General features: G+C 43.4%; 1 protein-coding gene across 1 annotated transcript; it reads left to right on the forward strand.

Annotated features, from left to right (window-relative positions):
* Positions 1-19,966: 19,966 nt before the first annotated feature.
* LOC147734885 (alpha-N-acetylgalactosamine-specific lectin-like) lies at positions 19,967-91,549 on the forward strand. The gene is made up of 7 exons (XM_086953664.1): positions 19,967-20,046; positions 29,980-30,024; positions 47,397-47,554; positions 58,923-59,063; positions 73,624-73,738; positions 81,784-81,859; positions 91,305-91,549. Exons 2-7 carry the CDS (start codon positions 29,985-29,987, stop codon positions 91,330-91,332), a joined length of 558 nt encoding a protein of 185 aa, XP_086809790.1. The 5' UTR covers positions 19,967-20,046; positions 29,980-29,984; the 3' UTR covers positions 91,333-91,549.
* The last annotated feature ends 52,630 nt before the right edge of the window (positions 91,550-144,179 follow it).

Below are 144,179 nucleotides of genomic sequence, written 5' to 3' on the forward strand. Positions count from 1 at the left end.
TATAATTACTTACAATTAAATTACTTCCCAAGCTATTCCCCTATAAATACACAACCCACTACAGAAAATAATGTGATAAAAGTAACATATTTATCAAATAATCAATTACAATAAATTACAAATTATATTTTAAATAATTACCAATTAATGATTAATTAACAATTCATTCTAAATAAATAACAATAAATAAAATAACATATTTAATAATTATAATTAAATTACTTCCCACCCTATTCCCCTATAAACCCACAAACCGCTACAGAAAATAAATTACTAAAATTAACATATTTTTCAATTAATCAATTAAAATGAATTACCAATTATATTTTAATGAATTACCAATTAATAATTAATTAACAATTAATTCGAAATAAATACCAATAAATAAAATAACATATTTAATTAATTATAATTAAATTGATTCCCACCCTATTCCCCTATAAACCCACAACCCGCTACAGAAAATAAATTACTAAAATGTACATATTTATCAATGAATCATTTAAAGTTATTTACCAATAAATAATTAATTAACAATGAATTCTAAATAAATAACAATAAATAAAAAAACATATTTAATTAATTATAATTAAATTACTTCCCACCCTATTCCCCTATAAACCCAGAACCCGCTACAGAATTATATTACACAAAAATTCAAAATTAATATTAACTTACCTTAAATTCGATATTTTTGTTGTCTATATTATGTCTAGTCGATATTATGTCCATTCTATATTTTTGATTCGATATTATGTCCATTCTATTCGATATTAAAATTTTCTAGTCGATATTTTGGTAGTCTATATTATGTCTAGTCGATATTATACTAATAATCAAAAAAGGAGGGAGGAGGAATAACTGACCATTCAATTCCCCTTGGTTAATCACTCGTAATCAATGGTGGAATGGACACTTGTAACCGTGTAACCTAGGTTACTTAAAAATCCTCATAAACGCGGTGATGGGATTGGTTAGAGCGGTGGATCTTTTTCTCTGCTATCCACTCGCGTTATGGTTCTCCGCTATCCACTCGCTAATATGTCCATTCTATATTTTTTACTCGATATTATATCTAGTCGATAATAAAAACTCAATATTTTGACTCTATACCGCCGGACTATGCATTTGCCACTCCTGCAAGATGCTCGTTAAGAGGAATCAATGTCACCAGTGTAACATTTTAACGAGCTTCATGAGGAGGAGCTCGCACACATCACTGTTGTCATTTGACCTTCAGAATGAGGTACTCTCACCATTGTTTATTGTTTTAGCACTGCAACTGTTCCTCGTCCATGCACTTCATGAGCCAAGAGCAATGTGCATGCATTGCCTGCATTTCTTCATGATCATACGTATAGTGTGTGTAGTGTGTGAACCTGAGGTCATTGCAATCTCCTTGGATTATGACTAAAAGAGTAACTCATGATTCAGCAAGAATCATGCACAAGATAAAGACAGTGTAGTAAAGAAGAATAGTTTCAAGTAACTATTTTTCTTTTTCTTTCAAAGCTGCATTATTTTTCCAATTTGACATATTCAATGTCGTTCTTGGCCTGTTTCATCAACAAAACATATCTCTCTAAATAGATATCATGATATAATATGCTTTTATATTAAAAATAATGTATGCTCTCTTTAACATAAAGTAAGGTTTTAAATATTTCTTCCTAAAAGCTTGAAATATGAAGGTTTGTGAAAAACTATTCACTCGAAGATCACTGCATTATTTCTTGCTATTTTATGTTATCATTTCTCTTATGAAGCTTTCCAAATATTCAAACAAGTGTATTTGTGTAACACTTTGTATTTATTTTGAATTCTTTCAAATTGTTCAAGGAATAGAATGTTATATATTTTTTTCTGAGGGCATGGATTGTTCTTCAAAATCAAACCTAATCCTTAGGCATATATATATTTATGTATATATATATATTCACTGAAAAAACCATAGGTTATAGACCATATATAGTTAGGAATTTGCATTTACAAAACCTTGAAAATTTACTGAAAAAACCATAGGTTAGAGACCATATATAGATAGCTGAACATTTTATTGATATAAAACCAATGAAATTCCCTATATAGTTAGTTGCACTAACTAAATATTTCGCGCATCCGCAATCAAATGCTGATGATGTCACATATTACATCATTCATGACATGGTCAGTGACGTCACTGATGACATCACTGATGACATCTCAAATGACATCACTGATGACATCTCATTTAACATCAATGATCACACCACTGATGATATACTTCATGTGATAATACAATGCACCTCCTTACACTCTAATATAACCTCTGTTACACCTAGTGTAAAATACAGAGTATCATTTTTGAAACCATTGACACACGAATAACATTTACTACATACGCACTCACTGATTCCTACGTGTACCCACACATTCACTCATTCACCCATACAATAACTTGTACATACAGTCACTCATCATTACAACACTATCATATGCACTCATACACCTATGCAGACACTCACACACTGCCACTCATCCATGGAGTTACTCACACAACTAGTCAGTCATGCAAAGAATCAATCACACTTTGATTTCTTCATCTATACAGTTAAACACAGAACACCTTACATTTTCACACTTATACTAACACATACTTACTCACTGATACAATCAAATCCTTCATCCGTACTCTTATACATCCACTCATTCTTCAATATGTAAAACCTATTTAAAATTTTAAAAAACACACAGTCACTGGATGATGTCATCAGTGATGTCATTTGAGATGTCATCAGTTATGTCATCAGTGATGTCACTGACCATGTCATGAATGATGTAATATGTGACATCATCAGCATTGGATTGCGGATGCGCTAAATATATAGTTAGTGCAACTAACTATATAGGGAATTTCATTGGTTTTATATCAATAAAATGTGCAGCTAACTATATATGGTCTCTAACCTATGGTTTTTTAAGTGAATTTTCAAGGTTTTGTAAATGCAAATTCCTAACTATATATGGTCTATAACCTATGGTTTTTTCAGTGAATTTCATTGGTTTTTTAAAAGCTAATATCTATAGCTGTAACCATTACATGTGTATGGCTTCTTATATAGTGCACTTATCTCCACTAGAGGTCTCAAGGCGCTTGCTTTGGGAACCCGTCCTGGTTTTTCCCTGTGAGATAGCCGCTACTGGGCACCCCCAAGGTGAAAGCCAGGCATCCCGCTGCGGGGGCGTAGTGGAGATTGAGCAACCTATCGCCCAGAGTTGCAGAGTGTGAACCCCTGATTTGATTAGGCACCGAAGCGAGAATTATCGAGTCCTTGGACATTTAAGCTCAAGACCCTGCCGCGTCGGGAATTGAACCTGGATCCCGGGTCGAGTCGGTATCACCGAGGCAGCGCCGCAGGGCAATGATTATGGCTCAGCAGCAGCCCTAATATCGAAGACAACCAGGACCTTCACCTAGCGCACCGGGCCTCGCCACTCCTAGCCGGACTCAGCTGCCCAGTGAGGATCATGATTTTTCAGTAAGTGCCTGGGAGAGCAGGAAATCTATTAACTGTAATTATAAATTGCATCTTAAAACACTTCTTCGTGTGCGTTCACAGTTGTAGTGCTTTCTGATGTTTATTTCCTCCCTCGGTAGGGTGACCAACCGTTCGTAATTTTCACGGACAGTCCGTAAATTAGCCCTAAAGTCTGTTGTCCGTGATAGAAGTATTACCGGACGCCATTTGTCCGTAGTTGTAGCCTCTCCCTCAAAGGCCAAACTTCATTAACACAACTCTGATTCCCCAGCTGACGGGAAGGAGTCTCCTGTGCTGCGTTCTGGAGCGAGGGGCAGACGGCTAAAAAGAAAGGCGCCTTCTAGCCAGAGTGACTGCTTCCCCAAAGAAATGCAAATGTGCGCAATTAGCAAATGTTAAGGCTGCTCTGGAACCGGTATTGTTTTAAACTGATGTCAAGTCACTTCACAGTTCCTGATGACAGGCTGTGGGTAAGCCCATAACTTTAAGATGGCTTTGAATTTCAGTGAGCCCTGTATTCACATTGGTGCAATATTCACAGTTAAAACAGATTTTACCCAAATCCGCGCTGCTTGTCTTCTACCAGTCCTCAGAAGTGTCAGCACATTCACTCTCCAATAGGCAATGAGAGGGTGTTTTGAAAAGTTGTGCACTGAAAGGTTCTCTACATTTTGTTTGAAATGCCCAGTGACACATAAAAACGGAAGCACATTCTTTACAGTGCTTTCAGGGAACTGCTAGCACTAAAAAATACACATCACTTTTCCGTACTACACCAAACAGGATTATGTTATGTTATGTTATGTTATTTTATTTTGTATAGCGCACAGATGCCACAGCCAAGAGATTAAATTCTGTGGAGCTCTGATTACACACTTATACAATTGTAGTGAATGCATTAACCAATATAGGTTTCATGACATACAATATAACATTTTCTATTGATTAGTTTAACATTTATTTCTTTAAAATATGTGCATTATGTTATGTCTAGTTACCCGATGGTGAGAGTTTAACAAAATAGTCAGCAGTGGCCAGCATATGTAAACGCTGTAGGGCGGGGCAGGGCAGGGTGGCAGCGGGGAAATATAATGTGCCACCTCAATGTAGCATACCTATCGCAATCACATAAAGACCATAGTGAATATGTAGTGATGCACTCTGTTTTCTGTTCCTTGACATTTTCTTGGAGATTAAGGTAAAATAGTCCCTCGATGAGCTGCCACAGAAAGTGAGTGAGTGATTGTAATTTTATAAAGTGCCGTATAAACCAAAATCTGTTTGAGGGTTGCATCTTTTCTTTGGCTCAACTTTGCATAGAACTTTGCAAAGTTTGCAAAAAAACTTTCCAGCTTTGCATGTTCCTTCTTTGACTGCTTTCCATCAGGAAAAAACATCAATGAATCTGTCTAAAGTCTGGAGAACTCCGAACAACTGAACAGGTTGTAAACTCTGAGCTTTTAGAGTTAGTAAGAAATATCCTGGGAAGTTAAAGCCTTATTTACCAAAAGCGGTGTTTGAGCCTGCGAATTTGCAGGTGCAGTTGAGATGCCCAACCCTAATAGTTACTGACAATGCCCTGCCAGGAAACGTAAAGGAAAATTCCTCTCTTTAGGTTAAGAAGTAGGTAGGCCTGCTTGACTGGTTTTAGTTTTTACCGAAACCTGTGTTGAACAAGTGACAGATATGTTTGATACGTGAGCATTTAGACTGTGCATGGTCAATTATGGATTGTGTGAATTCATACTGTAAATGAGCAAGCACTCCAATGATGGTGAAGTATTGGAAATTCTGAAAGAAATCTGCAAGCAAGCTTTAATTCGACTGGTATCTCTAATAACAGTAGCGAATTATGCTACTATTCAAAATATGGTGAAGCTGCTAATATGTATCACATTTATAAAATGATTTGTTGCGAAAAAGGTTCAGTCATTACTTAACTTCCGGCACAAGTGGAGGTGTGCTCACTGTCGTGAGTGGGTCCTGTAATCTGTAGCTTTTTGCTTAGAATTATTTATGTCTCTGACCGGTCTACCATCTGCCTTAAGAGAGGCCAATTTTACGTGCAAACTACTTTCCAGTTTCCTGTGCACTCATTCTTGCAGGACTCTGCCTCAGACCACCCATCCTTTCATAGACCCCTTTGTGTGCTGAAATGTCTCCTTCACTGAACAGACCAACACATTGTCTGGCTCAGCCACGGTCATTCAAGGCTTTCCGATGCCCCAATGTGTCCTTCAATCTTCTCTTTCCCAACTCAGACCTCTCTGTGCCTGTCTCTAACTATGGTCTTATGACACTCAGAGACCATAATGTCAGTAAATTCTTAGACTACTTATCCGAGAGAAGTCATGGTAGTGTGCTGTTGACAGTCATTATGAGAGTTTATATCTAGAATTGCGAGGTGTGATATGGTAGCATTATCTTTTCAGGCATGGGGAGTATAATTGTACATGTGAATTACACTGAAATTATACAAATGTCACACCTAGCCATCGGAAACCTTGGCAGCTATGAGCTTATCGGAGCCCTCCCCAGCCTGCGTTACTCACCGGCTGCTCTGCGGGCGGGCTCCTAGCTTCCCTGGGCGGCGGCTGGACTGCGGCAGGGGCGGGCACCGACAATGTGCCCCGCGCCCCCTCCGCCACTGCTCCAGTCTCCCTCTTGGTCTCCGGGGCTCCCTCGGCACAGGGGAGCCCCGCACCTGTCCGTCCCGCCTCCTCTTCATCCTGGTGCCGGCGGCTTCCTTCTCTCCTCGGGGCTCCCTCAGCACACGGGAGCCCCAGCCGCAGACGACGCTTCTGTTCCAGGTGGCAGGGCTCCCTCCCATCACGGGAGCCCTGCAGAGTCAGCCGCCATCTTCCTTCTTCCCCCTCGCGGCGGGGGCGGGCATTTCCGGCCGGCCGCGCTGGGATTGGCCGGCCGGCCCCAGCACTTCCCGGTCGCCGCGGGCAGCGCGGCGGCCCGATTTCAGGCAGGCAGGCGGGCACAGTGCGCGCACGGGTGCGCGCCGATAGATATATAATTGAATTTGAATGCAAATTTCACAGCAAATACTGCACGGATTTACACCAATTAAAGAAAAGCGTAATCTGCGACCGGTCTCTTCAACTTTGCCAAATTTCAAATAATTCCGTTCAGCCGTTCGGGCTGTAGCCGTGTCTAAAGGTCCGATGGAAATTTACATGGGGATAACACGTTTTGGGACCCCCCTTTTATCTCAGCCCCCACTTGACGAACCCCCCTCAACCTTTCAGGGAAGGAGCGGAGCGTAACGGGCCATCTTCTTTGAGAAATTCACGTAGATTTATTAACTGGCGCCAAAGTTATTCCCAATAGAATGTTGGTGATTTCCTATGGAAACTAGGTCCTAACTATATATACCTACTGGCTACCGCCAGGTTTTAATTAATATATATATATATATATATATATATATATATATATATATATATATATATATATATATATATATATATATATATATATATACTACTATTATAAAGAGAGAACACAAACCTTTGAGCCAGGTAAACTCAGGAACCACAGCGCTAATCCATGCACTCGATACATCGTAGAAATTGTCAGGGTGTGCAGATGGACATAGGCTATAAAAAATTTCAAATAAACGTACATTTAAAAATATAAGTTTTAAAAAAAAGTAGTGCCCTGAAAGTAGCGCAGGCCGCGATGCTGCGCTGGCCGGGACGCTGCGCTGGCCGCGACGTAGCGCTGGCCGCGACGTGCGTGATGACGAGGAGGAGCGGCAGACATGGAGCGGCGGTGAAGTGAAGAGTGCGGGGAAAAGCGGCGGCTCAGGTGCGTCATGACGAGGAGGAGTGGCAGACATGGAGCGGCGGTGAAGTGAGGAGTGCGGGGAGAAGCGGCGGCTCAGGTGCGTCATGACAAGGAGGAGCATTCGGATATGGAGCGGCGGTGAAGTGAGGAGCGCGGGGAGGAGCGGCGGCTCAGGTAAGGTAAAGGCACACATTGGAGTCGGGCGGGAGGGGGTCGGGCGGGAGTGGGAGCGCACACAGGGACGGGCGGGAGCCCTTACTGCACGCAAGCCTCAAATGCTGCCCCCAACGACGGCTAAGGTAAGATAAAGGCACACATTGGAGTCAGGGCGGGAGGGGGTTGGGGTAGGAGCGGGTGCGCACAGAAGGACGGCCGGGAGCCCTTATTACACGCAAGCCTCAAATGCTGCCCCCAGGCTCCTTCTGCCCTGGGCAACGCTGGGGCGGGCTGCTAGTATATATATATATATGTACAAGTAGTCAGATGCAAAAGTACAATTCAGAGATGATGTAAAGATCATAAGGCAAGACTCCACTCCGAGCAGGCTGAGACTCCATTTTCATCTTTTCTACTTAGTGATCAGCGTGTTTACCTTTGACGTAAATGCTGCCTGTCCACATATTTCCATGAACATTGTAAGGTGTTAAGTGACATTGATAAGATACCTAAAATAAAAGTTAATACAAAAGCAGTCTTGGACAAACGTCTTATTATCTGTGCTTCAGGTTCAGCCAACAGAAATAACAGTGATAACATAAACAATGTAGTCTGAATTGACGTGTATTTGCCACATTTGATTTTACAAATGCGTGTAGGACTAGTATAATCATGCACAAAGATCATTTCAATATTTCTCAAGAATTTCCCATATCAGATGTAGTGAAGGGTGAAGTAGTGTGGCTCACTGGTTAGAGGCGGCAGACCCGAGAGCAGAGGACGGCCTGGGACCAGGGTTCGATTCCCGGCGCGGCAGGTTTCTGGACCAGGGTCAGCAGACTCGATAATTCTCTCGCCTCGGTGCCCACTCTGATCAGCGATCACACTCGGCAACTCTGGGCATTAGCTTGCCTCATCTTCACTAACGGCCCCACCAGACCGCCGGGGATGCCTGGTCTCACCCTGGAGATACCCATTAAGGGACCATCTCTCAGGGAAGCCAGGAAGGGTTTCGCAGCGGTCGAAGCGCCTTGGGACCCTACGGGTAAGTAGTGCGCTATATAAATGCCTATACATTTACATCAGATAAGGTCAGTGATCAACGGTTTAAAAGGCTCATCGATTGATCACTGAGATAGAGGTCCTTCACCCCAGATTATTGCACAGAATACTGCCAGAAGAGCCTGACAAAGACTGACAGACTGCTGTACTGTTGCAGCATCCCGTCTTAAGCAGAGAGCTGAAACCAAGTCAAGTCCGGTAAGAGATGAGCTAAACACTCACTCATGGCTACTTATAATTATAGCTGCTTGCTGTACACAGGCATGCAGTGCACTGAATCCCCCTACGAGACTCTAGATGCAAGTTAAACTGCTGCATGCTCTCCCAGTATAGCCTATACAAGTAGGTTTAGGGTGTTATGTTGCCTGATGATATTTCACTATGGTAGAACTGTTCATCCTATTTTCACTTTCACCAGCATGCATTAGTGCTATTTTTATAATTTTCTGTGGGAATATTGTACATGTGCAAAACAACAGGATGAGGGTGTGGAAATAAAACCTTTTTTTAGTGTAAAGCATCTTGAAGTGCGTGTGTGAGATATTGCAAAACACAAAATTGAGTTTGAAATACCCCTGCATCCATAAAACCTTGGTAAGGGACTGATAGTAACCCAGAAAGCATGGGCATGACCTCAACTATGTACTGAGTTAGTTTATGTGGGACTGCATTTACCTATTTTTTTTTGCTTTCAAGTGCTGATGGACTGAACTAAGTTCAGGCATCTGTGGGTGTCAATCAATCAATCAATCAGAGCACTTGTAGAGCGCGCTACTTACCCGTGAGGGTTTCAAGGCGCTGAGGGGAGAGGGTGCTGCTACTGCTCGAAGAGCCAGGTCTTGAGGAGTCTGCTGAAGGCGAGTAGGTCTTGGGTCTGCCGTATGTGGGTAGGGAGGGTGTTCCAGGTCTTGGTGGCGAGGAAGGAGAAGGATCTGCCGCCGGAGGTCGTTTGTTGGATGCGGGGGACAGCGGCAAGGGCGAGGCTGGCGGAGTGGAGCTGGCGCGTGGGGGTGTAGAAGCAGAGTCTGCTGTTAAGGCAGGCTGGTCCGGTGTTGTGGAGTACTTTGTGTGCGTGGGTGAGGAGCCTGAAGGTGATCCTCTTGTCGACGGGGAACCAGTGTAGGTCTCTCAGGTGGGGGGTGATGTGGCTGCGGCGGGGGGCGTTGACGATCAGTCGGGCGGAGGCGTTTTGGATGCGTTGTAGTGGTTGTAGGTGTTTGACTGGGATTCCTGCGTAGTCCAGTCTGCTGCTGACGAGGGCCTGTGTCACTGTTCTTCTTGTTTCGGTCGGGATCCACTTGTAGATCCTGCGGAGCATGCGGAGAGTGTTTTAGCAGGAGGAGGAGACGGCGCTGACCTGCTTGGCCATGGAGAGGGAGGAGTCAAGGATGAATCCTAGGTTGCGTGCATGGTCGGTGGGTGTTGGTGCTGTTCCCAGTGTGGTCGGCCACCAGGAGTCGTCCCAATTAATAAGCTTACACAGGTCGCTCTGCTATACCTTACTGTTTCAAAGTCAAACCTGGGCACCCCCATTTTTTGCTGACTGGTACTGGTGGAAACTGACTCTGATTGTCCCTGGGCTCTGCCTGAGCAGGGCCAGGGCTATGCTGAAAAGACACCTAGAATACAGTGACCTCCCCTATATGGCCCTAGTACATAATAGGGAAGGGGACCAAAATTACCTTTAAGTCCCTAGTAAAAAATAGGGCCTGGCAGTTTAGAAGCCAGCATGTCGTGAGCAAGCCTCAGCTAGGCCTACTAGTGCAAGGGGTTCGCCCTTCTCTGCACGGAGTCCTCAGACCATAGGAAGAAGTTGGCAATGAAACTGGAAAATACAAAAGCAAAGTTTATTAAACCTTTAAAGGTGGTACTACAGTCCACACAACACTCTTCAGTATTGTATAGAGCAGCACAGCGAACTAAAGCACATGGCCCCTTTTATACACAATGAGGGGGCTCAAAAGAAGACGGTACAGAATACAAGAGCAGTTTTATGACCATACAAGGACATTTTGGAAAGCACCATCGATAAGTGGGCGGAGTTAACAGTCTTCAGAAACTAGTAAACACATTCCTATCTGGAACTAATTAGTAACAGCCGCAGACCCTACTGGGCATGTCAGGGCATGCTGGAAGTGGGGGATGCTAAATATAGCCTGCTGCCGGGCAGACTTCAGGCGCAGTTAACAAGGAGGTAGGACAAAGCACATGATGAGCATATGGCGATGTATGGCATACAAAATGGCCACTACGACTACAAAATGGAGTCGGTTCATTTGCTACGATAATGGTCAAATACAGCATGTCTTCTGCTAATGCTTAACTCAATCGCCGTTGATTTACAACAAGCAGCCCTTTCTGCACTTGCATGAGTGCACTGCTGAGGGCAGAGGTCAGTTTAAAAGCAGTCCAGTTTTGCTGGACTGCTTTTAAAATACAAATTGTGCCAAACTCTACTTTGATGTTTGGGACAGCTAAGAATTAATACACTACAATGTTTTGGCATCTTAGTTACCCCCAGCATCTGCCCTAGGTGTCCCAGTGGTGGAGTGGTCCGGTATGTATAGGGAGGACCCTTAGAAAACATGTTTTATATACCTTTGTTTAGTGAAATTGCACCTTTCACTCCCTACATTGTAGTAAAGTGCTTCCCAAAATCGAATTTTGTCCTTGGAGCACTGTGGAGTGAGGATCTTCAATATTTTTGCACATTCAGAACCTCTTAGGTCTCCCCTAGGTGTTCCGTGGTGAAGGGTCCTGTAGATACAGGCAGGGTCCTTATAAAATATGTTTTATAAGCCCTGGTGTTGGAGTAATTGCCCAGTTCATTTACCCCATTGCAGAACCCCAGCCACTAAGTTTAACTTGGCAATAAGTTATTAACTAATAATACCCGACAGGAGAATCACTAAAATATAATTAAAGGAACTACTAGAATCGTATTGATGAATCCAACAACATGCTATCAGCCTTCCAGGACTCTGTCCTGATTGGCCAGAGTTAAGTGGGATTAGCCTGGCTGCTTTGAAGAGGTGATAAGTAGCCCCTGGGGTTAAGGAACCATTCTAGGAGGAGAGAGTTCTACTACAGAGAATTGCCAGAGCCAGGGGAGGTGTTGTAAACAATAATCTTCAACAGAAGGAGAAGAGAGGCAGGTGAAATCAATTTAATTTACACCCCTACTCTTTGAACCCAGCCATAAGGCAGGTTAAGGAAGGAATGTGCTGATGTCAGGGGAAGGGAGGATATGGAGATTAGTCATCCTGGAGGTTGGTTTAGTTAGCTCTTAGCTCTCTGCTGGGACTTCAGTCAGATAGAATTTTGGAGAAATAGTGCTTTCTGGGAGACCATTGTGCCACACTTTGGAGGTAATGATCATTGTCTGAGGTGTCATCCTGCACCTCATTGGACAGGACCGCCCTCCTGTTTTACTCCAGAGAACACTGAATACGTATCTGAGAGCAGCAGTGGCTCTCAGATCTGCTGCTTGAATTGCACCACCCTGGTCCTGCACTCTGACTGTGCCTGCTGTACAATCTGGAACAACATCCCTATGGATCACACCTGCTTCAAAAGGACTAAAGAGTGGACTTCTTGCAAGCTACAGGTTAACAGAGCTCACCTGGACCATCATCACCAAGAATCCCCAGCCTGGAGTACATCCAGTGGATTTGTAAGGGTTTTGTCCAAGCGTTGTGGGAATTGAAGTCCCAAACTTTCAAGAACCATCTTGGAGCTTCCAGACTCTTGGAGTAAGTTTTGGACACTTTGGGACCCTCAAAGGAGCTTCAGGAAAAAGTTCCAGACGTTTGAAGAGCTTTGAAAAAAACTCCATAAGTGGACCAACAAAACCTGGCCAGCTAATCGAGTGACCCTCAGAGTCCCACTGAAAAGCTCCGGAGGTCCCACTTTCAGAGTTTGACCAGGAGGTGGTGGAAACCCAAGCCGGCAAACGCTCACTGAATCCGGCCTGGCAAAAAGCATCAGAGGACCCCAGGAGGAAAAGCTTGTTGCTAAGTCTGAATGTAGAAAAGACGACTAGGAACAATGGTGAGAGTCAAACTGCCAACCTTCTAGAGAAAATCCGGCCAAAATCTCTGGTTTGTCTCACTGGAAAGCTCCGGAAGTCTGCCTTCCATGCTAGGTCTTTAAAAATTAATATCTACAGTTCCCTAAATTAGATTTTTTTAGGTTTGGTGTCATGTTAAAGATATAAATATTTCCTATTTCTATAAATTGGTGCTGAATTTTTATTGCTTTGTGTCTTATTTACTGAATTGGCATTTTAAAATCCTTTCCATACATGTCTCTGAAGTTAAGTCTGCCTGCTCGCAGCCAAGCTACCAAGGGTTGAGCATGGGAATAACTTTCTGAGACCTATCTGAGCCCTAGACTCGGGGTTCAGCTGCCTTATTGTCAGTGGCAGATGCATATTTGCCACTACTAAGAACTCACTTTCCAACATTTACAGTTCTCTACTTTGCAACTACCCGATTATTACATAGGTCAGATCAGAAAATTAGATACTGGTTACAAAAAGTCTGGTTGACGTTTATGACCACATTTTGTGAGCAGTATCTTAATGCAGTTGACCTCATGTAATTTAAATCATCTCCTTTAAACTAGGTTAACATGCAACATTATCACGAAGAGTGAAGTAGGCTTTGGAGGTGCATTTTCCATCACAAGCTGACTATCCAGAAAGCTGGTCTTAAGGAACCAAATGAAGTAATGCTCTTGATGCAGACAGGTCATTCTTACTACTTTCAGAACAGGGGACAAGCCTGTCAGTGAGAGTCGTGTCTCAACCATTGTTAATTACTTGCAATTGGTGTTTAGCTCATTCACAGGGCTTTCTGCCTCAGCTGTACAGAACTGAGGTCCCACGCTATAACCAACCCAAATTTTCTGGGCAGCACAATAACACTTTCATTCAGATTACATAAGGAAATGCAGTCTTGCTATGCTACTTGGCTGCCTCATTTTGTGACAAACATCATGCCCTGTGGTCCAATGGAGGTATCTGCATTTGTCCTGCCTGAAAGAACTGTTGTCATGTTAGTGCTGGATCTCTACTCTACTGTAAAATGCTGTAAACAGTGAAAACTAATTACATTTGTAATCTTACTTATGGAAGTCTTGATGCTTATGTGTCAAAATGTATGAGTGTTTTCCTAAAGTTCTGATTACAATCAGCTCCACCTTCCAGAATGGAACTCTATGCATACAGAGGAAGACGTACCAGACACAACCAAATACCAGAGAGCAAGGGGAATGGGATTGAGAGATAGAAAGAGAGTGGCATACAGAATGCTCTGGTCTTCTGTAGGACCACTCTATCAGGTGTTACATTTCTGGGTACACCATGGTTATGAAATGAGGCTCTCTGGTAGCTATAAGCTGTAACCACAGCAGAGGGAACATTACCATGGGGTGGAGGTGAAACTGTGAATGAACTATACAGCAAGCGGAATACTAATGCAATACTGATAGTTGCCTGGCAGCTTCCTTAAGCTTACAGGTTGTGTAAATAGTTCCTCTGCCTGTCATGAGTTGGACGTCCCACTGGCCTTATACACACAGCAACCCAGCCACCAAAAGTCAGTTCACCCAAGTCTTAAAGGAACTCCTCAAAGGTCTTCTTGTAGCAGTCTTCAATTTGTTGATCCCTTTTCCTGACGATAGGCTAGGCATGGAGCATGAGTTTAGTGGAATCTGCAATCCATGTTGTGAATCTAGTCTTTAACAAATTATGGGATTTCAGGTAGTAATAGATGCATAGAAGAAAGCATTATTCTCTGCAACTAACAATGTTTTGCTGGGTGATGCAATTATTTTTTTCCTTGTAGTGTTAGAGTTGGATGGGCTCTTAATTCAAACAAAATGGCTACAATGTGATGGAGTCTTGTGTTTTACTAAATATGATGAAGTTGAGTTGTGTAAGCAATAGTGAGGTAAGTTTATCAAGTGTGCAAATGGGCATTTATCTGCAATTGATGATGAAACTGTGCTCTGACCCGATGAAGACAGGGGGCTCTTTGAGGGATATTGAATCCTCACCCTATAAATTGTCCCCTTAAGGAGAGAATGTTGACTTCTCACAAACTGGAACTATGGCCCTCTTTATAAATGGCCTGATAAATTCCGATATTACATTAAATTCTATAACTGTACATAATAGACTCATGAATTGTGAGGTATGTATTGCACCCAATAAATACTGAATATGAAAAAACACATTCCAAGATACATTTTGGAAGTTCACACTTGCCAACTTTTATTGGGGTGTTAAATGCCGGACAATTCAGATTTGTGTATGGTAAGCTGTGCAATAGGCATATTGTGCCCCATTTCAAGGACAGCCCTCGGAATAAGGAATAACTATCACACGCAATAAATTATGTGTTTCACAGTGTTGGTCTTTATTGTGTGCCAGAATTATAGCACATAAAACCGGTCTATTCGTAATGAGGACCAAAGACTACCAGAAGGCATGCTAAGCAATGCTGTTCAATTGCCTTTTCCCAGCAGGAACATGTTGGGAAGTAAAAAATGTGGGCAACTACAGGCTCTTTGATAAATTCCATCATGCATGAAAGGCACAGGTTAGAGACTATGAGTTAGCTGTAGAGGTATATGTTCACGTGTATGGACTGATGGTTTCTCATGAAGGTCAGACAAGAAAACTACATTTTAATGCTGTGACAGGGACGCATAAAGCAGCCATAAAACCTGTTCACTCAAAATCTTCAATTTCATCAATGGGGCCTTGATGAGGATGTGGGTACTGTTGGTCTATTGAAGTGGTGGAAATCATGGTTCACAGGTGATAGGGTCCAAAAGCTGAGTTGAGCGTGCGTTTAAGGACTGCATAGTGTCCTTGTTCCGCTTGACTTTAGAGGGAGCCTGCAGTGGTGAAATGGCTATTTCTGTCCTGAGGTACCAAGGTAGAAAAAAAGAAGTACCGTTTTTAAAGTCAGATTGGCTTTGGGGCGTGCTAGGAAATATTCTGGGAAATTCTTTTGGATTTTCATGAACATGATTTGTAACTGTTTAGGTTCAAGGGCCTTAGATACTTGTCTAAAGCAGGTATCAGGCTTGTTTTGCAACAAAGTAAAAAGTAGATGTTTATCTCTTCAGTGATACTCATTTTACCAAATTTATAAAAAAAATAAAATTGTAGTAACTTGTTGCGATTCAAACTCATGACCTTTAATAACGCACTGAGGTAGATCTTTGGTGAAGTGCTAAATTCTTCAAAAAAAATTTCTTGGACCCCCAACATGTTCAATGCTTATCTGTGATGTTTAGTACTGTGGGTCAGTAGTCTAGAAACGTGTTCTTTCCATTCAATCCTTTTCATTACTCTGTTAGCTGGTCACACAGCTCTAGTAGATTCCAGTGTAGTTCATGTTGCATCCTTGTGACACAAGACTGAAATGCTGAGCGTCAGAGTGATGGATGGGCACATGTTTGCAAGAGGTGTTGTGGGAGGATTAGGGGAATAAGAGAGATGGTGGTCCCCAAAATGGTGGTTAGTGTCAGTGCTAAACCTCTTGGCCACTGTATGAAGGCAGTGGTCTCAGATTTAGCTGTACACCTATTAATACTATGATCTGTATACTGTGATCCTTATCCAAATATATACATATTGTGGATCATAGGGTAATGAGTTGCAAGGGTAATGAGTTGCAAGGGTAATGAGTTGCAACCATGAACTTTGGTAGCCATTGTTTTGTCTTCTGTTTCAATCTTCTGTTTTGTCCTCCTACGTCTCCACCCACTCTGAATCCCCATCAAGCCATATGAGTCAGTTTGACAAATCATCTGACACTGATGGTGAATGTAATACCAGCAAAGCTAACCTGGAGATATCAAGTGAGCCTGAATTTTGAAATGAGAGGCCTGCCTACACCGCTTCCAGCCTCACACTATAGTACCTCTTCCTCAAACCCTCATCATCACGTCTCCTCCCCAAATTCTTTCCTACTCACACAAGATAACGCTATTTTTCCCACCACCACTCCTCTGCAAGGGCTGTCTCTTCAACTAGTCACCCCTAAACCTGCCTTCCACAGTGCCATCCCTCCCCCATTGAGGATATTATGGCGGACTCAACCAGGATTCCATTCCTCCTTCAATGCTTTCGCTCACACCTTAGAGGAGTCTATCGTGCCTTCCAACACCCCTCTCCATGAGGGGTCCCATCTGCCATCTAAGCCCAGATTGACCAGAGACAGTGATAGCCTGCCCTATATGAGGATAAGTTGGCTGACCTCAAGCAGAATCTTCAAACTATTAAGGATAGACTGCAGACCCTCATACATTTCTCTTTGAAGATGAAAACATTTTGGAAACCATATCCTACCCTTGAGACTAATCAACCCAGACCTCCAGTAACGGATTAACACTGCAGGGGTTGAATTTCCTCCTCCAATAACCCTTTCAGCCTAGGTTGGAACCACCACTCCAGACCCCATAAGCCTACTCACCATTTGTCTGATGAGGACATTTTCTCTCTACTTTTATCTTACAACAGCTCTTCCAATGTCTCCTCACACTCTCCATTCAACATCCAAACTATATCATCCGACCCGTTTAGAAAGCCAAGTTTTAATTGGAGATCTATGAACAAGAATAACATACTACTGGTCGCTACCTTTCACCTAAGAGTGTTAGCAACTAACTCTCACATCAAATCTATGTTGCACAATTGCAGGTCAGCAGTAAAGCATGCAGCGGATATTTCTGACCTCATCCTCACACAAGAATTTGATCTCTTCATCCTAACTGAAACCTGGCCTAATGACACCAACTCTCCAATTCTGGACATCTTAGTCCCTCCTGAATAGGACATTTTCAGACTCGATAGACCTGTTAAAGTTGGGGTGGGCATGGCATTGCTTGCATCTATCGATCCATCTTCACTTTGAGACTGGTTCAAAGTCTTATTATTTCCTCCACTGAACACCTAGACATTGAAATCGGATGCAATGGCAAAATAATCTGTTTGCTCCACATAATTTATCATCCACTAGGTGACAATTTGCTCTTCATCGAGCAAATCATGGAGACAATTGCCTCATACTTTGATGAACACCCCAACCATAATTTCATTGGGGACTTTAACCTACATTGCAACGACACAAATGATCCCTTATTTTGCTCCTTCAAAGCTTTCCTTTCTGACCTCAACTTCACCCAGGCTTGCAAAGGACCCACTGTTAGAATAGAAATGTTCACGTTTGCACATTCCCTATGTAATTTAGCATTTGCTGCACCATTTTCTTGGCGCCATTTTAAGCTGCTTGAAACTGATCTTGTTTAAATTCCAAGAAATGCTCTCCTTAGAGTTTTGTTTTCTTCATTTCTGTTGTGTTTTTTGTAATGAATACATTGGGGCATATGTAGGTGATTCATATTTTGCGATTCTCAAATAGCGATTTTTAAAGAATCGCTATTTGAGAATTGCAAAATGGAATGTAGGTAAAAATTTGCCGGTTTTTTTTCGAATTTAAAAAATTCCTTAATTTCGATTAGCAAATTGTGAATCGCAATTAAGGAATGAGTGTCCCATTCATTCCTATGGGCCAAGAGGCCCATAGGAATGAATGGGGATGCATTCTCAAATTAAGATTTTCTATGAGAAAATCGCAATTTGAGAATCGCAATTCCAAGGGTGCCAGGGTGTCCAAAGGACACCTGTTGCACCCCTGGAATGTGCCTGTAAGTACATGTGGTGCACAGACATGCCCTAAGGGCATGTCTGTGCGCCACATGGCACTTTGAACTTGGAGTAGGTCATATTTTGCGATTCCTTAAGACATATTCGCAATGTCAAAGGCACTCCTACGTAGCATTTAAGGAATCGCGAAATTGCGATTCCTTCAATGCTTGAGCAAAATAAGGAATCACAATTTTTGCGATTCCTTATTTTGATATGTGGCACCTACAGTCCAATCGCTAGTTATCTCACGTTTGGAATATGGAATGGTGACCATGGCTGGGTTACCTAAAGCTAGTTTGGCACCTCTAAGAGCCACCCTGAACTTTGTGGCCAGACTCATCACTGGTTCCAGGAAACATGACCATATGACACCTGACCTAATTCAACTAAACTGATTATCTATCAAAGCAAGGATCAGTTTCAAGATGGCTTGCTTGATGCACAAAACTATTCACTACAATACCCCTGTCTACCAATCGGACCCTAAAAGCTATAACTCCCTACTGCTTAAACCCCAAAATGCAAAATGAAAAGATCCTGCAATCGTACATTCTCTGGTTTTGTTACATGAATTTGGATGCTCTTCCTCCAGAGATCAGATCTAACCCCTCTGCCTCCTCATTCAAGAAACAAGTCAAAGGGTTACTCATGAATGACCATCTACAGCAATAGCCTGAAGCCAGCTTCACTAACTTTTATTTCCTGTTGACATTTTGTTATGCCTCTGCAAATAAGTTTTCATTTTTGTGTCTCCATGTGCCCTTTAGAATTGCTGCTCTCCTGGTTCTTTACGTGTCCCACAAGATGGGTTGTTACCTTTGTAGGTTGTTGCTTGTTTTTGTTTTTTAAGTTCCCTGGTGTTGTACTCATGTTTTTTACATCCCCTCGTTTCCTTTCCTTCGTACAGCGCTCTGATACCCATACGAGCCATGTTCGAGCTTTATAAAACTTTTCATATAAAATAAATACATCGTTTTTTATCCACTTTAGGAAAACCAGGCCCTGAGGTTAAACACAGCTGGGAGCTTTCTTCGCATTAGCCGCAGCAGGCCAAGTGTTTGGTTTGACATAAGGAAATGAAAGGAGTTTAGCTGAAGCAGGTGCCAGGGCTTGGGCCAGAGTGTGACCTTTTTAAACAGTGGGTAGTGGCACAGGATACCAGTAGTCAAATGCAGGAAATTTCACTTCTAAAAGAAATGACTTTTAATGATGGTTGTCTATAAAAACCTTACTCTGTCTTAGAGTAGCTCTAATATCCATTCTCACACGCCCAAGCCAATGCTTCTTTTTGTACATACGTCAATGCCTACATAACAGTTTTATCGTGAGATGCATCAAGGAAATATCAATTTGGGAAAATCTTAATAGAAAATTGTCTTCAACATGGAGAAAGCTTACAGTCTTCAGAAGAGGGAGTAAGGACGAGAAGGGGAATTATTACGGTCACAATTTACGTTCTTAAGAATGGAAGGCATTTTATAATCCAGGAAGTGCAAAACAACAGTCACTTAAACCTCCATCCGCAGTTTATAAGCTCTGGAATCCGCCTTACCTCACCTGACTGCATTTCTGCGACACACCTGTCACTGTTTATTCAAAATGAACAGCGAATGCATTTATGTTCTGGTTAAGGAGCAGGGGGGTGGGCAATTCATGAAGGAGGAAGTCATTCTAGGTAGTGCCCAGGACTGCAAATATAAGAGGGCATGCAGTGAGAGCTGCAGATCACACGAGCTCTGAGACCAAGGGTTGTTGAGCCTAGCACCGTACAAGCAACTCTGTGAGGTAAGCCTGTCGTCTTTGTGGGAGTGGGGGCATCAGGCTGTGTGTCTGCATGTATGACTTGTAAACAGACTCAGCGCTAACAACCATTTCACAAAACCCATTCTTTTTCTACTCAGAGTGCCACAAAACTGCTTGTTGTGTCTTGTCGAGGTGCATTTTGGGATGTGTTTTTGCCCAGGCCTTCCTCTCTGCTTCAGTAAGGAGGCTCCATCATTGAAAAGAACGGGACGTTGAAATTGTCATGTATCTACGCAAACCTTAGCAAATGCTCACCAGTGTTTCAGGAATGGCCTCCTTTGTAAGACAAAAACGACTGTCATGTTTGATTGCAAAAAGGATTATTTGGAAATAAATAGATGTGAACTGAAGGGACGAGGAGAGATGGAAGAGGAGAGATGAGTGAGGGCTCAGGGCTGAGGGACGAGGCGTGAGAAATGAGGAGTGAGGGATGAAGAATGAGGAGGGATGAGCGAGGGCTCAGTGCTGAGGGATGAGGCGTGAGAAATGAGGAGTGAGGGATGAAGAATGAGGAGGGATGAGCGAGGGCTCAGTGCTGAGGGATGAGGCGTGAGAAATGAGGAGTGAGGGATGAAGAATGAGGAGTGATGAGCGAGGGCTCAGGGCTGAGGGATGAGGCATAAGGACTTAGCACTGATGGATAAGGATTGATGAGCGAGGGCTCAGGGCTGAGGGATGAGGCGTCAGGACTTAGCACTGATGGATAAGGATTGATGAGTGAGGCCTCAGGGCTGGGGAATGTGGCACGAGGAATGATGCTTAAGTAGTGAGGGATGAGAAATGATGGATGAGCGGTTCGGAATGGGGGGTGATGAGTGACAGCTGAGAAATGAGGGATAAGGAATGAGGGCGGAGGAAAGAGGAGTGACTGATGATAATGTTGATGATTTAAAATGGGTGTTTGTCAGACTCTACGACAGCGCATTGTACACCACTCTCTTCAAGCTCATCACCATTGAATCAACTCAGGATTGGTTTAGGAAGCCACATTAACATAGATGCCGGCCCTGAATAGCTGTAATAATGGAAAACCACTCTGTTGCAAATGCAACGAAGAACCTGCCCGCTGTAACGTGAGTCCTGTGAGGGACAGCTGCAGCGCGTGGACCACCTTCACCAGCTTCTGGTTTGATGGTGGGTTACAAACCAATGAATAGCACTTCCTCTGAATCCCAGGAGATCTTTCAGGGTGAAGATGTTCAGTTGACGGTATCAAAAGCCGCTGAGGGGTTAAGCACAGTAAGAAGACACGAGTTACCATCATCCATTATTCGAAGGACAACATCAGGTATTTGGAGAATGGGTAGGGATACCACCAAATTAGAAAGATAAAGGTTTTAAAGTTCAAATATACCGTCCTGTAAATTGTACACTTCTCACAGTCATACATTTGTATTTCTTTTCCAAGGTAGTAGATTAGAATTTAGAATGATTTCCAGAAGTGCTCATGGAAATCAGCAACACTCATAGCTTTATAGAAGTATTCTTGAATCCCTCTTTGAATTCTAAAAGGTCATAATGTGCTCGAACACAAGCTCAAGCCCAGAGGAGTCCATTTCAGATTGTTGTCAAAGAACAAGCAGAGATTTGATTCCTACCCTGAAGCCCTGTTTCTAGATGTGAGCCCTCCTTCCACTCAGAGCATCAATCATATGGTGCTACCGTGATGCCTATGCACACAAGAACAGAAATACCAGAACTATACACGACTGTGAAAGATTTCTGTGCTTGTGTGCATAGGCATCACGGTAGTAGTTGTTTCGTATGTTAGCTCTTGTTAGCATACTGTTGAGCGGTTAGGGGGTCTTCCCCGCTCGCCTGTTGCACCTTAAATTACCAAGTTCACCCGATTACTACAGCGTCCACCCTTGGTAGAGCGCCCTTTAAATATCTGAGACACTAAAAACCCTTTCCTTTGCAGTCATCAATCATATGGTGTGTCAGATGCATATCTTAGCGTGTACATACACTGTAATGCCCTCAGTCTTCGGGGACCAGTTTTCAAGCTCCTAACATTAAAATCCCTTCTTACCCACCATCTCCATGGGTCCAACCAGCTCAGCCCTAACCAACACCCAGGGCCGGAGTCATTATTGGTTAGTACAATGCAGCACGGTAACCAACGTTGGTGCTATGGGTGGTGCAAGAGGGCGGAGCAGCGCAGAGCCATATTTATTAAGAACATGACCTACTGCTATTATATCCTGTGGTGGCGACTATAAAGGTGGCCTTGTGCCACGCACGCCCTTTCAATCATGGTGCAGAGGTGTATATCTGCTCCTCCAGCATAGGATCTGTAGAGGCAGCTTACACTTCCAGTACAACATACTATGCAGAGACAAATTCTGAAACATTCCACACATTTTATGTGTGCTGTGCAGTGCAACACAACTACAACGTGTGGAATATTTCACAAAATGACAACATTTCTCCTGGTTGACTCCTGCTTGAAGAAGGCGTTAGTTTATGGCACGAACACCTGGTCTGCCTAACTTTGCAGATCAAGGTAAAAAGGTACAGGGACTTGTCATAACCATCCAAGTACTGCCCAAAAAATCCATTAGGCTGAAAAGAGGTGCAAAGTGCTGTTTGGGCTGAGAAAAGGGACCTTTCAATTGCAAAATACCTTTTGCACTGGAAAGTAAATGCCCTTCCATGCCTTTCCTTTGCTTTTTGTCCAGTGCCTAATTTGTAAATGACATGTGCCGGTGCCCAAAGCTGAGCTCAGAAGACCGCAGCTGATGTAACTAGATGTCGGCACGAGATCCAAGCTGTGTAGCCTTTAATTCACCTCCGCCCTCTTTAATCCAGTACCGGACACTCCCTGCCAGTTTATCCCACTCTTGCAATTACCTGCTTTCTCCATTTGTGATGCTTTGTCCGTCTTTCTCTACCTCCTCCTTTCTGCTATGTGTGTTTTCCTTCTTGCTATCAGTAAAAATCTGATTCAGTGAAATAAGTGCTCATCCCCAAACATAAATGCACTTGGCACCGGCCGTGTGCCACCAGCTCAAATTAAGCACTCTTTGTGTCACTTTGCAAGACTTTGCACTTGAGTTCTAGGGTTTTAAACTCCCTTCTGAAGCATTCTCCTAGTAGCCTAGATCCAGAATTAATGATCCTCATGCTTCTTGGACATCACTTGGGAAACATGTAAAGTCCAATAGCAGGCAACGCAAGCTCTGGCAGCCCAGCTCACGCCAAAGTCTATGTGATCCATTTAGCTAATGTATGTGCTTTCTAACATCATCTAAAACCAGCCAGAAGAGTTTTAGGAAGGGCCCAGGGTACCAGCCTTTCAGGGGGTCCCCTGATAGAGCCAGCTCTGTTCAGCAGAGAGTCTTGCCCTGGTGACCTTGAATAATTCTTAAACAGATTGTTTCAAATAATGTTTCCCTTTCATTTATCTTTAATGTGTGTGATGTGTGAGTCTATTACAGGCATTTTCCAGAGAAAGTTGTGTTTATGTTTCATATAGGGATGCTTCTGGATAGCCTTATTGGTTATGCAGTCGTGGTGGGTGGATTAGCAGCCTTTTGAAGGGCTGTCTAGGTTGTATATGTACACAGAATGTAAATGCTTCAAGGACCCCTATAAGAAGATGTAACATTGGCATTTGTCACTCACTGTAATTCTAAAATCAGGAATAATACCTAGTACTTGGAAGGGTGCGATAATTAGGCCGATCCATAAAAAAGGGGACGTTAATGCACCAAAGAACTATAGATTAATTAATCTACTCGATATTGGAGAGAAAATTTTTGCTAAGATAATATTGGGTAGAATAAAGATTTGGGCAGAAGAGAGAGCAATTATCCCAGTGGAACAAGGTGGGTTTAAAGAAGGCCACTCTACAATAGATCACTGCTTCGCCCTATGGGCCCTGGCCCGGAAATCGATAGAACAAAATGGGAAGTTACATTGTTGTTTTGTCGATTTTAGGGCAGCGTTCGACTCTGTGGATCGAAATAAACTTTGGGAAGATATGTCAAAGTATGGATTACCGGTTGGCTTGTTGATGATCTTAAAAGAGCTTCACAGTGGAAACTGGGCCCAGGTAATTAGAGATACGCAGGGGGCACTAACTCACAAGATACTAGTAGGGAACGGACTTAGACAGGGGTGCGTCTTGGCACCCCTGTTATTTTCAATCTTTTTGGCAGATCTCCCCGCTGCCCTTGAAGTAGAAAGAAGTGCAAGCCCAAAAATAAATGGCCATAAAGTCCCTTGCCTTCTTTATGCTGATGACTTAGTGATCATGGATCAAACTGAAATAGGACTTCAAAGGAAATTAACCGCTTTTAAACACTATTGTGATAGGAAAATACTGACTGTAAATAGGGAGAAAACTAAGGTTTTATGTTTTGGGAAGAGTAAGAAGAATTTCAATTGGTTTTTGGGTGATGACAAACTAGAGACAGTTAATGAATATAGATATTTAGGCCTCTGGTTTGACAGTGCACTAAAATGGCGCACCCATTTGGAGGCTCAAAAGGCAAAAGCATTCTCATCCACCTGTGGGCTAAAAAAGTTTAATAAAGAATATGGAGACATGACACACAAACCAATGATAAAGGCATTTGAAGCAATGATCCCCCCCCAAGTATTGTATGGGGCAGAAGTGTTATACTTGAGCGGTAAACATACGTGGGAACAGGAAGAGGGAAACATTTTAAAAATGTTATTGTCTTTACCAAATTGTACAATGGTTCAAGCAATCAGAATGGAACTAGGGTTGATTTCCTGGAGTGTACAATCTCAAATGGCCCTAGCAAGATTCTGGAAGCGCCAAGACCCAGGAGTGACACCTAAGGTCTCACAATGGTGTGGAGAGGAAATCCTGACAAGCAATCTTGGCTGGGCAAAGGAGGTGAGAAAGACTCTCCAGAAAGTATCAGGGCGTCTTAAATTGAGTCCTGCCCATAACACCCTGATAGGCCACTTTACAAAGAAAACACTTAGGGAACAAGGCCAGTCGCTCTCAAGGTCACAGGACCTAAATTACATGCAGGAGAAAAAGTCAGTACAGTGGTTAAAGATCTCATGGGTAAATGAAGGCTGGTTCCCTTATCTGGAAATATTGCCTAACCAAGGGTTACGACATGAAATATTAAGGACCCGGGTTGGGATCAACCCCTGGAAGATAGACGGGAAATTAAAATCTGTACTGATTGCTCCAGAAGGTAATTGTAAGTGTGGGCGTGGTATAAGAAACGATATGTTGCACATTTTGCTTGATTGCACATTTGTACAGGATTTAAGGAAATTGTTTTTACGTCCTATATTCCTATCACATAAGACATTTACACGTGCCCATGCGATAGGCTTACTAACAGAGATGCATTCGCTAGAAATTGCAATCGCATTGGGCAAATTCCTGAAGGCCGTAAAAGATTTTGGTAGGGAGATATCGAAGGATGGGCACTGATTTTAAGTTCCTTTAAGCCTTTTATAAAGTTTAAATCTGTCTTTTTATTCTTCCAGATATGTGAAAACTTCGGTAAAATTTGGGTTTAATGAATTGTGCATCAGGAGGTGTTACCCTCTTTTAACCTTCTCTTTTTTTCTTTTTAACAAATATGAATTTTAACTATTTATGACGTAGGAATATTTTGTCTGCTCGTACTTTGTCCGATTCTGTTTGCATTTTGTTTGTATTGTTTAAAAGACTATGGTCTAAATAAACAAGTTTCTCTCTCTCTCTCTCACTCACCGAGTGCCCCATCATGCATAGATTCTGTTAGACCTGACCCCCTTAGGGTGGTCTCCCCCCACCCAACATTTTCCCTGCCTCCCTCCATTTTTCTGATCTTGTTTTTGCTGGTATAAGGACACTTACCATTTTGCTACAGCTAACCAATATTAAAGGGCTTGTGCTCGCTCCACTAAAAGTAGTAATATTGGTTCATCCCCAATTGGCATTTTAAATTTACCTATAAGGCTCTAGTAATTTGGTACCTATTGTACCCAGGGCCAGTAAATTGAATGCTATTATTGGGCCTACAAGTAAGTATCCCTTTAACCACACCTCAGGCCTGCCTTAGCAGAGCCTGTGTATGCAGTTTACACTGCCATGTCGACCTGGCAAAATAACCCTTTTGCCAGATCCAAGCCATCCCTTTTTATACATATAAGTCACCTCGGTGGTAGACCCTGGATACCACAAATGGTAGGATGCAATGTATTTAAAGGCAGGACATGTACTTTTAAGTTGTACATGTCTTGGTAGTGAAAACCCTGCAAAGTCGTTTTTCACCAAGTATGATTTCCAATTGGGAAGAGAAACGACCCCCAAGTCTGGTGTCTCTGGATTCACAAAGCTACCTTGTGAGAATTTGGCCTGGTATATGCTGTCCACTAAACAAAGTGGGCACCTTGCACCAGTCCAAACAACTCTTCTTGATGAATAGGTCAAAGACAACCTTTAAAGAAAGCTATCCTAGTGGTAGCTGTGGAGAGAAGCCTTCAGGCTAAGCCTCGAAGGAATGTAAAGCAGCTTGTTTTACCAGATTAGAACCGCCTGAATAACAAAATGAAATGAGAACCACACAAGAGATATATAAAATATATGTATTTACTACTAAACACTCTCTACGAACCTCCTTATGAGATTAGAGCACAAATCACACAATATTAAATCACTAAAACAACAGCACAATAAACAGTGGGCTCCAGGGGGAGACCAAACCATATACTAAGAAAGTGGTATAACAACCACGACTTAACTAGACAGAGTGCCTAAGCACATAGAATCTCTGGGACCCCAAGTAACCACCCAAGCTAGTGACATAGGGGACAAACGGAGGACGGGTGCAGTGTGAGAACAAAGGAGCGAGCTCTGTAAAACTCTATGGGAAAGTAGCGGTTGGAAAATTAAGGATTAAGGACACTTGGGAGAGGACTTCAAGGAAAACCTTTGGAACATAGAAGGTTCTAAGGCCAGCACCCTTGTGAGTACCAGAGTACCCGTGTTACCTATCCCAGGGGAGCTGGGTGCATAGGTGTCAATCGATGTCGGAAACCTTTGTCGTTTTTAAATGGCTTGACTCAAAGAAGTGCTGCTGCCGGGAAAATGAAAAAATGTCTGGTGGAATCCAAGCCTGGATCTGAGGTGAGAAGAACCTGAAAGCAGACGGGACAGAGTCTGGGTCACTTCAGGGGGACTATGGGCTCAGTAGACAAATGCCCACCGCTGTCGGGTGCTTCAGGTGAGATGACGGGGAGCTTGACTCTGCAGCCACGGGGACCAAGAGAAGTTGACGACAACCAAAGTCTGGAGGTGAGCTGTCCCATGAAGGATGTCGAGTGCTGAGGGGTTAGTGTCCAGATTTAATATCAACAAGCAATGCCAAATGCAACCCATGCAGGCAGAGGAAAGCAGGGCCTGTGTGGACCAGCAAGGTCCAGGGGACTCTCCAAGCTACGGGGAGTCAGGGCTCATCTGGAGCAACCAGAAAAGCCCAAGAGAAGTCAAAGTTACCTTCACAGAGACGCACAGGCCAACGAACCAGGGATCGCACAGGTACCTCAAACTGAATTACAAAATACCAGCCCACGGAACACTTGTGGAGTGTAGGCCGAAAATCCTCAGTGCAATTACTGCTCTGGGTCAGGACTACACATAGCCAAAAGCACAGCTGCAGGGACTGCCAAAAAGCATATGATGTTGCAAAAGTACACTGTGCACAGGGGTTAAGGTTGCACGGTCCCCATGAGGGATACTGGTCTCAGAATTGCTGAGAGGGCAGATCAACCTCAGAGGGAACCTACATCTTGTGTTGCAGAAATCTTTGGAGTCCTCAGGAGCTTGGGAGATGGAAACTGGCCAGATGCATTAAAGGTGCCTGCAGCGCAGGGCAGTAACTCGTTCACTCCAAGGGAGATTCATCAGTCATCCAGCGTAGTGTAGATCGTCGAAGTACTTGGTTTCTGCTTGAAGAGTTTAGTCCAGGTAACATCTAAAGTCCTGTAATCAGGGTTCCTTCTTTATACCCAAGGAAGGGGTGGGACAAACTCTGGGGACCCACCTATGGGAGGTCAGGACAGAGGGATGGTTACACCCAAGTCCTTTGTTCAGTTTCGCACCAGAGCAGGAGCAATTGGCTCCTGCAACAGGTTTGAACTGGGCTATGCACAGGGACACCAAATGTGCCCCCAGGGCAGACTACAAACAGTCTCAGAGTGCACCCACCCAGCCCCAATACACAAAATCCTGTCTGGGAGGTGGTCATACCTCCCTGTGACAGGAAACCCATTGTCAAGCCTTCCCCTGCTCGAGCTTGGCTCAGCAGCAGGAGGGCAGACTCGCTTGTGTGACTGGCAGCATACATTTTGTGATGCCGAGGTCGAGAAAGCTAGCACCAGATGTACCAGTATGTCGCATATGTCCCTTTAGGAGGGTGGAATCATACATCCCTCGCCAGTTACTGGTGGGAAGGGATGATTCCAAGGTGTTTGACACCAAACACAACATTTTTGCAAGCAACCGTTTTAATGTTAGCATTTACCGCAAGGTTATATTGCACTTAAATATATATGGTTGGCTGCATCACAAACAACCACAGAAAATAGATCCCGAAGGCTGCAGAGTAGCTCTGCTTATGCAGGAGCACCCTCGCACATAAAACCCAGCACCCTGCCTTCAGGATTGATAAGGTCTGCCTTAGGGCAGTGATATCGGACATATATAGTGAACCTATATCTAAGTAAGGGGAACATGCACCACCTTACACAGGCTGCAGTAGCAAACCTGTGGTGTGAGTTTGAATGGTCTCTCAGGGGTGGCACAATACATGCTGCAGCCCAAGGGCGGCATCTGGGGTACCTATGTCCTAGGTACATAGAGTGCCATATACTAGGGACTGATAAGGGTACCTCAGTATCCAATCTGGAGTGTATCTAAAGTACATGCAATCAATTTAGAGGAGAAAGCAGCTTGACTTGGGTCCTGGAAACTAGGATCCCAGTCAGTCTAAGTGGAAAACAGTAAAACATCAGCAAAAAGTGGGGGTAACTATAAGAAGAAGATCCTACTCTCCTACATACCTTACCTCCTCTTCTATCACCACTTCAAGTTACCACACCTATTCTACTACCATTCAAGCTACCATATCTCCTCTTCCACAACCTCTGACAATTGTTCTTTCGATCCATATTTTCGTTCAGCGCTTAGACTGCAGTCTCTTTCCACACCTCTCATGTCTTGATTTCTTTGTCTGCCATCTTTCCTATAGTTTTCTTCAGACTGATCCCAGCCTTAAAGGTGCTGTTTCTTTTATGAACCATTTGCTGGAAGCTGGCTAAAATGAGCTTTACCCACAGAATTGTCTTCAGCCCAAAAAAGGCCAACTGAACCTTTCCTGCTCCAAATATCACAGCTCACACGTATAGGCCTTTTCTTCCCTATAGGCTGATTCTGCTGATCAGGTAAACAATGACCATGCACAGACGTATGCTGAGGCAGTGCAGACATTTAAAAGATATTTTTTGCCCATGGTTGTCATTTAGAGCCCAGGGTAGCACATACTACACCTGCCTTGCCCTTAGCTATCCATGACACTGTATCAGCTACCCCTGTTCTCACAGTCATTAAAAATCAGAGGCACAAAAAGACAGTGAACAGGGCTCTAAAAGGCCTAAAAGGCCTCACTCTAGTTTCCTGTCCTTGTCCTTCCCAAAACTACCCAATAATGCAAAACAATTTTGAACTGGGCGCCTTTCTGAATAGCTCAGAACATGACATTGACTTTTAAGTGCTAGGGGTCATTTACAAGCCCCTTGCACCACCATTAGGTCACTTTTCCCATGTTAAAAAAAGATGCAAGAGGCTTGTAAATAATCCCATAGGTTTTTATTGTGCTGCACAGCAAAACCTTAACAAATAACTCATTTCTTTCCTATATTTTTCCTTTTCAGAAACCATGATGACATTTATCCTGCTACTTTTGTTGGCAGTGGGAGGTTTGTTACAATTTTTAAAATGTAGCTTATTTTCTATCACATGATTTGTTAAATGAACTATTTGCATCATTCAGGTACAGCAATATTTAAGCAGTTAATATCTGTTAGACTGTGGGGCGCTGATGAAAGGGAAGGTGTCTCATTTCTCCACCCTTGGGTTGAGTGTCTCTTCTAGTGATCTATGAGGTCTGATGATGCTAGTGCCCCGCAAGGAGTGTTTCTATGGTGTCATTGGGAGTGTGGGGGAGAGGGGGGGAGGGTGTCAATGATGGAGTATATCTGCCTTCATAAGGGCCCCATTCAGTCTAAAACCTATGGATGTCTGTGAGGTATGAAAACCTGCGGGCCACACATCATGTTCTGAAGGGGGCCCTATCATTTCGCATTATGCAACTGACCAGTCTTATGTGTAGCAGGAGTATACTGCACTTTGAGCTTAGGTTTAGGTATTAAGGACTAGTTCTGCATCTGCCAAACCAGTGATTCCAAGTTCTGGCTCACCACAGAAAAGAACTCCAGAGTGGGGTTGTTAGTGGTCAAACATATTCGTCTTACATCAAAGGTTCTGGAAAGTCATCTATGCGTGACATCTTTAATCTCTTTTTACAGGCCCTAGGATTTATCTGCCCATTCTTGTTAACTCACCTCTTCATCCCTTATAATTTTTAATTGGTGGAGCTACATGCAGACGCTGTATTTCTATTCAAGGAGAAGACGGTTGGCCACGCAAATGTTTACTCATGCAGTCAGGCCGGAAATGAGGCTCTCACCTTGGCCAATCAAAGACATGCACATGTCATGTTGTTAGAGGGAGGCTGGGCAATCACTGTACTTCCGCATGCAGTGTGAATGTAAAAGAGAAAGATGGCGGCATCACCTTTGAAAAGTGCGGAGTTCTGCTATTATGCTTGCACAGTCAAGTACTCGCTCAACTGCTTAATGCCTGAGACCAGTGCTTAATTAGTAAAAGATTGAGTGCCGGGGTCACAAGCTCTGCCCAGAAGCCCACAGCCAGTGCAATTAAGCGTTGGTGCACTGAATATCAAGGCTACATGGTCTTCAATCCACCTCATCCCTTTTTAATGCACTACCAGACACTCCCTGCCCCTTTATTCCACCATTGCAGGTTCCTTATTTCTCCCTTAATAACTTTTTTGTCTTGCTCTTCCTTCTGTATTTCCCTCAGGCAATTATGTGATGTGGGAAAAATAAGTGCCACTACCCAAAAATGAATGCCTGTTCCTCACACCGGCAACCACTGGCTCAAATTAAGCACTGCCTGAATCGACCTACCAGCCTCAGACACGACCGGAGGAGGCAGACACCAAGGCCAGATAATCATATTTTGTCAATCATGTCAGATTTTGATAGTCCCTTCTGTTGCCTTGTTCCCTTCCAGGCTCTCAGCTGGAGGTGAAGAGACCTGGGAGCCCCTCTTAAGCACTGGGAACTGTTTCCTGTTGAAGCAGACTGGGTTTGACGCTGGCCCTCACATTTTAAAACTACCGGATCGTTCCTACCCTCAAAATCTCTAATAGTTCAAAAAAAGGGAAAACATTTCACAACTTCGCCCACCCCTAAACCAAACCTGTCCTGAGACCTACCAATCATGATCCTGTCCTGAACACCTGCCCCCCTCCCCCCTGTCCCCTCTTGTGCTCCTGAAGCCTCGGGTGCTCTTAGAAGTGTTTTATCCATTTTACAAATAAGCTGTTCCATGAGAATCATTCTGAAAGAATGAAAAACCCTTGGCTCCACTTTGTTTCAAATCTCCCATGAGCTTATGTGAGTGAAGCTCAACACACCCTAGAAGAGTTCATTTCACCCTTCTGCGCCCGTCCGCGGCCGATCGTGGCCCGGGGCCATTCATAATGCCCATTTTATCACCTACTCCTCCTCTGATCTCTTACTGCTTCGCTGTGCACTTTCCTTACCGGCCCACGCTAAACAGGCTGCACTGGATTGTGGTATTTTTGTCCCTCCAAGCACCTTCAGCCCTGTGACTTTGATTCCTTGTCCTGTGCCGATATCCTCTCACCTCCACCCGCCACCGCTGGAGGTTACACCACTGTTATATCTTAACACGCGGTCATTGGTGAAACACCAGCTGGAAATTTTCCAACTATTGGACGATAGATCTGTAGATATCCTTCTCCTGTCAGAGACTTGGCTGACTGAGGACTCTGTCCCTGATATTCTTGCTGCCATCCCTGCCGGCTATTATATCCTGCAAGCTAATCGACCAGCAGGGCAAGTCGGTGGGGGGGTGGCTGCTATTATTCGCTCCCAGTATGTTTTTACTACTTTAGCCTGTGCATCGATTCCTAGAACTGAAAGTCTCACTGTTAAATGTATGTCTCCTAGGCTCTCTTTTGTTGTTGTTCTTGTTTACCGACCTCCTGATCTTATGCCCTCCTTCCCCCGACAGTTTGCTGATTTTATTTCTCAGCTTACTATTAACAATGCCAAGGTTATGATTATCAGTGATTTTAACTATTGGCCCTCTGATCCCCGAGAAAGTCACCTCTCGGTGGAATTCTCTGACCTCTTATTAGGTCTGAACTATTATCAACACATCACTAATCCAACCCACTGTAAAGGCCACATTTTAGATCAGGTGTGGACAACTAATCTAGATATCTCCTCCCCAATTGTGACCCCATGCTCTTGGTCAGACCACTATTTTATCTCTCTTGTTCTTAATTTGGTCACTCCTAATCGTCCTTCCCCTTTGACCAACTTTACTGCCCGGAACTCGAAGAAAGCCAATCTGGTGGAACTTCACTCCATACTGGCCTCTACAATTCCTCCGACCTCGACCCTGGTGTCCCACCAGGCTTTCCTCCTTGATCAATGGCTATTATCTGCTTGTAATACCGTCGCCCCTTTAAAAAATATAAAAACTAGGCGCCCTCATGACGCCCAGCGATGGTTTACGGACCAACTGAAGGCAGATAAGCTGGCCTTACGTCAGGCGGAGCGCCGTTGGAGGCGTAATCCCGACTACCAGCTGAAAATTGATTTCGTGGATCGTTTGAGAGCCTATAAAAAATCTACTTTTCTCCAAAAATCATGGAGTCCGCCTCTAAGGCAAAGGATATCGTTTCCATTGTGAATGAGCTCTTTTTTACGGATAAAATCATCACTATTAAGAACAATAGTCCTTTGCCCTCATCCCCCCACCCCCCCTCCCCTGCCTCCTGGAAACCCTTGCTGCTTGGATTCCTTTCCTCCGATCTCCCTTTCAGAGTTCTGTTCACTCTTGCATAAAGTGAGCTTTGGCTCCCCTATTGATTGCTGTCCTCCCCAGGTTCTTAGGGAAATCTTTTTGGCCTGCCCCGACTCTCCCCTGGCTTTACTCAACAACTCGTTGGCGACAGGGGTGGTTCCGGATTCCTTTAAACAGGCAGTTGTGACACCAATCCACCAAAAGACCAAGGCGGACCCCACGGTCTTGAGCAATTATAGACCCATCTCCCTTCTCCCCTATTTGGCGAAAATTTTGGAGACCCATGTCACCCGCTGCCTGAGTGCCTTCATCGAGACTTCGTCTTTCCTGGAGGCCCAGCAAGCCGGATTCCGCCCTCTCCATTCCACCGAGTCGGTTATTGTGGCTGTCATAGACACCCTCAGAAAGGGCGCCGATAATAACATCCCTCAAGCCCTTGTCCTATTGGATCTATCGGCGGCTTTTGACACGGTCGATCATGCAATATTGATCGACCGTGTCAGGAACGCCGGTATTCAGGGCATGGCTCTTGAGTGGGTCACGTCCTTTTTGGATAATCGCTTTCAGGCAGTGCACCTGTCTACCTTCTCGGCTTCCTACTCTCCCTTGTCCTGCGGTGTCCCTCAGGGCTCCGCTTTATCCCCTTTATTATTTAATTTATACATGCAACCCCTGATCTTCTCCCTTCGTAAGTCCGCTGCTACCATCTTTAATTATGCGGATGATTTGCAGTTACTTTTTCCCATTGATACCTCCTTCTCCTCTTGTATTACTTTTCAGTCCACCATGCTTGAGATGAGTGGATGTATCATAGCCAACTCAAATTAAATCCTACTAAGACTGAGCTTGTTCTGGTGGGTGGATTAGCCAATCCATGAAATGACAGCTTTTGGCCTCCCTCACTAGGGCTCCCTCCCCGTCCTGTCAACTCTGTGAAAAGTCTTGGCGTGGTCATTTCTAGTGACTTATCCATGGGGCCCCAGATCAGTGCGGTTACGTCATCCTGCTTCTTCCAACTACGCAGGATACGAAAAATCTGTAGATTTCTTACCAGAGACGCACTGATCCTTGTCATCATGGCCCTGGTCACGTCAAGAATTGACTACGCCAACACTTTGTATGCCAGTATCCATGCATACCTCCTTCACAGGTTGCAACTCGTGCAAAATCAGGCTGCACGCCTGGTTTACCACCAACCCCGACACCAGCACGTCTTGCCGCTACTGCGGAGCCTTCATTGGCTCCCTGTGGCCAAACGTTGTACCTTGAAACTGGGCTGTACAATCTTTAAAGCCCTGTCTGATCTTGCTCCTATCTTTATTTCCTCTAAACTGAAATGCTATGTTCCTTCCAGAGACCTTGTTCTTCTGGCCACAATCTGCTAGTTATTCCAAAAAGTAAACGTAAAAAACATGGTGGCTACTGTTTTTCTTTCTGTGCCCCCAAAACCTGGAACGCTTTCCCGTCCGCCATTCGACACTGCCCTACCTATGGCTGTTTTCGTAAACTGTTAAAAACTTATCTTTTCCAGTCTGCTTTTGAGTAAACACTCGCCTCTGCCTCCCCGCATTTGTTATGAGCGCCATGAAATCGTATGGTGACCGAGCGCGGTACAAAACCTTTTACCATACCATACCATACCATTCAATCCTCTGTAGTGTCAGTCATTGTACTCATTCATCTTTTAACCATCCATAGACCCTTTCAACGTTCCAATCCATCGGTGAATCAGTCAGTCATAACAAGCTTAATTCAGTTGATAGAAAAACATATATGCATAAAAGCAAAGACATACACAGCCATGTATCATGTTTAAAATACCAAAGATGATTCAATATACCACTTAAAAGAAATTTCCACTGAAACATGCTGATAAAAATGTTGAAAATGCCACAATATGCAAAAAGGTACAATTTAATTACGTTTCACTGGTAATCCTTCAAGGTTGCCCCCACACACGATTATCCCCAGAGTATGATATCCAGTTATTTCCCCACCATTTTTCTCATTCTACCAGCCGCAGAGTTGAATTTATACACCCTCAAACAGGTGTATTGGGATGATCAGCAGTAGTTGGTGCACAGCAGGCTGTCATAACCTAACATTGTGGACCCTCAAGAGTGGGAGTGAAAACCTTTTCCTCGGAATAACATATAACTTGCGAAAGAAAAAGAAATGAAGTGTGGTGGAAGATGGATTTTAGTAAGGGTGAGTATGGACGTATCACTAGCAATAAGGCCACCAATACAATATAAGGTCCAGTAAAGGTTTTAATACATTAGCCTCTGGCTCAACCCTAGGTAGCTGGCTGCAAGCAGGCAGACTTAATGCAGGAGACAGGTATGTAGATTGTTTAAAATTACCAATAAGGTAAATAAGTACGCCACATCACATTAAAAATCCCACACCAATTTATAAATATAGGAAATGTTTTTATCTTCAAAATGACACCAAAAGGACAAAAATTCAATATAAGGTACCTGATATATACATTCTTAAAAACATACAGCGTTAACCTGGGATATCTGGTCGCACTTGACTGGGACAAAGTCAAAGTTTGAATCCAATGCAATGGAACCCTGGTTGAATATACTAAGCAGGAGGCCCTGGTCAAAATTTTACCTTCACACTTAGAAACTTTTCCTGATGATTTTCTCTCGACGGTGAGCAAGGCACTTCAACAAACCGGATTCGCACCATGGCTTAACCCCACGTTAGGTCGGTCCACGTATAGAGCTTTTTTTTACAAAAGATGGTATAAACTTCAGGAACATCTGCCTGTAGTTCCTCTTGAGAGTGCAAAGGGTTCAAAACACAATTCCAAAGGTCTAGAAACTCTGAGATAGTCCTTGGAAGTTTGGTGCTACAGTTCCCACAACGCATCTGGCCAAATCCTTAAATCCACTGGACGCACCCAAGGCTGGGGACTTCTTGATGGAGATGGTGCAGGGAGCTATGATAATATGTTGCTTTCAGGGAGTCCACTACTTAATCAGCAGGAGCAGTCCTTCTGGTTGCAAACCTTTGGGGTAGAGACCAGGGTTCCAGCAGAGCAGTCCTACTTCTCCTTGTAGATTCAGGTAGCAAAGCCAAGTGGCTATGCAGCTCTCACATATTTGTTCAATGATCTGGAGCTTCAAGCAGGGGGCACCCTTGTCCAATGAGGTGCAGGGTGCCACCCAAAAGCATTGTAGCTTCCTCCATAGTGTGGCATATTCTTGTCCCACAAACCACTGACATTTAAAATTCAAAATGGAGAATTCCTCTCCAGGAGAGTTAGACCTGGCTAAAACTACTTGCGTGGTTCATTTCTGTTAACACTTCCCCTACAGACCTTCAGGAAATTCCATTCTCGGGCATGCCATCTGGCTGGGAGGTACTGGCTGTCATTCCTTACTGTCCTGATCTCTTGAAAGCCCAGTTTGATTTACCCATCCCTCATCCTGACCTGCTTTCTGCAGCTATAAAGCTCCCCCCATCAGATATCATCTGCTCTATGCAGGTCACTTATCACCTCGTCAAAACAGTCTGGCTAAGCCTGTTAAGGCTGACTAATCATCAGAGGCTGCTTGAAGGCTGGATTGAGGCGCATGGAAAAGAAAGTCCTATAACTTCTCTTCTATATTAGTTTTGATACATTCAACAGTGGCACATTCTTGAATTTACCATCACCAATATTCATTGTCCTTGAAGGACATCTTTTTAGCTCCTTCCTAGCAATATTTATACTTCAATAAAATATTCCAGTATAAGCCTACAGAGCTAAATATCTACAATGGGAAAAATTAAATTGGAAGTTTTTCCTCCTCAAGGATTATCCCTTCTTATGGGTAAATGGCACCCCAACCCTGGGGCACTTAGGGGAGACCTTAGTTGTGAGTTATATGTAAATATAAAGTAGAATTCCTCTTGGGAAGTACCGTTAATTCCAAAGACAAATTTGCATAGAATTTACTTTTAAAGACAGTCTGCAAAGCAGTGCTGCCTATAATAGTGAGCACCATAGCAGTGCATCCTTCAGTATAGGAACTCTGCTGAGTCTCTAAACCTCCCTGCCTTATTATATACTAGGGACTTATTGGTAGTTTGAATTCCCCTTGCCTTAACATATCACCTTCAGCGCGGCGCAAATTCTCGCGCTGTGCTGAAGGTTCTAATGAGCCAACGGGCTCATGACAGAACGGTTTTGTCATGAGCACAGGCCAACCGATGCTCATGACGGAACCGTTCCGTCATGAGCATCGAAGGGGTTAATATATAAGGGACTTACAGGGGTATTTCATTGCCAATTGTAATTATACCTAATTACCATTTTTTTTATCAGTGCACTGGGCCTGGACAGCAGAGCCCAGGGCATAGTCAGAGTCAGTTACCACCAGAATAAGTAAACAAGTGGGGGTGGACAGGGCAAACAGGATCACTTTCTCACAAAGTGTATTCTGTGGAGAGCTTGAGTCACAAGGACATGGGATGTGTTGTATTCATGAGAAGCTTTGCTAGAGACAGGAAGTGCATTCTATTAAATCTCAACCATATCAAATAACATCTCTATGCATGCCGTGGAGGAAAATATACATACAGTTCCATCTGGGCCATAGTCACAAATGGGATAAAGGCAGATTCTCTTTACTTCCCCAACTCACTGTCTTGTTTTTGCCGCCAGTAAAAGGCCAGGAAATGTATCTTTAGTTGTTGTTTAGAGAACAATATAATAGCTTGTGGACAATCTAAAAGCTCAGATCTCCTAGCAAGGGAAATTGGTCTTTCACATATCCTAACCAGGGTATATATTGGGCATTTTCCAAACTTAGACAATCTGTTATAATGTTCTGGTTTAAGGCCATTTCATCGTTTGCCCACACTGAGGGCCCGAGCTTAAGTGGTGCCAGCTTCATTAAATATTCTAGGTTTAACAGGCCTAGTTCCACGTGAGAAAGGAATAAGGGCAAGGATTTGGAGAGGCACAAAAAACTTTGACACACATGTTTTCATTTGCCTGAAGAGTGGCTGTGTCACAATAACCCCACACCCCAGACCTATGTACCATAGCAGAGTAACATAGCCGAGCAACACTGAGCCATATAGATTTTTCTTTTGACACACATCGGCCTGCGCAAAATGCTTGGCAATGTAATGAATTAGGTTGTGATTCACTTGTAGCACAAATGCACGAGGATGTGGCGGGCTGTATTAGGTATGGCACTTATGGGGATGTACCAACCCCGTTAAAATGAGGCCAGTGTGTACTGGCCCTTTTCCTTTTTGTTTATATCTAAATGATCTGGAGACCTCGCTGAATCTGGGCGAGACAGACACTCGCAGGGTGGGCTTGAGTAGACTCTCTGCTCTGCTATATGGTGATTGTGTCCTGGGCCCATATTATGCAAACAAGGAACAACCAAGGGCCTCGACTCTACTCAGTAAGGTAGAGTCAAAATAGCACAAACCAAAACAAGTGCCAATACTGAACACTGTTTACCATACACTTTATAACTGGTACCAATGCTAGTCTATCCCAGGTTCCATGAACACTGAATTCATAAACACTTTTTCTTTCTTTTTTAAATCTTTAGCCTATCTTCAATCAATACGTACAGATACAAATAAAGGATCAATGAAACAAATACAAAAAATACAGAAACCATTCCTTCCCAATTTCACAACTTATAAAGAGACATCACAATCACTCAATACTCTCTTTCATCTATTCAACATTCATTCCCAACACATAACCAACTCCACACACTCACGAGTTCACCTAAGGGTTAAACCAGAATCACTCATAGTTTTTGGAAAGGCAGAACACAATAGGGAACACAACACACACAGCCAAACAACATCAAACTTGACCACCCATTTAAATAAAGCAATGCACCAAAATATCAACACAGTAAACAAAGAATCATGTTACAGTGCATCACAAACACCAACTTAATTTTAAATATGTTTGTTTGACTAGAAAATGTGCAAGGTCGATGCGTTTTGAACCCTTTGACTAGCTGGGTTCTCCTCAGGACCATCACAATCTATAAGAGAAAGAGAAACACATACTCTTACTACTCCGACCACTTAGTGTCAATCAACGGCATGAAAGCACCCAAGCGGTGCATACGCTTCCTACCTTACTCATAGGAGAAAAACTGTTCTAGTTCCATCAGTCCTCAGTGTGCCTGCAAATGGAACAATAATAATGAAAAACTCATAAAGGAAAAAAAAATGAAAAAAGGAAAAAAGGTGTAAACCTACACACCGTCAAATCTGCATATTAAAATGCACGCCGTGTATGAGTGAAATAATGGGCTTACATTGCGGTGTCATCCAAAGTCCCTGGAACTTCAAACAATATTATTGAGGCACTTAATGGATCAGTTCCGACAATTCTTGTCGATCTAGGAGGGAAGCAGGTGGTATCCCTATTAGACAGATCGAATTTTACAACCGATGTGGGCAATTCTCAAATTTTACATCAACACACATACCAATGTACCGAAAATCCAAGGGATTCCCGAGGCGTAGAGGCCAATTGTTTTAGTTACCCCTCATCACTTCCCGACATTCGGACTTCAACCTGAAGCTGGCAAAAAAAGGCAACTTAGATCTCATGGAGTGACCCGGTGTGTTGCCCTCTCATCTGTCCATATAGACTATCACCGTCTTTACTTGACAAATCAATGGACGGTACTGTTGTCAATCAAAATATGACTGTATTCACCACTCAGTTGTTCTGTGAACCAACATAAACAAAACCCGAATCACAACCACTTTAAGCGATACTACAGTCAAGGAACACATAGTTGCTTATGCCAAAGGCATGTGTTTAGAAACCAGAGATAACGTGAGATGCACAAACCCTGTTTAAAAGGGGAGTCCGCTAAAGATCCTCTGCTCGGCGTGTGGCGCCTCGGTAACGCTAGAACGCGGCGCCAAGTCCAGCAAAGAATTATGGGAACTGCACAACTTTATTGAAACTCTGCGCACATACATGGTAACTGCCATTATGGAAGGTTAATGACACTGAAGCCTAAACCACAGGGTGTAATCAGACTGTGGGGAGGTGGTTAAACCCATTAACACGATTAAACATGCCAGCTATGTGGACTACTGTACATTTATGCTAAGCAAAAAGTCCATGTTTAAACCACTTAAAAGGAAGCTGAAGCTGGGGCCCAGTGGGTCCATGTATAACAATTACTATACGAAGGGTGCGCACTCTTTACAATGCTCAACAAACAACAAATGGAACAACTGAAGCACAGTCAGCCTAAATGTGCCAGACCCTGTGCATGGAGAGAGATGACATGCCACAGTTAAACGGGTCAACTCCGAGATACTGCAGGTTAAAGTTTCAATATTTCTGAGATCTCATTTAGCCCATTGACAGCAGTATTACATTTCAGAATGAGCGTCGCCTCACGTTGGGACAGTCGTAAATCACTGTCACCTCCTCGTGGATCAGCTTCGATTTTCGATATCACTGTCCATTTAAGACAGAGTTATTCAAACTTTTGTAGGCTGAGCCCCCCCCAGCTGAATTTTTTTAGATGTTGGGCCCCCCACCACCTGACGGAAATGTCTGGAATCGACCCCCACGCGCATATTCCGGGCATATCCAGCAAATAATGTTCAATACAATGAGAGTGTTAAGTAAACTGCAGGTTTGTGAGTGGGTGTGGTGAAATGACCGAGGCTTATTACACAGCTCAAAACACCACTTTCCAAGATAAATTGTGCGCAAATTGTTTTTACTAGACAGTTGAAAGTCAGCAGAGAGGGTGCTTAACGAACACCTAATTGAGAATTCCTTAGTGGTACGATAAGTTGCTTGCCTGAAGCAATGGGGGTTTAGGACACGTCAGGCTTATGTTTAAAAAAAATAAAACTAATAATAAATTAATGATGTTGTCTATTTTACTTCAGAGCAATGTTATCTGACAGACTTTGTGATGGCATGGATATGTTAGAGATTTTGGGTGCCCTTGGCAAAAACTATGCTGGGGGCCCCTGTTCAGTACAGCTTTGAGTTTAAATGATTTACTTTCAGCTCTGCAATACCCTATTTAGCCAGGCTACTAACGGTGCACATGCGCTGTAGTCGAAATTCTAAAAGCGTTTACATCTATTATTCAGAGATAGTGATGTGTTTTCACTGTTGTAACAAAGCAGCAGCCCACTAATTTTACAAATAATAATATCTGTTATATCCTCCAATTTCTCATATGTGAGGACACACTTGGATCTAACTTTTTTATAGTTAACTTTTTTATGGTTGTTGCATGAAACAAACACATTTCTCTGCAAATAGTACTAGATCCCTCACATCAATCACATTAAAAAAAAAATAAACAAAACAGTATTTGCAAGAATCTGTTTAGGAATGATTCCAGGCCATCAGGGCGCAAACAGAACTGATTCTATCAAGGGGCCCCCGGAAGGCTGGATTGAATTGCATTTAGATGTCTCCTTTTGTAATTTAGGACAAAAAACCTTGATGGGGCAGGACATTCCCATACTTGTGTACAGGGGTGAGTGAGGTGACCATATAAATTTGGGTGCACATGTTAGTGCCGAGTGGGATGAATGAATGTATGGTTAGTGGTGGGCTTATTTGAGTGAGATTACAGATTAAGCAGTGAGGGGGATAGGTGAGTGAAGTGTCACAAGTGCAGGTTGATTAGAGTGCTCGTGTGACTGCAGGGTGAGATACATGGTGAATAGCGCAAGTGCATTGTGAGTGCAGAGTGATCACTGTGAGTGGAGAGTAAGTGGGTGAATGTGTGAGTGCATGGTGATCAGTGTGATTGCAGGGTTAGCGGGAGAATGGTGTGAGTGCATTGTGATCAGTGTGGGCGCACTGTGATTGCTGTGAGTGCAGAGTGATCACTGTGAGTGGCGGGTAAGTGGGTGAATGGTGTGAGTGTATCAGGATCAGTGTGAGTGCAGGGTGAGGGTGAAAGTGAAGGGCGAGAATGAGGAGCGAATTGTTTGAATGCAAGGTGCAACTCCAGACACTTGAAATAACTCAGCATGTTATTGACTGCAGTGTAGGGTTTCAAATGTGTTAAACTATTGCTATTATGGCAGTAACCAGGGATCAGGGTGGGGGAAGAAAATAATGTGCTCATCCCTCAACAAACTTCCAATCTTATGATTAGGATTGCCAGCTTATTATTTTGATGTCACAGATGATATAAATATAAGCAGTCACCTAAAGCTGTATTTTCAGCATACTTTGAACAGCAAATATAAATAGAAAGAACTTTTAATTGTTTTCTAGAGCTGTCTGAATAATCCATGACTGATAATAAAAGGGAACAAAGACAGAAAAGACACATTACAAATTAATACGTACAGGGCCGGTATTAGGGCAGTGCAACAGGTGCGGCCACACTGGGCGCTGACCTATGGAGGGGGCGCCGACCTCATGGGGAGGCGCTGTGTTTAGCAATAACTTATGAATGGCACATATGCCTGGTGGTAGTGAGAGAATCCGAGGAGGCAGTCATTGGGTGTGGGGGCACCAAAAACGATTCTCGCACCAGGCGCCATCAGCGCTAAAGCCGGCCCTGAATATATGCTATTTAGTGTCAAGGCAAGCAATATGCAGGCTCTTTAAACAACACATGGCTGGTTGGCATTTTGCGCGCCTGCCTGTGTAATTTGAAAGAAACTTTCAGGGACGTTTTAAGGATTTTGGGGGCCCTGGGCCAAATGTATTTTGGGGGCCCCAGTTCAGACCAGCTTTGATTTTATGATCCAGTCTCAGCTCTTTCATGCCTTCTTTGGTCAAATACTAAATGTGTGTACATCTGATATTCAGGGATAGTGATGTGTGTTTTCAGTATGTAGCACACCAGCAGTTCACTAATATTAATGCAAATAATCTGTCACACCCTCCCATTTCTCATATGTGAGGTCATGCATTGATCTGAAATAAACTTTTTATATGGATGTTGCATGGCGCATAAACACATTGGGGCAGATTTACAAGCCCCTTGCGCCACTTTTACGCCACCCTTGCGTCACTTTTGTGACGCAGCGGTGGCGCAAAAGATGCGCCATGGTGTGGGGTATTTACAATGTGACGCATTGTAAATACCCCCGCACTGAGATGCGTCACGTTGTAAAGCCCTGCGCCATAAGGAGGCGTTCCGGCGCAGTGGGGGGCATTCCGGTGCAATAACGCCTCCTAAAAGTGACTGAGTGAAATCTACAAGATTTCACTCAGTCACTTTTAGGCCAATGCTGCGTCAAAACCCTGCGCCTGCTTGAAGCAGGCGTAAGGCTTGACGCAGCACTGGAAGAATAGGCCCCCCAGAGCATTGCTGGAGCTGCGTCGCGCTTGTGACGCAACTCCAGCAATGCGCCGCCTTTACGGCACAGATGCGTGACGCATCTGTGCCGTTTTTGCCCCATGGTGCGCTGCATTGTAAATGCGGTGCATCATGGGTGGCGGAGCTGCGGCGCACAATTACTGGCGCATCCCTGCTAATTTGCAGGGATGCGCCAGTAATTGTAAATCTGCCCCCTTATGTCTGCAAAGTGTCTGTAATAGACTCCTAGACATTAAAAATTAATGATAGAAAAACGCTATTTACAACATTGGGTTTAAAAAAATGTCATGGTCATGAGGTCAAGACTCTGTAGATCTGAGCTGGCTCTTTCAGTCAGCCCCCCCCCCAACCCACCCCTCCCCCTTTGAAAGGCTGGGGCCCTGAGCCAGAGCCCACCTTGCCCAGAGCCCACTTCGCCCATGCCTTGAAACATCCCTGGAAAATTTTTCTCCTCGCTGGGAAGAGCTAACTCTCCCAGGAGGGGGTTAATTCACGAGCTGACAGCTTCAGCTGCAGTGGGAGGCAGGGGTCTCCTCTGCTGAAACCGAAAGCATGTCTGTTGGTTTGCTTTCGGTTTTAGCAGAGGAGTCATCCTGCCTCCCACTGCAGCTGAAGCTGTCAGCTCGTGGATTAACCCCCTCCGGGGAGGGTTAACATAACAAAAGCACTGGCACTTCGTGCCCTGTCGATTTCCCCTTCCTCCGCCTTCATCCCTCCAGCCATACCGGAATTCTCCAAGGGATTGCAGTGGAGTGTGCGCCCCCCCTGAGATGGTGTCGCGCCCCCCCTAGGGGGGCGCGCCCCACAGATTGAAGAACTCTGATTTAAGATCACCCACCACATGTTCCTTAGCTTTCCAGTGGTTAACTAGAGGAGCGTTTTCAAAATTTCTCTTAATTCTGCATTTGTGCTGCGTCACTCTTTTGCGGATCTCCTGGCTTGTTTTACCCACATACAGTTTGGGACACGGGAAGAGGATTCCGTAAACCACTCCTTTGGATTTACAATTGGTGAATGTTTCATGTTTCCAATGTACCCCCTCATGAGAGAACACTGAACCTTCCAACGTTTGATCACAACAAGTGCAGGACCCACATTTATGGTGACCACTCACTGGTGCAAGTCCAACATAACTTCTTATTGTGGACTTAGGTGGTTTGGGTAGCTCGGCCCGTACTATATGATTCGCAATGCTTTTCTCCTTTTTGAAAGCAAAAAGGGGAGCCTGTGCCAGTGCTTAATCCAGATTTTTCAGCAAATGCCAATATTGGTTGATAATTTTCTTCAATTGATTAGAATTGGGACAGAAAGTAAAAACACAGACAAGTCTACCCATGTGTGCTCTAACTCTTTTTTCAAGAAGTGTCTCGCGTGGTATCCACCATGCCCGCTTCATGGCATTTTTCAACAGTTTTTTGGGTTATCCTCTTTCAATTAGGCAATTCACTAGCTTATTGGCATGAAGCCAATATTCGTCCTTGAACGAACAATTTCGCCAAATTCTTAGAAATTGCCCAAAGGGCAAATTTTGTTTAAGGTTCCTGGGATGGTTGCTAGTGAAATGAAGAGCCTTATTCCTATCCGTAGGCTTTCTAAAGAAAGTAGTAGCACATTTTCCTTCAGAGGGGTATACTTCCACATCCAGGAACGTGATCCGATGTCGGGAGGAGTTGAGACTGAACTTAATATCCTCCGTCCTGGTATTCAACCAACTGGAACTGTTCCATTAATTGCCTCAATAATATTGTTTGAAGTTCCAGGGACTTTGGATGACACCGCAATGTAAGCCCATTATTTCACTCATACACGGCGTGCATTTTAATATGCAGATCTGACGGTGTGTAGGTTTACACCTTTTTTTCCTTTTTTTATTTTTTTTTCCTTTATGAGTTTTTCTGTATTATTTTTACGTTTGCAGACACACTGAGGACCGACAGAACTAGAACAGTTTTTCTCTTATGAGTAAGGTAAAAAGCATATGCACCGCTTGGGTGCTTTCATGATGTTGATTGACACTAAGGGGTCGGTGTAGTAAGAGTATGTGTTTCTCTTTCTGTTATAGATTGTTATGGTCCTGAGGAGAACCCTGCTAGTCAAAGGGTTCGAAATGCATTGACCTTGCCCATTTTCTAGTCAAACAAACATATTTAAAACTAAGTTGGTGTTTGTGATGCACTGTAACATGATTCTTTGTTTACTCTGTTGATATTTTGGTGCATTGCTTTTTTTAAATTGGTGGTCAAGTTTGATGTTGTTTGGCTGTGTGCGTTGTGTTCCCTATTGTGTTCTGCCTTTCCACTGTGAGTGATTCTGGCTTAACCCTTAGGTGAACTTGTGAGTGTGTGGAGTTGGTTATGTGTAGGGAATGAATGTTGAATGGATGAAGGAGAGTATTGAGTGATTGTGGTGTCTCTTATAAGTATGAAATTGGGAAAGAATGGTTTCTATATTTTTTGTATTTGTTTCTTTGATCATTTATTTGTATCTGTACATATTTATTGAAAATAGGCTAAAGATTTAAAATAAAAAGAAAAAGTTTTTGGGAATTGAGTGTTCATGGAACCTGTGACATATTATGCAAACAGTGCATTTTCATTCATTGCACCAGATGCAACTTTAAAAAGGTGCGCCCAGCGCAATGAAGGGAAATGCAATGCATTATGGTGAAAGTGCTGCCCCCCCGGGCAGGTGCCCTGGGGGCTGCTTTACAGCCGCTCTGTGTTTTCACTGTGCAGGTGGCATCCGCCTGTGTCTTCCAAGGGGATTAGCGATCCTTTTGGGGGTGGTGCAGTCAGTGATTTTTCACCCTCCTGCAAGGGGATGTTTGGGGGTCTATGAGGCCCCTTTTCACCCACCATGGGGTGCCATCAGGGGGCCGAGTGACAGTGCTTCACCTTTGAGGTGGCGCACCGTCAGTGTGCCTCCTGAAGGCTTTTTTGCCCCGGCGCCAAAGTCGCTATTACGGCATGGACGCGGAGGCAAGGCATGCCCCTATGCAAATGAGGCAATGCCCCTGCAGATAGCGCTGGCACTTTATGTGCGCCAACGCTATCTGTGTTACAGAAGGGGATGCACAAGCACCTGTGGCCCCTTCAGTAATGCCAGAGTGACCTGTGGGCACAAATGCCCATTGGGCCCCCGAGGCACTCTGTATAATACTGCCCCGGATGTTCAGGACAAGGGTGAACTTACAAGTCTTGTTAAACAGATTTGTCTCCTACATGAGCAAACTGGGACAGCAGATACATATTGCTAAATCTCACACCATCAATGTACCATTTGCCTGTCAGGAAGAAAGTGGATTATTGCTTGGGTTGGATGCTTTTCCACCACATGAAATAATCTTGCTGCTAACACAATGCAACTCAAGCCAAGCAATAAAGCAAGGAAAGAATAGAGATTACATCCTGTCTAGCAATTCCTTCAATGATAAACTTGTTCAATTATGAAGGGTTCTTGTCAATGTTTGCTGTTTGTGGACAGAGAAGTCGTTAATAGAATATTACATCAAATCTTTGTTGAACAAATGGCCAATTCTGTAATGCCAGGAGAAATGCTTGCGAGATAGCGAACGTTCCATCGGATTTTAACAGATTGAATTAAATGTAACTTATTTATATTATGACGTGTGGATGAGTGCTGATTAATGTGTTTTTAAATGGATATGATGCAACAATAATGTGGATTTAAGGAAGAGGCTTCGGTTGGTATTTTATATTTTCCCATTACTGATTTAAAATGTTTACTGTTGAAGAGTGTTGTTCTATAACGTAAGACCCTCCCTCTCTGCTTTGTATTTTGAATATTACTAGGTAACTGTCAGATCATGCCAGCGCAGACACAAACTTCAAAAATAAATGCCAATGAAAGGTGTCTCTGTGTTCAAGGCTCCTGTGATCAGGGATGGGTGCAGTATAAGAATGCTTGCTACAAGCGATTCAATGACATAGTGTCTTGGCCGGAAGCAGAGGTATGAGTTCCATGCATTCTCTAATAAATACGAAGGCTCTTATTTACTAAGGTTTTACATGGATTCTTGCTAGATGAATTTACTAACCAATTTAAAGGCCCACATATGCAGTGCTAAATTACCTAAAAGGTGCAACTTTTAGTAAAAATGGGCCACGATGTGTTGAGGATGATGATCAATGCTGATCACATCTCCATGTCCTTTATATAATGCCATGTAACCTATTACACGGCTATAATTATGTTTCATTAACAATGATGACATTCCAAGTATGCATATTAGTGATGCCCACCACTGCCATTAGTATGGTAGGATTTATGAGACCAATTAAATATGTAGTGTGTGTAGGTGTATACACAGGTTCCCAAGCTACTGTCATGAATACAATAGTGTTTCAGCACCTTTGGGCTTATCTCTAAATTCCCTGCAATTAAACTTTTTAGGCGCCTGAGGAAAAAGAGGAATTGACAACATCCGCAAGTTCAATTTACAGGGTAACCCATTTGGGTACACACTGAAAACCTAAGTGATAGATGAGGTTAAATGTGGGTTTATTACAAATCCAAAGCCAGACTAACATACACAAAAATCTCAGACATATATTGTAAATCTACAAAATCACTACCAGCAGACCAAATTGTATAGCAAAGTTCAGTCTCAATAGCATGAAGAATACAAGAAATTCAGTAATAGCATTAGCATTTCAGAAGATAAGGAAAATAATTTGGATCGATATGAGGTCATCTTGCCAATTATGCATGCAGACATCTAGATAATCTAAACTAAATCTAACCTAGACAACAATAATTGGGAATACCATAATCAAATCAAGTAAGGTAAGCAGGTATGAGCATTGTAGAACTCCTGGAGAATTTCTCCGAAATAAATAATTTTATATAGCATAAAGCCACACAACTGAGATATCGCAGGGAGGTCTGTACCTCTCCAAGTCTAAGGGGAATCTGTCTAAACTGAAAATATGACCATCTGTTAATCTCCACAGAACATTTGAGAGTCTTAAATCATGAGTCCATCTACTTTTACCTTTCTCACTGTGAAACTTGGCACCCTCCATTACTACTCCAATCTCCTGGTCTCTGCATCAGAAATGCTGTTGGATTATTCCAGTCTCCAGATATCATGTGAATGGTGCTACTTCCTTTGTTTGGTAGTGCCTCTCGTCCTTGCCACTGTTATTCTCTGAGCCTCACAATCTTGCATGCACAATCTGCCTTTCACTAAGTAATGAATGCCTTGAGACTGCACCTGCAGGGGAGAGAACATGCAAAGCAAACAACTTTCGCTTTGAAGGTTAAATGTTAGATTCAAATGCTTCAGGCCTTTGGTCAAGCTAACATTGCAAAATACTTCAATGCACAACTGAATGCACGATATGTAGTCATAAAACAAATGCAGGGTACTATTTAACTGAATATGTGAATGTATTTGAGCCAAAGAGTCACTTAATCTACACAAATGCAGATATAAACAAGAACTGCAAATAGGTATTAATATGAAGAAAACATTAGTATACACACTCATGTAAGTGTTTAGGTTATACAGCAAGTATGTGGGTCAAGCGCACAACTTTATGTTAATGATAAAAAACACACAATTACATAGACTATGTGTACATGTATATGGCATTGTTAGAACATGAAAGGGTGGTGCCAAAATGATGCTGCTCTGGTAGAACATTCTGTAAACAAGCATTGGCAATGACAATAGCTTTCAATTATCACAGAAAGTGTATCCTGAGTCAATGATAAGATCAGGAGTGGTCCATTCTTAAGAGCGGAGAGCCTATAATGCTGCTTTAAATGCGCAGGCACCTAGTTGCCTGAGGTGATTTTTGCAGTGCTGAAGATGTTACAGCTCTGTGTGTGTGACCTTTTCAGCCTGGCAAAGCACTGGGAGGACCTCCTCTCATGGTCAGGGGTAGCATTACTGATAGCCTCGCACCAGGGGGTTTTAAGCCATGAAGTGCCCAATGCAGAGCACCTTTTATTTGTCACATTGTTACAAAATGGTGTGGGGCTAGCAAGCTTCACTGACCCTATGCCTCTCTGTGACAGATAGGGATTGCCGATTTCTCCATCCAATAAGTGACAACTGCAGTACCACTCCTGCAGGAGGCTCGAGGCCAAGATCTCTGCTGCATCTGGTAAGTTCATTTCATTTTAATGTTTGATGTGTGCCTGCATATGTGCATGTATGAAAGTATGTGGATTTGTGAGTGTGTGCGGTGATATGTGTGTGCATTTGTGCTTGTGAATGGTGTGTGTATGTGTGCACACTTGTGAATGCATGTGGGTGTAAGTGTGCATGTAGATCAATGGATGCATGCCCCCTCCAGCTTAAATTACTAGCAACCAGTGGATAAGATCACATGCACGCTGTCACTCATCCGTGCACAGATACATTCATTCATCCATTGACTGACTCATGCTTCATTCATCAAATTACTCATGCACAGTAAAACATACACACAAACTCCCAAAAGCACACACAAACTCCTAAAAGCACATAGAAGACAAATTAAAATTATATAGTAGAAAAAAAGAAGAAAACAAAGTAGTCAGCGACCATCTCTCAATGGCTAAGGAATTACAGAAAATCATTAATAGACGCTTAACTAAATACCTCAACAGCCAACAACTCCCCAACACCACTCAGTCTGCTTTCAGACAGCATTAAAACCACCCTCATCCCTACCATAGATGGCATACACATTACTCTGGATGGAGGTGACATTGCAGCACTCATCCTCCAGGAATTCACCACAGCATTTGGCCTAGTCTCCCACCCCATTCTTATGCAATGTGGAACTGACATCTGAATCAAAGGAAATGCAATCTGATGGATCTGTTCCTTCCTAACTGAAAGGAAATTGTCAGTCAGCCTGGGACCATAAACCTTGGATGCCTGTGACCTCATCTGCGTTGTTCCGGAAAGATCCTCACTGAGCCCTTCATCACACACATGATCCCACTAGTTGGTATCATCTTCTCTCACAACATCAAAGTCCTCTCCTATGCCAATGACACTCAACTCATTCTCTCCCTCATGGACAACATGCCCAGTACACAGACTGAAATCACCCACTGGATGGAAAGCAACAGTCTGAAGCGGAACACTGACAAGACCTAAATCATGATCATTGAAAAACGCACTCCACCGAGGGAATTTGCCTGTTGGCCAAAATAATTAGAACTGACACCCAACCCCCAAGCCCACCACTCACATCAAGAACCTTAGGATCATCATCAACAGCTATCTCAACATTATCACTTAAGTCAATGCCATCACCGCATAATGCTTCCATGCCCTGAAGATGCTAAGGATAATTTTCAAACGGCTTCCAATCAGCACCTGGAAAACTGTTGGAAGGCGGTGACCCCAGGGGTCAAGAGGACTCTCCTAACCACCTGGAACTTCCTCTCCCACAAGTACTGCCGAGTCTTATCGAGGGGGGAGTCCCCACCGGGGAGGACTGATCGTACACACTGTCGACACACCACACTTATGAACGGACACTACACTGTGATGCTTTATCAAGAAAGACTTTATCAAGATTAAAGTAAGGAGCAATACACAGCGATCAAGGGATCGCGAAAGTCTCGTAACAAGGGATCGGGGAAGCGGAACAGTCTTAGGAGGCCAGCTAGCACGCCACGTACCCTGCGCACAGTTCTCAATCCTCGAACTGGGGGGTACGGGGGCTGGCGATGGGACTTGCTGTTCTACTCACCTCTGGTTCAAGATGATCGTGAGGGTAGCGTCGATGGTCCAGCCGGACCAGAGAGTTCGTCAAGCCACGACGAGGTCAGCAGGGCTTGGGCAGGAGTACTCCGTCGCACTCGTAAGCCGATGGAGCCGCGACAGCGTCAGCAGGGCTTCCGATGTTCAGGTCTGGTGCTTCAAGAGGGAGCCGCGACAGCGTCAGCAGGGCTCCGATGGTTCAGATCCCGTGGGTTCTAGGGTGAGCCGCGACGACGTCAGCAGGGCTCGGTGGGTCAGAGTCTGTTCTCCTCAAAGTCAGCCGCGATCAGATCAGCATGGCTTTCTTGTCCAAGATACAACTCCCGATTAGGTGGAAGGCAGGCTGTCTTATATTCAACGAGTCCTTTGATGTCCGGACCCTCATAGGCAGGAGGCCGGAGGTCCGAGGGCCAGGCGCCTGATCGTCTCGGCGGTTGGTTCTTTGATGCTTTGGACCATGCGCCCATGGAATCCCAGACGCCCATCAAGGTCTGGAGCCAGCTCACTAGGAGGCCCAAGGTGCCATCGAAACCAGCCCCCAGGGATAGTTCAGAGGTGTGAGGGAAACCAGTTCCTCGGAAGGGGGCCAGAGGTGTGATGGAAGTCTGGGTTTCGGGTACTTGGTGAGTCGTTCACCCCCCGGGTGGATCTGGGCGCGCCGGACGCGCAGGCTTAGCTGCAGCCAGGAGAGGCCAGGGCTGCCGAAAGGAAAGAAGGCGGCCGGCCGGCCGGAGTGGCCAAACATGGAGTCTGATGGTCACGTGCACGGGTGCAGGCACGCGGTCTGGGGATTGTTTCAGGTCCAGTGGAGGAGTGTCATGTACAGTTCTGGGTGGACGGGAATCAGTTCCACCCGTAGATCTGGGGCTGCGGAGATCAGCGAGGACTACGCCACGAGGCCGGGTCCAACAAAAACTTTCAAGCATGCCCTTGTCATAAGCAAGATGGTTTACGGGAACAATCTGTATGCAGGGATCAACCAAAAATTCAATTAAAGATTTCAGACCATTCGGAACTCAGAAACCAGAATCAGTCTTGCTGACAGTGACACTGCGCTCTCAAAATATGTATAACATAACATAAAATGCAATATTATTTTAAAGTTCTAACATAGCTACCAACTTTAGAAGCATGTGCTGGCCTACTTGGAGCAATACAAAAATATACACTATGCACTATACTATTGCAAGATAACCGCTGTAGGAAATTGAGTTACTAGTTCAGTGGGGTGAAAATCTACTCAAGCAGCAACCGAGATCCTTGTAATGTTGAAGCCACACGCAACACCAAATTATCTGGTGCTTAATTGTCTATTAGCTAAGTAGAAAACCAGTCAGGCTTGACTTAGAGGCAATGTGTAAAAAGCATGTATGCAGGACTTCAAACAATAATCAAGTGAAGAAAAATCCCACACCAACTTAGAAAAATGGAGAAAAAATGTATAAATAATTTATGACAAAAATTAAATCAGTAGTCTCAGAGATATGCAGTTTGAAGGATTTAAGTGAACACAGTGCCAAAAAGCACAAAGCGCCAACAGTGGTCTTCTGGTCACGCCAGACTGGGATGTAGTCACAAGTTCAGGTTGACCTCGATGAAGTGCGGGCCACATACTTGACCAAGTTAGGCCTGTTAACAAAGTACTTTAAATCCTGGCTGCGAGCTGGTGCAAGATACGGCATTGAGCATATGGTGTGAAGCACCAGTTCCAAAGAGCTGCGGGCTGCGATGCACAGTCCTGTGTTTAGGAGGCGTCTTGCAGCAACATTTTTGAGGTGCTGCAGGGATAAAATGCGAAGCCAAGGATGCGTCATGCAGCAGCGGTTCCGAGAAGCGGGCTGAGGTCCTGCTTTCGGGATACGTCCCACAGCAGTATCCAATGTGGGTCTCCGAGGAAATGCTTCATGCTGCGTTTGTTCTGTTGGGCTGGCAGATGGTCCTGGACCGGGGTGGCACCACTCGAAGGACATGACTTACAGCAGGCAGACTCCAAGTGCAGGGTTCAAGGTGGTTGAAGCCTTTTCCGTCGTTGAGGCTCTGATCAGGATGCCAGCCAACTATCCATTGGAGTGACTCTGATGGTCTTGGTAGTCAAGATGCAGTTCCAGTCCTTCTCACTCAGGCAGCAGGGCAGCAGAGTAACTGGGCATCAGAGTAGCAGTCCTTCTTGCAGCAGAGTAGTACAGCAGTTCCTCTTTTGAGTCTTCTACAGGTCCAGATGTTTACTGAAGAGTTGAATCTGAGGGTATTTACAGTTGGTGTCAGATTTGAAGTATGAGGTTCCCATCCACTAAGGTGTTTAAAGTTTCCTTCCTTCCTGCCATGGCCCCAGCTTGTTTCGGGACACAAAAGATGAGTTTTATACCGTTTCTGAGTGCGCTGGACAGAACCTTTGTGATGTGCAAGTGTGTTAGTTGACTGCTCCTCCCCTCATCCCTACAGTAATGACCAATCCTGCTAACACCTATTCCTCCTTTCTATCACTGTTTGGGAGCAATAAACAAAGACTAGCTGCCAGCAACACGTAGTCATGTGACCCAGGATACGGCCTGCAGGGACCAAATGTTTAGGACAAGAAACTGCCAACTTTCTAAAAGTAGCATTTTCGGAGTTGTGACTTTGAAATCCAACTTTACCAGTAAAAAGTGTTTTGGATTACAATTCTTAAGATAACAGACTCACCGACGCTACCTGATTGCAATTGAACCTAATCACTTATTAAATCTAATAAATTAAGCAAACGTTATCCTATGGGAGAAGCAGGCCTTGCAGTATTGAAAAAACAGTTTAGGGCCTTCCCTAGAGGTGACTTATATGCATTAAATAGGAAGATTTAGACCTGTCAAAATGTCTAATTTGCCAGGTTGAATTGGCAGGTAAATGCTGCCCACACAGGTTGCAGAAGCAGACTTGAGACATGCTTTAAGGAATTACTTAAGTGGGTGGCACAATAAGCACTCCAGGCTCACTAGTAGCCTTTAATTCACAGGCCACTTTACTAAGGATGTATAAGTAAATTTAAAGTGCCAATTGGTTATAAACTAATTTTACCATGTTGAGGGGAGGGAGAACAAGCACGTTAGCACTGGTTAGCAGTGGTAAAGTGCTCTAGTTCCTAAGACTAACAAAAATAAATTCAGCAAAAATGTAAGGGGTGAAGTCAAAAACTTTTGGGGCAGACCACCTAAAGGCTGACAAGCTTAACAGTAAATCGCTAAACATCACAATGTCTTTACATCTTCGATTGCTAAATAATGTTGTGAATCCCTGCTGTACTAATCCAAAGTGGCTAACTCAATGCTTCTGTATATGGTGGCTATCTTGAAATGGTAAAATAATGGTATACTGTGAACAATATCATTACATGAAGGCTGCCAAGCTTAGAAATAGCGGCCACAGAGGATTCAACACACCGCAGATGTAAAGAGTGGAAATCAGATAAAGAGTGGAAATCAGATAGCCCTGCAGGACTATCAGAGGGGCTACAAAAATTTAAAAAAAAGAGGAGCAGGAAAGGAATAAATAGACATATACAAGAAACAAGCTATGGCAAAGCCAATGGGTCTAACGTTTGTGGCCTATTGGCTTTGCTAATGCCTTTTCATGATGCCGCACAGTGTCGGCAGTGTGCAAAATATTGATGCTGTACAGTAGCAACAATAAAAGATATAATGATGCAACCGCCGCTGATGATAGCATCACTTCAACTGCACGCTTATGTGTAATACCATATGCAAGCACTAGTGGAATGATGAGTGGGACATTTGCCTTCCTTTTTTACTGACAGATCCAAGATGGAGGATGCCACTTGGATTGGTAAATAAAAAAAAAATAATTTTATTATTGAAAGGTCTCCCTGTCAATATTTATGTTGATCTACTGCTGGAATGTAGAGTACTGACCATGATAAGCATGTTAAGGGTTGTCCAAAATGAAACATTTACTCAGCACAGAGAATAGGTCATAGTGGCTCCATGGACTAACGCATCCACTCCGGAGATCTATAGTTGACCTCATGGCTATAAGTACAAATCTTGGCAGGTTAAGCTAACCTTTCCTTTTTTTTAGGTTGATAAAATTAGTACAATTGAGCTGGGGAACAATAATCATCTGGTGTTCAGCACCAAGATACACTTCCGGGTGAATGAGTGTTTAATTAACACACATGGGATGTTATGTTATAAATATTTGTAGGAAATCCACATTTTATGCGTGGTCACTAGGCATAGTTAACTTGACTATAAGTTCAGAATATATGGTACACAGTGTACCTAGGGTCTGGAAGTTAAATAACACTAGTGGGCTGCAGCACCTATTGTGCCGCCCACTACAGTGGCAGTGCAAACATGGCCTTAGGGCTACGAGTGTAGCCTGACTGTAGAAACTGTAAAAACTGCATTTCAACCTGTCAACATAAACTCTTGATAGGTAAAAACTCTTCTTTTAAATATGAATAGGTCATGGGTAGACTTTGGTGCTCACAAGGTGGGGTTTGTGGTATTTAAAAGTAGAACTTGTAGAAATGTAAGGCTAATATGTAATTACAGTGACTATCACCCAAACACAATGTTTCACTTTTTTCACCATGGCAGGACTAGCTGTCCTATTTAGTAAACCTGAGTTCAAAATACAATCTTAATACTATATTTTAGGAATGGGACCAGCCACAAAAATGATTATACAACTGTAGTTATAGGTATTAAAAATCCAATTCAATGGTGAAGTGACATTTTTAATAAAGATAAGGATTTTTTTTTTTTTAAATTACCTATGCCTTGCGCAATTCTAGTCAATGAACCCACTAAATAGGTTGCCATGTCACAGAAACATGGGGGATACTAGTAACATTCACTACCTTACGCCATACTTCTGGAAAGGTGGTTTCCAGATAGTGGTCTAATAAAACTTGGCTCTCTACAAAACAAAAGGACCTACTCACAGAAAGCAAATTATCACTTTGCAACACACATTTCTGTGGGAAAAAAGCCTGAATAAATGAAGAAATAAAAGGAACAAATTACAGCCCTCCCTCCCCCCACATGGATAATAAGAAGTGCTGAGCTTTGAACTTACTCTACAACAGACTATGCAGCACTCTCCTGTTGTAGCAGCAGAGTAGATACATATGATGCTCACAATATCTACAAATGAACCTCTATCTCCCATACTATTCTGCCTCCCCAGTGCTTTTTCACACTGCCTGTATCCCCCCCCCCAAAGGGGCACCCAGCATTGCACTCTCGGTTGACTGCTAGTATCCACTTTCAGGGACCCTATCCAGCCTCCTATCTAAACATTTTTCTAAATATCTACAAATTACAAATTACACAACAGATTCATCATTAATGCACAAGAGAATGAGAGACCCTTTCCCAGAGCCCTGAGCACTGGATTAGTGTACTCTTCCATGTCACATCCTAATTCCACAACACTGGGGGACTAGTAACGCATTCATCTAGAAACGTGCAGACCTACAGCAGTACTTGTACCTCAGCAGCCTCAATGAACTGGCCTATCATCTGACCAGCTGACACTGTTCCTGTTGGCAAGTTGAAGAACAAGGCTTCTCCAATCACATATCTCATATCGCTCAATTCATATTGACTGTGCTGGGGATGTCTCTGCACTCACCGCTCACAGAAGCACCCCTGCCCAACCTATAGTCACTCATGCAATGTCCCTACATAAGTACAATACATAAGGACATTCAAAGTATATACCTTACGGGGTTTGTTTTAAAAGCTGTAAAAACCCACACACACTGAATACAGTGGGGACCAATGCTCATGTCACCCCGACTAGTATGTTCAGGTGTAATTCCCCCTTTCGTGGAACCAACTCACAGTGCCAAGGTATCTCACTGCCTGGACTTTGTTCATGGATGCAAGAGTCACACAGCCAGGCAATCTTAGGGGTTTCCTGCCACAAAGACGCACGCACCTCAGCACAACAAATGTATTTATGTGCCAATAGCAATAGGTGGCTTCCTGCTGCTGTTCTGTGCTCACATCTGATGAAGACCTTCTCTGAAGAGCTCTCAATCTCAGCCCAGATGTGCGCTTTGCACTGCAGCTGACTGCATTCCTTGTTGAGGTGCCATGCATTCAGGCATGATACCTACCAAGACGCGATGCCTCACATGCTTCGCTGCTCAGCACATTGAGGCTAAGACTGCGCAATAGCCTAAAATGTGCATGGCCAGGGTCAGCATCAGGCATAGGAGCGATTGTCTCTATAGAGACCAGTGGCATAGCAAGAGAATCATAAACCCCACTTAAAGGAAGGAAAATGGAAACTTTGCCTCAGTTGGGTAGTCAAATACAGCCACCGCTGGGCCCCGGTGCCAGACACCTGCTGCACGTTTGATAACAACACCTACTGCTTAGATCTTGGAAGCTGGTGCAGAACACACTCTTCCAAAGAGGAACATTTGAGGAGAAACAAGGATTCATAGCCTACATTTCAGTTGTCCTTTATTTGTTGATTGTTTATTCTTTCTACCACCAACTTCATTGTGGGCAGGACATTAGTTATCTGCGCAACCCAGCCTCATGCTGGTGTCAGCCGGGTGGCAGACATAATGTTAATAAAAAGCCCTGCCACTTTCTTCATGGTAAGGTTTGCAAAGCATATTCCAGTCCTCTTGAACTAGATGTTTAGTAACATGACTTAAGATGGAATAGGTATCTTGCATTTTGTAATCTCTTACCAATAAAATCCAGTAGCTATCAGTATTGCTACACAGTGGTAGTGCATTTTGTACTCTGCAAGGTCCACTGTTTGTGATTTGTAAGATATCGAAAATCAAAGAAGCCATAAACAATCAGTGTTGAGTATTCACATACCATCTCTCTATGTTTAAGAAGAAACCCCAGGCCTCTTGTATCATTATGATATGTCTACATGTGGTTATCCGCTTCCATATCTTTACTGCAAAGACTTTGTCCTGAAAGGTGTTGTGATGGCTTTTAATACGTAATTGTGTACCAGTGCAAAGTATCCAACAGTGAAGCACATGAGGGCAAAGTGTTGAGGTATTTACTTTTCAGTGCAAAACTTATTTTGTCCTGGAAATTTGCCTAAAAGAAACATGAAGCACAGCTTTGCACTACTTTGCGTTACTTTGCATCAAGAAGGCATCCAATGGCTGCCGCATGAGCATTCCCACACAACCAATCATGGTTTTTGATACAAAGTAGAAGAAACAATTATTACCTCCACACTTTTCAAAATGTCTGTTTGTGCTGTACTATATAGCACTTATGCAAAGTATGTCAAAGTGTAGCATTTTGTACTGTGAGAGTACCCTTGCAGTACAAAATCTATGTTAGACATCTCACACAGAGCTTTGCATTATGATGCAAAAGTGTATATGAGGTGCTTGGCTGCCTACAAGTTCATCAGAGCTTTTGGAAGAGAGCACCAAGTCTTCATCAATATGATGCTGCTTCTCCTCTCACTCTCCCACGCAACGCAGCACATCTGTCTTTCTGGCTGAATATTAAAGTCAAGAATTATTATTGTATTATAACAATAACACTACATTATAGAAACAGGCGCCATTCCCTGTGTTTAATCTGATGTACATTTTGTTTGTCTTTTCAAGTCAACCTGTCTCTCCTACAATTCTCACTTGGCCTCCATTCACAGCCAAGAAGAAAATGATTTTGTATTTGTTCTGATGGGAAAACCAGCCGATCCTTTCAACAAAGGCGCCTACTGGATAGGAATACATGACAGCTTCAAGGTGAGTGTCTTTCATTCTCCTTGATATGAGTATTAGTTTGGTGTGTGCCAATCTTTATGCACATTTCAAATGTCTAACAAATACAGTTTTCTATGTTATGCTTGATACTTCATCCCTATTGGTAATGTAGTCTCTTTGTCTATAAGCTCACTCTCGCCTTAGCCAGACTGTATGGTATCCATCCATTAGAATGCAAATATTACCAGCGATGTTCAATGACCTCTTTGATCAAGGTTCTCATTAACCTTGGGCGGAGCAGGCGGAGCGCCTCTACACGAAGATCCACGGAGTTGGAAAACAACTCAGTGGAACTTCTCTCTGCTCCACTACGTGCCTTACCCCTCCCAAAGTAATTATAAAGTAATAAAAAAGGCACTTACCTGCCATGGCTGCTCTCCTTCCTCGTCCCCACAGTCCTTCTTCACATGCACACTCACAGGACGTACAACGTAGGGGTTATCCGTGAAAAAGGACGGCGAGGAGGAGGAAGGGGAGCGTCCATGGCAAGAAGGAAGCAGCCGCGGCAGGTTAAGTGCCTTTTAAATTACTTTATAATTACTGTAGGAGGGTGGAGGGGCCGAATAACTACACACCGCCATGGAGTTGTAGATTTGCCTAAACTCTGTGTTCTCAACAGAACACAGAGTAGGCAAAACTACATAAACTATGCTGGCGGAGCATAGCTAACCGCCCGGGCTTATTTCTCATGCAGAAAGGCCTGACCACTCTTGCAGTGGCAGTTATGAAACAAAGGCTAGATGTACTAAGCTATGTTGCAGTCTCAAACAGTTGAATCCATTTAATTGGACAATAAAATGGTATTTCTTAAATACTTGATCGATTTTAGGACTCAGTCTTATCAACTCCTTTAATGGGTTGTGCATGGATTTGAAAGAGGCAACTGTGCACGTCCCTTCCAAATTATGAATCCATGCCCACCGTCCTTCTCTGCCACAGAGCCAAGAAACTGTATAGTGTATGCTGCGCTTTATAAATGCCTTTCACATCACATCACATCACATACTATATGTATCAATGGTGTGCAACTGCATTTCTGGTCACAAACCAGTGAAATGTTACTGACTCTCATATTATAGCATCCATATTTCCATTATGGCAATTGGGCTGCTTGGTGGTCTGCTGACCCTTACAGATCACCAATGGCAGGGAGCTGACATTTGAAACCCACCTTACAAATATTAAAGAGGTAGATCCATCTGCAACTTACTCCAGTTCCTTATTTTGTGATCCTGCTTAATAGTAGATAGGTCAGTTTGCAAATTAAGTTTCTGGTCGCAACAATGGTTGCAAATTGGGTCTTTCTTTGCAACCAGAATGGTGTAAATCTGACCTAAAGTGTATTTTACTTAAGACAGATGTTTCCCTATTTATTTTATTTATATAAGTTTTATATAGCGCTAGCTAGCCCTGTAGGTGTCAGAATGCTTTACAAGGTCATGATAAGAAACAGTAAATGCAGGCACGCAATGAACATGTGAGACAGTAGTTCAACAGACACATGGTTCCCATCAAAGGTGCAAGTTGAGTGACCAACAGTAGAGACACAATTCGAGAGGAACTAAAAGTCAGAGAAGCACAATAAAGAAAGAGGGAACCGAGCATCAGACAGAGGGTCTAGGTCTGATAAAGCGATATTTTACTGAGATTCGTAGACTAGGAGCTAAAGGAGTAGGAGTTTCAGGTTTCTCTTGAAGCAAGGGAAGGCTTGCATCGAAGGTCACATGGTAGGGAGTTCCATATTCTTGGAGCATTTCCAGAAAAAGAGCGCAACTTGGTTGCTGTCTTTTTTTAGAATGGGAGGTAGGGGCAGAAGAGTATTGGAGCTTCTCAATGATCTTGTGGTTCCTGCTTTCGTCAGCTTGTTTTTGAAGTAGTTAGGTGTAGGAAGCTAGTTGAGGCTCTTGAATACAGGAGTGATTTGCTCAAACCGTTTAACGTCTGAGATGAGTCGGACTGCCATGTTAAGAACAGATCTCAGGGGGCGAGGTGAGTTTTAGGCATCCCAATGAGAGTGGGATTACCATAGTCTAGTTTGGAGAGGACCAGAGATTGCACCACATTTTTTAAATCATCTGCAGGAATAAATGGTTTAAGTTTCTTGAGGTTTTTGAGTGTGTACAGTGCTCCTTTTGCTGTATTCTTGATGTCCTCTTTCATTGACATTTTGTTGTCCAGGACGAAGCCAAGGGATTTTGCAGAGTTTGATAAAGTAAGATAGCACTTTAAAGCATTTAGGTTGATGAGCTATTTGTGTATTGAAAGGTGGTTACTTTAAGGGAAGAAAAGAATACCTTCTGTCTTGATGTGGCTCAGCTTTAAGTGGTTTGTGTGAAATCAGGATTGTAATTTGTTCAATGTGTCATTAAGATGTTGAATGTCACTGCGTGATTTTATTTTGTAGTAAAGTTGGGTGGTTCCATAAAGAGATGTAAAAGGGAGGGGGATAGAATTGAGCCTGGAGGCATGCAAACATTGATCTGAGTGGGTTTAGACAGGCAAGAGTTGATTTTGATTTGTTGCGAGCGGTGTAGAAGGAAGTAAGAGAACCATTTTAGTACAGTGTCATTCAAACTGAAACGCCACGTAGGGCTGGGTGATTGACCGTATCGAATGCTGCTGATAGGTCAAGTAGAATAAGTAGGCAGATGTCACTCTCATCTAAGTCTCTGTGGATGTCATCCGATAGGTTCAGCATGGCGGTTTCAGTACTACAGCCTTTGTCAAGGAAGGAGAATTTTTGTATATGATGATTAAGTTGCTATAAGACACATTTTTCCAAAGTCTGGGCAAGGAACCGGAAGTTGGAGATAGGTCTGAGGTTGTTGAGATTGTTGAGATCAGCCCTGGTATTTTTGGGGATAGGTGTGATTTGTCCTAGTTGGAGCAAAATCATCACACAACCCATGGTGAGAGATGTGTTAATGATGAGAGTGCAGAACGGGGCGATGAAGAGGTTGAGACTTTTCACCATCATGGATGGGAGGGGATCATTGGCATGGGTCATTGGCTTTAGCTTCATGATTATATTGAAGACTTCCTTTTCAGTCAAGGGTTTGAAGTCCGACCAGTTGGCGCTGTTTATCAATTTGGCGAGATTCATGTAGCGTTGGCTATTATCGTGGTTGTTTGGTCCAAAACAGGCTCTGGAGCTAGATCAGCTGTTTTGGGAGGTGGGATAGCGAAGGTGGGAAAGATGGAGTGAGTAGAGGAGACTTGCAAGAAGGTTTGCTTAATTTTTGCGACTTTGTCAGGGAAAAAGCTAGCGATTTCTTCACAACGTTCTTTTGTGTTGATTATAGCAGGAGGGGTGCTGATGTAGTTTGTTGTTTAACAATGTTAAAGAGCTCCCTAGGTCTGTTTTTAGCATGGTCCAGTTGGTTGCGGAAGAAGGAGGCCGTGGGGAGAAGGCAACTGAATCAGATCTCCCTGCGGAGCTAGCGGTTTGAAAAGTGACGGAAAGTGATGGTCAAATAAGGAGAGGTGAGGGTTGGTCGCTGATGGAGTTTGTTGTTTAACAATGTTAAAGAGGTCCCCAGGTCCTTTTTTGTAGTATGGTCCCGTTGGTTGCGGAAGAAGGAGGTCGTGGGGAAGAAGGCAACTGAATCAGATCTCCCTGCGGAGCTAGCGGTTTGAAAAGTGACGGAAAGTGATGGTCAAATAAGGAGAGGTGAGGGTTGGTCGCTTTTATAAGGATGTTACCTGTATTGAAAATGGATATATCCATTTCACCTTAAAAAGAAGAGGAGGGGGATGTCATAAGTTCAGTTCCGTAAGGTATCTTGATGATCTTGGTTACTTGCAGGAGGAGACGGAGCTGTTTCTCCATTTTGATGGCCGTTTAGAATAGAATCCAAAATTTGATTTCATGGAGCCATTGGCCAAATTGTTGTAGGTATCCGCAATTAGAGTTTCAGGGTATTGTATTAGAAGTTTGTGTTTGAGATTCTTCTTCACATTTTTTGAGTCATTTATAGGATAATCGGTAGTCCAGAAGTTGGGCCCATATCTGACCTGTGCTGTGTCGAGAGGTTTATGGTGGAGCATTGTAATCAGCATGATCGTGGTTGGTTTCCAGTTGAGGGTACAAGACACAGGAGTGCTACCACAGTCAGAGACTGGCGAGGTGAGCAGCGTAACAAAGTGTGAGGGGCCCTAGTGAGGTGGGTAGTGTAAATTAAACCCAGGCAGTAAGTCACTTTCACAAGAAGGAAGTACGATGTTGTAGAAAGTGCATAACAACTAAAGACACTCATATAATGTAGTTTCAAGTACCTGCAGCAAAAGTCAGTCTTACAAGATAGCCTATAGTTACTCAAGGCGTAAATAGGATGTTGGAGAAGCGTACCTAAAAGAAAATCATAGACACACATGTAATGTAGATCAACGTTCCTGCATCAGAAGTCAGATTTACAAGATACCTTTCAGATTCAAATTGTGTCCACAAGATGGAGCTCCAAGCTTGACTATAAGCAACCGGTCATGTAGATCCAAGGTCCTGTAGAAAATCCGGTTTGAAACAAAAGAAAGTAGCCTTCATAACTAATTGTGGCTCCTAGATGGAGCTCCAAGCTTAGCCATTCGTTTGAAGTCGCCAGACCTCGAGTGAGTGATGTGAAACACTGGGGATGTGTGGTGGCAAAGGGGATGTGAAAATGGCTACACGGGGTGGGTGAAGACACCGAGGATGGGTTGCAGCAAAATAAAGCAACATGAGCCAACCATCTTCTCCCGTACCTTACCTTTATTGTATGTGATCACTTTAGATTGAAAGTGTGAGTTTTTCCAGAGAGGTTAAATAATGCTCTGAAAGGACACAACGTTTACCATACATTTTACTGTAGGAAATTCATGTATAGTATACTGAACACAGGTCCATCAAAAATGAACGACTTTCAGCAGTATAATAATTTATTTGCGATATATGATACTAAAGTACATCCAGTTATCTGAGATAAAATCCTAAACTTACTACTTTTGGTATTCACGGAAGGCATAGTAAAGTTAGGACTCCTAACTTTACTACTACTAAACTGAGACAAAATCCCCACTTTAAGACTTTCAGTAGTAAGTTTAGGATATTATCTCAGATTAGTTCTATGAATCCGCCCCTATGACTCTCTCAATTGCTTGCCCTGCATTGTTTTCCAAATCCCCCTTTCATGGTTTTACTTTTATTCTCTTTCTTTCTCTCTCATAAACATGTACACAAATTATTTACATGTCTCTCAGTCTCTCTCTCTCTATCTATGTTTTATTTTCACACACACCCACACACACATGCACACACACATGCACACACACACATGGACATGCACACACACACATACATGCACCCACACATGCACACACACACCCACACCCACACACCCACACCCACACACCACACACAACCCAACACCCACACTACAAACACACACACCCCAACACACACCACACACAACCACCCACACACACAACCCCCCCACACACACAACCACCAACTCCACACACAACGCCACACACACTCACAACCCCACACACACCCCCCACACACACATCACCCCACACTCACACACACAACCGCAAACACACACACCCACACACACAACCCCACACATACACAACCCTCACACACACAACCCCATACACACACCCAACCCCACACACAACCACATAAAACACACAAAACACACACACACAACCCACTACAAACACATACAACCCAACACACACCACACACAACTACCCACACACACTAACAACCCCACACACCCAACCCCACACACCCACACACAACCCCATAAACACACCGAAACCCCACACCCAACCACATAAACACACAAAACAACACAGACACAATCCCCCTACACACAACCCCCCACACACAACCCCCCCAAACACACAACCCCCCATACACACCCACACACAACCCAATACACACAACCAGCCACACAACTACACACACAACCCCACACACACAACTTCCCCAACACACACAACCCCCCCCACACACACACAACCCCACACAGCCACACACAACACCACACACACAACCCCCCCACACACACAACCACACACTCACACAACTCCACACATACAACCCCACACACACACAACCCCACACACACAACCACACAACCCCACACACAACCACACAATCCCACACACATCCACACACACACAATGCCACACACACAACCCCCCACACACAACCCCACACATACACACACACCACACCCACACACACAACCACACCCACACACACAACCACACCCACACCCACACATGCCACACTCACACCACACACAACCTCACACCCAACCCCACACACACCACAAACACACACAACCCCTTACACACCACACACAACCCCACACACACCACACACATACACAACACACACTCACCACACACACACCACATACACACACATGCACACACACACACACACACACATACATACGCACGCACATATCAACAAAAAAATTTGGCAAGCAAAAGAAAACTATTAATATTCGCTTCTGATTGAACTTTTCCTGGCCTGTCATACCAAAAGCCCAAAAGAGTTTTGGATCATCATCCACCGCCTGCGCACAGGATCAGACATTTCTTGTGTAAACTGATCCATAAAATCAGAGCGGACGAAGCCCCTGGCCCCCAATGGTATTCCAGCGTCAGTTAAGAAACAGGATGCAGAGTTTTGTTCCACATTACAGGAAAATCTCTTTATAACATGTATGGGGACCAAATCTATCCCGGTTTTTCATCCCATCTAAAAACAAGCATTGGCATAGCCAATAGATCGCGCCTTTGGGATCATCTAAGTGTTTAACCAGAGCTATTAGCTTTGCCGATGTGTATAAGCTATGTTGGGGACTTGCTTCAAAGGACCTCGAGTGCGTAGGAGGGTGGAGAATTCATAGTCAAATGAGATGTAGAGGCAATTTAGAGAACCACAAGGATAAACCTGTGGGTCACCGGGAGATGAAGAATATCATAGTCTTGTAAGTGAAAACAAAGACAAATTAAGCACGGTGTGGAGGGTATATATGGTAGATCTAAAACCAGGAGTTGCAGAACTTGCCTAAAGTTTGAGTTATTGTTACTGATTACAACTATGTCATTGGGCACTGCAACGATTGTCACTATATTTGATGAGAGGCAGGTGAAATATACTACTGTTATTAAGCAGAATGTGAGCGGCATATTCTTTTGGTATGGAGGGATACACATCTACTGTTAAGGAACTGTTAGCAATCAGTGAACAGGTGAGCAAGAGAAAAACACCAGGTTAGAAGTCAGATTTGCATGAGTTTATTCATTCTCAGTTGAGTGAAGAACCACATTAATAACAATGCTGCGCATTGATCCCATCAGTGCGATGTCTTTTATTATGACTGTACAAGCAGATCTGACCATATAAAGCAGCCATGGGAAGGCCCACAACACCTATGGCTGCTTCTATCTTTGGGACGTGCTTCTGGTCCAACAAAGCCATCTTTACGGAGCAGGTCCCCATCCATGAAACAAGCCCGCCATTGTGACTGCACAGAAACGCAACGGCATGTTAACAGTATGTACTGAGTGCACTTCAGGAGCCAGAGGCCACAGCCATGCCTCGCGAGGGCGGAGAGACGTGGCGGGAATAAAAGTGCCACAGGGGTGTATAAACCAGCAGGAAGCGGCTGGGGCATGATGAAAACTCAACTGGAGCTGAGATCCCGCGCGAGACAGCTGGGATACGTCTGACAAGAATGATAGAGGAAAATTAAATATGTATGACGAGGGATGAAGGAATGCTGTCCTTTCAAAATGAAAGATGGGAGGAACACAAATAACACGTTCAGTTTGCGATGTTGCTATGAACTGCTCAGATCAACAAAAACGCTGACAAATAAAAACCTAATGCAGGACACAATTATGAGATGCTGCCCGCTTACTATCCTCACAATCCATCATTTTCTCATTATTTTATGCCCCAATGCTAAAGGCTCTGCTTCGGAATGTATGCTTTATCAGAGTTACCCAGGAAACCGGAAGGAAGGACATGGCGAAGTGTGGCTCAGGGGTTAGAGGCGGCAGACCCGGAATCTGAGATCGGTCCTGGACCAGGGTTCAATTCCCCGCCCCGGCGGGTCTTGGGCTAAAAATTCCACGGACTCGATAATTCTCGTCCCGGTGCCTCCTCGACTCACGGGTTCACACTCTGCGACTCTGGGCAATAGCTTGCTTAATCTCCACAACGGCCCCTCGCGGCGGGATGCCTGGCTTTCACCCTGTCGGGGCTTCTCACAGGGGAATACCAGGACTGGTTCCCTAGGCAAGCGCCAGGATGCCCTTTGTGGTGACAGGTTGCGCTATATAAGTATACCTACATTTACATCTACATTTACATTGATATCTCAGAGGAATGACGCAGAGGAACACACACGAAGCAACAGTCCTTTAAAGGATGCCTGATGGCCTGTGGTCAAAGGAGGCCTCATTTGGGGTGCAGTGTGCTTATTCCAAAGCATAAAGTCTGTACACCAGCAACATGCCACCTGCGTACACTCGGACACATGGAAAGGTTTAGAGACGGTAGTAGAAGGTGGCAAAGGAAAGCATGTCACCGCATTCGAGTGGCACAATGACCTTCTATGCGCAATTCTGCACTCCCTAAAAGCTGCGTCTCGTGTGGATGGGAAACAAAGGCTAATGATACAGAATGTTGCATGATGAAAAGTAGCTTTTTTGAAGCGGCTATCTGGCTTACATTAGGGACAGTTTGCATGTCCTATAGAATGCCCATGTGAATTGTGTTGAGAGGAGCAGTGGATACCAACTAATAAAGCAAGCGTGGCCGCGCAGCCGCAAACAAAAGTGAAATCGCCAGGATGTCAAGCCGAAAATGCGACCGCGAGCGGGCTAATGTAAACAAACACACACGTGTCCCAGATTACATACAGATGGACCCTGCACTCGCCGCTGCTCGCTCCCTCAAGGTGGGTCTCGCCACATGCACGAGTGTGTGGAAAAGCGGTGACCAATTTCTAAAGGTCATCTCTTAGAGCAGCGTATTCTCGCTCCGCTAAGTTCAACCTAAAAAAAGGCCTATCCTTCTGGATGTCGATGCCAAATATTTTGCCTCGCTCCTCTTGAAAGATCATGACCCGTGGGCAAATTCTAGGAATCGGATACCCTTCAACCAAACCGGCTTTGGAGCTTACTTGGCGCATCTGATAACCTAGTAGCCATCATGATGCTTGTTGTAAAACAAATAAGGAAAGGCAAGCTTCTTTAATACTATTTTATAGATTAAAGCATGGCCTTTGATCACAGAAACTGCCAGTTGCTTTGGCCCAAATTCAGAGCCTGGCCAATACCAGCACCACTTTTAAGTGACGCTCAATTTTTGTACTCTGATATGTGGGCCAGAGTAAAACTAGGGAATACTACTTCAATCTCAATGACAATAAAAAATGAACCCAGCATCAAACAAGGGTGCATACCAGCCTTCGCACTCTTGAATCTGCGTGTGTGTGACCTGGTACCAGCACTGGACTCCATTGTCAGTCATGCACCAAAACTAGCGAATAAGCCAATAACTACACTCCTCTATGCAGAACATGTAGTCCTTTTACGTGAAATGGCGATGGGGCTACAAAGATCGATCAACACACTACACAAGCACAGTACTTTAAATGTGATGACAAACTTCTAAAAAACAAACATCATAATATTTGGCAGAAAAAGGAAAAAGGTAGGGGCCCGATTCACAGAATGAACTTAAGACTCAATCCTAAACTTTTTACTATTTTGTTATTCACAGAATGCACTTACTAATTTTGGCATTCACAGAATGAACTTACTACTTTTGGTATTCACAGAAGTTAGGATTTTGTCTTAAGACAGACTTAAGACAGACTTAAGACGGACTTAAGACAGACTTAGGACAAAATCCTAACTTCTGTGAATAGCAAAAGTAGTAAGTTCATTCTGTGAATGCCAAAAGTAGTAAGTGCATTCTGTGAATACCAAAATAGTAGTAAGTTTAGGATTGAGTCTTAAATTCATTCTGTGAATCGGGCCCTAGGTGCTCGGATGCTTGATTCCGTTCTGGGAAGGACATGGCTTTTTTGTAGTTCGGACTGGACTGTTCCCATGGGGCACAGGGTCAGAGCTGATTTGCATATCGCCATTGTCTAACCCAGGGTGGTGTGGAGTGCAAAAAAACGATGGATTTGGGCCCAGATCTTTGGACTGGGGTGAGTGTGTGACATTGATCCACATTCGGTCCATCACCTGTTGTATTTGCTTGTTAAACAGCTACACAACACCTAACCAGCTCAAATCAGGATGGAATTAAAACCGAATGATCAACACTTTTTCCAGAAAGCTAGCCTCCTGAAGTACATGCACTGAACACGAGCAGCCAAAACTGGAACTCCAAAGAATTTAATCTGGCTGGAAGTAATGTCCTTAAATTGGCCGCAGACCCTTAATCTTTGGTCAATTGCCTCACCAAAGCCCTGGAACTGAAAGGAGCTGCCACTCTGTGGAATCTACACCTGTCACACCAGCAGTTTGGGGCAGTTCTAAATGAGGAGGTTCACATGGATTCCTTCATGAGGGATCATCAGAGTTTCATGAGAAGAAAGAATTCTCACCTGGTAATCAACCACTATGACCAAAGTGGGATGCAAATGTACATCACCCAACCATTCTCTGCCTCTTCCAAAACCAGGTTTTGCCAGCTATACATGGGATGGTTTTAATCATTAGATTTTCTGCAACCCTGGGCACTCCAACCATCTCTTAATTGTTTATGCGGCACGACCTAGGAGAACCTGTCACACCTTCTTTGCATCCGCCCTTATTTAACCAATGAATGAAGAAGGTTTATTTGACATCCTCTGATCAATGAAGGGCTACTTTTGATTGTGACAGTTGATGAATTTCTCCTGTATGAAGCCCATCTGGAAGTAATAGCCAACCATTTAAAAACTTGAGTAGAGAGGACAAAGCATGAAGGAACTTTTCCGCACTAATCACTTCTCCAGTTATCTGTCCTCCTTAGTGATGTTGCTACTTGTAGAACAAGGACCATGTGTGAACAAAGCGGTCAGGCCTTTAGTGGAAGGTTGTCATCTTCATCATGACTTGTTCCAAAATATCACTGAATAATTATTTTAAAGTGACAACTTGTCCTGCGGCGCCGCCAGCAGAAACACAGTGTTAATTTATCGCCGCTTTTATCGGCAGGAAACTGCCGATAAAGCGGCGATAATGGGCTTGATAATATGCTCTATTGAATTCCTATCGAAGACCATGTTAAATGTCTTGACATCTAACATGGGCTTCGATTGGAATTTATAGAGCATATTATCAAGCCCATTATCGTCGCTTTATCGGCAGTTTCGTGAAGATAAAAGCGGCGATAATGTAACGCCCTTTCTTGATAATATGCCCCACAATGTCCAGCAACTGTTCACTCCAATCAATGCGCTTAATTTCTGTTCCCAGAGTAGGCAAGGTTTAGAGTGACATTGTTCTGTGGCCTGTTCTTGCTGGTTTATATCATCAGTTCTCAAAGTTTAATCATGCTGGTAGAATTTTTAAAGGTCAAAATATATTGAATAACCTGAACACAGCGGCCAGTAGAGGTCTTTGGTCCCGGTGATAGTTTTGAAATTTCATAGTCCCGTAGGATTGTTGTGATCGCAGAATATTTTTAACAGCAAATTACTTAATAAATGGCGAAACGCATACTCTTTATTGTTAGGCCTGTATTAGAATAAGCATTTTACATTTTTAGAGCACAGCACTTTGGGTCGGATGTACAACTGTTTATTGCAGTCGCAAAGGGTTATTCTGCCCATTTGCAACCACAAAAAAGGTCTGGCCAATGCACTAACCCTATTTTGCAAGTAGCTAACCCATTAGCGAGTCGCCAAATATGGTTAGCGGATAGCTATTAGGAAGGGGCCTGCCAAGTGCGTCCCTTCCTTTTACGAGTGCAAATGCCATGTATTAGTGTTTTGTGACCGCACTGGCGGTCGCAAAAAACTCGCAGTTTACCACCTACTACAAGTAGGTGGGAAACCATTCACAAACATAAAGGAGTCCCCAGGGGACCGCTTCCCATTTGTGAATGGGTGTGCAAATATTTTTTAAGATAAGGCAGGCGTCCCTGGGACCACTGCCTGCCCTCAAAAAATGAAACTGAAAAGTTTAACTTTTCTTTTTTAAATTCATCCTGTTTTACTTTAAGGAAAACAGGCTGCATTCCAAAAGAAACTGCTTTATTGAAAATGCAGTCCCAGTCATGGTCGTCTGCTGAGCCCAGCAGGACAGCATCCCTAGAAGTGCTCGCCATTCCCAATGTGGTGGCAAATTGCGTCAGTCTCATTAATATTCCCATTGGGAATCGCAAACAGTGTCTGAGACACTATTGTACATTGAATTTTGCGACTCGTACATCTAGCCCCTAATATAATATTGCACCAAAGTAAAGTCTCGGGTCCACTAGCACCGATCCTTTTATTCTGGAGATGCTGCTGAATGCAGTTAACCCCTTGCCTGCGGTCGGAATTCCGCTCCATTTTAATGTGTCAATTCTGTACATCTTTTAAAATAATTTTGTCGGCACTTTAATGGACTTGATTATCTAAATAAAGTACACACAAAACACATATTTAGAAAACAAGCTCTGCAAGCTTACTACCTCACCCACAGAGACACACACACGTATGCAAACATACTATATCAGTAGCGTTTCTGTGCAACCTGCCTCTTTCTGTGCCTTCTGTGTCTGCTTATTTCATCATTCCCGAATGCAGCAGAATCATTATGTGAGAAAGATGCATGTCTTTCTGATGTAATCTTATGTACTGCGAAAATGTCAGGGGGTGCAGAGATTAGCGATTCCAAATGATTCACCTGTAGTTCTCTGACTGTGATGTGGAATCAAGTCCACCTGAGACGGGTGACATTGCGTGGTTGAAAGCTCTGGCTATCCAGGCAGCAGACTCTTAATGACATTCCGTTTAGTGAGTAGCCCAGAAATTAGGACAGTAGCCCATTTCCCTGTTGTTCCTAATATGAGTGCCTTCTTAATACCTATTTGGCAGGTAACAGGAGTTTCTGCCCAAAAAGCTGTATAGTGAGATACTCGGTTTTACATTATGCCGAAAAATTACTGTGGGTAACGTTGTGGACAAATCCAGCAGGTCAAGCAATGTGCAATCAGGCCCTCAAAAAGGCCTTGGCTCAGAAATACCATGGAGAAATCTTTGTGATCACACCAATATCAGCAGGTTATTGTCCACAGGGAACCTACATGGAAAAGAGTGTTCCATAATCCGTGCTCTTCGTGAGGATTTTTTATTTCTTGTTCTCTCAGTTTGAAAACCCTTTAGCCAGACCAATCGGCTTTAACATAAAAAAAGCTTGTAGAAGTGCTGGTCTCTCACATAATAATTCAAACATACACTATCATTCCTTAATATTAAACTCGACAAAGTTTTCATAGTTGTATTCATAATTCCTAACAGAGAGCCTCTGGAATTGCATAAGTTAAATTGGTATAAGTCAGCCACAAACTTTCCACTGTCCCAGCCTTTATTCTGTGGGGCAGAACCGCTCTTCTCTGCAACTGGTTCAGGCATCATGAACCTCATCATGAACCTCATCATGAACCTCATCATGAACCTCTCCAAAATCGAGGAGTAGTTTTCAGGAACCTGACCTAGGTTCTAAGCTGGCATGTCAGCATACTGAGGACAGACATGCCAAAGTGTTGACTAACAGATTATTGTGAAGGTAAAGTAAGTATATGTTGTCAAGGTACATATATATATTGTTAAGTATAGTTACCCTCTACTGACCTTTATGATATTCTGGAGTGGACAGTTTGGCACGCACATTTTTACATCTCAATATTCTGGTAGATTTCTGTCAGAGCTCAACTCAGCAGGACTCCTTTCCATACCAAGCACCATCTCTCTGGCACTTAGGGTGATATTAGCAACAACTTGCGATAATTATCGCAAAACACGCTTAGTGTGGTTTTTTTTTGATCGCCAGATATTATCGCGGAGATAACATGCTATTAGCAACGTTTATCTCTAATGCCATAAAATATCCAGCGATAGCGGCTAAATGTGTGAATATCTCTGGAAATCCAGCGATATTTACGCATTAACGCCATGGTGGACTTAGCCTGACAATCCACCTCCCAGTGAAGAAACAGGTAAGTCATGTGCTTTCACGCAGCGATGCATCACTTCTAATAAATGAGGCCCTTGGTCTTTGCCCAGAGGCTTTGTTAACGCAGATAGTGAACTTAAGAACTAGGCTTATCATGAAACACAATGCAATTAAACATATTAAACTTATTTATGGCATAAACAGGCTTATATGTATATTTGAAACTTCACTGTCTAAGGTACTTACTCAACTTGTTGAGTTTACTTGAATACCTTACAAACAAGCTAGTGTTAACTTGTGCAGTTGACTATTATACGTCTTTAGCTACAATAATTTGATTTACCACTGTGAGTTTTTTTGTTCCATGAAGGAGGGACAGTATATGAATTCCGATGGATCTAAAATTACAATGCTGCCATTTGGCAAAGGCCAACCTGACAATCTTGGCAACGAAGACTTCATCGGCTCCTGGTACATAGAGGATGGTAAGAAGGTTCCTATTATATTTTCAAATTCAGAAGTAGACAAGGCCTGGATTTAAGATTTGAATGCTCTAAAAGATAATTAAATCAACTAACCATTTAGTGTTATAAGTTTAAATACAATTTGGGTTAGATAAAGGGACATCAGGCTGATTTTGATGAAGAAATTTAAAACTGTAAATTGAGTTCATCTATTGCCATAGCCTTCTCAAAAATCAAGTTTTATGATCCAAGAAGTTTTTTTAAGTGAAATAATAATAGAGACAACAAATGATTCATGATAACATGCTGATCTGATTTAATTTGCAATATTGCTTGCATGACATCAAAATACCTAATCAGTATAGTGGTCAACTTCAAATCAGAACATTTACACCAGCCTACAAATAATCATATCAAGTATTTATTTAGCTATCTTGGACCTGGCCGTCTCTCAAGGCTCACTCCAAAGGTTTTGCCTTCACTGCCTTCCTTTGCTGAGCCCCTTTTTTAGGGTTTTCAGAACTCTGTACACTTTAACACTCCTAACCAGTGCCACTTAAAACTTAGTCCAATTGGCAGATACCTAATTGGTACATTTAATTTACTTGTATATGGTACTACATGTACCAGGGCCTGTTAACTAAATACTACTAGTGGACCGCTGTACGTATTGTGCCAGCCATTAACAAGGCACCTTAATACTGCAGCCTGTTGTGAAGGTATGAAACTGTCATATCGACCTAGCAAAATAAACGTTTTGCTAGGCCTAAACCTTCTCTTTTTAATACTTATAAGGCACCCCTAAGGTAGATGCTGAAGGCTCATAAGGCAAGGTGCATTGAATTTATAAAGGAGGACATGTTTTTCACTGCTGCAAGGCCTGTTCATCTGATGCAGCGCTACTCCCGAAATGTTTTCTAAAACCATATCACCTTTTCCTGAAGTACCAAATCATACATTACTCATCAGTGGGGCCCATAACACCGCCAGTTAGTCACAAACACTTTTCATCCTACTTCATTGATCGGTGTGATTCAAAGGAGAGCTGCGAGATCATACCGGAGTGTCTAAATGAAAACTAAAGATTTATACAATATACACCTGTAGTTTAAAGGAACTTTACCATGGTTTTTATTAATGAGACATTTTATTTAGACACACCACCATTATGGTCCATGCTTAATTCTCCATTTATCTAATTTTTATTGAAAGCAAAGTTTAGCATGTCTAACAGTTTATTCACTTTATTTATTTCTTTATTAAAAAAATAACCTTAAAAGGGTAAAGGTTTTATCTCAAACAGTTATATTCATTTATTTCAAGGATTCAGAAATAGACAGTAGTATTTAGGTTTCAGGACATAAGTATTAGCAAAAGATAAATCGTTCCCAAAGTTCATTTTTTCCTAGCTCCCCAACTAACAACCTCATCTAAAACTCATGTCTCATTCAAAGAAAATAGAAAATGTATTCAAAGTCTTACATCTCAGGAAAATCAGCATTCCGTCAGCATCTCAGGAGGAAATCGAAAAGAGAGTTTTTTCTTAAGAAAAATCACGGCTTTTTATACCCTATTTCACTAACTTGATCTATCAACAAAAGTAACTGTCAGTACAAACTCAAGTCCTGATTGGACAATTTGAGGGTGGATGAGCATCACCTTATCATTCTAATATTAATTTTCTGTAGCATCAGCTGAAATTAAAGAGTTAATTGTTTAAAGAATGTCCAGCCTAGTCACATCCTCAACTTGTTATATGAGATTCCTTTCCCACGTTTTGAAATTCAGAAGTTCCCATTTTGTTGGCAGTCATCTGGACTTTCAGGGCAAGCTGTCCTTGAGCCGCTCTCGCTCAGGCACAGGCAGCTCACATTCAGACTCGGCTCTAGCCACACATGCGCAGTATCTTTCACTGTCACAGTAATTGAAAACAAACACAAATAAATGTTAATTATTGAAATATAACCCTTCTGTTTACCTCCCCCATACTAAGTTTTTCCCTGTTAGTTGTTACCTAGCAAATAAGCAACACATATGCAGGATATACTCACCTATCTCCATATTTTTGCCACGACATACATAAACAGAAACACATTTATGCCGCTTTTGATTAAATTAAAGATTTGTAATTGTAAACACCATGACAGCATTACTAAATTAGTCAGTTATAGTTTTCCATGCAAGCAGATTAATATTCCCACGTGTATTTATGTGTGCATTCTACACTACGTTGATTAGTATACCAAACCACACAATTAATAAAGGTTAGAGTTATGAGGAAATGACTTCCCAAGGGGTATACAAAATGTTGTTTCTTCACCTCGCTCCATCAACTAACACTAGGTTAAATTCATCGCCACACCTAGGGCGAGCTTTAGTGTTGGTGGCGCCTGGTGCAACAGTCTTTTTTGCCGCCCCCTGCATGACCTTCTCCTCGAATTCTCTTAGTACAATTTGGCAAAAGTGCCCCTGATCTCTGCATAGCTCTTCACTCACGCACATTTCATTTGTCTTAAGGCACTAATAAAGGCTGGCTTTTCGGTCCACTCAACTAACCACATGAAATCATCAATCAATCAATTAGCATTTGTATAGCGCAGAACTGTTGGTGTATTTGGGCACTGTGGGTCTGATGTCTCAGTAAAAAAGCCAGGTCTTGAGTTTCTTTCTGCTGTTCAGAGGGCAGGTTGTTCCAGGTCTGGGCAGCAATGTAGGAGAAGGAGAGGTCTCTGATTTAGCTCTGCCGATGTGGGATGTGTATGCACGGGCAAGTGAGGGGGATTTCAGGTGCCTTCCAGGTATATAGAAGTTCAGTCGATAGTTGATATAAGACTGTCCTGGATCATTTAAAACCTTGTAGGCAAGTGCCTGTGAGGATATTGAACTGGCATCTCTTCTGAAAGGGGAGCCAGTGGTGCCTTCTGAGGTAGGGGGTGATGTGCATCCATTTGGAGAGGTCCAGTTTAAGTCTGTCTGTGGCATTTTGTATTGTCTGGGGTCTTGTGAGGAGCTGGATGGAGATGTCGGCATAAAGAGCATTGCAGTACTCAAGTGTTAAATTCAGTAAAATAAAGATGAAGGGTCCTTGTTGTAATGTTCATGTAGTATATTTATTCTTGAGATTAGATAGAAGGTACAGCATTCAGGTAGGAATGTAATATGGTAAGAAACCCCACCGGGAGCAGATAACTTCCTGCTCAGCCTCCAGGTAACTGATAAATCCCTTGAACAGCAACAGGTAGAATCCTGGATGACATCACAGAGACATGACATAGACAAGCAGACACTAACACTAAGGAGGGACAAAGAGAGAGGAAGAGCACAAAGAGAGAGGAACAACAGGATATAACACACCTCCCCCCTTCAATTGAAAAAATGGATAAGATGAAACAGATGGCCGAAGCAGAAAGGCAGAAGAAAGAACATATATGCACCGGAAATAAACACCCTAATCAACAAGATGGAAAGAAGAGGTAATATCAAAGGGGCACAGGTACAAAGGTTGTACAAGCACCGTAAGCTAACAAAAGAATGTAAGCTTAAATGAAATGAAAAATGAACATCTCAATACAAATGAGCAAAGGTACAGTATGACTCAGTACCATATATAGAAAATGAAATATCAACTCCTCAAATTGGAATATTTTCGATTCCTCTAAAATAAAGCACAATAAAATGAGCCCAACTTCTCAAAGTAAATACATGAACTCCTCTAAACATGGAGCACAGTAAATGTGGTTCATGACAATAAAATGGCAATAAAAATGAGCCCAACTCCTCACAGTAAATACATGAACTCCTCTAAACATGGAGCACAGTACAAGTGGTTCATGACAATAAAACGGCTCTTCACAGAAAATGCACGACTTCTCTATCAATAGAATAAAACCGAGACCCTGCAGCTCCTCACAGTAAGTAACAGAAAATCACCAATAAAACTGAGCCCTGTGGCTCCTCACAGTAAATAGATGAACTCCTCTAACCATAGAGCACTATAAGTGGTTCATCTGAAATGACAATAAAATTGAGCCCCTATGGCTTCTAATAGCAAGCACATGAACACCTCTAACAATAGAGCACTATAAAGTGGTTCATAACAGAAATAAACATCAAAATTGAGCATCACTTTAGCTCATCATCACTAAGAATGAAAACAAATTGGAGCACCTCAACATAGTTGAGCACATAAATGACCCCAATAAGCATAACGCCTACAAATCATCACCAAAATGAAAGCAAATGAGCACCTCAACAAAGGTTGAGCACAAACGTGGCTCCAGTAAAGTAGGCAATAATAGAATAAATTATTTCAAAATGTATCACTTGCAAATCCACACAGAAAAGAACATGTAACAGCATACATACATAACCTAGTAACAGAGTTCTAAGCATTGAGCATATAAATAGATATTTAGCACACCACAGTACTTAGAAGAAATGCACTCAAGGGTAAATTACAGCGCAAACTACACATTGCATAAATTAGGAAATATGCAAAATTGTTCACAACATCTTAAACATAACAAATCAAAATAATAAAAGTAGTCACTGTTGTCATTTGAATGAAGGGAGACACAAACACCTCTGTAGAAATGTCCATGGGAAAATGTAAAGAAAATCAAACAGTACCTTGTTGGAGAACACAATTTTCTTTTCAAGGGAAATAAATAAATAAATAAATCATGAAACAGCAAACACCGGTGAGCGATCTCTCACCGGTGTTTGCGGAGATGGGTATTCTGTATTTCATATATTTTTACCTTTTTCCCTTCTCTTTTTATTGTGTAGTTTCTATCCCTCTAGTGGTGTTATTATATATATCATCCCACCCTCGTCGCCAGTGTTAAATTCAGTAAAATAAAGATGAAGGGTCCTTGTTGTAATGTTCATGTAGTATATTTATTCTTGAGATTAGATAGAAGGTACAGCATTCAGGTAGGAATGTAATATGGTAAGAAACCCCACCGGGAGCAGATAACTTCCTGCTCAGCCTCCAGGTAACTGATAAATCCCTTGAACAGCAACAGGTAGAATCCTGGATGACATCACAGAGACATGACATAGACAAGCAGACACTAACACTAAGGAGGGACAAAGAGAGAGGAAGAGCACAAAGAGAGAGGAACAACAGGATATAACATCAAGGTGATAAGGGCTTGAGTGATGTTCTCTCGTGTGTTGACTGAGATCCATCTGAAGATTCTGTAGAGCATGGGAAGGATGTGGAAGCATGAGTAGGCGACTGCGTTGACTCGTCATTTCATGGTCAATTTGCCATCAAGGATGATGCCTAGATTGTGAGCCTGGTTGGTTGGTGTGTGTTGGTCCGAGTTCTGCTGGCTATCAGCTGTAGTCCCAGATGGAGGTGTTGTTTCTGAATATCAGTACTTCTGTCTTGACGAAGTGGAGTTTAAGGCAGTGTCTCTGATCCAGCTGGCTACATTGGTCACGGCGTTGCAGAAGTTGGAGGGGTCTTTGGTGAGTGAGAGGATAAGTTTAGTGCTGACTGTGAAGGAAATTATGTTGAGTTTATCGGATCTGACGGTATCTGCAAGGGGGGTCATATAGGTGTTGAACAAGGAGGGGCTGAGGGATGATCCTTGGGGTATGCCGCATATCATTTCCTTATGTTTGGAGGTGAGGAGAGGCAGCCGGATGCTCTGAGTGTGTCCTGTAATGAAATAGGCGTTCCACTTTTAGGCATTTTGCTGTATGCCAATGTTGTAGAGCCTGTTGATGAGGGTGTGATGGGAGATGGTGTCAATTGCAGCAGAGAGGTCCACGAGGATCAGGACCACAGTCTTGCGGGTTCTGATGTCATCTGTGGTAGCGATCTGCGCTGTCTCGGTGCTGTGGTTGATCAGGAACCTGGACTGGGAGATGACCAGTAGGTAGTTTTGTTCCAGGTATTCAGTGAGTGATTCTGTAAAATTTTGGCCCCCTACATCTCAATCACCAAATACCGGTCAGTAACGGCCGAAATCGGCCGTTACCGACCGGTATTTGGTGACCTACATCTGGCCCCAGGTCACCAAAACATAAAATGGTGACTGGGAGATGGAGGGATAACCCCTTATAGCCTTTGGGCTATCAAAATGAGTTGGGCTACGTTTGGGCTATTCCCAACGTAGCCCAAAAACCTTACAAAAATGGCTGCTGCCGGCCACCCCTCCCCCTTCCAAACTGCCAATCAATCAATCAATCAATCAAAAACATTTATAGAGCGCACTACTTACCCGGAGGGTCTCAAGGCGCTTGGGGGGGGGGGGGTGCTGCTACTGCTCGAACAGCCAGGTCTTGAGCTTCTTCCTGAAGGAGAGGTGGTCTTGGGTCAGGCGCAGGTCGGTCGGGAGGGAGTTCCAGGTCTTGGCGGCCAGGTAGGAGAAGGCCCTTCCTCCTGTTGTCGTTCTTCGGATGCAGGGGACGGCGGCGAGGGTGTGACTGGCTGAATCGGAGGTGGCGTTTGGGAGGGTAGAAGTTGATGCGGTTGTTGAGGTAGCTCGGGCCTTGATCGTGTAGGGCTTTGTGTGCGTGGGTGAGGAGACGGAAGGTGATTCTTTTGTTGACGGGGAGCCAATGCAGGTCTCTCAGATGTCCGGAGATGTGGCTGTTTCGTGAGATGTCGAGGATGAGTCTGGCTGAGGTGTTCTGGATCCGCTGGAGTCTCTTCTGGAGCTTGGCGGTGGTTCCGGCGTAGAGGGCGTTGCCGTAGTCCAGTCGGCTGGTGACGAGGGCCTGGGTGACTGTCTTCCTGGTCTCGGTGGGGATCCACCGGAAGATCTTCCGTAGCATGCGCAGGATGTTGAAGCACGACGAGGAGACTGCGTTGACTTGTCTGGTCATGGAGAGGGAGGAGTCCAGGATGAAGCCCAGGTTGCGTGCGTGGTCTGTCGGTTTGGGTGTGGTGCCCAGGGCGGGGGGCCACCAGGAGTCGTCCCAGGCGGAGGGCGAGGAGCCCAGGATGAGGACTTCCGTCTTGTCTGAGTTCAGTTTCAGGCGGCTGGTCGTCATCGACTCGGCTACATCTTTCATCCCTTCGTGAAGGTTGGCTCTGGCGGCGGCGGGGTCGTTCGTCAGGGAGAGGATCAGCTGGGTGTCGTCGGCGTAGGACATGATGTTGAGTTTGTGTTGGCGTGCGATGGGCGCGAGGGGGCTCATGTAGACGTTGAAGAGGGTGGGGCTCAGTGAGGATCCTTGAGGGACGCCGCAGATGACTTCGGTGGCCTCTGACTTGTACGGTGGTAGACGGACTCTCTGTGTTCTTCCGTCGAGGAAGGAGATGATCCATTCCAGTGCCTTCTCCTGGATTCCGACGTTGCTGAGGCGCTGCACTAGGGTGCTGTGGCAGACAGTGTCGAATGCCGCGGAGAGGTCTAGGAGGATGAGGGCCGCTGTTTCTCCGTTGTCCATCAGGGCTCGGATGTCATCGGTGGCAGCGATGAGGGCGGTCTCGGTGCTGTGGTTGGCTCGGAAGCCAGACTGTGAGGGGTCGAGGGATCCATTCGTCTCGAGGAAGGCGGCCAGCTGTTTGTTGACGGTCTTCTCGATGACTTTGGCTGGAAACGGGAGGAGCGAGATGGGGCGGTAATTCTTGAGTTCGGTGGGGTCCGCTGTTGGTTTCTTTAGTAGAGCGCTGAGTTCGGCGTGCTTCCAGCTCTCCGGGAAGGTGGCAGTGTCGAAGGAGGTGTCGAAGGAGGTGTTGATGACGTGCCAGGGAGCAGGGGCTCGGCTGCCGCCAAACTCCCCTTACCCATCTCCGACATATATACACAACCCATGTTTTAAAAGATGCCTACCCAAACCCAATGATGATAAGCCATCCGCACAAGCATTTTACAAAAGCAGACATGAAAGTAACAACCACTTGTTCGTGTCTACATTGAACAACAACAATTTCTATACCAGCACAAAACAAAGGTGAAGCCATTAAAAAAAATAGTACATTTGTTTACACAAAAATATATAGCATGTTCAGAATAATTCTGCAAACGAATGCAAGTATCCATGCAGACCTTTTAATGCTTTTGGTTGCAATTTCAATAACATATATTTTTCCTTTCCAATAGGACATGTGACCTGGAATGATTATCCACTGACTCCTTATGTATATCCTTTTGTCTGCAAATATTATCTGGGCAATCGGTAAGGCTTTCCTAATTTCTAAAATTTTCTGGAAAAAAATGCACAATCTTATAATGATTAGGATTTTCATTACATTGAAACATTTTACATTTCAATAGTAATCTCTTTATTTATCGTGTTTTTATGGCACAGTTCAAATTACACAAATCATCTATTGTGATTAATGTTTCCTTTAGGGATTATTATTTGATATCATGTGAGGTTTAAATAGGTTAGAGTATACCCTTTGCCAGAGAGGTTTAGATTCTGTAATCATTAGGAGCACAGCTGATAAGCTTGTTACATCGGTTTGTGGTGATGTAAATAGTGCAGATCCATCAACTGATGGTGTAGGAGGAAGCCATTTCTAAACCACCAACAGTTTGAGTGAGCCTGCCGCAGATGTTCTTATACTTCATCTTCAAATGATAATGCCTGATTTAGAGTTGTGTGGCTTAGATACTCCATTACAATCACAGTGGATGTTCTATCAGCCGTATTACAGTGCCTTAGGATATAATGCACTTCTATTACTGAAGACAGGATATCTATCATATTTGTGACAGAGTATTCCATCCACCAAACTCCAAGTTTTCGTCTTGCCATAGGTCTCAGTTTTACCCTTTTTGTTTGTCCTATTTTATTTTTTTGATTAGATATCAACAACAATGAACTTTTTGGAAAAATACACTTTGCAGTACATCCAAGACATAAAGTGATGCAATAAGGATTAGTGCTTAAAAAAAAAAAAAAAAACACCCATTGGCAATGGCAATATGTCTTACTTAAAAACAAGCACTGACAAGACTTGACAAGGTCAGTAGGTTTGGCTTGTAACTGAAAATACAAGCTAGACATATGGGCTTGGAATATATTTTTCATGTTGCACACTTAGCCCTACTAATTACTGTTTTCATATTCTGCACCCACCAAAGGCATGCAATGTAAATAAACAGAAATTGCACAAAGATCCTCCACCAAATGTGGCATTCACTTGTCCTCTCTTTTTTGAAAGGCTGTAGTTAGAGTTTTAATAATGCCGACTGCAGTACCTTAGGCTGTTGAAGAGGTCCCAAGAGTCAGATATAGGTCTTTGAATTAGAGGGCACCTATGCAGCACTAAAGGGACTCTCTGATCCAGATACCAGCCCACGAGAAGGTGCTTGTGTTTGAGAGGGGGAGTAACCTGCAGCACTTGATGAGCATTGACGATTATCCGCAGGGCACGCAATGCCTATGCAGCACTAAGGAGGCTATCTGTCACAGATTCCGGCGCACCGAAAGGCACTAGTGTGTGACAGGAAAAGGAGTCAGTACAGCTTCAAAAGCCCAGATTACTTCCTGCAGCGTGGGCCTCGCCCAGACCAATGGCAGGCTCATCTTCTGCCAGTTATCAAACCCCTTGGTTTGTTTCCGGGCTCCGGGCAAGGGCAGGTAATTTGCTGTTCTAGATTAACTAAACTAACATTTGGGAACATTTTGCTACTCCACAAGTTATTGCTTGATTCAAGGGGATAAGAAAGGCTGCCCCAGCCAAACTGTTACCTTCCCCGGTGCTTACCCAAGTCTCTACTATCAATGATTTTCTGGCCTGGGCGGTAGTGGTAGCCTCTAAAAAAGATAGAGATGTATGAGCTCATATTTTCTCTGTCGGGGGATGGTCCCCTACTGTGCAGAAAGAATCTTAAGCTACTGACTAGGAGCGAGTTGTCAGAGTCAGCTGACCAGTCTAGCCCTGTGAGGCCCTACTTGTCCTCCGAACTCCCCTCAAACACAATCCCCCTAATACAGGCGCCTGGTGGATTTCCAAGCTCCAGACCAGCCATAAAAGATAGGAGGAGGTCCGCTGACGCTACAGGGAAACCAAGCCAGAGAGACTATGACTTAGTGCTTGGATTCCATCCAAACATGGTTTGAATGATGTGGGGGATTTAAGTATCTCACTGAAGATTACATTTTAGGCTATTTTGAAAGGTAAACTGGAACTGGTTATCTCCCAACTGTCCTCTATTGGGCTAAACTTGAGGCGCCTTGTGGACTCAAAAGATTTTTACATCAAAGGGATAGGAGTGGGTGCCACTTCGGAGCAGCGAAAGTCTGAAAATGCTACGCTCCATTCCACTAATGCAGTTTCCAATAGCATTAGCACTCTTTCTACCTCTGGTCTGGGTGACCGTCCTTCCCCAATCAGAAGTCCTAGTCCCAGTGATCGACTTTAGGTCACCAAGGATGGCAAGAGAAGGGATGCTACACTTCGGCAGTGAACAGCAATTGGGGGTCGTGCCTGGTGGACTACCTTTTAGCGACAGGCCCTCTACATTACATCTCCCGCCTGCTTCATGTACCTATGTGGTCGTTTTGGCTAATGTTCCTGTGTTACCTTTGAGGACTGGTGAGACAACCGCTGAAATGAGAAATAAGATTGCTCATTGTCTGAATAACAAGCTTAATTTTTGCCAGTACGCCCTGATTGACCTGGTAATTTTATCTTAACTGTTCGAGGGAATGGGCGGGTGGGGCCACACAAAAATGTTTAAGGGGGACTGTGTTGTAGTGAATTTCTGGAGTCCCCAACAAGTGGGTGGGTTGCTGTCCTAGGCTAACAGGGCCCTACCCCAACCAAAATCAACCCATCTTCTGCCACTTTCGTATTTCTATAACACTTTGGCTCTTGTGCCGAGGCCCCACCTGGTTAGATCAAAAGGGGACCAGATTCTTGATGTTTTGAAATCCCATGATGATTGATTTGAGATACTGAGGAACACCTGCTTTACCAAAACAACATTGAGACATAATCCCACAAGCAATATTGGTTTAATAAAGAGTGTAGAGAAGCATAAACCCTTCAGTTCGAAAGTATTAAAAGTGGCCCTCAATCCAAATTCAGGCAGATAGGGTAGATATAAAGGGCCCCTTAAAGATGCCAAGACATCTTCAATATAGGGGGATGTCCTATATGCTATTCGGAATAAGAACCAGGCAACATTTTGGCATGCGCTTAGTCGTGACAGAAAACCACTATGATTAGACCTGAAACTAAAACCTTACCTAAGCACTGGGTTACCCATTTTCAATCCCTCTATAGTACAGGCAATACTAAATATGTCAACCTGGATGTGGCCGACCGAGTTATGTTGTCTTCTGATTTAAATATCCAAGCAGATGACTCTCCCGGGCTACCACAAGAGCTGACTAATGTCACAGTGTCATTCACCCTCGCCAAGATATGGCAAGTTATTCAGGAGCTCAAAGCTGGCAAAGCCCCGGTCCTTGACAAGATTCCTGGGGACTTGCGTGCACTCACCCTGTGCGTTTGTTGACTCATGCGCACTTGAGACTGTGAAGCAGCAGCCAGCAAAGGGCGGAAATGTAAACAATTTAGGTGTCTTGATGTCAAGACATCTTCAATATAGGGGGATGTCCTATATGCTAATCGGAATAAGAATCAGGCAACATTTTGGCATGTGCTTGTCAAAGCTGTCAATTTGTCTGCTTACATTTCTTGCTGCTGCCTGGTTATTATTGAGCACTCCCTCTCCAGTAATTACAACAGTAGTGAAAGTGTTTGATTGTAAATAGGTAATATTAATGTACTCATTTCAGCCAGTCAGGGGAAAAATTTACTATTCCAATTCCAGTCAGTACAACAGTAGGCAAACAAGTATCAAATCCAACAACTATCAAGCAAAATATCTTGAACAAGTAATATTATTTTAAAAACAAAGTAAATTAAGAAAAATATAAATATGTTGCTAAAAATACAAATATATTTAGTAATACAATTTTTTAAAACATAAATACCTTCAAATATTAAAATTAATAAAATACATAAATAATTTTCATACCAATAAATATTTTCATTTTGAAATTATTTGTTACCCCATAAATATTTATTATATACATTTAGTTACTTCTCACCTTATAACCCCCAAACACTCACAACCTGCACCTAAAACGTAACTTTAAAAAAACTTTTTTACACTATTAATATAAATATGTATCAACAGACTAATTATCATCAATTAAATATTAATTATGAATTAATTATAATTCATGTACTTTCAGTAATTGATGTACTTTGAACAATATACCCCCACAACACACACAACACACTCATACAATTTAACAGATAATTATTTTAATTAACATAATGATACAATCAATATTCATTATTAATTTAAAAAAATAAATATTGATTACTTAAAATGCATTTACTTCCACCCCATAACCCTACAAAACCCACAACCCACAGCTAAAAACTTTTTTTTTAAATGACACTATTACATTTATTAATTGTCAATTAAATAATGAAAAGTATTTAACAACTTAGGGGCCGATTTCAATGTCGGACGGACATTACGTCCATCCGTACATCGATCTGGAACTTGAACCGACCAACTTCCTGTTGGAGGTCCCAAACCTGAAATTAGGATGCAATCACACCTATTCTTTAAAATGGGGGCATGCATTCTGATCGGAATGCATGCTGTCATTGTAAAGAACTGAGGTGTACTTCATCCCTGCACTCTTTGGCAGGCACCTCATGTTGCTTGCCACCAGGTGCATGGATCAACAGGTGTGCAACATAGGTGCTCCCTCGGCCACCATCTGGAGGCCTTACACCTATGAATTGGCCTCTAATTATTAAAAAATTAAACTTAATTTACTTCCACCTACCCTTTATCCCTCTAAGCCCCACAACCCACACCTACAAAATTAATTTCAAAATTAACATAATTAATTATCAAATAATTTATGAATATAAAGTTACAATTAACAACAAATTATTAGTTAATTAAAAGTAAATTACTTATCACCCTTTACCCCTATAATCCCGCAACCTGCCCATACAATTGACATAAAAAACATTAAAAGCACAATTTACATAATTAAATAAAGAATATTAAATAAAAAGTAATCTCCTCTCCTGAACTGCGGGCGCTAAAACAAAAATGCAAACGTCTAGAGAGGATATGGAGGAAAGATTTCTCTGTAGCTAAGAAACAGGAACAGGAATATAGGATAGCCAATGGAAAATATAAGGCTGCAATTAAACAAGCTCAAGCCACTCATTATGAAGAAAAGATTCCACCCTTTCCACAACAACCATGTAAAAAAAAAAACGTAAATGTAGTGCTTATATAGCGCACAAATCACCCTTAAAGGGGTCTCAAGGCGCTGTATACATACCGCTGTGGAACCCTTCCTGGTCGTTCCCTGTGAAGTGCCCACTCCTGGGCACCCCCAAGGTGAAGCCAGGCATCCTAGCGCTGTTGGTGCCGTTGTGGAGATTAAGCAAGCTATTGCCCAGAGTTGCAGAGTGGGAAGGAGAGGAAGGACCAATGTTCCTTATTGAGTATGTAGTCTATATGACTACTTCGCAACCTGTTGCTGTAAGTAGGAGAGCCCTGCTTATCAGATTTTGCCCATCCATTTACAGCCCGTAACCCAAGCTCCAGACATAATACTTTTAGCTGAAAAACAGCTTCTGTCCATTTTTTAATGGAGGTTAATGTTAGTTGTGGAATATCACATTGAAGGTCCTGCTCAAGGCCAAGGTCTACATTGTTCGTATCTAGTGGTTCAAAAGAACACTTGAAATCCCCAGCAACTAGGATGTTTCCCCCTCCTTTATACTGATTGAGATAGGAATCAAGAAGGGAAACAATGCCAGAGGCTTTCCCTCCAGGAATCCCTCTGGCATAGACATTAAAAGTAAGAGGTCCTCAACATCAGGAATTTTAATTTTGATTAATAAAATATTGTTACTAATGGTGTCCAGCTGCTGGACTTTGTACCTATCATTCTGTCTCACCCAAATATTTAGTCCCCCCATCGGTCTCCCCCTTTGACCAGCACTAGCAGCATTAAAAAAAATGTAAGAAGCATTGTCTAAACTCGGGTTTCACTGACCATGTTTCTTGAAATACCAGAACTTCATTGGTTTCGATAAAGGATAGCCAGCCTAGTAATTTATTCTTTAGCCCGGCAATATTCGAGGAAACCACAGCAATTTTTTTTAAACTAGTGCTGGATTTAATGCATGGGTGTAACCAATTGTCACAGGACACTACACAGGGATCAGTTACACCCGCCAGTAGGCTCACTTCATTTGGGTGCGTCTCAGTAGAGCTATCATCTTCCCCAAATCTGTCTTCCCGAGTATTTACACCCTCTGAAACATTGTTTATTGCTGAAGGAGGACCCCCTTGGCTCTAAATATTCAATTTAAACACATGGTCTTCCGTGTCCCTGGTGGCGGGATCCACAGGAGTAGGGGAGTCAAATTTGGGACCCAGTCAATCGTTTTCCTCCAGCGAACTAAGTGCCTCATATCTGTTGGAGGGCGGGATTGCAAAATTATAGGGGCCTAGCGAATGCGCAGGTATCCTCTGTGTTACCCCTCTGAACTTTGTGCTCAATTAGTAGCAGTGACCCAGCGGAAGGACATTAATAGCCTCGTTATATACCTTAAAAGAGGCTGCCTGTTCTAAGATACACCGGACCATGCTCAGAGACCCGAAGCTCAAGACGACACAGACCCCGACCAGGCCTTTTTCAGATTGACCAACCCAAGCAACCCTTCTAACCATCTTGAACTCTAAGAAAAGATGGTTCCCAAGCCCAGTCCTAGAATTCAAGAAGTGAGGGGCCTTATTCTTAAGTGAGGACCAATGTTCCTCTTCTCTGGCTTGAAGTCTCGGATGTTGGCCAGTACTATAGTATAGGGTGGAAGATGGAGAAAAACATTCGTCAACATATATCCACCCTGACCCTGTAGTCTCCCCACTGGGCCCTTTGGCCCTTCCTTTCATGTCAATGGACCGTTATGCGGTCGTATAAGTAATGCCGGGGGTTTCGGGGGGATCGCTATGGAAGGGAGGGGTCAAGCCGCGACGTGTTGTAGTGACCAAGATGTGTTTTATGCCTGACTGGCACCTATAACTTCGGGCTGGCTGCTCCCAGACTGAGGGGGTGGAACTTTAGTTATATGCTGCTCTATTTTGGTTAATCTCTGGTCTATTGCAGCTAATCTGGACAGAAGGGGATAAATCAGGGCTAGCAACTTAGCTTCCATCCTTTTAAAAAAGATTGAGCCTCAACGGAGTTTAATTGTTGGAGCCCCAGTGGGGTAGGATCTACACTAGCTGCACCCGCCTTGATGTTGTCAGCCTCGGCGGCTGGAGCTGGGATCCCTTCCCTCCTTAATTCCATGCTCTTGTTCTTAGCCTGCTTTGAGACCTGAAGGCTGGTTTTGGAGGCACTGCACACTATTCCTTTTCTTTACTTGAGCATTTCCTCGTGGGGCAAGTGTTGATTTTTGCTGCCTATTAAGCATATTGGTAGGTGTAGCTGAAGGTGAAGAGGATAAGCTATCCACAAGGGGTAAATTAGAAGAGCCTAGCTATTGGGCTACCTACTGTCACTGATGATGGTTGGGGACATGGGATTGGGGTAGCAGTTGGCTCTAGTACAGGGAATCGCCCTGTTGATAAACATAAAGGGTCCAATGAAAGCCTCCGTTCGGTTAGCTGTATCTCGTGTATTAACACAGATTCAGCCCGAGTAAGAAAGGCATCGAAGGTCCCTACCACTCCCGCCCGCCCTCCCTTTACGCATGACCTTACTAATGCCCACAAGGAATAGATTCTAAACAATTAGGAATGGAAGTGATCAATTTAGTAATCAAACACAATCCCTTGAACAGACATAAGCACCCCCTTCTACCCAAGTCCAGTAACACAAGCTTACGTAGAGTTCAGATGTCGATGTTGGAGGGGTGGCCCAGCCCAGCCTCTTCCGGCCTCTGACAGGCACGGACAGTGGGACGCTGATAATTGTAGTCCCCGGCACTCGTGTCTGCACTAGCTTGATTGCGGGAGGTGCGTGGCAGCAAGGGCAAAGTTTCAGTCCCCAAGGACTGGTCCGGCGAGGCAAGGTAAGCTCAGGCAGCAGCTACAAAAGGATTTAGCAAGAGACCTCCATGTTTCTCCTCATTACGCCTCACCTGTTGAGGGGTAGCAGTTTTGGCAAAATCTCACGTCTACCACTTATGGTAAATCTGGGATTGCGTCAAAATCCATGGATTGTGTGTGGGAACTTTCACACACCACCGATGGAACAACTCCCTGGGGCAGAGTAATGCAACGCAGTGTTTTGTACTGCATTGCCTTACTCTGGATTTATCGAATCACTCAGGGACATGCAAGGTGGTCTCGCATGGCTTGATAAATTGCTTCTTACAGGTTGCATTGCTTTTGCACCCAGTTGCATAGTGCAAACATTATGCAATACTATGATAAATAAGGTCCTTGGTGTGTGATAACAGCAGTAAAAAATTATATATATTTATAATCCTAACAACTAAAGTTCCTCTATAATTTCATTTCTTAAGGTTCCTCCTCCAAGCCACCTATGAAATGTCTTGAGAATTGAAGAAATATTAAAATAAAAAAGCTAAACTAACTTTGAGAGTAGCCTCAATATATTTAACAGTCCATATGGACTTATTATTAGTTTTGCCCCATATCATCTGCCTATGGTGAGTATTTCAACATTGCAAGTAAATGGACCACCCTGCGCTAAGGTTAATTACAATGCATGTAACACATGTCTGCATATTTCATCTTTTCTCTCTAATTCTGTGCCCGTTTGGATGAGAAGTTTGTTCCACTTTATAATATGCTTTGGGGATGGTTCAAATAGCAAGATTTAAACGTAGAAGAAAATTAATTCAGAAGATGCCTCTATCACTTGAGTGGAGCATCACACCTTCTTTGCATTTTTTTTTATCTGACAAAGCAGGTAGGGAGGGGCGAGACCCCATTCTGACTATAGATAACAGTTGAAGAGATGACTAATTTGCTCACTTTTCATATATAAGCATGGTAGAGTTTTACACAATCATGAAGCCAATTTCTCAAAGTATAATAACTCTCACTAGTTCATAATCACAGTTTAAATATGCAAATAGATGAGGATTCTCTATTCACTAAAGCCAGTTTGCCAGAAATGTTATTCACTTCAAAAACATACAGGGAGCATCTCATAAACGTTATCTCCTTATTTCATCCCTACCAGCCATATTGTACAATGCAGGGTTTTGGCTTTTTTATTGGAAGCAACAGACTGAAGTTTGAGCAATACATTTACTTTCGGTTGCTGTTCCCTAGCTTCTAACTTGTTGCTTCTGCAGATGTTTACATAAGTATCTCACAGGGTTTACTGAACGTAGTCCATTGTTCATATTGACCTTTGGGACACGATGCATTTAAAACATTTTGCAAAAAGGTAAGAATGTATAATATTCTTAATAATATTAGTTATTTAAATGAGGTACATTTTAAACTGAGTCATGTTAGTTGAGGGTAACGGGTCTTATTTTTAACACACCTTGAAAAATATGGTCCCATGTTTCTCTTTCTAAGTTTATTCAACCATCTTTCTATGTTCTTTTCTGTTATAGCCTATGCGGAAATGGAGGGTACTACTGATATGTCCATGGGCCACATCAAAAAAAGAAGTAACAGTCACTCAAGATTCTCTTCGAAATACATCTGTTATTCTAATATGCAAGCAACTGTAAATGAAATGTCTGCTGTTTTCAGAAATGTCATGTTACCTTTTCGATTCACCTTTAGCACAAAGAAAACCTTGTTAAGCAAATGTTGTTTCTCTAGTCTATTAATCTGTCTTTAACCATGAATGAATCAAAGGCTTCTAAATGATGTATGCTTCTTTAGTCAGAGTAATCATAGTCAATATATATATTCTCTCTGGAACTTTAATAGATTAAAAAAATATTAAAAATCATGCTTGCTGCCTTCTTTATCTACCATTAGACACCTCACTTCCACTAGTTACAATATCTCTACCACATTCCCTGCTTGTTCCACCTACCCTAATAATCAACTCTACTTACTCATTCCCTTGTACCCTCCACTACATTACTCATGCAGTCTGTGTCATTGACTCTTTACTGGTCTGGCTATAGCCTTATTGCTCACTGTAGCAGGCTACACCCGTGCATTAAAGGCCTACTACAGCATTTAAGACCCTAATTGAGGGCTTTAACAAGGGAACAGGACTTTAATGTCAGGTATAGTCCACTACAGATAGCTATAAGGCTATTAGAACATTCCGCCTTCCCGGTCACTTTACTTACCGCATGGCCCCCGCGTGCTCTGCTGCCTCCTCCTGGGCCTGCTTGGCCCCTCGTCCTGCTGCCTCCTCCTTGGCCTGCTTGGCCTCTCCTCATGCCGCCTCCCCCTGGGCCCCTGCCCCCCAGGCTCGCCCTCACTCTCCTCGCTCTTTCCTGCTCTTTTTCCACCCCCCCTCCGCTCCCCGCCGCTGCTCCCCTGCGGCCCCGCCCCCTCCTCCTTATCTGCCGCTCCCCATTCACCCCCGCTCCCGCCTCCCAGCTGCTCCTCCCTCCCACTTGGACATAAATGGCGGGGGCCGCGCGTACGCGCAGCGGCCACGTACAGCAGGCGTGCCGATTGCCTGCCGAAGGCGCGCCAAAGGCAAGCCCGTTTGCGCCCAGCCACGCCTGGACCGCGCCCAGCACCAGAACCCCTGGTCATCGCCGGAGCCAGCCAACCCGTCTGAGCAACGACGCCGCCGCCCTCCATGCACTCAACACCGGCCGACAGCCAGCCTGCTACCAAGCCACCCCGAAACGCACCCACAGAGCCTTCGCCTGCAAATTCACCTCCACCCGCTCCTGCACCGCGCCAGCCAAAACAGCCGCCAACAACAACCACCTCAAATGCATCCTGCTCAACACCCGCTCCGTCCACAGGCACGCCATCGAAATCTGGGACCTCCTGGACAAAACTGCACTAGACGAAACCTGGATGAACGCCACCTCAGCCTCCGACATCGCCATAGCCATCCCGGACGGCTTCAAGATCATCCGGAGGGACCGCGTCAACCAGACCGGAGGAGGCATCACCATCGCCCATAGAAACACCATCCACGTCACAACCAACACCGACAACACCCTCGCCTCTGCAGAGCACCTTCACTTCCAGATCCACACCGACCCCATGACCACCCTCAGAGGGACCCTCATCTAGAGATCCCCGGGACCGCACACATAATTCAGCGAAGCCATCGCAGACTTCATCAGCCAGCTCACCCTCCCCTCCCCCAACTACATCCTCCTAGGAGACCTCAACTTCCACCTGGAGAACAACAAAGACAACAACACCACCACCCTACTAGACAACCTCGCCAATCTCGGTTTCAAGCAACTGGTCAACACCCCACCCACTACGCCGGCCACGCGCTCGACTCCGTCTTCTCCTCCAGCAACCACATCTCCTTCAGCCAAACCACCGAGATCCACTGGACAGACCACAGCGTGCGTACACTTCAACTTCAGGATAACAAACGACCACCACCGCCCGCGCCTAACCCCCCGAAGATGCTGGAGCAAGATCACCACCGTCCGACTTACCACCTCCCTGAGGCAAAAACCCTCCCACCAACACCATGGACCCCAGCGAAGGAGCCCGCAACTTCACACATTGGATCACCGACTACGCCGATGCCCTTGCTCCACTGAAAAACCCTCCCAGCAACCCCAACAGCAAGAAAGCCGCATGGTTCACCAACGATGTCAAAGACTCCAAGAAATCCTGCCATGACCTGGAGAAAGCCTGGCGCCACAACCAGTCAACGGAGAACAGGACAGCCCTCAAGAACGCCATTCGTAAACACCACCAGCTGATTCGCACCACCAATAGGTCATCATTCAAAGAACGACTGGACAACAACACCCATAACAGCAAGGAACTCTTCAACATCGTGAAAGAGCTCTGACTCCAACCCCAACGCCAGCAACAACGACATTACGCCCTCTCAAGACCTCTGCAACTCTCTCGCCGCCTTCTTTCACCGCAAGATCGCCAACATACACAACAGCTTGGGCGCTCAGAACTCGAACCCTGCCACCGAACCGTCGCCCTCCACCACCACCCTGTGTGCTTGGACCCTGGTCAGCACAGAAGACACCACCCACACGATGAACACCATCCACTCGGGCTCCCCAACCGATCCCTGCCCACACCACATCTTCAACAAAGCCGACTCCATCTTCGCACCCAAACTTCGGGACATCATCAACAACTCCTTTGCATCCGCCCCCTTCCTGGAGAGTTGGAAGCATGCAGAGATCAGCACCCTCCTGAAGAAACCCACTGCAGACGCCTCAGACCTCAAGAACTTCCGCCCGATCTCGCTCCTCCCCTTCCCCGCAAAAGTCATCGAGAAAAACGTCAACAAACAGCTGACAGCCTTCCTTGAGACGAACGGCTCCCTCGACCCATCGCCACAGCCAGCTTCCAGGACGGAATGAAAGACATCACAGACTGGATGAAGCTCGGCCGCCTGAAACTAAACTCAGACAACACGGAAGTAATAATCCTCGGCCCATCCACCTCCGCCTGAGATGACTCCTGGTGGCCCCCTGCTCTGGGCCCCCCACCCAAGCCCACGGACCATGCACGCAACCTGGGCTTCATCCTCAACTCCTCCCTCACGATGGCCAGGCAAGTTAACCCCTCACTTCCTCCTGCTTCTACACCCTCCGCATGCTCCGTAAGATCTTCTGCTGGATCCCCATGGATACCAGGAAAACGGTCACCCAGGCCCTCGTCACCAGCCGCCTGGACTATGGGAACACCTTCTACACTGGGACCACAGCCAAACTACAGAAACGACTCCAGCACATCCAGAATGCCTCAGCACGACTCGTCCTGGACATCCCCGACACAGCCACATCTCTGCCCACCTGAGGGACCTGCACTGGCTCCCCGTCAGCAAGAGGATCACGTTCAGACTCCTCACCCACGCACACAAGGCTCTCCACGACTTGGGCCCCGAATACCTAAACAACCGCCTCACGTTCAACACGCCAACCCGCCAGTCCGCTCCACTAGCCTTGCCCTCGCCACCGTCCCACGGATCCGCAGAACCACCACTGGAGGAAGATCCTTCACCTACTTGGCCGCCAAGACCTGGACCACCCTCCCCACCCACCTATGCCTCACCAAAGACCACCTTTCCTTCAGGAAGCAACTCAAAACCTGGCTGTTCGAGCAGTAGCAGCCCCCTCTCCCCCCAGCGCCTTGAGACCCTAACGGGTGAGTAGCGCGCTCTACAAATGTTCATGATTGATTGATTGATTGATTGATTGAATGTTCTAACAAATAAACCAAAGGTCTCAATGAGCCTGAGGGGATTTAAATCTACGCGGGGTCCATGAGGCCTTTGTTCAAAGCAACACCTGTGAATGACAAATATTGGAATGTTGGCGCTAAGAGCTTTTACCAGCCATTAGGACATTTGAAGCTCCATTAAAAACAATGGAGTAGCTCTGGGCTTATAATGGCTGGTATAAGCTTGGAGCTCCAACATTCCAATGCTTCTTTGTGGCTGTGATCAAAGGCTTCAGGGAGCCTGAGGGGATTTCAATCCCTTTGCGCTCCCTGAAGCCTTTGTTTAATTTGGTAGAACATTCTGCCCTCTAGTGGCAGAATGTTCTTATAGCCCCTCGTAGCAGGGCTATACTGGTGACTAAAGTTCTGCTGCCTTGTTAAAGTCCCTCGCCTTCGGCTCGGGCTGCAGGAGGCCTTTATTAGCTGTTATAACCCACTACGGCGGGCTATATTGCTATATTAGAAGCCCAGAGCACTTCATTGTCTTCAATGGAGCTCCCAACATTCCAATGTTCTAATAATCCTTCATGGGTTCCAGAGTAGCGTGCTACTGGCTGAAAAAGCATTTTGATACCTCGTCAGGTGTAGTAAGAGATATATAAATGCAAATACAATACCTTCAATATCTCCATTGCATCCTATGGGCTTTTAAACATTACCTTCAAAATACCTTATCCCCATTTCCATTGTCCAGTTGTTGGCATTTTGTTATTGAGCTATTCATTACTTTTTGCTTCTTTTTCCTAAATTGTATTAGAAATTGTACTAAATGACTCCTTGAACGTAATGCTATTTTAATGCTAATCAAATACCGTACCTTTGCTTTTGTGACAGTGCTACAAGGTGTAAGCCCTGGATTTCTCATTGAAACTGTATTTGCTTTACAAGGCCCTGGGCGTCTGACTTCATGGAAGTTCAACATTCCTCTCACCCCATTTAATAATCTACAATTGACAGTCACAAAGAAATTAAATGACTTCGCCTCTTGTCTGGCGCTGGGATGCTTCTGGGTAGCTATGCGCACTAGAAATGCTAATTCATAATAATCTCTCTTCCTATTTATTTTAATTTCTTTCTTCTCATATGATTTCTTTGCCCACCCTTATCCCTACTCCAGTTCTTTCTAAACGTTGTTCCTCTCTCTTCTTACATTTTCACCATCTTGTCACCCTGAATATATGACTGCGGTCTCCTTTCTTCTCTTCAGCCTCTCCTTTTTCATTTGTTTCTCTTTCTGACCTTTTTTGTTTTTTCTCACACTTCTCTTCTTGTCTCTTTCTTCTTCCTTTGTTTTCTTTCAGTGTACTTCCTTGTTAATTATTTTGCTTCACGCTACCCCAAGATAGTAGTATTTTACTGTTGTGTAGCTCACACATTTAAGGACAAGCCCCTGAATAAGATGATCCAAAAACAAGGGGCTACACGACAGTAAAATGCTATATTCCTTGACGTGGCCGGATACAATCGTGGGGTAGCGTGAATCAAAATAATTAACAAGGAAGTGCACTGAAAGAAAATTAAAGGAAGACAAAAGAGACACTGTTCACTTCACGTTCACTGTGCAGAGAGGCTAGGACACCAGTACTCATAATACGGCCCACGGGCCACCAGCGGCCCGGCAAGCATTCCTTAGTGGCCCATGGACCTTTCAGACATCGTACCTGAGGAAAAAAAATGTAATTGTGTCAGCAAACCCCTGGACTCGGAGAGACTTTGCTCTGTGGGGGTCCGGGGATTCCAGTGATTGTCAGAGTGGAGATGCAGGGGCGCTAAGAGGTGAAATAAAAACAAAGCTTAATTAACATGTAAATGGTCTTTTAAATGGTCCCAAGCTGGGGAAGCTGTGTCAGCCTGGGCTGAGGGCTGACACACACACGGGGTGAGATGACAGAGGGAGGGAAAGGGAGGGAAGGAGAGAGAGTGAGGGAGAGGGAGGGAGAGAGACAGAGGTTGACAGAGAGAGGGAAACAGAGAGGGAGACAGAGAGAGGCCATCAGGGAGAGACAGAGGGAGGGAGAGGGAGGGAGACAGAGGGTGACAGAGGGAGGGAGGGATACAGAGGGTGACTGAGGGAGGGAGGAAGACCGAGGGTGACAGAGGGAGAGAGACTAAGAGGGAGAGAGAGAGAGGCAGTCAGGGGAGACAGTGGGAGGGAGACAGAGAGAGGGAGAGGGAGATATACAGAGGATGACAGAGGGAGGGAGCGAGACAGAGGGTGACAGAGGGAGGGAGGGAGACTGAGGGAGAGAGGGAGACAGAGGGTGACAGAGGGAGGGAGAGGGAGGAAGAGAGAGAGGGAGGGAGGCAGAGATGGAGGGAGACAGAGGGAAGGAGAGAGGGAGAGAGAGGGAGACAGGGAGGGAGACAGAGGGAGGGAGAGAGGGAGACAGAGAGTAGCAGGGGAGGGAGGGAGACAGAGGGTGACAGAGGAAGGGAGGGAGAGAGGGTGACAGAGGGAGGGAGGAAGACTGAGGGTGACAGAGGGAAGGAGAAAGAGAGGGAGACAGAGAAAGGCAGTCAGGGGGAGACAGAGGGAGGGAGACAGAGGGAGGGGGAGGGAGGGAGACAGAGGAAGGGGAGGGAGGGAGGGAGAAAGAGGGAGGGAGGGATATAGAGGGTGGCAGAGGGAGGGAGAGGAAGGGAGACAGAGAGAGACAGAGAGGGAGGGAGGCAGAGAGGGAGGGGTACAGAGGGAAGGAGAGAGAGGGAGAGAGAGTTAGACAGGGCGGGAGACCGAGGGAGAGAGACAGGGAGACAGGGAGGGAGACAGAGAGAGGGAGGGAGACAGAGGGTGACAGAGAGAGGAAGACAGAGATGGAGACAGAGAGAGACTGTCAGGGGAGACACAGGGAGGGAGACAGGGTGACAGAGGGAGGGAGGGAGATAGAGGGTGACAGAGGGATGGAAAGGAAGGGAGACAAAGAGAGACAGAGAGAGGGAGGCAGAGAGGGAGGGAGACATAGGGAGGGAGACATAGGGAGGGAGAGAGAAGGAGAGGGAGACAGGGAGTGAGATAGAGAGAGGGAGACAATGAGAGAGAGGGAGACGGAGGGAGACAGAGAGAGGAGGGTGACAGAGGAAGGGCGACAGAGGGAGAGGGATAGAGGGGGACAGATGGAGGGAGACAGACAGAGGGAGACAGACGGAGGTAGACAGATGGAGGGAGACAGACAGAGGGAGACAGACAGAGGGTGACAGACGGAGGGTGACAGACAGAGGGAGACAGACAGAGGGAGACAGACGGAGGGAGACAGATGAGTGAGACAGACAGAGGGAGACAGATGTAGGGAGACAGATGGAGTGAAACAGAGGGAGAGAGAGAGAGGCAGTCAGGGGTGACAGTGGGAGGGAGACAGAGAGAGGGAGAGGGAGATATACAGAGGGTGACAGAGGGAGGGAGCGAGACAGAGGGTGACAGAGGGCGGGAGGGAGACTGAGGGAGAGAGGGAGACAGAGGGTGACAGAGGGAGGGAGGGAGACAGAGGGTGACAGAGGGAGGGAGGGAGGGAGACAGAGGGTGACAGAAGGTGGGAGGGAGACAGAGGGTGACAGAGGGAGGGAGGGTGACAGAGGGAGGGAGGGACATAGAGGGTGACAGAGGGAGGGAGAGGAAGGGAGACAGAGAGGGAGGGAGGCAGAGAGGGAGGGAGACAGAGGGAAGGAGAGAGGGAGACAGGGAGGGAGACAGAGGGAGGGAGAGAGGGAGACAGAGAGTGGCAGGGGAGGAAGGGAGACAGAGGGTGACAGAGGAAGGGAGGGAGAGAGGGTGACAGAGGGAGGGAGGAAGACTGAGGGTGACAGAGGGAGGGAGAAAGAGAGGGAGACAGAGAGAGGCAGTCAGGGGGAGACAGAGGGAGGGAGACAGAGGGAGGGGGAGGGAGGGAGACAGAGGGAGGGGGAGGCAGGGAGGGAGAAAGAGGGAGGGAGAGGTATAGAGGGTGACAGAGGGAGGGAGAGGATGGGAGACAGAGAGAGACAGAGAGGGAGGGAGGCAGAGAGGGAGGGGGACAGAGGGAAGGAGAGAGAGGGACAGAGAGTTAGACAGGGCGGGAGACCGAGGGAGAGAGACAGGGAGACAGTGAGGGAGACAGAGGGAGGGAGGGAGAGGGAGGGAGACAGATGGTGACAGAGAGAGGAAGACAGAGAGGGAGACAGAGAGATACTGTCAGGGGAGACACAGGGAGGGAGACAGGGTGACAGAGGGAGGGAGGGAGATAGATAGAGGGTGACAGAGGGATGAAAAGGAAGGGAGACAAAGAGAGACAGAGAGAGGGAGGCAGAGAGGGAGGGAGACATAGGGAGGGAGAGAGAAGGAGAGGGAGACAGGGAGTGAGATAGAGAGAGGAGACAATGAGAGAGAGGGAGACGGAGGGAGACAGAGAGAGGAGGGCGACAGAGGAAGGGCGACAGAGGGAGGGGGATAGAGGGGGACAGATGGAGGGAGACAGACAGAGGCAGACAGATGGAGGTAGACAGACGGAGGGAGACAGACAGAGGGAGACAGACAGAGGGTGACAGACGGAGGGTGACAGATAGAGGGAGACAGACAGAGGGAGACAGACGGAGGGAGACAGATGAGTGAGACAGACAGAGGGAGACAGACGTAGGGAGACAGATGGAGTGACACAGAGGGAGAGAGAGAGGGGAAGCGAGAGAGAGAGAGAAAGAAAGAGAGAGAGAGGTGTGTTTGCCGGGTCTGGTGGCTCAGTGGATGAAGGCGTCTGCTGCAGGGACATGTGTTGAACCTCATGGTCACATTTTTTTTTTTGTGCTTCAGCCCCGCCCCCTCCCCTTCTGACCTTGCCCCAACGGTGCAGCCCTTCTCCACAAACCACACTGTAAATGTGGCCCCTGAGAGACAGTTTGTGAGTACCCATGGGCTAGGAGAAGCAGCACCCTGCACAGCGACCCCCTCTGATTGGACGCGATGCACTAAGAAGTCTCGCGGGAATCTGAGGGTAAGCATTAGATGGAAAGTGAGGATTGACCTTTAGTAAATATATGGAAATTGTTCTTTTTAATATAATCTCTTCAAGAGTCTGAAAGCTCGGCTGGCTTTATCACTGCAAGCAGTGAGCAGAGGACTGCAGAGAGACAAGGCTGCTCCACAACACATAGCCTTGGAATACACAAACTGAGAGGACTTCAAGACGCTTTAGCCACCACACACCCTCCCAGTGAGTATAGCACGACAGTCAACGAGGATGGTTAATTTCTCCATGGGGTGAGTGCGTGGGAGCTGGAAAACGTGCAAATACCTCAGAAAAAGAAGTAACCGCGATGGCAGGAATGACTTCATACTCGGGAGGCCTCAGGGCTTTAAGTTGGATGAAAAAACTGGGAGGGGTCCCTCAAAAGGGCGTGGCCGGTGCAATTTAGGGCGTGGGTTGAAAACACTGTCTGTGTTTAGTATAGTCTGACGCCTGACTGGTATTTTGCTGCTTCTATCAGTGCATCCAGATATCTACTACAACAAGTAACATTACACCTACAACAAGCCGGTACTCTTTGGTTTGTCAATGGCTGTTCGTTGCACAAGATAAAAAAGCAACAGCTATGGCTTTGTTGTATATAATACTGAAAATGCTTCAGATCTAAAATGATGAGACTGTGAAAGAACTATAACCAGTCTCTTTGAAGTTACATCAAAGGCAGTGAATGGTGGTGCTCCTACAGAGTTAAGATTTTATTTTTCACCAGGGGTGTGTTACCTCTATCCCTCTACCCTCACAATTCACCTCTGCCTTCAGTAAGTCATTGACTCTAGTCTGGATCAATTATTATTTTTACTTCAAAATGTATAGCATCGCCTGGAAACCAATTGCTACTAGACTAGTGAATTGTCTAAATAAAGTTATAATGTGTCTTACTAAAGTTAAATTACTGTACGCCAAGTTTCAATTCGACCCTGTTTGGTAAAAAAAGCATTGTTGTATATTTAGGTGTAGGTTTTTTAATTTTTCAAAATGATTACCTTAACAATCATTTAGGGATATGTAAAAGAAACTGGCAGAGCGCGGTGTGACGCCAAAATTAGTCATGCCGCGCTCCATCAGTTTCAAAATGCAGGGATAAGCCCTATTTACAAAAATTCGGCGCTCTCCTGCATTACCCCTAGCGCTGGTGCTAAATAAGGTACCTAGCACCAGTGCAGGCAGCCTAGCGTTATTTTGCTAGGGTGCCTGCGCCACAAGGTGATTGTTTAGGTGCATGAAGAGGCGCCTTCCTGCACATGAACAGTCTTAACTTGTAATTTGCTCCTGGTCTTATTTTTGGCGCTGCCCCATAGTTTGTAAATATAGGGAAGCATCAAACAGCAATGGGTGTTGTGGTGGAACGCCCACTGCAACACCCATTGCTCACTCCTTTCACTCCAAGAGCGCGTGAACAGAGGAATTAATTACAAGGTGGCATTAAACCACTTAACGTGTACCTTGTAGATAAGGCGAAGGACATAACAACACCAGAAGGTCGCAAAAAGTGAAGTTCTGGTGGTGTTAACTCCTTGTAAATATGCCCCTTGGTGTCTCTGTTTCCTAATGTAACCACCACAGATCTCTGGGATATCACCTAATATTTTGGTTCAGATCCAGACAGGTCTGCTCAGCCTTTCATCCCTCCAAGATGGACAGAATGTTTACAATTGAGTTGCGTAACAACAAACAATAACAGCTCCCAGAGACATCTTAGCACCATGCTGCGCTTTATAAACACTCCTGTATGCGTTTTTATGGTTCTTTGATCTTCATCATGTGAAATGGTAACGCTGGGTCATGTGATGCCACGTCAGTCAGAAAGGTCGTTTTTGTCAGCAGTACAATGCCTTCTTTCTAGCATCGGTAATGATGTGTTTTTTTGCTTTATAGATGTGAAATGTAGTTTCTCAATATACCAGGCCCAGTTGAAGGTACAGTACCTGACATTGTGCTACTGAACACTGACTGACTGCTCCCCAGCCCTATCAGTCTTTCAGAGGCACATGACGAGCTCAGCTCGTCATCAGCCACGGTGGTCGTGTGCGGATGACGAGCTGAGCTCGTCATCTAACGCGGCTTTTGGAAAAAAGCTGCACAGCGGAAAAATAACCGCCGCAGCAATGTGGTTAAGGAGCAGCAGTTATTAATATATATAGTGCACAGTTTGCTAGTAGAAAGACAAACCAGCCGTGTATGGCCTAACTGCCCACACAGATTACGAAAAGTTTATACAATGACAACACTGAGCAGGAAATGGCCATGCTTATAATGCTTATAATTAATGGAATGGTTTGATTCCTTCTTAGCACATGAAAACAAACAGAACCTGAGGAAATCAGAGCTATGTTACTCACAAGTAACTCGCAAAGATTCAACGCAGATCTGCAGGCTTACAGCAATTTCTCAGGGACACTGACTGGCAAATTAAAATATTAATTGCTTCTAAATAAAGGTCAAAGCACTGAGCCCTTTAAATACTTGTCCCGATTTCATTGCCTTACGGACCCTACTATCTGTCCCTGTGACACACGTAGCGCAACGAAGGGCCATATTTATCATTTTTTCACGCAAACCAGCAATACACCTTTCTGCGCTGTGCTAAAGGGAGAGGACGGAAGGCACCATATATATCAACCCATGGCACATTACAGCTCTCTCAATGCAGTGCCTAGCACTAGCCTAGCACCAGTGTAGGCAACCATGCACCATGGTGCAAGGGTGCCTTTGTTGGAGGTACTATTGTTTTTGTGCAGGAAGGGAGACTTTCCAGCGCAAAAACTATCCATTGAGGCTTTGTCCTCTTTGCATGCATGAGGACAAAGAAGCTGTCAGGAGGAGCACTGAAAATGCGCTACAAAAAATGATAGCAACCCTCCAAAGGAGAGAAAGGAGGTCCCATGTACCCCAGACATCCACTTGAGGGAACGTCATCACTCACTGCATCCGCAGCATCCACCTGGAAGGGGAGCTCGCTCCTGTCTTGAATGCACAGACAGGTTGCCGCCTGGACTGTGAAACACTGAGCAATTTTTAAACAGCTGCTCCGTATTGCAGTTGAATGCACTGCACCCAGGGTAGCGCATGTTCACAGCTGCCCTAAGGGTAGCATATTAGGGTACACTTTCTCTGTTTGCACCTGATGCACCTTTTGAATGGTGTGCCGTGGCGCAAACAGGGCCGGTGTGCTCTGTGCATAATACAGAACAACAAAATGAGGATGCCAGTACTGATACACATGAATACTTATTAAAACGCTAAACCTGAAGTAAGATTCAAGGCTTGGAGCTGCTTAGTAGCTTTTATTATTTGCTTAATGTTATCAAAAAACGAATTGGTTCAAAAGTAAACAATATTACATGCTAGGTACAAAATTAAGGGAAGAAACAATCTTTCATTATGTCAGACATATCACAAGCATACAACAATCAACCATTCAGGAACAATGGGGAGAATAAGAAGTGATATATTTACAGTGAACAATATTTACAGTGAACACAAAGATGCTGGAAAAGGCCACAGTCTGCAATATATTTCGAAAAGTTTTAACTGAAAAATTATTTACATAAAAATGTACATTCCTAATCAAAATTTGAATAATCACAGTTTTTTTGGTGGGATAAAGTGACAAAATAAACACGGTAATGTACAACGGATGATAAGCAGCAGAGCAATTCAGATAGACTTATCACCCACGCAGACTTGAGAGTGGTAATGGGCCTACGCGTTTCGAATCCTGCTGGTCTAAGAGGATTCTCATCAGGGCCTTTGATTCTACAGAAAGAAAAAAGATAGTGAGAAAAAAGAGGTTTTACCAAATGTGCATTTGACTGATCAACATCAGAATCTAAACTCAGTTAACACCCTTTCCTGCACAGCTTACCAAGAAGAGGAGCAAATGCATTCAAATATAGCTTTTCACAGCATCAAGGCTGGGGAATGATTTGTACCTGAAAATGACCGAAAGCAGACCTAAATTATATACAGGACTTGGATGGAGGTGACTGAAAGAACTGGGACAAGGACTTTTTTAATGTTACCTGCTGAGATAAACACAGACGTGCTGTACCTGAGGCGGTGATCGCTTGGAGGGGCAATGGTGATACCTAAAAAGTAGTGGACATGCAAGGCATTAGGGCAGATTTCTTGCAGCTACTGCACGAGAAAGGAATGGAAAGGCAGCAAATGGCCTTACCCAATATTCTAGAGCCTCTATCTTTTAGATCGCTGTCGCTATTAGGGTAGAAGTAGATTAATTTCGTGCCCTACAAAACAAGAGTAAGCACGATTTACAGTTGTATAGGGTTGCCTCAAACTTTTAGCGCAATAACAAACTGCTTGGATATCTTACCGGCAGAGGTAAACACGTAGTGTGGCAATATGATGTAACCAACACTAGACTTAGAAGTACCTGCAAAAAAGCCAACAGGGCGCCTGTCAGTGCTATTCGAAATCTTGCTGGCCGTTTAATTGCGTACACGTTGGAGAATACGCAGCGGCTTACCGTGGTTTAGTGACGAAGGGCGTAGTCCGCCAGACGCGGCTACCAGCGTTCAAACAATTCGGCGGTCCTGCATTAATATAACATGACAAATTGTCAGCGGGCCGTTATTGGCAGGTTTAGCAAATACGATTTTTAACAAACAAAGTGGATTTTACCGTCAGTGCTGTAAAGCACGCAGCGGGGGAGTGATTTGTTACTGCAACAAAAGCAGGAGAATAGTAATTAGTTATGCAACCATAGACTTAGGCGAACTGCTAACGCAGGGCAAGCATTGTTGGAATACTCACTTTAAAAGCTTCAATCAGGGAACTTTTGGCGACAGCGAAACGAAGCGGTTGCACTCTGGTGAGCACCTTAGCTGAATGAGCTGCCATACACACGCCCTTATATACAGGTCATGGAAAAGTCCACACCCACCAATTAACCTGGCCGGTTTTGGAAAAGAGAACTGGAAAACCAGGGCCGGAGTGGGAGGTCCATGGTAACTTGTAAAGGTTTATAATGTGCCCGGATTCAGCAAGCATAGAGGGTCAGGATGAGAATGGTTATAACTTGAATATCTCACTTAGTTCATTCAAGCCTGACACCGCAGTGTCGAATTTCACTATTAAAAGAGCTTCTCGTTTTGACAAGGCTAAGTTCTGATCGCCACCTCGTGGATTTTTTTTTTTTTCCACTTTGGAAATTACTGTCCATTTCAGCTCACTTACAGAGTGTTGCATCCGCGTCCAGTGGAGCACCAAAGGGGCATTTTCAACCTTCCTTTTAATTCTCGATTTATGCTGAGAGATCCGTTGCCGGATTTCTTGATTGGTTTTACCTATATACAATAGGTGACAAGGACATGTGATACCGTAGACAACAAACTTGCTTTTGCAGTTGCTGAACGATTCATGTTTCCAGAAAATTCCGTTATGCTGAAACAGTGAGCCCTCAATCGAGGATTCACAACAGAGGCATGTGCCACATTTGTGATGTCCAAGGATAGGGGGCATCCCCATCATTTGGCGCAGCGTGGCAGGTTTAGATGTTGGCATGGCAGCCCGAACTAAATAGTTCGCAATGTTGTTTTCCTTTTTGAAGGCAAATAAGGGGATATCTGCTAGGCTATTATCCAAATCTTTCACTAGATGCCAGTTCTGTTTTATGATTTTCTTCAGATGGTTGGCATTAGGGCAATATGTCGTAACACAAACCTGTCTTTTTAATTCAGGTTTGATCTTACGTTCTAAGGTGGTCTCACGTGGTGTCCATTGTGCTCTCCTCATACAGCTCTTCACGAGTTTTTTTGGATAACCTCTCTTGCACAATTTCGATGTCAATTTGGCTGAGTGATTTTGAAAGTCCTCTTTAAATGTGCAGTTCCTACGGACTCGCAGGAACTGCCCATATGGGAGGTTCTCTTTGAGGTTCCTAGGGTGGTTACTTGAAAACATGAGCGACTTGTTTCTATCAGTCGGCTTGCTGTATAGGGTCGTTGCCAATTTACCTTCAGAAGGGAAGACTTCCACGTCCAGAAACGCAATCTTTGTGGTTGAGCTAGAAATGCTGAACTTTATGTCCGCAGTTCTGTCATTCAACCATTGATAGAACTGATCAAGGGTGTTACTATCACCCGTCCACGTCATAAAAACATCATCAATAAACCGGAGCCATGCTCCGATGTATTGAATGAAAGGGTTGTTATGATAGATGTACGCCTCTTCATACATTGCCATAAATAGTACCGCCAATTCAGGCGCAAAGGGGCAGCCCATGGCTACTCCTTTGGTCTGATAGTAGTAATCTCCATTAAAGCAGAAATAATTCTTCTTTAAGGCAAATGCTGCTAAGTCAACAATGAATTTGGTGGGCACCTGCATGGGTCTTGGTCTGGAATCAAGATAGTGTGTCAGAACTGCTATCGCCTCATCTTGAGGGATCTGGGTGTATAACGCAGTAACGTCCAGCGTCACTAGTCTGTCTCTGTCTTCACGAAACGCAATGCTTTCGAGTTTGTTGATAAAGTCAGTGGTGTCCTGAAGGTAGGACTTGACACTGATCATGAATTCTTTTAAGAAACAGTCTACATATTTAGCTGCCGGCTCCAATAAAGAGCCACATCCGGCAACGATGGGTCTGCCAGGGGGGTGATGTGGATCCTTATGAACCTTAGGCAATACGTAAAACATCGGCACCCTAGGATGTAAATTTTTAAGGTATTCTAGCTCTTTAGGTCCGACAAAGCCAAGGTCAAAACCTTCTTGTATGATGGTAAAAAGTTGATTTTGAAGCTCAGAGGTTGGGTCTTTATTTATTTTACAATAACAGCTGCTGTCAGCCAGCTGCCTCATGACTTCGGTAGTGTAGTCATTGATATCCCATACTACAATTGCTCCGCCTTTGTCGGCCTGTTTTATTATGACAGTACTGTCAGTTTTGAGATTGTTCAGTGCTGTCATCTGTGCCTTAGAGGTATTAAATTTAACGTATTTCCTTTCCTTTTCCATAGCTGATATCGCTGACAATACACTCTTCTCAAATGTCAGAAGGTTTTTTGGGACTTTGCTGGCCGGGGGACAAAAAGTGGATTTGTTCCTAAGGCCAGTTACCTCCATGGACTGGTTACTGGGGGCATCTTTGAAAAACAGAGTCAGTCTTAATTTCCTGCAGAATTCAATAAATTCTGACTTCATTTTAACGAAGTCAGTCTTTTTGGAAGGGACAAATGACAGGCCTTTAGCCAACACGTTTTCCTCGTCAGCTGTCAATACTCTCTTGGATAAATTGAAAATCGGCGACATGTCTAGTTTTTGTAATGCTGTCGTCTGGTTTTCATCTCCCAAGGGGTGTTGATTCTCACTCGACCCCTGGGTAGTGATTGACCTCTCCCTAAAAAATGAGGATTTGATGTTTGATTTGATTGTTGTTGGTTGGCGTTCCAGTTGCGGTTCCTATTTGGACGGTTATAATTACTGGTGGACTCACTGTCAGTTCCTGATGAAGATGTATCACTGAAGGAAATAAACTGCTTACGTGATCTCCCCTGGTTTCCTTGAAGGAAACGTCTCGATTCTGCCTTGGAATAAAAATCAGCCTGCAAGTAGGGGTATATATGATCTAATGAGAAACCCTTTTTATCCTTCTCAAATTGGTTTGATTTTTGAGTTATCGTATAGTCTTTAAACTCTTGGACTTCTTTATTAACTTTGTCCAAGAGAGCCTTAGCATCAGCTATGGTGGGGTTAATACTAATATCTGACTCTAGTTTGGAGATTTCAGCCAATTCTTCTTTTGATATACGAGCAGCTGTCTCTACTGTTAGAACCATCAAATCTCTACTGCATTTGGTTTCAATCATAGAGAAACCTTTCTTGAATATCGGATCCTCTGTGAAGATTACAGGTATGTTTTTAATTTGCAAACCGGCAGGAATGGTGCCTTCCCGGAGGTGTTGCAACAGGAAGTGACCATGGAGGTCAGTCCTTATCTGCTTCTTCTTAAGGCGGATTAGTTTGTCAGATTCATTAGATGTTGTGGCTGTTTCACTTAGGGTAACTGAGGAGAAGACAGGTGGGTCACTGAGGAAGTTTCTGATGTGATCCTCCGTATAGGCAAAGGTGTCTTTTTCTGCCATTACTCTGAGGAAAATAGTGGAAAAAAGAAAAGGTTTAAAAACCTATATAGGGAAAAGTTGGAAAATTAGCATGTACATGAAACGCAATTTCTCAATTAATGTGACATATAAGGGTAGCCTAAGGTCTATCCTTATTTCAAACGAATGAACCACAAAGCCTCGCGAGCCCGCGCCCGCTATTAACACCAGAAAACTACAAAGGGGTGGCTCTAATCAGTATGGCTGAGCCGGTATCTAGAACAACAAAATGAGGATGCCAGTACTGATACACATGAATACTTATTAAAACGCTAAACCTGAAGTAAGATTCAAGGCTTGGAGCTGCTTAGTAGCTTTTATTATTTGCTTAATGTTATCAAAAAACGAATTGGTTCAAAAGTAAACAATATTACATGCTAGGTACAAAATTAAGGGAAGAAACAATCTTTCATTATGTCAGACATATCACAAGCATACAACAATCAACCATTCAGGAACAATGGGGAGAATAAGAAGTGATATATTTACAGTGAACAATATTTACAGTGAACACAAAGATGCTGGAAAAGGCCACAGTCTGCAATATATTTCGAAAAGTTTTAACTGAAAAATTATTTACATAAAAATGTACATTCCTAATCAAAATTTGAATAATCACAGTTTTTTTGGTGGGATAAACCAAACCAAAGCAGCTCCAAGCCTTGAATCTTACTTCAGGTTTAGCGTTTTAATAAGTATTCATGTGTATCAGTACTGGCATCCTCATTTTGTTGTTCTAGATACCGGCTCAGCCATACTGATTAGAGCCACCCCTTTGTAGTTTTCTGGTGTTAATAGCGGGCGCGGGCTCGCGAGGCTTTGTGGTTCATTCGTTTGAAATAAGGATAGACCTTAGGCTACCCTTATATGTCACATTAATTGAGAAATTGCGTTTCATGTACATGCTAATTTTCCAACTTTTCCCTATATAGGTTTTTAAACCTTTTCTTTTTTCCACTATTTTCCTCAGAGTAATGGCAGAAAAAGACACCTTTGCCTATACGGAGGATCACATCAGAAACTTCCTCAGTGACCCACCTGTCTTCTCCTCAGTTACCCTAAGTGAAACAGCCACAACATCTAATGAATCTGACAAACTAATCCGCCTTAAGAAGAAGCAGATAAGGACTGACCTCCATGGTCACTTCCTGTTGCAACACCTCCGGGAAGGCACCATTCCTGCCGGTTTGCAAATTAAAAACATACCTGTAATCTTCACAGAGGATCCGATATTCAAGAAAGGTTTCTCTATGATTGAAACCAAATGCAGTAGAGATTTGATGGTTCTAACAGTAGAGACAGCTGCTCGTATATCAAAAGAAGAATTGGCTGAAATCTCCAAACTAGAGTCAGATATTAGTATTAACCCCACCATAGCTGATGCTAAGGCTCTCTTGGACAAAGTTAATAAAGAAGTCCAAGAGTTTAAAGACTATACGATAACTCAAAAATCAAACCAATTTGAGAAGGATAAAAAGGGTTTCTCATTAGATCATATATACCCCTACTTGCAGGCTGATTTTTATTCCAAGGCAGAATCGAGACGTTTCCTTCAAGGAAACCAGGGGAGATCACGTAAGCAGTTTATTTCCTTCAGTGATACATCTTCATCAGGAACTGACAGTGAGTCCACCAGTAATTATAACCGTCCAAATAGGAACCGCAACTGGAACGCCAACCAACAACAATCAAATCAAACATCAAATCCTCATTTTTAGGGAGAGGTCAATCACTACCCAGGGGTCGAGTGAGAATCAACACCCCTTGGGAGATGAAAACCAGACGACAGCATTACAAAAACTAGGCATGTCGCCGATTTTCAATTTATCCAAGAGAGTATTGACAGCTGACGAGGAAAACGTGTTGGCTAAAGGCCTGTCATTTGTCCCTTCCAAAAAGACTGACTTCGTTAAAATGAAGTCAGAATTTATTGAATTCTGCAGGAAATTAAGACTGACTCTGTTTTTCAAAGATGCCCCCAGTAACCAGTCCATGGAGGTAACTGGCCTTAGGAACAAATCCACTTTTTGTCCCCCGGCCAGCAAAGTCCCAAAAAACCTTCTGACATTTGAGAAGAGTGTATTGTCAGCGATATCAGCTATGGAAAAGGAAAGGAAATACGTTAAATTTAATACCTCTAAGGCACAGATGACAGCACTGAACAATCTCAAAACTGACAGTACTGTCATAATAAAACAGGCCGACAAAGGCGGAGCAATTGTAGTATGGGATATCAATGACTACACTACCGAAGTCATGAGGCAGCTGGCTGACAGCAGCTGTTATCGTAAAATAAATAAAGACCCAACCTCTGAGCTTCAAAATCAACTTTTTACCATCATACAAGAAGGTTTTGACCTTGGCTTTGTCGGACCTAAAGAGCTAGAATACCTTAAAAATTTACATCCTAGGGTGCCGATGTTTTACGTATTGCCTAAGGTTCATAAGGATCCACATCACCCCCCTGGCAGACCCATCGTTGCCGGATGTGGCTCTTTATTGGAGCCGGCAGCTAAATATGTAGACTGTTTCTTAAAAGAATTCATGATCAGTGTCAAGTCCTACCTTCAGGACACCACTGACTTTATCAACAAACTCGAAAGCATTGCGTTTCGTGAAGACAGAGACAGACTAGTGACGCTGGACGTTACTGCGTTATACACCCAGATCCCTCAAGATGAGGCGATAGCAGTTCTGACACACTATCTTGATTCCAGACCAAGACCCATGCAGGTGCCCACCAAATTCATTGTTGACTTAGCAGCATTTGCCTTAAAGAAGAATTATTTCTGCTTTAATGGAGATTACTACTATCAGACCAAAGGAGTAGCCATGGGCTGCCCCTTTGCGCCTGAATTGGCGGTACTATTTATGGCAATGTATGAAGAGGCGTACATCTATCATAACAACCCTTTCATTCAATACATCGGAGCATGGCTCCGGTTTATTGATGATGTTTTTATGACGTGGACGGGTGATAGTAACACCCTTGATCAGTTCTATCAATGGTTGAATGACAGAACTGCGGACATAAAGTTCAGCATTTCTAGCTCAACCACAAAGATTGCGTTTCTGGACGTGGAAGTCTTCCCTTCTGAAGGTAAATTGGCAACGACCCTATACAGCAAGCCGACTGATAGAAACAAGTCGCTCATGTTTTCAAGTAACCACCCTAGGAACCTCAAAGAGAACCTCCCATATGGGCAGTTCCTGCGAGTCCGTAGGAACTGCACATTTAAAGAGGACTTTCAAAATCACTCAGCCAAATTGACATCGAAATTGTGCGAGAGAGGTTATCCAAAAAAACTCGTGAAGAGCTGTATGAGGAGAGCACAATGGACACCACGTGAGACCACCTTAGAACGTAAGATCAAACCTGAATTAAAAAGACAGGTTTGTGTTACGACATATTGCCCTAATGCCAACCATCTGAAGAAAGTCATAAAACAGAACTGGCATCTAGTGAAAGATTTGGATAATAGCCTAGCAGATATCCCCTTATTTGCCTTCAAAAAGGAAAACAACATTGCGAACTATTTAGTTCGGGCTGCCATGCCAACATCTAAACCTGCCACGTTGCGCCAAATGATGGGGATGCCCCCCATCCTTGGACATCACAAATGTGGCACATGCCTCTGTTGTGAATCCTCGATTGAGGGCTCACTGTTTCAGCATAACGGAATTTTCTGGAAACATGAATCGTTCAGCAACTGCAAAAGCAAGTTTGTTGTCTACGGTATCACATGTCCTTGTCACCTATTGTATATAGGTAAAACCAATCAAGAAATCCGGCAACGGATCTCTCAGCATAAATCGAGAATTAAAAGGAAGGTTGAAAATGCCCCTTTGGTGCTCCACTGCACGCGGATGCAACACTCTGTAAGTGACCTGAAATGGACAGTAATTTCCAAAGTGAAAAAAAAAAAAAAAAAAAAAATCCACGAGGTGGCGATCAGAACTTAGCCTTGTCAAAACGAGAAGCTCTTTTAATAGTGAAATTCGACACTGCGGTGTCAGGCTTGAATGAACTAAGTGAGATATTCAAGTTATCACCATTCTCATCCTGACCCTCTATGCTTGCTGAATCCGGGCACATTATAAACCTTTACAAGTTACCATGGACCTCCCACTCCGGCCCTGGTTTTCCAGTTCTCTTTTCCAAAACCGGCCAGGTTAATTGGTGGGTGTGGACTTTTCCATGACCTGTATATAAGGGCGTGTGTATGGCAGCTCATTCAGCTAAGGTGCTCACCAGAGTGCAACCGCTTCGTTTCGCTGTCGCCAAAAGTTCCCTGATTGAAGCTTTTAAAGTGAGTATTCCAACAATGCTTGCCCTGCGTTAGCAGTTCGCCTAAGTCTATGGTTGCATAACTAATTACTATTCTCCTGCTTTTGTTGCAGTAACAAATCACTCCCCCGCTGCGTGCTTTACAGCACTGACGGTAAAATCCACTTTGTTTGTTAAAAATCGTATTTGCTAAACCTGCCAATAACGGCCCGCTGACAATTTGTCATGTTATATTACTGCAGGACCGCCGAATTGTTTGAACGCTGGTAGCCGCGTCTGGCGGACTACGCCCTTCGTCACTAAACCACGGTAAGCCGCTGCGTATTCTCCAACGTGTACGCAATTAAACGGCCAGCAAGATTTCGAATAGCACTGACAGGCGCCCTGTTGGCTTTTTTGCAGGTACTTCTAAGTCTAGTGTTGGTTACATCATATTGCCACACTACGTGTTTACCTCTGCCGGTAAGATATCCAAGCAGTTTGTTATTGCGCTAAAAGTTTGAGGCAACCCTATACAACTGTAAATCGTGCTTACTCTTGTTTTGTAGGGCACGAAATTAATCTACTTCTACCCTAATGGCGACAGCGATCTAAAAGATAGAGGCTCTAGAATATTGGGTAAGGCCATTTGCTGCCTTTCCATTCCTTTCTCGTGCAGTAGCTGCAAGAAATCTGCCCTAATGCCTTGCATGTCCACTACTTTTTAGGTATCACCATTGCCCCTCCAAGCGATCACCGCCTCAGGTACAGCACGTCTGTGTTTATCTCAGCAGGTAACATTAAAAGTCCTTGTCCCAGTTCTCTCAGTCACCTCCATCCAAGTCCTGTATATAATTTAGGTCTGCTTTCGGTCATTTTCAGGTACAAATCATTCCCCAGCCTTGATGCTGTGAAAAGCTATATTTGAATGCATTTGCTCCTCTTCTTGGTAAGCTGTGCAGGAAAGGGTGTTAACTGAGTTTAGATTCTGATGTTGATCAGTCAAATGCACATTTGGTAAAACCTCTTTTTTCTCACTATCTTTTTTCTTTCTGTAGAATCAAAGGCCCTGATGAGAATCCTCTTAGACCAGCAGGATTCGAAACGCGTAGGCCCATTACCACTCTCAAGTCTGCGTGGGTGATAAGTCTATCTGAATTGCTCTGCTGCTTATCATCCGTTGTACATTACCGTGTTTATTTTGTCACTTTATCCCACCAAAAAAACTGTGATTATTCAAATTTTGATTAGGAATGTACATTTTTATGTAAATAATTTTTCAGTTAAAACTTTTCGAAATATATTGCAGACTGTGGCCTTTTCCAGCATCTTTGTGTTCACTGTAAATATTGTTCACTGTAAATATATCACTTCTTATTCTCCCCATTGTTCCTGAATGGTTGATTGTTGTATGCTTGTGATATGTCTGACATAATGAAAGATTGTTTCTTCCCTTAATTTTGTACCTAGCATGTAATATTGTTTACTTTTGAACCAATTCGTTTTTTGATAACATTAAGCAAATAATAAAAGCTACTAAGCAGCTCCAAGCCTTGAATCTTACTTCAGGTTTAGCGTTTTAATAAGTATTCATGTGTATCAGTACTGGCATCCTCATTTTGTTGTTCTAGATACCGGCTCAGCCATACTGATTAGAGCCACCCCTTTGTAGTTTTCTGCTGTGCATAATACAGCTTTGGATTGACCGGAAGCTTCCTGTAGAAGTTCAGGCCAAGAAATTAGCATCAAACTGGAAATGGCTTTTTTTGTTTCCATTAACTTTGGCACCTTTTGACACATCTCCGGGTATCCTTAATAAAAATGCTACTTTTTGACTGATTTGTGCATGGAAAGTTTTGAGTTCAACCTGAAACTTACCAAGAGGGAGCAGAGGTGAATTTGCTCTTTTTTGGGAAAGGTTTATCAGATGATGCCAAAGTTATTAGAAACCAAAAAACACCTTTCCTATGGGAAAGCTCACCTAACCATAATAGTCTAGAAACCGCATTGCTTTCAGCTAAGGAAGAACTAAGAGCAATCCTAGATCAATTCTAGATCAAGGTGGTTCAGTGGCTTTAATTCTACTAGATCTGAGTGCAGCCTTTGATACCGTCCCTCATCCTGACCTGATTCAGAGGTTGGAAGAGGCTGGCATCTCTTTAATGGGGCTAAAATGGTTTTCCACCTTTTTCTTTTTTTTTTTAAATAGAAAATTTCAAGTGTGCGAAGAAACTGTTGTTCAACTCCCGCCTCCTAAAATGTGGAGTGCCTCAGGGTTCATCACTAAGCACCATTCTGTTTAACATGTATGTTCTCATGCTGGCAGAAATTGTGAAGTCCAACCAACTTAAAGATCGCTTAAATCATGTAGCAGACTGGATATCTGCGATCAGTCTAAAATGAAATGGAGAAAAAACGGAAATGCCAGTGGTTGGAAACCATCCTGCTCGTTGGATTGAATTGAGCTGACCGGATTACCTCGGCACTTAGACCAACCTTAATCAGAGGTCAAGAGAATGGACTTTTGGATTAACAGGAAGCTTTCTGTAGAGGTCCAGGCCAAGAAATTAGCATCAAACTGTTTCTGCCTGCTCAGGGTACTGAGAAAACTGTTGCAATGGCTGCTAGAAACCTCACGTAGAGTGGTTGTGCAAGGTCTAGTATCACTAGATTATGGAAACTCTATATCAGGGGGGTACCAAATCTGTTGTGGAAAGACTCCAATATAGAACAGAATAATTACCCAGTGGCATCGGAAGATATATATAAATATATATATATGTGTGTGAGTTTGTGTGTGTGTGTTTGTGTGTGTGCGTGTGTGTGTGTATATATATATATAAAGATAGATAGATAAGTATCTATTCGATTTGAGCATAAAAATCATAAAAGCACATCAATATACATTAGGTATAAAAATGGAATCAGTAGTCCTCTCATCAAGACCTCAGAATGAAATAATACTGTTGGGCACGAACATCAATTTCGTACCCATGAGTGAGGCATTTGACACCCCAAAATGAGTTGTTTTTTTGGCTACGCCAAGAATAGACTCATCATAGTAAATTCAGCCAAAATGTTAGTGACCTCATGCCCCCGCGGTACACTGCTTATGACCTCACATATTACATCGCTCATGACGTGGTCAGTGATATCACCAATGACATCACTGATGACATTTCAAACGATATCACTGATGACATCCTCTGGTGACTGTAAGTGTTTTTAAAAAGTTTGAGTATTAAATCAATTACCAAGGTGTATAGGTGAATCATTGGGTGTATCAGTGCATGATAGGATTATTCAGTGGGTGCATGACTAAGTGAGTGATTAGGTGTATCAGTGAAGGTATGAGTGAGTGACTGGTTGTGTGAATGTCTGTATCTGTCTGTTTGTGTCTAAGTGGCTGTATGGCTCTGTGAGTGGGTATGTGAGGTTCTTTATGGGTGAGTAATTGGTTGTCTGAGTATACCTAGGGGTGTATGAGTGTCTGTGTGGGTGGGCTATGAGTGAGTGGAGTGCATGTATTAGTGGTATATGGGTGATTAACTGGGTATATGAATGGCAGTATATGTGAGTAATAGGGTATATGAGTGACTGTATGGATGAGTGAGTGAATGTGAGGGTGGCTGTATGGCTGAGTGTGAGCTTATGCCATTGACTGTATAGATAGGTGAGTACATGTTAGTATCTGTATGAATAAGTGAGTGAGTGTGTATACAACTATATGGGCGAGTAAGTGGCTGGATGATTGAGTAGCTATGTGAGTAGCTATTACCTGGCTGCCACACCCCTGCTGGTTCGGAGACTGGAGGGAACCAACGACTCCCGCCTGCGCTCATTGGGGCATGCAGTCGCCAGCGCCATCGTTCTGCACCGGGAGGAGCTATTAAACCTGCTGCGGGCTCCCACAGCACAGGTCCTGCTCTCACCTGGCTGCCACAACCCCGCTAGTCTGGAGACCCGGGGGGAACCAACAACTCTCGCCTGCCCTCATTGCGACATGCAGCCACCAGCGTCATGGTTTCGTGCCGGGAGGTGCTGTTCATCCTGCTGGGGGCCCCTGCAGCGCGGGACACACGCAGGCGTGCCTGGGGCAAGGGCCGGCCCATCTGCACCTGTCCATGCCTGCCAGTTCGTGCCTATCCTGGCATTCCCCTGAGCCTCTTGGAACTACGAATGACCAGACAGTCTCGATTTTCGAGTAGCGCTTCAATCTGCTTCTTTATTAGAGGACCATCAGGACAGAAGATCCACTCGCTTTGCTGCCTGCCTTTTATCCCGGAGTGACCTGCCACTAATGTGTTACGCCTCAGTGACCCTGCTTTGAGTAATGAGGCCATTGGCACACATATATACTTTAATTTTCTTGGGAGGAACGGATTCCGATGTGAGTACTGTTCCATTTTATTTATATTCACATTATCTACCTCTCCTCTTTAGCAGTCTAACCGCTCCCTCGATTTAAATTTGGCTCGAGCTGACACTCTGCGCGTTCACTCAGTGTGTGCAGCCATAAATCTGCCTGATGCTCCTTCCATGTCTCCTTCTTTTGTGACGTCAGCATAACTGTGCAATATCAATAAGTGCATCTCCGTGCCCTGAACCACCCTGCACGACGTCAAAAACGTTCCGCCATTTTTAATTTGGCATATTTCTTCGAGTTTTCTCCAGCTTCTTCCAGACGTCACGCTGTGCCAACTACTATGTCCTCATTTATTTACAAAGTTTTCATTAAGAGGCCTCCCATGCGCCCCCTATATTGCGCTTTCTTCAACTTGAGTGCTTTTCCTCCTGTAACATAGACTTACTTCAAAGTAATCAGAATGACTGATTTCCTTAAAAAAACAGTGGAATGCCTCAAACTATTTTTCGCATTTTAACACAGCTATTTATGGATGCCTCCTAGCAACGGCTGTCTTCAGCTAGAACATGAGACATTGTTATTCAGCAGACGGGGTGAATTATCCAGCAGACCACAGTGACCACTTTAATTATTTTAATTTATTATTTTATGGGAACAGTATTTCTTCTTTCCTATGTATTCAGTATTATTCTATTGAAAAAGCCTAATTGTACATGGGGATTAGATCACTTTATTTCTTACCGCAATCTTCTTTAGGTAATCTCGATTGAACTAATATTCTTTGCAGTTATATTTAAACAAGTATTTCCTGAATATCTTTATGTTTATATTTGGAATAAGTAATTTCATGATTTGCATGCTCAGTTTTTGTTCTCGCTGCCATGTGACTAATTGTCACACCTATACCTCCAGCTTGTGATTGGGGTAGTTCTATGGTGTTACATTATAATGTGTGGCATTATATGCAAAATGCCACACCTACTTAAACATTGCAGTTTTTAAATTTTTCATATACAATACGCTTCACTTTTTGTGGCCTACATTTATACTCAGTTTTTTTTTTTTTCTCTTTTTTTTAAAGTCCTCATCTTGCGATTACTGTATGATTGTGGAGTATCAGGTGTCTGCCTCTTTACTCTTTTCCGACACTGCCCCTTGTTCTCTCTTGATTGGGGAGTTTTGACCTCTTGTTGGTTTTGAGGAGTTTCCTTTACTCGTTACATATCAATGCATCTGGCTTGGATCGAGGGGAGCTAGCCAGCTTGGCTACTCGGCAAGTACCGTACTTGTCCACCAGAAGATAAATCGCTTTAATCATAGGACTTAAGTTTGTTTTTATTTAGGGTTTAAGAAAGATTCAAAATTATCCCAAAACTTAAATCTTTTGCTTACATTTCCTAGCTTATCGAGTTTGTTGATTCTTATTGCCGAGTTCAGCCATTCTGCATGGGTTGGGCAAGAGGCTCCTATCCATTTAATACAAATTTCTCTCCTTGCGAGAGCTATTAATACAAAGAGGAGATTCTCCTGCTCTTTAGTAAGCCCCCCTTCATTACCTGAGTCCAAAATCCCAAAAAGAGTAAGAGTTGCACTTACAGTGAGTTGTTTAGACAGGATAGTGCTCAGGGTCTTACCGACTTGATCCCAAAATTCCTTCAATTGAGGGCAACTTTTAAACATATGGATGTCGTTTGACTTTTCTTCCCCACATTTAGGGCATTTCTTTATTCCAGCGATTTTGAATTTGGAGAGTTTTTTTGGTGTCCAATATGCCCGATGGATTGTATACAGATGATTCTTCTTCAAAGCCGCGGATTTCAAGGTTGACCAGCATTTAGCTACAGATTTTTCCCATATTAAATCTAAATCCGTTATTACAATGTCTTTCCATATTTGGGTTTCCATGTTAACGTTGACGTCGTTGGCCGTTATCAGAGCCCAATACCACTTTGCTACTTCTTTTGGTAATCGCGTTGTTTTGATCATGTCATCTTCCAATTTTTCGTTACCATGTATACTGGGTAAAGTTCTGGACCAACTTGACATTTGATAGTATTTAAATTTAGATAATGTATTGTTTGACAGTTCTTGAAGTTCTAACCATGTTTTTAAATTTGGACCATCTAGTATTTGTCCCCAATATTTGAAGTCAGCTCTTTTTAATGCAAGTGCGAGAGTGTCTTTTAAGCATTCTGGGGTTCCGGGGGATTCCCAGATAGGAGCCCACTTGCTATAATATGATATATGTAGAATGCCTCTAATTTGTGTCCACATCTTTGCTGCATCTCTTAATATCTTAAGCTTTATTTTTTTGAAGTATTTGGGGTGTCCATACTTAAACAGCCATGATCCTCTGATTTTGTGATTACTTGTAAATAGGTTGAGTAGTGTTCATGGTTTTTCAGTAGTGTTCTGATATTCTTAAATTGAAAGGCTCTGCAATATTCCACCAGGTCTGGGCTGGCCAACCCGCCATCTTTCTTGCTCCTCCTGATCTTTTTCCATGCAATCTTCGTGCCTTTTGCTGCCCAAATGAAGCTTGTTATATCTCTCTGTGCTCGAGCTAGTTCCGCTTTTCCGAACTCCATTGGTATCGTATTAAATAAGAAGGTAAACTTTGGCAAGACGGTCATCTTGATTATATTCGATCTCCCAATCAGGCTCAATGGTAGAGAGGTCCATGTCTCAAGTAGTTTTCTTACGTCCCCGGCAACTTTATTCAGATTCCTGTTTGCAATCTTCTCTATATCATGATTTATTAAAATTCCTAAATATCTGATTTCATTTTTTATGAAATTGTTTTGAAAAGCCGTATTCCATGTCATGATCTCTGTCTTTGTTTGATTCACCAAATATCCTGAGATTTTCCCGAATGTAGTTAAAGTTTTCTCGATACTTGCTTTAGCTTTTAGATAGTCATCTGTAAAAATCATTAAGTCGTCCGCATAGAGAGCGATTTTCTTCTCCCATGTGCCATACTTGAAAGGTGTGATTTTGCTGTTGTTTCTTAGCTTATTTGCTAGCGGTTCAATATATAAATTGAATAGTAAAGGGGAGAGTGGACAACCCTGTCTCGTTCCTCTGGTTATTTTTATGTTTTCTGTTAAACTGCCATTAATTAGGACCTTTGATCTTGGATCTTTATAAATCTGGTTTACCATACAGGTAAAGTGAGGTCCGAAGTTGTTCTTGATCATAACTTTCTCAAGAAAGGTCCAATTGACCCTGTCGAAAGCCTTTGCGGCATCAACAGCAAGTATAGTAAGAGGAGTTTTCTCACTTATTGCAATATCTATTGCAGTTAAAAGCTCTTGTGTTACTTCGTGTAAGTATCTTCCTTTAATGAAACCTTTTTGATCTTGATGCAGTAAATTTGATAGTACTTTCCCTAGTCGGGCTGCCATTATTTTAGTGAATATTTTGTAATCAGCGTTCAATAATGATATTGGACGGTATGATTCGCATTTGAGAGGGTTCTTACCGGGTTTCAGAATGATTGAGATTATGGCATCATTCCATGAATCTGGTATAGTTTTCTGTTGTATTAAGATTAAATTGATTAGTTTAGTTATATGAGGAAGTATGGAGTCTTTCAGTTTCATATATAGTTCGTTTGGTAAGGCATCCGGCCCTGCTGCTTTTCCCTTTTTCAAACCTTTAATGGCATCTGCCACTTCTTCTTCAAGGACTTCTTTATCCAGAGCTTCTCTTTCGTTTTCTGTCAGTTTTAGGAGCGCTGCATCTTCCAGGTAGGAGTTAATCATTTGATCTGAGGGATTTAAATCTTCCGTATACAGATCTTTAAAAAATTTCCAGAATTCATGCTTGATAATGATTTCATCTGAGGTAGGATTTGTTTGATCATCCGGAATAATGCTTTTCACCTTGTTTTTAGCTAGATCTGTTTTGAGCTTCCATGCCAGCCATTTTCCGCAGCCTTCACCAAACTCATGTTTCGCCAGTTTGGTGGAATCCCATTTCTTCTGTAACCTCTCTTCCAAGATTTGATCGATTTTTTCTTTTTGCATCTGTTTTTTATTGAGAAGATCTTGTTTCTTTACCTCCTCTTGTTCTGTGGATATAGCGATATCTAAGGCATTGATCTCTGTTTCCAAGTCTGAGATCTCTTGCTTTACTTGTTTGTTTTTATGAGCCCCTAAGCTCAAAAGTTTACCCCTTATGACAGCTTTAAAAGTGTCCCACGTTTTTTGTTCTGTGGTACCTGATGCGTTTAACTCAAAGAAGATGTTTGTTTCAGTTTCCAGCTCTTTTATAATTTGTTCATCTTCCAGCAAAGCTCTTTCAACTGTGAATCTCCTTTCAGTTATATTTTCTGTAATTTGTAGTTCTAGTTGAACTGCTGAGTGATCTGACAGGTGAGCTGGTAGGTGAGATACTCTTTTTACTTTCCTTGATATTTTGTTACTGATCAGAAAGAAGTCAATCCTGGATTTGTGTCCCAGTTTTTTGTTGTGCAAGGTGAATGGGTGTGATTTTTCTCCTTTATTTTTCCAAATGTCCACCAGGTTAAGGCCCCTTTTATAAGACCCAATCCATTGTCTCATTTTTTTTAGGTTGGTATGTCTACCCGGTGGTGATCTGTCTAGTTGTAAATCCATTACTAGGTTAAAATCACCTCCCAATATTATGGGCGAAGTGGCTAGTAGTAGCTGCAAGTATAATTTTCGCAGCGGATCAGCATAATCTAAGTTAGGACCGTAGTACCCTGCGAAAGTAATGGGAGAATTTCCTATTCTAACGTTGGCTGTGGCCCATCTTCTTTTGCTATCCACTTCTGAACTGGTTATAGTTGCTTTTAGGGACTTTTTAAAGATTATCGCTATTCCCTTAATATTGCATTGTTGTGTTGTGCAAATTAAAGTATCTACCCACCATAGGTTCTTAATTATTTGGTCCCATTCTTCTTTTAACAAGTGAGTTTCTTGTAATATTATTATCTCACTTTTCCCAGTTCTGATATATTCTAGGATTTTGTTCCTCCTGCTTTTTGTCCTTAACCCATTCACATTCCAGGATAGAATTTTTACACCTCTACTTTCACTCCCCATTTGTTTTGTTCAATTGTTGTGATTTTTTTTTTTACTATACTTCACTCCCAGTTGTTTTAATTTTCTGAATATTCGCAGATGAGGAATTTTTTGTTTTTTTTCCCTATTTTGCTCCCCACCCTTTTTCGTGTAGTTTCATACTTTCTAATTTGTGCTTTAAAGTTACCCTCCCCGGGGAAGCCTCCATCTTCTTCTCCTTCGGTTATCTTCGTAACCCTTTTGGCTTCCCGTCCCCATCCCCGTGATTCTTATCTATATACATTTAAAGGATGAAATAATTAGTTGGTTTATAGCTCCTTCATATTATTATATACCTTGTCCTTGTGTGTGAATTGGATTGGATTGTGTCTGTTTCTCCTTAAACTTTTATTATACATTTTTTTTATGTGGACATTTAACTCAGAGGTTCTTCTGATCGTACTTGATCTCTGATTAACTCTATCAAGTTTTTTCACCTCTTCAGGCTCTCTTAGATTGCGCATTTTATTTCTCCACATAATGCGTAGTGAGGGTGGAAATTTCATCTGCACTGTGGCACCTAGTTGTTGCAATTCAGACATCAAATTTCCCAGTTCCCATTGTCTGGTCTGAGAGGCTTTTGACATATCAGATCTCATTTTAAAATTCCAACTATCTTTGTTATACGTTCCTTTTTTCAGTGCCTCTCCCAAGATCCTATCCTTCAGCATATACGTTTTGAAGTTTACTAAGATCTTTCTAGGGTTTTTCCTTTCTTTGCTCTTTCCATAAGGATTTCTGTGTACTCTCTGTATATCTTCGTCTAAAACCCCTTTGTCTGCCCATGGGAAATGTTCCATCAAAAGTGCCACTACAAATGCTTTTACATCTTTACCCTCTTGGTTCTCCGGCACATTTAGAATCCTTATGTTGTTTTTCCTAGCTTGATTTTCTAAGGATTCCAGTTTTTCATTTATGCTTTTATTCTCCAATCTTAAGGAATTTATTTCCTTTCTGTTTTTCTCGACTCTTTTGTCCAAGCCAGTAACTTCATTTTCCACTGCCGTAACTCTGTCTGCTAGAGCGTTTAGCTTGCTATCCAATTTCTCGCAGACCTCCTGTATTTTATTTTGCTTTGATTCGGAAATGGAGAATTTCTCTTTCATTTCTACCCATATTTTTTCAAGAAGTTCGTCTGTATGTGTTTTTGCTGTGTTCTTGTTATATTCTACAGACCTTGAGTCATCATCTTCTTTATCTTCAACCTCTTCAGTTATATTTACAGTTTTATTTGCTGCTGCTGCAGCAGAGGGATCAGGGCCCCCCTCAGCCATATGAACTTCTGTTCCTTCTTCTGTACTGCTTCCTTTAATTTTCCAAAATTCTTCCAAACTCGTGTTTTCCACCAAGTTCTTTTTCTTGGTTCGGGGTTTTCTCCCTTTCTTTATCTTGCTTGGGCTCGGTTTTCCAGCTAGGAGAGGAATTGCTCGTTGCTTCTCTTTTCTTAAGGAATGAGCATCTATAGGTTTGGTTGTTTCTTCCTTCTCACTTCCCCAAGCTTCTGAGGATTTTTGTGGTTGTAAGGAACTAGAAGGTTCTGAGTTCAGCTCTTGTTGCTGAATTTTAAAGTAAGACCTAAGAGAGGGAGTAACTTTTATTTTTACTTTAGATCTCTGAGTAGACTCCGAATTGTTATCCTCCTTCTCTAAGTTATTCTTTAGGTAGTCTCTGAGTGTGATCTTTTGTTTTTTTCTGCTCACTCTCGGAGTGATACCTTTCGGAAACTGCTCCTGACTTAGACACTTTCTGTTACGCAGACTGTAGAAGGATTTCACAGTGTTAGGCTGAATTTCTTGTTGCCGAGGCTCTGATTCTACTTCTGATTTGGGTTTAACTTGGTTTTTTAGAAGGTTTTTTAAGTCTTGAGGCGTTTTCTCCTCTGATACCTCCTGTGTTAATTTAGTGACTTTACTCATGTGCTGATTGTTTGTGAAGGTTTTCTCTTCTGTATTTGTAAATTGGCAAGGTTGAAAATATTTGTATGTCTGACCAAGCAGAAAATATTGACAAAGTTGACAGAGTTGACTGTTAACACTGCTAAGGTTATAGTCTGTTGTATGGTATATGTTTGTTTGTTGAGCTTTGTAAGGCAGGTTATCAAAAATCCAAACACTTTCCGCTCTAAAATTACCGTTTGTCTCTTTCTCCTCATATTTGGAATTTATTTCCTTTAATCCTTCCTCTTTGTACTCTTTTGTTTTACTAAGCGTGTTCACATAGACACTCTTCTCCCCCGTCGCGTTACCCAATGTGTTTCTCAGTCCGCCCGCTATCGAGTCAGATCTTTCCCTGCTGACCCCTTGGAACAGCCGCTTCTGTTCTCTGGCTCTGTCGCTCGTGCCCCGGAACTGAAACCTCAGTCTTCCGGACGCACGGCGGCAGCGGGACTTCGCTCTCTTCGCGGCGCTCCACTTCCCAGTACCTGTCTCCGTTGCTGTGAAACGAGCTCCGGGACCCTTCTCCGCTTCACACGCTTCGCACGCTCCACAGCACCCGTATGCTCCACCGACAGCCCTCGGGAAATACAAGTCCAGGACGGAAAGTGCGCTCTCCGCCTCCAAGGCGCCGCGCGTGGAACAACAAGCCTCACCCTTCTCTCCACAGCTCAACGAGAGAGAGGCGGTCTCGAAAAAAAACACCATACCAGGTACAGTTCGCAGTCATGTAGAAAATATCGTCTTAAGCACTCGCTTGTTTTTGAGTTAGATCTCCGCTATGCACCATTATTCACTCCGTACATCTGTTTCTTTGTTGCATGCTTGCTGGAGCTATTTTCCCCAACCTCCGCTGCGGTGAATCACGGGTGAACGGGAGCTCTCCGACCGAGCTTCCTACTTGGCCGCCATCTTCCCCCCTACAGCCATTTATACTCAGTTTTACAGTTTGCATTTAATCCTTTGTACCGTGTTGTTTTTCCAACACACCTAAATATATACTTATTGTATTTTATTCAGTATTGGTTTCTATACATTGCATTTTACAGTGTAGCAGCTTTTAGTCATGTGACTTGCACCCACAACTATTACGCACACATTTTTGTCATGTAGCTTGCACCCACATTTATTACGTACATTTTGCATTGATCTGTCATGTGGCCTACACCCATGTTTACTCTTCGTAATATTACATTTTGTTAAGTGCATTTCACCTACATCTATTATATAAATTTTGCTTTGTTAAGTGTGCCATGTTCACACTTTATACCTACATTTTGCTTTATTCAGTGTGCAATGTTCACACTCCATATGTATATTTTGCTTTGTTCAGTGTGAAACCAACAAAAATTAGCAGTGAGTCAAACGGGCCAACTGAATTATGTATCCAACAGAAAAAACAACCAAAGTGTTGAAAAACAGGGAAGAGCCGTCACTGTGAGCGAGTTCCCATCAGTCCACCATCGAGACCGCCCTTCATCATCTCGGATCTCTTACTCATTTAGAGAACTGGTAGACCACAACAGACCGGCAGATTTTGATAACCAGGTCAAGGGTGTACCAAACGCACTAACTCAGATGTGAATAGGGTGTGCCAAGTGAGGAACTGAATAGCAGTGCTAAAAAGTGAAAGTGTTGAAGTGAAAAAAGAAAAACAAAGAGAAAAGCTCTAAAATTGGATAGTAGTAGGGGAAACAAACTTTTAATATGCACCCTTCCACTCCCAAATCAATAAAAACAGTGCAAGTGGTAGTATAACAAATGACTACCAACAAGAATGTTAGGTCGACATGTTTCTGCAGTCACTGGAGCCTCTCGGTCTCCTGCTGCTTCCTCAGGACCGTTAGTGCTACTGCTATGTGTTAAAAAGGTAAAAGATATCGCCTGGTAAGTGCGATATACATTTGTCTTCCCAACTTTGAATCCAGATGTTCAGCAGGGGAAATGTATGGATACATAAAAAAGACCAAAGAAAAGCAAAATCAGCAATTATCCTAACGTGCATTGAGTGTAATGTTGTCAACTTGATAGACAACATGCTGGTAATAAAAGACCAGCCACTTGTGGACATAACAATTTGTCATATATATATTGTTTCTCACTCACCCATTTGCTGGGAAGGAACAACCCTACCTCACCTGGCACCAGCTCAGGTAGTGGGTGCACCGCTCTGCAGTAAAAATTGAAAGGTTTTTACTTTAAATAGGGTGAAAATTCCTCACACTCCACATGTCACCGGTCTCTCACACGCCACATCCGGCGCTATACTCTCTCACAAATTAGATTGTGTTTACTTTTACGAAACACAGCGTAAGATGCTAAAGAATCGCTGGTTTCCCTCTCTGTGTCACTGATTTAAATATGACACCTGAATTGATGTCTCTTGTTATACTCGAGTGACAAAAAGGAATCATCAGTATCCCCCTTTAGTAAGGATTGTCTCAGGGGAGTATACTTGATTACATGCAAAAGCGCAGCTGTGCCCTTTAGTACGCGTGAGCCTCTTGCCTCTCCGTCGGTACACCGGTCGTCCCTTTGAAGCTGTTTCGTGGGGAGGTGCCGACACGGTGTACCGGCGGCCGCTATATTGGTTCCTGCTTCCGCGTTGAGCGTCGGCCGCATATGTTTACGTGGCGTAGTGACGTCACGACGCATAGCGGTAGTCGGGAGATGTAGTTTCTATTTTAGTCGGGACCCGGGACCGATCCCAGTGAGAAGAGTCACTGTGAGGAATTACAAATATCATACTGTTACATAATCCTATCTGTTGGTCACGCTCATAACAGAGTTAGCGATTACGAACCCTACAAGTTATTTTCCAAATTGTAAAAAAGGCTCCTATCTGATTGGTTACCGTCTACCAAAGGGGCTGTTATGATTTGTCAAGATGTGCTATTCCATGATCTTATATAGGGTATAGCATCTTGCTAAAATGGCCTTAACCTTATGAGGATCAATCGAACTGAAGAATTTGCCCACCGGAAGTATAATCTGAATCTAACAGACATGTTTGGGTTAAACACCAGGCCAGAATGTAAAACAGTGAGATGGGTCCTCAGAGTGACATCCAGGGAATTTCTTCATTTAGCCCTGATTTGTCTGTCTTAAGTCTAAAGACCCATTTTTGTTCACATTTGAAAAGGAATTTAGGAATATCAGTAACTGTTGGTGGGATCCATGGTTGGTCAAGTACTGTCCAGAACAGATCAGAGGGTTGATGTCCTACCTCTAAAAAATGATTAGTTAGTTTTGCCGCTTGTCTGCAGCATCTAATAGAGCTTTTGTGCTCAGAGATTCTTAACTTAATTTTCCTCGTTGTCATCCCTACATAGTTCATTTTGCAGGGACATGTAATTAAATAGATGAGATTCGAGCTATTGCAGTTTGTGAATCTTCTGAGTTGCCATGGTCGGTCAGTGCCTATGTCGATAGTGTGTGTCCTGGTGGTTTGTGGACACGCCGCACAGTGGCCACATGGATGATGTCCCATGACGGCGGGCAGATCCCATAGAGTACCAACTGCTCGTGGGAAGGTTGTTTTGGGCCTGGTGTGTACGAGCTGATCCTTCAAATTCCGTCCTCTTTTAAAAGCAAACAAAGGAAGTGGCAATGTATCAGTGCCCGTATTTAGAATCTTCCAGTGTTTCTTTACGATTTTTTTAATTCTGTTAGAGAATGTACAGTAAGTTTTGACACACGGGATTCTCTCTAGTTTGGGTTTTGGGAGTGCCAACTCCAAAAGACTCTCCCTGTTATCATTGGAGGCCCTTTTCTTAGCATGTTGAATCAGGCGTCTCAGATATTTTTTGACCAGCAAGTTTTTTTCAAGTGCTTTTGAGTGTTCTTTGAATGCAGATTTCGTGGAGCAATTCCTCAAAATACGGAGGAATTTCCCAAAGGGCAAATTGTCCCTAAGGGCTTTTGGATGGAAGCTTTCATAATTTAATAGGGAGTTCCTAGCCATCGGCTTTCGGTACAACTCTGATTGTAACCCCGCTCCAGATGAAGAGATCTGTAGATCTAGGAAAGGTAATTGATGTTTGTGAAATTCCATGGTGAAATTGAGAAAACGATTCCTACCATTCAGCTAGAGATGGAATTGGTGGAGCTCCTCAACAGTGCCCCGCCACACTAGCAGGATGTCGTCTATATACCTCTTCCATATCCGCAGACACCGAAGATGGGGGTTGGTGTCCACGAGTAAGTGGGTCTGCTCAAATTTGTGAACATACAGGTTAGCGAGACTAGGAGCAAAAACGCTGCCCATGCTAGTCCCGCTAACCTGTAGATAGATCGACTCCTCGAACTGGAAGAAATTCTCAGTCATGGCCAAAGTGGCCATGGTCATGATAAGTCTTACAGGTGTGATGGAATTGAGGTCTCTATTGGTCAGCAGTTCTTCAATCACCTCCAATGTCTCTGTCTGTGGAATGGAAGTATAAAGACTTTCCACGTCAACCGATACTAGGAGATCTAAATCCTCATTATACTCGATGTCAGGAAGGATCCTCAACACATCTTTAGTGTCTTTTAAGAAGGTGGGCATCTCCCTCACTATCGGTTGCAAAAAGAAATCTGCAAACGTTGATAAAGGTTCAAGCAATGAACCAATGCCTGATATAATTGGTCTTCCAGGTGGCGGCCGTTGGGTCTTATGTACTTTTGGCAATATGTAAAAGTACGGCATTCTCGGGTTCACAGTGCAGAGATATTGAGATTCTTTTTGGGTCACCCACCCCTCAGCTAGTGCTTCCTTCCCTATGTGGCCGATGACCGTGGTGAGTCTGTCTGTTGGATCATTGGTCAATTTACAGTACACCCTGGTGTTACTCAATTGGCGTAGGCATTCGTCTCGGTAAGAGTCCGAATCCATTAGTACAATCGCCCCGCCCTTATCGGCCGGTTTGACTATTAAAGACTCTAAGTTGGCCAAAGTCCTCACCGCTTCTTGTTCTTTTTTTGACTGGTTAACAAAATGGTTACATTGTTGTTGTTACAGTTGTCTCAGATCATGATCTACCGCCTCTTCAAAGGCTACGACTTTAGCTGGAAGCCCAACAGTAGTTGGGTTAAAGGTAGATGGTCTCTTAAGTCCAGTATTTTTTGTGTCTTCCACTAGATCGAAACTCTGTTTGTTGGAAAAAGGGTAATGCAACCTAATCTTACGAAAGAATTTTCCCATTTCGATTTCAGCAAGAAAAGGGTCACCTCTGTTGGTAGTTACAAACCCTAGTCCTTTGTTTAGGACCGATTCTTCAGTGTCAGTAAGGGCATGTCTGCTAAGGTTTATCACGAGGCTGGCCCCGCTGATGTCCCCGCTTGATCCTGAGGGATTTTCTTCCCATTCCTCAGGTCCATTGTCACGGGTGGGAGATTCCAACGGACTTGTCCCTGTTGTTGGGCCCTCCGTCGTCCTCTTGGACGTCCTTGGCCCTGTCCTAAAAAAGGCTGTTAGTTATATTCGGGGTATGGTTGTTGTGGTCTAAAAGGACCTGATGGCGGGGGGAAAGATGGTGGACCCCAAGGTGTTGGTTGCCACCATGGCGGGATTTGAGGTTGGCCAAAGTATGGATTATAGCCCCTCCAGTTTCTCCTGTTGCTACCCCTTCCTCTAGCACCGCCTCTTGTATTTCCTTGGTTAGAGGAATCAGAGTCAGTGGATGATTCATCGGAACTTGATGTTCCGTACGTCGATCCCCCTTTACGACCATTTTTGTTAAAGGGCACAGGTACATAGGTGTCACTTGTATATGGATAGACCTTCTCAGCAGAGAACTTTGCCAAGTCCTTCTTGAATTGCTCTAGTTTATTAAACAGGATAGAATCCCTGAATTCTTTGCTGGTCCTTTTGCCTTCCTCCTGTCCCTTGCAGAATAATTTTCCTGATAGTGTAGTCCTAATCTGACCCTCTAAGGTTTGAATCTCGACTAGTATTTTATCAGCTGTTTTTTTAGCGGTCTTGATGATTAGCACCAGCCAATCCTGGGTGCATTTCCATGCTATGAGGTACCAATCCCTGCGGAAATCTTTGTTGTCAAGGAAAAGGCGAGGGGCATTGGTTACAATAAATCCGCTAGGGGCACAGTTACCCTTCAGGTACTCTGCCATTGTAATGCCATGGAGACAGACCCTGGCCTGATCCTTTTTTAATACTAAGACCTTGGCCCATCCGTCGTCATTTGTTGTCTGAACGGACGGCAAAGTATCTAAAATACTGGGATTGTCTGCCAGAATCGATTGAACTTCAGCCTCATCAAATGCTAGCCCCAAGATAGTAGCCATAGTTTAGCGAGAGATTGACAGCACACCAGATTCGCATGCAAGTAAACCGATGGTTATGGGAGTGCGTATTACCTTTCTTTACTACGGCATTGATCTGTCATGTGGCCTACACCCACGTTTACTCTTCATAATATTACATTTTGTTAAGTGCATTTCACCTGCATCTATTATATACATTTTGCTTTGTTCAGTGTGCCATGTTCACACTTCATATGTAAATTTTGCTTTGTTCAGTGTGCCATGTTCACACTTCATACCTACATTTTGCTTTGTTCAGTGTGCCATGTTCACACTCCATATGTACATTTGGCTTTGTTCAGTGTGCCATGTTCACACTTCATAGGTATTGTACACCACATCTGTGCATTTTACACATTGCTTCATGGTGCACAAGTAGTTTGACCATTCCACTCTCTTATGGATTTGTCACTTAAAGTTTCTCCTACACTTTACTGTATTTTGCTGTTTTACCATGTTTCTTACTATTGCTGTACACTGCTCCCTGTACTTCTTTCATCATTTCACTTTCTCAACATATTGCCTCAACCCTGTACTTTACTCTTGTCAGCCTGGCCAGCTCTCATTATGTTTGTATTTGGGTTGTTGTTTATTTTGTTTGTGTGAGGGAGTGGGTGCTTATCTTTTGTGAGAAAGATGCATGAGTTGTTTGTATTTTCTTTCCTGCTGTCTTTCCTGCTTTCTCCTTTTATCCTCATAAACAAAAAGTAGCATTCCATGTAACTTATTTTCCAAATCTCTTTTCTGTTCTCTGCATTGCCTATTCTTCTTGTTGCATTTTATGACATTCTACTTTGTCATTGATTGTTATTAATGCTCCTTTCTTTTTGTCAAAAGAAGGGGGATGATGTTGTGGTGACAAATTGTCCTTATTCCTTTAAGGACAATTTGTCTGTCACGCGCCTGTTCTCAGGCGCTGTAGTCATTTGTATATGCCAATCGTTCTGGAGCTCTCGTGCTTCTGCGAGTTTGACAGTAGCAGCGGGAACACCGGGATGAGCGGTTGTGGGTTTTTCTTTCTCCATGCTTAAAACCTAATAAAGGTCTTCAAACTAAACTTACGCATAAGGATCCTCATTACAACACAAGAACCCTCTTTTAACAGCTTCCCTATGTCAAAATCTCATAAATGATACCTTTGGTGTTAAATAGGTGCAACGAGAAGAAATTATTCATTTCTTCTTGTTTTTGGTGTTTCTATGTCCTGCATTTTGCAATATACAATGAAACAGCAAATTTCCATTAGTGATTGTTCATGTGCAGGATGCTATTCTTTCCTGGACATGAACAATCATTATCTGCAACACAGGCACCTTTGTACTTTGTTGCATAGGTGTCTGTATTCTCGCTAAGCAGTAAAATGTACTACCGGTGCAAGGGGAAACGCAGAGATATGATGGCGCAAGTAAAGTAGCCTGTAGGTAGTAGACTATCCCTGTTTCAGACCATATGCTCTGTGAATGTGTGTAAAAGAGCTGCATTGATCACTTTCTGGTTCTTATACAGGGCAGCAGGATATGCAACTGAGTTCAAGTGCTTCCATGAGGACTGAGTAGCAAATATATCTGTGATTCTGGGACTAAAAGATGAAATAGCTCTAACAATATATGTCCAATGGTATGATAGAACATATAGTTTTTAAGGTAGGGTCATTAGCTGTACCACACATGCCAGACTACATGTAAAACTACAGACATACCTCAAATATGGTAGCAGTCAGATATTCAAATTTGACAGCATACACTTTCAGTTTCAAGCACATACATCACAATCTACGGCCTATTTGCAGTGTATATTTGCAGACACTAATATGGACTAGGATAGAGGTTAATACACTTGGCACCATATGTTAAATCTCACATTCCTCTACCACTTTCTTTAAAGAGAGATGTCGCTGTGCCAGGCCTAACGAAAAATGAAAGTGCAAGTCCTGTCATGTCTGTCATATTACTGCCTGCATCTTCCTAGAGGTTCACTGACAGTGTCTGTGCATTTTAAGGGTAAGATGACACATGTAAAGAAGAGTATGAGTACTACACTACCTTTGTTTCACACCACCGATAAATGTGTGTAGAAGAAGATGCATGGATCAGTTTCTAATTATTAGACAGAGCAGCTGGGTATGAAGCTTCCAGTTCCAGTGCTTCCATGAGGCCTGCCTTACAAACAGATCTGTGCCTGTGGGACTGAAAGGCAAAGGAGCTATGATAATATTTGTCCAGGAGTATGATAGACCATATCTTTTTTAATTTAAGGCCATCAGATGTCCCACACATGTCACACATAGAAATAGAGACATAGCTGAAACAAGGTAGTAGTCACATACTCAAATATGATAGATTACGTTTACAGTTTGAAGCATGAACATTACTATCAATGCCCTACTTGTAGTGTAACTTTGCTTAGAGTAATATAGACTCACACAGAGGTTAATACATCTAGCAACATGTTTTAATCCTCATATTTTCTACCAGTTTCATTATAGAGGCAGAGCTTTCCATGCCAGGCATATGCAAAATGAAAGGCTGACTCTAGTCATGCCACTCTTCTAAGTTTCAGCATCTTTCTAGCGATCTCCATGAATGTGTCAGTGCCTTTTTAGGTGCAAGGTGACACATGTAAATAAGCCTATATGTACTAGACTACCTCTGTTTGACACCGCATGCTCTCTAAATGTGAAGAAACTGCACTGATCACTTTCTGCTCATAGTACAGGTCAGCCGAAATGAAGCAGTGTGTTCAAATGCTTCCATGAGGTCTGCCTAGGTTAGAGATCTGTTCTTTTGGCAATGAATGCTGAAGTAATTCTAACAAGCTGTGTGCCGTGATATGATAGACTGTATAGTGTTTAAGTGAGGGCCATCAGCTGCACCACACATGTCAGACTTCAGGAACATGAGAAGTACCCGAGACATGTCAGCAGTCAGACATTCAAACTTGACAGAGTACGCTTTCAGTTTAAAGCACAAACTTCACTATCCATGGCGATCTTACAGTGTACATTTGCAGAGACTTATATGGACTCGGACAGAGGTTAATACAACTGGCAACATGTTTTAAACCCAAATTTTCTCTACAATTTTAATTAGAGGGCAGAGCTCTCAATTCCAGGCTTAAGCCATAATGAAAGGCAGACTCCTGTCATGCCACTCTTCTAAATGTCACCATCTTTCTAGAGACCTCAATGAATATGCCTTTTTCTTTTTAGGGACAAGGTGACACATGTAAAGAAGTCTATAGGTACTAAACTACCGCTGTTTCTGCTCTCTAAATGTGTTTAGAGGACTCTACATGGATCACTTTCTGCTCATTACACAGGGCAAACGGGTATGTATCTGTCTGTTCAAGTGCTTCCAGGAGGTCTTCCTAGCAAACAGATCTGTCTTTTTGGGACTGATAGGTGAAGTAGCTCTGACAATATGTTTCCTGGGGAATGATACACTGTATAGTTTTTAAGTTATGGCCATCAGTTGCAGCACACGTGTCAGACTTCATGTACAAGTAGAAACATACCCGGCATATGGTAGCAGTCAGACATTCAAACTTGGCAGAGTACGCTTTCAGTTTAAAGCACACACCTCACTATCTATGGCTTTCTTGCAGTGTACCTTTGTAGAGACTTATATGAACTCGGACAAAGGTTAATACATCTGGCAACATGTACCAAACCTCACTTTCTCTACCAGTTTCATCCGAGAGGCACAGCCCTCAATGCCAGATCTAAGCCAAAATTAAAGGCTGACTCTCGTCATGCCTCTCTTCTGAGTGTCAGCATCTTTTTAGAGACCTCAATGAGTGTGTTGGTGCATTTTTAGGCACAAGGTGACATATGTAAAGACGCCTATAGATATTAGATGTCCTCTATTTCACACCGATTGCTGTCTAAATGTGTGTAGTAGAAGCTGCATGCATCACTTGCGGTTATCCTTGGCAGCCACGTATAAATCTGTGTGTTCAAGTGCCTCCTTTACTCCTGCCTCGTTAAGAGATCTGTGCTTCTGGAACTGAATGTTGAAGTAGCTCTAACAAGATTTCCGCAAGCGTATGATAGACTGTATACTATTTAAGTTAGAGTGATCAGCTACACCACAAGTGTCAGATTAAACGTAGAAATGCAGACATACCTAGGACATGATAGGAGTCACACTTTCTAATGATACAGTACGCTCTAAGTTTAAAGCACACTCCTCACTACCTATAGCGTTCTTGCAGTGTACCTTTGCAAAGACTTCTATGGACTCTGATAGAGGTTAAAACATCTGACAACATGTTTTAAACCTTACTTTTCTCTACTACTTTCATTAGAGAGGCACAGCTCACAATACCAGGCCTATGCCAAAATGAAAGGCCGACTCCCTTCATGCCCTTTATGCCACTCTTCTGTCAGCATCTTTCTCGAGAATTCAATGAGTGTGTCAGTGCACTTTTAGGGACAAGATGACACATGTAAATAAGCCTATAGGTACTAGACTATCTCTGTTTCACACCGCATTCTCTCTAAATGTGTGTAGAAGAAACTGCATGGGTCACTTTCTGCACATTATACAGGGCGGCTGAGAATGACGGTGTGTGTTCAAGTGCTTCCATGACGTCTGCCTAGGAATCAGCTCTGTGCTTCTGGGACTGAATGCTGAAGTAGCTCTGACAATATTTGTTCAGAGGAATGATAGACTATATCATTTTTAAGATAGGGTTATCAGCTGCAGCACTTGTGTCAGACTACACATACAAGGAGAGACATACCTGAGACATGGTAGCAGTCAGACATTCAATCTGGATAGAGTATGCTTTCAGTTTAAAGCACATACCCCACACTCCAGGCCTTTTTGCAGTGTTAACTTGCAATTATTTAATAGACTTGGATTGATGTTAATACATCTGGCAACATGTTTTAAACCTCACGTTTCTCTACCAGTTTCATCAGAGAGACTGAGCTCTTAATGACAGGCTTAAGCTAAAATGAAAGGCTGACTAGTCATACCACTCTTCTGAGTGTCAGCATCTTTCTAGAGACCTCATTCAGTATGACAGAGCCTTTTTAGGGGCAAGATGACACATGTAAAGAAGCCTATAAGTGCTAGACGACATCTGTGTCACACTGCAAGCTCTCTAAATGTGTGTAGAAGAAGCTGCATTGGTCACTTTCTGCTCATTATACAGGGAGTCTGGTATGAAACTGTGTTCAAGTGCTTCAGTGATGTCTTCCTAGCAACTAGGTCTGTGCGTCTGGGAGTGAAAGGTGAATTAGCTCTAACAATATATGTCCAGGAGACTGAAAGACTGTATTGTTTTTAGGTTAGGGTCATCAGTGCAGCACACATGTCAAACTACATGTACAAGTAGAGACATAACCGAGATATGGTAGCAGTTAGACATTCAAACTTGACAGAGTACGCTTTCAGTTTAAATCATACATCACATTATCTACGGCCTTCTTGCAGTGTACCTTTGCAGAGGCTTATATAGACTCAGATAGAGGTTACTACTGGTCAGTAGGTTATGAAGCTGTGTGTTCAAGTGCTTCTATGAGAGCTGCCTAGAAAACAGATCTGTGCTTCCTGGACTGAATGCTGAAGTAGCTCTGACAAGATTTGCACACAGGTATGATAGAATGTATAGTTTTTAGGTTAGCGTCATCAGCTGCAGAACAAGCGTCAGAAAACAAGTACAAGTAAAGACATATCCGAGACATGGTAGCAGTCAGACATTCAACTACCCAGAGTACACCTTCATAAAAGCACTCACCTTGCTATGTATGGTCTTATTGCAGTGTACGTTTGCAGAGACATATATGTTCTCGGATAGAGGTTAATACATCTGGCAGCATGTTTTAAACCTCACTTTTCTCTAACAGTTTAATTAGAGAGGCAGAGCTTGCAATGCCAGTCCTAAGCCAAAACATAATGCTGACTTATGTGTGTCAGCATCTTTCTAAAGACCTCAATAAGTGTGTCAGTGTATTTTTAGGTGCAAGATGAAACATGTAAAGAATTCCATGGGTACTAGACTACCTCCGTTCACAACACATGCTCTCTATATGTGTGTAGAAGAAACTGCGTTGGCCACTTTCTGCTCATTACACAGGGCAGCTGGGTATGAAGCTATGTGTTCAAGTGTTTCCATGAGGTCTGCCTAGCTAAGAGATATGTGCTTCTGGGACTGAATGCTGAGGTAGCTCTGACAAGATTTGTGCAGAGAAATGATAGACTATATAGTTTTTAAGTTAGAGTCATCAGCTGTAGTACACCTGCCAGACTACAGTACAAGTAGAGACATACCCGAGATGTGGTAGCAGTCAGACATTCAAACTTGACAGAGTTTGCTTTCAGTTTAAAGCACACAGCTCACTAGCTATGGTCTTCTTGCAGTGTACCTTTGCAGAGTCTTATATGGACTCTGATAGAGGGTAATACATCTGGCAACATGTTTTAAACCTCACTTTTCTCTACCATTTTGATTTGAGAAGCTGAGCTCTCAATGCCAGGCCTAAGCCAAAATGAAAGACCGACTCATGTCATGCAATTTTTCTGATTGTGTAGTCTCTCTGTGGGTGTGTGTATACATCGTGCAATTTGGTCAAGCATTCATTTTAGATACAAGACGCTGCAAACAAAAAAAGAAACAGGCTTCAGTGTGGGACACTTTAGAAGATCTTTTATAATTCATCACCCGTGTGGTTTACTACTAGCAACTTTTCCATTCTTTGCAGCTAGCTGTCATATGTGTGCACCTACATAGTTCCTTCAAAATTCTTAATCTATATGTTCCATTACTAGCTCAGAGGCAGTTTTCGAGACATTAGTGATAACATCCCCAACCAAGCCTTGTGTTTTTGTGACATAATTACAGAACAAACCACAAAATTGTACTCAACACACAGTTACATAATACTTCACATACATTCTAGCCACACTACGTAATTCAACATCATACCACAAAATTCAACAGCACACCACAAAATTAAGCTCCACTACATAACAATATACAACACAACACAAAATATCTTTCCACATATTTACACTCCATGATACACAATCCCATTCCACATAATTGCAAAATAATCAATACCACATAATTCTACAGAACACCATACCACATAATTCCATAACACAAATCCACTCCATACTACACAAAGCCATGCCACACAATGCCACACCTAGCCATTTCAAACCAATAAGCATTCTCCCACTACACACCACGTACATCCACTACACTCCATAACATATAGGTAAAACACATTACAACACCAATAGCTCTAACTCTCAGTTTACTTTATTTTCTAAAGCAAATGCGTTTGCCTTAGGGTGTCTATATCAATTACAAATCATGCACTAAATCCTGTTTAAGGGTCACTTTGTATGCCTTATCTGTTAGTTTTTCTAAACCTATTATATTATGGTATTTGGAAAACATTTTAAAGGATTAAATAAACAGGGCACAGGGCACAAAAAAACAACATTTAAAATGTATGCTACAATTTGTGTGTGGGAGGTCATTAGTGCATTTATAAACTTTATAAACATTATCAGTTTTTACATACACAATTGTTCAGTTTCACACCACACAAATAAATTCAACATGTTTCCGTTACACACAACATAATTCAACAAGAAACCACATAAAACAAATAAACAACACAATTACATAAAACACCACAGATAAACCTCACCACAAACTTCAGTCTCACACCACATAATAAAACTCCAATACATAACACTCCACAACACAAAATACCATACCACATAATTACTCTCCATAACACACAATCAAACTCCACATAATTCATATACAATAAATGCCATCACACTTCTATCCACATAATTCAACTTCACAACATAACACATAATTCCATTACACATCAAATATATCCACCTCACTCGAAAACAAATAAATAACAACCAATTACATTTACGGCGTCAATAGCTCTAACTTGCAAATGTGAGACCTATTGCATTGTAAATGCTTGTTTAACCAGTAGACTTGTTTTCAGAGTGGTGAGGAAATGCGGCTGGGCCTCCGACCAGCTCTCAGGAATCTCACTGTGTAGGATTTACAGGAGGTACCAGGGGGGCTTCTTGCCCTTCAAGGTCCCTCATAACTAAAGTGGACTTCATCCCCTAACCAGTAGTGTACCACAAGCCTCATTTGCAGAGTGGTGGAGTAACGGGGCGTAGCCTCCGAACAATCCCGCTGTGTGGGACTTATTGGTGATAACAAGAGGGGTAGTTGGCCCCCAAGGACGTCCTTGGGGGCTGACTACCCCTCCTATTACATCCAGTAAGACCCATACAGCAGGATTGCTGAGATCTGATAGCAGGTCATGTCCCCTTTCTTCACCACTCTGCAAATGCGCCTCCTGGTGCACCACTAGTAGGGGCATGAATTCCCCTTGTCTGTTGGGGGTCCTTGGGGGCCACATACCCCTCTTGTTACCTTCAGCAAGTCCCACACCGTGGGTTTGCTGAGAGGTTTTCAGTGGTCGTGTGCCCTTTCTCCTCCACTCTGCAAAAGCGCCTCCTGGAACACTACTAGTTGGGGGTTGAAGCCTCCTTGGCTATTGAGGGTCCTTGGGGCCAACTTGCCCTCCTGTTACGTCCAGTAAGGGCCACACAGCTGGATTACTGAGAGGTTGCAAGAGGCCATGCCCCCTTTCTCCCCCACTCTGCACGCGTGTCCTGGCACACTGCTGCTTTGGGGAAGAAATCCACTTTAGTCCTGAGGCCCTCAGGAGGCAAAGGGACTTCATCCCCACCCCAGGAGTGGACCGAGAGGCATGTTTGAAGAGTGCTGGAGAAAGGGGACATGGCCTCTGACCACCTCTCAGCAATTCAGCTGTGTAGGCCTTACTGGAGGTAAAAAGAGGTCTAGTTGGCCACTAAGGCCCACAGTAGCCAAAAGGACTTTATTCCCTAACCAGGAGCGCGCCAGGAGTCGTCTTTACAGCGTACTGGAGAAAGGAGTGCGGCCTCCGGAAAGTTGCCAGATTTTCTTTTATTTATTTTTTAGGAAAGAGGGCAGCATCGCCCACTTACCTGGACCATTTGGCTCCCTGGCGACCCCATTCCCTGAGGCCTGACACTTTTAAAATAAAACAAAAACGCGGCTCGCCTTGTGGGACGATTTCAGCACTGGGGACCCCATCCCCACGGGCTTAGCCCTTTATTTTTTAATTTTGATAAATAAAAGAAGGGGGCCGTGAGACCCCTCACCCGGGTCATTTTTGGCCCCGGGGACCACACCCCCCCGGCCTGCCCCCTTAAAAAAAAACATTGTTTATGGTGAGGGGGGCCGAGTAGCTCCACTCTTGTGCACTTTTTGGCCCCGGGGACCCTACTCCCTAGTGCCAGCCTACTTTATTTCTTTTAAAAGAAAACAGGGAAGGGGGCCATGTGGCTCCCCTCTCAGCCGATTTTTGCCCTGGGGACCCCTTCCCCCACGGCCCAGCCTTTTATTTTTTATTTTTTTATAAATAAACTGGAAGGGGGACCATGAGGCTCCTCTCCCCGGGCCATTTTCTGCCTCAGGGACCCCACCACCTGGGCCTGCCCCTTTATCTTTTTTTAAAAAAGCATTGTTTATGGTGAGGGGGGGTCGAGCCGCCCCACTCTTGGGCCCTTTATGGCCTGGAAGACCCCACCCCCTGGGGCCTGCCCACTTTTTTTCTTATTTTTTAAAGTAAACAGGAGGTGGCGCATGGGCCCTCTCCTTGGGACGATTTCGGCCCCAGATCCTGGGCCTCCTTTCTGGGTGCCCTGGAGCCACAGAAAGCACTCACATTTGCACCTAAGGACCCCACGGTCCGTGCTGGCTCCCCTCTCCTGTTGGAGCCAGCATTGCTTTGATACAGAGGGAATCACTAATATTTTGCATTTTGTATGCTCTTGCTTGTTGAAAGCGAGCACAGTTTGCTAAGGTTTGGCAGCAGCCCTGAAGCTGCCGTCAAACCTTTTTAAAGAAATGCCCGGGGGTTGGCACCCTGGGACATTGCAGGTGCCGGCCCTTGGGAGTCATGGTCGCCAGGGCCATCTAGGGATCCTGGAGGGGCCCACATTGCCCCCCTCCTTTGATCACATTTGACCCGGGAGGTTGTGGCCCCCGGGGCTGGGGGGTCTGTGACGCCCAGCCCACATAATCTTAATTAGCCCCGGGGAGGTGGCAGTCCCCGGCGCACGGGGAGGCTCCACGAGGCCCTTCTATTTTGATTTATTGAACCCTAGGGAGGTTGCGGTCCCCGGGCCTTTGATAAGCCCTATGAGGGGGCCCCATGTGCACCCTCCTATAATTAGTATATGCCCCGTGACATGGCCCACCCGGGGGTTATTTTAAAGCAAGCATGGGAGCCTGCACTTGATTAAAAAAAAAATTATTAGATCCATGGCAAAATAAAAAAAAAGGCCTTTTATCCCAGTTGGTGTCCCCGTAGGACCCCCTCCCAATCGTATCTGGGAGTTCAGGGCATTCCTACCCTGCCCCCTTTTTTTTGGGAAGAATCCCTCATCAATTTTCAAATTTACTAAAAGTGATTTGAAGATGCGATATCTGAGGGCTATGGAGTATGAATCTAGTGGGAAAAATAGTGTAAAAACATAGGGCCAGGTTTATGTTAACTGGCGCATCCCCAGGGATGCGCCAGTTAACATGCGCCACAGTGCGCCACAGCTCCGCCAGCCATGGTGCGCCGCATTTATAATGCGGCGCACCATGGTGCAAAAACGGCACAGATGCGTCACGCATCTGTGCCGGAAATGTGGCGCATTGCTGGAGTTGCGTCGCAAGCGCGACGCAGCTCCAGCAAGGCTCGGGGGTGCCCCATTTTAACAATGTTGTGTCAAGACCTACGCCTGCTTCAAGCAGGCGCAGGCTTTTGACGCAGCATTGGCTTAAAAGTGACTGAGTGAAATCTCATAGATTTCACTCAGCCACTTTTGCGAGGCGCACCTGCCCCGGAACGCCCACCCTGCGCCGGAACGCCCACAAGCGGCGCAGGGCTTCACAACGTGACGCATCTGCCTAGATGCGTCACGTTGTAAATCGTTCGTAGGGATGCGCCACGTTTACGCCGCCTTGCGTGACGCAACAGCGGCGTAAACGTGGCGCAAGGGCCTCATAAATCTGCCCCAGACTATGAAATTCCATCAGTAAGGGGCCTGCAGTACTATTTATTAGAACATTGGAATATTGGGAGCTCCATTGAAAACAATGGAGTGCTCTGGGCTTATAATGGCTGGTATAAGCCCGGAGCGCCAACATTCCAATGTTTCTTTGTTCACAGCTCTGGCTGTGAACAAAGCCTTCAGGGAACCTGAGGGGATTCCAATCCCCTCACGCTCCCAAAATGCTTTGTTTTTTTGTTAGAACATTCTGTCCTCTAGAGACAGATTGTTCTAATAGCCTTATAGCCCTTCGTAGATGGGCTATACCGCTATTAAAGTCCCTCTCCCTTGTTAAAGGCCCTCGCCTTCGGCTCGGGGCCTTTAGCGCTGGAGAGGGCCTTTAATAGCTGGTATAGCCCTCTACGGCGGACTATAAGGCTATATTACAGGTGAGAAACACGCAATATAAATTTTATCTGACCAGATTAAGGCTTGGTACCCTGCACTATTTAACAGCTTTTCCAAAACAAGAAATGTGGTGTCATAAATTGTCTAAATGCCCGTGTGATGGAAATCTCCCCAATCCATGCTGCATCTTTTACTTTTTTGTAGATTTTATATAGATATCCGGAAAAGGATTTTGAAACCATTGTTTTTATGAAATTCACTTTTCCATTACAAACATGCTTTTAATTTAGTATGTAGTCTGAAAAACCTGGAAATTATAAATGCAGTTATTATGTACATACTCCTCGCTATAAGGAGACGAAAGACCTATGCACACTTGGACATCTTGTCATATGAGCAACAGGATGATTGAAAGTAACCTTAGATTAGCATTTAGTATCGTCTACACTTTATAATTGATTAGAATGAATGCTGCTTAGAGATTCTTACTTATATATTTTAAGCACACCGTACCTTATGCCTATGAATTGTTGATTGCATATTTTTGATTGAACATTATTAAATAGACTGTTATACCTCAGTTTTAAACAGACGTCTTGCAATTAGATTGTACAATTAGGCTCTGTAAACTGTAATTTTAAAGAGCTTTTTATGATTAGAATGCTTTTATGGTGTCATCACCGAATAAAGTTGATTTGAATTGATATGGCTACTAGAGTGAAGGAGTATGGGAAGCCATTCACGTCAAAATTACAGATCCCCATATACCACACCTTCTGAAATGCATATCGTGATGCAAAATGATTATGACACACACCAGAATGAATATATTATCTGTCAGGGTAAATATGATATCTGGCAGAGTGAATCTGAATTGAACCAAAACAAATATGATACCTGGCAAAGTGAATATACTACTTCATGATTAATATGAATAACACACACTCTGAATTGAATAAGAGATATATTGAAATATACATCAATGATACTTTAACGAGTATGGCCCTCACTATAAACAATATAGCAATCAGTGAAACAAATACAATATGCATAAAAAAGAATGGGACATTCCTTGAAATGACTGACATATGCCAATAGGAATATGACTTACATTAAAATGAATATGACAGATTGAAATGAATATACGTTACTGAAATAAATATATTATATTCTGAAAAGAATATAATGCATATTGAAATTGTAATAGCATACACTAACATGAAAATAACACATGTTGCAATGAATATAAATTGAGTTGAAATAAATATTACCTAGATTGCAATGAATATGAGATATATAAAAATGAATTGGAGATGATTTCAAATTAATTTGGCTTGTGTTGAAATAAACATAAGCCACATTGAACTGAATTTGACATGTCTTAAAATGAGTATGAACAAAGCTGAAATTCTTATGAAAGTTGTCAAAATGAATATGGCATGCAATGAAATTAATATGATACATATTCAAATTAATATGATATATGTCAAAATGGATATGGTACATCTTAAAATGAATATAACAAGTGTTACTATGAATATGACATCTATTGAAATAAATCTAACATTGATTGAAAAAATCTAAGACATGTTAAATTGCATATGAAATTAGTTGAAATGAATATGAGGTCCATTGAAAAGAATTTGACATGTTTTAAAATGAATACGAGTAACATCAAAATGAACAAGACATTTATCAAAATGAATCAAGCTTGTTTTGAAAGTAATTTGATACACATTGACATGAATATGATTTGTTATTTTGAATGAGACATCCATCGAAAGGAATATGATATATACTAAGATGAATAGGACTATATTTGAAATGAATATGAGCCTCATTGAAACTGATTCAAAATGGCTGAATATAAAATGAAGCTTGTCAAAATGAATATGTTATGCTTTGAAACAAATATGATATACATCAAAATGAATATTTCATGTATTGAAATGAATATGACCTATGTTGAAATGGATGTGATCCATGTTAAAATTGATGTGACAGGTGTTAAGCTGAATCTGACATTCATAGAAATGAATATGACATTTATTTAAAGGCATATAACACATGTTAAGATGAATATGAACCACTTTGAAATGAATATGACACCTGTTGAAATAAAGATTGCCACATCAAAATGAAAATGGCCTTTATTAAAATGAATATGGCATTTTTTAAAATGAATATGAAACTATTGGAGATAAATGTAGCATGCTTTGAAATTATTAAGCACATATCAAAATGAACCAATGCATGTTTAAATGAATATGACCCCTGTTCAAATGAATATGGCTTGCAATGAACTTAAGTTGATTTGCTTTAAAATTAATATTACATATTGAGATGAATATTACATATTCAGAAAGGATATGTTAGAACCGGCTGTCTCTAGTTGGCAGAGGTATGCACTTCTGACAAATAGGGACACACCTTTTCTAGTCAGGGCAAGGGGATCACACCCTTTGATAACCCCTGCTCACCCCCTTGGTAGCTTGGCAGAGCAGACAGGCTTATCTCAGAGGCTGTGTGTTAAGCATTTATGACCACATACA

This window comes from Lissotriton vulgaris, chromosome 1_2, assembly GCF_964263255.1.
Source record: "Lissotriton vulgaris chromosome 1_2, aLisVul1.2, whole genome shotgun sequence".
Lineage (NCBI taxonomy): Eukaryota > Metazoa > Chordata > Amphibia > Caudata > Salamandridae > Lissotriton > Lissotriton vulgaris.

What these genes read in the sequence shown, in the direction of transcription:
- LOC147734885 (XM_086953664.1), top strand. Translation starts at nt 29,985, where the DNA reads ATGATGACATTTATCCTGCTACTTTTGTTGGCAGTGGGAG. An exon ending in CTCCTGGTACATAGAGGATG is followed by an intron (nt 73,739 to 81,783) that starts GTAAGAAGGTTC and finishes CCTTTCCAATAG; the next exon opens with GACATGTGACCTGGAATGAT. An exon ending in AAATATTATCTGGGCAATCG is followed by an intron (nt 81,860 to 91,304) that starts GTAAGGCTTTCC and finishes TTTCTGTTATAG; the next exon opens with CCTATGCGGAAATGGAGGGT.